Below are 109,549 nucleotides of genomic sequence, written 5' to 3'. Positions count from 1 at the left end.
TGCTTACTTAGCCATCCTTTTCTCCTTCCTGTGGAAGACGTTTCCTTGCACAAATACAAAATTAATCCCTCCATCCAACCATGTCAGTGATCCTTTCCCTGCCTATGTCCCAAACTGTATCACACAGTCCTGCTCCTCCAATGGTCTTTTTATCAGTAAGCCAGGACTCTGAAAGTTTTCTTCACTCCTTCCTCTCCAATTATGAAGTCCAGTGGATTCCACATCCTAAATCTGTCTTGAATCTACCTTGTTATATATCTCCTCTGTTGCCACCATCCCTAATTATTATGTCCCCTACTGTAACAGCCTGACTGGTCTCTTCACCTCCAAGTTTATTTCTAATTTATTTACCACTTTGTAGCTGCCAAAAACCTTTCCAAAATGCTGTTCTGATGTTAGTTCCTCAGTTTGATTGCCCATGGAATAAAATGCAAACTCCTTAATATGGTTCCTAAGGCCCTCTCATGATTTTCTCCTGCTTACCTTTCTTATTTATTTCTAGTTATTCCATGCCTTGCATACTTTACATCAAGCAATTCCAGACATCCATACACCTTTGCTTTAGGAGACTGTCCACCCTCTTCCACATTTGCCTGCCCAGGTCCACCTCAAACTTTAAATGCCATTTCCTTTTGGAGGCCTTTCTTGACTTCCTAGACTGTTTGGTCTCTGTGCTATGAGCGTCCCTAACATAACATTCATTGTTCTTTGTTAATTTATCTGTATGCTCAGAAAGTAGGGCTCTGTCTTTTCACTGGTATGGCCCCAGTACCAACAGATTAACTCTGCAGGCAACAAAATTTTTTGTTGAATAAATAAAAAGAAATAATACGTGTAAAAATAAATACAAGAATTAACCATTCGTAATTAAAGACATGCTCCTTTACCTGGAATGGTCTAGATAAATAGTTCCTATAGGTTTTCTTTAAACTTAGAAGTGCAACATTTCAGTTTCACAGGTAAGAAACAGGTATTTTCAATATTAGAGGCAGAGCCAAGATGGTAGAGTAGGTAAACACTCTGCTTGCCTCATCTTGTGAACACATTAAAATTACAACTAAATTATAGAACAATCAACCTGGAGAACCATGTGCAGATTGGCTAAACAGAAGTTTTATAGCTAAGGATATAAAGAAGCCATGTCGAGACTGGTAGGAAGGGTGGAGACGCAAAACAGGCCCCAAACCTCTGTGGAGGTTGAGAATCAAGATGGATACGCATCTCGGACACAGAGGTTCCCTCCCTACCCAGCTCCCCTGAGGAGCAAGGGACCCCAGCCTCACACCAGCCTCCCCAGCCGAGTGCTGGGAAGAGAGCACCCACAACATCTGGCTGTGAAAAACAGTGAGTATTCCGACTATCTGGGTGGGACGGAAGGCTGCGGGAAACCCAGGAGTTCTCTTAAACAGCCTACGCACAGACTCACTCGAATGCAGGCGCTCACCTTGGGCTCCAGCGGAGGGACAGTAACTCGGGGGGACCTCAGAGTCATACGGGTGTGCAAACTGAGGTGTGTGGCTTCAATGAGAGGGCTGGAGGACATTCACCATTTTCCCTGAGAGGCGTCCTTCCCCTGTGTGGCCAGCAGGCAGACGCCATCTTAACTGCATGTGCCCGCCCCCTACGCTTACGGCCAAGTCTGAATCTGATTGGTTTGGTGAGCTCCGGGTTCTGCCCTGTTAACCACCCCATCCAACTGCCCCAATGCTGGATGCATGTTCTCTAAGCAGCCAGCCCTGGCTGCATTGTGCTTTCTTAAAAAACTAAGAAACAAACCGGGCCCCAAGCCCAGTCTGCAGGCCCCAGGTGGGAAGCAATTGGCCACAGTGTGCTCTGTGACTTTTGCTGAGTAGCTCCAGACTCAGCACTGGCACCAAACTACAGTCTACATTAATCTGGTAACCACAACTCTTCTGATGCTAGTGACTCCCAGAGATACTGCCTTACCCAATTTGCATACCTCACGAGGCTTTATCACTGGTTGAACCTTAAGGGAGCCAGTAAGTGGCAGCGGGCCTCAGGGTGTCCTAGCATTTTGTGACATACCCCAGGCCTGGTACTGATGACAGACATCCTTGGTTCATAGTGTGGCTGCTCCCACGCACCTCCAGGGTTGGCACAGGCAGCGAATAACTGTGGATTGTCTTGTAGCTCCTACTAGGTTGCCCTGTCTGATCACAGTCAGTGGGTGACCGGGGCCTGCAGGAGAGCCCCTCCCAAGGGGTTCCAGAATCAAGATATTTGGAGGTTGACTTCAGACCACAGCAGAACACCACCCAATCAGCCCCACAAGTGGCACACACAAAGGGTGGTCACAACAGGCAGATCCTGCTGGGGCGAATCCCACTCAGTGGAGTAAGCCTCCTGCACAGCAGCCTGTAAGTTGTGGACGTGGCCAAACCCCACAGCCTTCAGCTCGAGGGTTAATTCCACCCACTGACATGCCAATAGCAATCAAGGCTCAACCATAACAGGAGGGCACACACAACCCCTTCAAGGGACACTCCTGGCGCACCCGGAGCGGGTGACCAGAGAGACTGTGCCACTGGGCCTCACAGGGCACCTACTACATAAAGCCACCTGACCAAGACTGGGAGACATAGCAGATCTACCTAATACATAGAAACAAACACAGGAAGGCAGTTAAAATGAGAAAACAAAGAAATTCACCCCAAACGAAAAAACATGAAAAAAACTCCTGAAAAAGAACTAAATGCAATGGAGGCAAGCAACCTACCAGAGACAGAGTTCAAAACAATGGTTATAAGGATGCTCAAGGAGCTTAGTGAGAACCTCAACAAAGAGACAGCAAGCACTAAAAAGGACATAAAAACCATTAAAAAGAACCAGTCAGAAATGAAAGATACAATAACTGAAATAAAGAATGCACTAGAAGGAATCACCAGCAGACTAGATGAAGCAGAGGATCGAATCAGCAATTTGGAAGACAAGGTAGTGGAAAACACCCAATCACAACAGCAAAAGGAATTAAAAAGAAATCTCGATAGTTTAAGAGACCTCTGGGACAACATCAAATGAACCAACATTCACCTCATAGGGGTACCAGAAGAAGAGAGAAAGCAAGGGATTGAAAACCTATTTGAAGAAATAATGACTGAACACTTTCCAAACCTCCAAAAGAAGTAGTCACACAAGTCCAGGAAGTGTAGAGAATCCCTAACAAGATGAACCCAAACAGGCCCACACTAAAACACATTTTATTAGAATGGGAAAGTTTAAAGACAAAGAGAGAACCCTAAAAGCAGCAAGAGAAAGGCAACTGGTAACTATAAGGAAGCTCCCATAAAATTGTCAGCTGATTTTTCAACAGAAACTTTGCAGGCCAGAATGGATTGGCACAAAATATTCAATGAAAAGCAAGGACCTACAATTGAGATTACTCTACCAGCAAAGCTATTGTTTATAATCAAAGGATAGATAAAGAGCTTCCCAGACAAGAAAAAGCTAACAGAGTTCATCACCACCAAACCAGTATTACAAAGAATGACAGAGGGAATTCTTTAAGATGGAAAAAAAAAAATCAAAATGATGAATAAAATGGCAATAGCTACATACCTATCAATAATTACTTTCAATGTAAATGGATTAAATGTTCCACTCAAAAGACATAGGAGGACTGAATGGTAAGAAAACAAAACCCTTATAATATTTGCTGCCTACGAGAGAATCACTTCAGATTGAAAGACACACAGCCAGAAAGGATGGAAAAAGGTATTTCATAAAAATGGAAACAAAAACAAAACAAAAAAGCTAGGGTAGCAATACTTACACTAGGCAAAACAGACTTTAAAACAAAGGCTGTAACGAGACAAAGAAGAACCCAGTAATCCCACTTCAGGGTATTTATCTGAAGAAACCCAAACGCTACTTTGACGAGACATGTGCACCCATATGTTCATTGCAGCACTGTTTAAAGTGGCCAAGATGTGGAGGAAGCCTGGGTGTCTGTCTATTGATGGATAAATGGATAAAGAGGAATATTGCTCAGCCATGGAAGTGAATGGGTTCTTGCCCTTTGTGGCAGCATGAATGGACCTGGAGGGTATTGTGCTGAGTGAGGGAAAGACAGATGCAATGTGATTTCACTTATAGTGAATCCAAGTAACAAAATAAACAAACAAAACAGAAACAAACTCATATGTACAAAGAACATATTGATGGTTGTCAGATGGGGGGTGTCGGGGTCGGGAGTGAAAATGGGTGAGGGATTAAGAAGCACTAATTTGTTACACAGTAACATAGGGTATAGCACTAGGAATATAATAATATTGTAATAACTGTATGGTGTCATATTGGTACTAGATTTGTTGGGAGTGTTTGGATGAGGCTGAGGGCAGAGTGAAAAAAGGAAAAGGGATTAAGAAGTACAAATTGGTTTTTACAAAGAGTTACGAGGATGTAGGTTATAGCGTAAGGAATATAGTCAATAATATTGTAATAACTATGTTTGGTGTTAAATGGGTATTAGATTTATTGAGGTGGTAGATGGAAGGGGGGTTGGGGGCCTGGGTGAAAAAGGTGAAGAGATTAAGAAGTACAAACTGGGAGTTACAAAATAGTCATGGAGATGTAAAGCAAAGCACAGTGAATATAGTCAATAATATGGTAATAACTATGTAAAGTGCCACGTGGGTGCTAGACTATTCGGGGGGATCATTTCTTAAATTACATAAATGTTTAACCACTATGCTGTACCTCTGAAATTATAAAATATGGAATGTCAACTGTAATTGAAAAATTAAAAAAGGGAAAGAAAGGTGAGGGGAATAAGAGGTTCAAATTTCCAGGTGTAAAACAAGTAAGTCATGGGGATGTAATGTACAGCACGGGGAATACAGTCAATAATATTGTGATAACATGGTACAGTGTCAATTGGTTGCTGGAATTATCATGGTGATCACTTCTTTAGGTATATAAATAATTATGGTGTACCCCTGAAACTAATATTGTACGTTAGCTACATTTTAATAAAAACTTAAAAAAAGATAAACTGAAAAAAATATTAGAAGTTGTTACAATAGAAGACAAGTTGTGATTTGATGGCTCTTGTGTCTTCTAGATTGTTACCAGGCCAGAAAAGTAGATGAGAAATATTATTACTCCTGAAGACATCAATACCCTGTATCAGGCACAGTAGACCAGAAAAGGTAGTCTAAAGGCAGCATAAATAGATAAATAGATAAATGGATAGAGATATATCAAGAAATCTTTGGGTATAACAGACACACATATACAGAAACATATTTATATATACGATAAAATACTGTTATCACTAAAAAATTTGTCTATTATAGGAAAAAGGAGAAACTATAAATATCCTGAGGAAGATGACTTCAATACACGCTCAGTTTAAATTTTTTTTTTTCTAAAGAAAAAAAAGTCAGAGCAGCTGGCCTTACAATAATGAGAAAAAGGTATTGATAACTCGTCTGTTAAAAAAAAAAGTGTCTGAAATGTTCATTCAAGGCTGGTATTCATTCTTTATTCAGAGCCTGGTTGTCAGGCTTTAAAAGCAACAGAGATTACTGATGTATTCTACAGCCAAGTCATGGAGTACATAAATAAACTTGTTCTTAGTACAGCAATGAATAAAGCAAGGAAAAGACTTATTCTTTGTATTACAAGGGTCCTATGCCTTCTGTTTGGCTTTAGTACAGTGATTTCTATTAATTACAGTTATATGACACAATTTAGAAATACAATTTTCATAAGTTCAACACAGCAAGGTGAAATCCTAATATTGCATGATTAATATCTTGCATTGATTCATTTACATCATTTTACTAAGTAAATAATACAGAAATCATGAATTTCAGGAAGAATTTCTTGAACTATTTAAGAGCTTTAAATAATTTATTTTATACCTGTTCCAGTTTGGGGAAGTAGTTTTTTAAAAAGCTAGGGTCAAGATAAATGTAGAGTGAAAATGAAAAAAATAAAAAAGCATTAGTATGTTTACAAAGGGCAAAGATAAAGGTATGTTTTGAAAGTAATTCATGAGAATTTCCATTAACTTAGAACAACTTGATCAATTTTACTGTCTTAAAAAAATGACTTCAGAAATATTAACAGCTTCCATCTTTTCGCCAAAAAAGCCAATTCTTAAATTGCACACACACACACACACACACAGAGTTTTCATGAAATTAGGATTCGTTTTAGGTCAATTATGTTACTGAAATTAATGGGGAAAATTTTTTTTAAACAGGAGCAGTGTCTAGGAAGATACAACTTTTAAGAGACCTACTGGACAGAAAAGAGGTACTTCTGAACCTGTTTTTAAGAAGAGATATTGTGAGTTGCCAATTTAAGACAAGGTCCTGGCTGCCTTGTGAATAATCTGTTTGTCAAACTCGAATAGATAATAACTGTGATGCAAAATGATATAAGTATCTCTTGAAGAAAGCTTATAATAAAAGAATTAAATAGAAAAGGAATCTGAACTCCTGTTGTGGTAATCGGAGACTTCATGAAAATATGAATGTGTGATGATTATTGAAGGGCAGGACTTTCTAAAAGTGGAAATAAAGGGAGGTGTTTCATAATTTACAGAACACAACTCAAATGAACGTTTTTCTTATCTTTTAATAAATATAAGGTGAAAATGCTTCAGAAGCCATATCTCATCTGCCCAAATAGATCATAAATCATAAAAAGCAGTGATTATAGCTTAAAATGCCTCATAAATCTGCAGCTTACCAACATCCCTTACTTAGGAAAAGTTATAGACACACTCCCTTTCCCTCCACAATTACTGAATTTCATCCCAAACTCTACTGCTGCTAGGTATTTCCCTCCCCTTCTCCTGTCCCATTATTGGGAAGGGGAAGCCAGTCTCTCTCTTGCTCTCTCTGTCTCTGTCTCTGTCTCTGTGTCTCTCTCTCTCTCTCTCTCTCACACACACACACACATACACACACACACACACGTGCCAGAGGGATTGACAGTTTCGAGGAGGTCGAGTATGCATAGAATAAAGATCAAATAAATTAAGGGCTGAAGAGTGTTCATTGGATTTGTTAGTATGGCGGTAAATGGGTGACTTCAACCAAAACAAGTAAAGCCAATTATTTCCCCACGATGCACAATCCATTTTTTCTGACTCTATGCTTATGCACAACCTTGTGGAATAGTAACATAATTCAATGAGAAAAAGACAGTCATTAACCAGTAACTTTCATTCTTCCTGGGATATTAAAATTGACCACTGAATGATTTGTTTCAAAATTCTCTCAACAAGTTAACTTGAATATCTATGCTGAAAGGTTATTTTGATTTTAAAATAAATACTACATATGTGGCCTCTTCATTCTGTGGGCACTTTCTCTTCTTCCAGGAATGTTGTAAAAAATAAACAAACAAAAATCTATCATAAACTAGGATACATGCTGCCAGGCTTTACAAAAACATCTGCTTCTATTATTAAGAAATCTTCAACCACTTCCTTTTGTATCACCCTTAACTGCTACAATTCCAGTCCCATTAAGTTTCAGTTATTTAGCTACAAAAATCGAGCTTTATAAAATCTATCTACTAGCTACTGCCATTTGACCATAAGCATACTCAGTAAGACAAACTTTAAATTGTGCCATATTTTCTTGAGTTAAATTCAACACTACACACTTTTGTAAGGTTGGAAAGAAACCTCAAATGGCTGTGCAATCTCTTGTTCTAGGCAAAGCTACCAAAAGAGCAAAGCAAATCTTTTTGTTTATTAGAGCCATCAGGAAATATTTTTACGTCCAAACTGTATTGCTACAATAGACCTTAGTTCATCATTGCTATTATACAAGGATTCCACGTCATTACTTATCTGCCTACATAACCACCAAATTATCAAATTACCAATGACCACATGTATCAGCTATCTAGTGCCACAATACTACTATGTGACATGATCTGCCTCGGAACTTAGGTGTCAGACCATAAGCATTTGGTTTTACTCATGAGTTTATGGGTCAGCTGAACAGTTCTCCTGGGCTAGGCTAATCTTAGCTCCTAGGCTTGCTCATCTGTGTAGTCAGGCAGCACATGAGCTTGTGCTTGGCTAGTCTAACACGGCCTCCCTTGGGATAGCTCTCTGCATGTGGTTTCTGATCTTCTAGCAGGCTAGCCTGAGCCTACTTTTGCCATATGCTATTAGCCAAAACAAGTCTCAGAGTCAAGGCGCTGTAGTAGAATCCCTCTTGATGAAAGGAACTGGAAATTGCATTGCAAAAGGAACAGACAGAGGCAAGGATAAAGATTGCAGTCACTTTTTACAGTCAAGCTACCAAAACCTCATTTAGTCTTTTCTTCACACTAAATAATCAGATACTAATGCTGCTTCCCGTCCACCTCTGAACCTAGATTGTGTAAATAGTAACAACTCATCTTATCATTGCAAAGATAAATGTACAAAATTCTGGATTTAATTGTAAAGAATTCTTTTATACTTAAGTTTCAGTCATTTTCTTTTACCTCTGTGTCAGTATGTGCAGAATGTGAAAAGAATAAAAAAAAGAAAATCTTTCTCCCTAAAAAAAAAAAAAAAAAAAAAAAAAAATGAAGTCAAGATGTGCTGAAATTAGACAGCAAGTTGAGATTTTAATTTAAGAGCATAAGGAGTTGAAAAATATTGATCTTATGACCTTAGGGAAAAAAATGATATGAAAGTGGGGCCGGCCCGGTGGCTCAGGCGCTTGGAGCTCCGTGCTCCTAACTCCGAAGGCTGCCGGTTTGATTCCCACATGGGCCAGTGGGCTCTCACACACATGGTTGCCGGTTCAACACCCCGCGTCCCGCAAGGAATGGTGGTCAGCGCCCCCTGCTACTAAGATTGAACACAGCACCTTGAGCTGAGCTGCACCTTGAGCTGAGCTGCCGCTGAGCTCCCTGACGGCTCAGTTGGTTGGGGCGCATCCTCTCAACCACAAGGTTGCCGGTTCGATCATCAAGGGATGATGGGCTGCACCCCCTGCAACTAACAAAGGCAACTGGACCTGGAGCTGAGCTGCGCCCTCCACAACTAAGACTGAAAGGACAATAACTTGAAGCTGCACGGCACCCTCCACAACTAAGATTGAAAGGACAACAACTTGACTCGGAAAAAAGGCCTGGAAGTACACACTGTTCCCCAATAAAGTCCTGTTCCCCTTCCCCAATAAAATCTTTTAAAAAAGTGATATAAAAGTTATCCTACACACTGGACAATATGAATTTGTACAATTAAGAGGAAATCACACAGCATAAGGGGTTTTAAAAATCTTTGTTTACTATCTATGTATTAAGTAAACTGTTGATTAACTTTCAGAAAGTTTTATTCAAAGAACAACACCCATTAACTTTTAAAATGAACTGTTTATTAAATCAGACTGTTATTCTTAACAGTTATGTAAGTTACATGTATGTTTATGTCAGAGTATTTCACATGGAAATCTTTTAAATTCTTATAGGCAAGCAAAATCATACCACACAATATATAAGAGGGAAGGGGGTACTGCTAAACATTCAAATAAGGCAAATATTTAAAAACAATAAAACAATAATTAAAAAAAATTCAAGCATTCCTTTAAGAGAATTCAATACTACAAGCTAAATGTACTTTCTGAGTGTATTCATATAATCAAGGCAGTGTTTCTTCTTTTAAAACATCAAGAAATGGAATAAGGCTCATTAATAGATACAGCTGCCCTCAAGAGTTCAATCTTAGTTGCTTTCTTTAAATTAAAATTCACAAAGTGCACAATTAAGATATATCAAAAAACAGAATCTGCTATTCTAACAACGGCTGTCCATGCTTAATACTTAGTGGTTTATTTGACCAAATTATGTCTTTTCAGGGAAAAATAAAAAAGATAAGCCACTGTAAAACAGTTAGTTTGAAATGTATGCTAATAGTTTTCTTAGAAATCAAAAATTATGGAGGAAAAAGGATTATTTATCTTAAGGAAAAGAAAGCAAAACACTGGAATGACCAAACATTTTCAAAGAACAAGCACCACAAAGGACATTTGCATTCAGTTTTGTAATATTTATCAATGCATTTCTCATTCCAGCCAATCTACTTCATCAAATTCTGAATCATCTTCTGAATCACTATATTCCACAGCGATACGGCGGGACAGGATGGTGGCAACATCATTTTCAATGCGTTCATGTTTAGCTTCCTGTTCACGCTGCTCTTCTACTTTTCGTAGCTGAATACCTGATATAGTAAATTCAAACCATTCATTGTAAACCAACATATCAAGTAGTAGATATTATTAATCTTTCTGGAGTAAAATCAAATATACATAAGAAATACTAATAGAAAAATAAAAAGCAAGATGTATTAAAAAGAATGTGAAGGAATCATATTTAGAGAGACGTTAATTTCTTCATTACTTTATCACCTGTGGTATTAGTTGGTGAAACTTACCAGACACCCCAGTGGACATCTACAGTTTATTAAACCATTATGATCTATTGTGCCTTCCTACTCACCAGATCCTAAAATGTTAACCAGATGATACTTCTCTTCTGTTACCTCTATTATTATCAAATAAAATAAACATTGTTGAGTATATTTGCTGTGGCTTTATTTTCCCCAGTACTTGAGGAAAAAGCACTCTTCTTATTCATTCTATCTTGTTAGTGCCTTGCATATAGTAAGTTCTTAGGAAGTATTGGCTGTCAAGTTTTGTTTTGTTTTTGTTTTATTACTAAAGGAGGAAACAATCTTTTAAAGGCATCTGGTAGAGCAAGTGTCATTGAGACACCAAATGGACAGCCTTAACTTTGAAGAAAATATGGTTTTTTAAGGAGTTAACATACATATTAAACATAATATAAAGTGTTTTAACTAATTTTCTGTAATAATGTCATACATTTTCTTGAAAATGATTTAAAACATAAGTCGAACATAGCTTTATTTTCTAAAGACCATCTGTGTAAGAACATGATCTTTTAAAATGTTGTGAGGAAAATATTATTGTTTCAAATATTTAGAAAGTTCCTAATGCTACAATAGAATGCTTTTAGTGGCCCTGAGAAAATTACCTTTTCGTATTGCTTCCAGAAGTACACTCCTGGCGTCACTGATTACAGGTAGGGTTGATGGATGGCGCTTTGGCTCAGAAGCAGGTATAACTTGTGATGGGGGAGATGGAGGCATTAATGGAACATGAGGACCTGGGGCAGTAGATGGAGTTGGATGTAGCCCAGAGGGAGGATGAGCAAGAGCTGCAACTGTGACAGGTGACGACGGTCGGATGCCAGGTGGAGGCAAAGGAGGCGGTGGTGGGGGTGGAGGCAGCCCCTGGACTTCACCTTGCGGGAGCGGATGAACGGGTACAGTCTCACAGACGGGGGCAGCTCTAGCTATGGGTGGAGAGGGCTGTACTAGAGGAGGTGCGATGGGAGGGGGAGCCGGGTGGAGAACTCCAGGGGCAATCTGAAGAGGAGCCGGAGGCGGTGGTACTGCTGGAGCTTGCAAAGCAGTGGCTGGAGGTGGAGGTGGGGGAGGCACTGGTGGGGGAGGAGTTGACGTCATTGAAGCTCTTAAGGAAGAAGTTGACAAAGCAGATGGAAGAGGTGGTGGAGGAGGTGGGGGAGTGGGGCTCACAAACACCGGTGTCCTGCCTGCAGCTGGTGACTGAGGGCGATTTTCTATCAAACCTGTAGCAGAACTGAAATGATACAGAAATCCTAGCAAGTTATTAAAAGAGAAAAGATTAAGCACACAAAATATAAACGACTATCAGTAATTATATCAAGGCAGATGTATTAACATGTTCCTATAGAAATTAAATTTTTTTTCACCAGTATTTAGAATGAAATAACTAAAAGTACACCAAGAAAATGAACAAGTGGTACTTTGATTTGTAAAATTCTAAATGGTCTCATCCCCTCATGCAACTTTCATATCCACTCAAGCATTTTATGCTTATTTTGATAAGTAAAATGCTCAATTTTACACAGTGATATGATTCTTTGTAATGGCTCAACATTTATCATATTACAGAATTTGTAGCAATACCTGTGGCCAACACAATGCTGTATTTATAATGCTATATTATATGAAGAGTCATCATATGTCATTTCAGTCAAATCAATGACAACTAATCACAAACCACAAAAGGAAATTTACAGCGCTCTTCCTTCCTGAGGATGAAACATCAAATAAATCAGAGACAGAAGGCTGATATTTTTAACTGAAAATTGTAAAGCTGATCTCTATTTCTCTTTAAACATTTATATTTTGGGTATCAATGGACAAAATTAAACTTCAAAATAGCTTTACTGAAAATTATGACCCTATTCTCTCTCAAATTTTATAATTTCAGTATCAATGGACAAAATTAAACTTCAAAATAGCTTTCCTAAAAATTATGAGGCTATTCTCTCTCAAATTTTTAGAGTATTTCCCCTAATATCAAATTAACACTTATAAGCATACCTTTGGTTCCCATTTTTTAGTCTCTTACCACATAAAAATTCTTACTTTGTATTAATATACAACAAGTCTTCTCTTAAAACTGTCAATAGTTCTAACTTTAAGTGAAACGATGTACAATGAAACCAATGTTACCAAAGGCTAATTGATACAAACAAGAGTTAAGTTCCTACAGCATCTCATCAACATGAAACGACACTGAACAAAACACCACTATTCAAGGACCTGCTATGCCCAGCCTCATAACAAAGCTATAATAAAATGAAACACACTTTAATCTTTAAACTCTCCTTAGTTAAATTTCACCAAGAAAATGTGTCAGCTCTTATCAGAGGCTGGAAAATTACCTCCCATGCCCACATCTGACCCACTCCCTGTTTTTGTAAATGAAGTTTTGTTTCAACAGAAATATATTCATTTAATCATGTACATAGTCCATGGTTGCTTTCACACAACAATGGCAAAATTAAGTAGTTGTGGCAGAAATGTATGCTCACAAAGCCTAAAATACATACAATCTGCGCCTTTAAAGAAAAAGGTTACCAACCCCTGAGATAAAGCATCAAGTGCTTGGCCCAACATACCTGATACAGGTGGGTATAGGTTTTGCATCTCCTGCTCCGTGCATTGGTGGAGGTGGAGGTGGTTCATGTGGTCTGACTAAGACCCTTTCCTCAGCTCTAGTCAGAAGCTCACTCATTTGACTAAATGGCAAGGCAGAAAGTGAGTAAGATCCATCCATATGATCCACATATGTCTGAGGCCTAAAAAAACACACAATATCAGTATAGTTTTCTTGAATTATTGGTGGAGTAAAGTGTTCTACTGGAGTAAAGTGAGAGAGTTAAAGTTTATCCTTTGAATGTCAATATTTTAACCACTTTTAAGAAACCTCTGTCAGGAATTTATTACATTTATCCTGCTTTTAAAACAAAAAATGCCGCTCACAATGCAAACTTTCCTTACTGATTCAGGTTCATTAATGATGACCTTCAGTTATTTTGTTATTTTATAATATAATACTAATTCAATTTACGAGGATGAAAAGTATTACATACATAATCTTATAAACAAGAAAAGAATTAACTTTTAGTAAATTGCATTCAAAGCTACCTTCCTCTGTTTCATCTTCTTTACAATAAGATGCCAATGACAAAAAGCTAGAATATGAAAACCGGAATTTTCTACCACCAAGATATCTCGTCGCTTTCTTAAATCTATATGACTTTCATTTTTTTGGTACTCTTCCATAATTTTAATAATCTTTTAGAAGTCCTATGACAATTATACCAACAAGTTTCTTTAAACAACCCCACCAGCACCACCCCTATGTTCTGCTTGTCCATATTCCCTTCACCCTTTCCTCTGCTATTATTACTGGCATTTCTGCTTGTACTTGAAAGTAAAAAGCAATTCCAGATTACAGCACGTCTTGTACCCAGGGCGAAAGGCTTGCCAGCACCACAGAGATGGTTAACTACATCCTTTTTATCTTTTTGGTGTTTTCAAAGGTGCTAGGGTACTCAGAAAATAGTATGTGGAGTAATATAGCAACATGGGACTTAAGATCAGATTTAAAGCAAAATTTTAGGTACCTTGAGAATGTGAAGACATAAATATTTACTGATTGTACTGCATGCTGGGGACAAAGTTGGATTTAAAAAATGTGCACAAAGCAAGTTAGAAATAATATATTTACACTACTGGGTCAGCTAAATACTTCAATTACTTAACAGTAGTAGAAATAAATGTCTGCCTATAGATTATTCATTTTTAAAAAAAATCTCAATTTTCAGTCTCTTTTTTTCAGTAATGCATATAGTGTCTTAGATGTACATTACTCCTAAAATAGGCCAAACTATTTCACATTTATGTCCCAATACTTTACATGTATTATTCAAAAGAAAACCTTAAGATCTTTTCCATTCAAAACTCAGTAACTATTATATATATAATAACTATAACCAATCAACCATACAAAAATAAATTTCTTCACAGAGAGATGTTAGGGTAACGTGTTACTTAGATAGGGCCCCTAGCTACTGAGAAAGGAAAAGGACCTAATTTATATTTTTGCAAAAGGTTATGAGTAATTTTGTTTCAAAGTCTTGATATATCTGAGGTGGGAGATGTGGCAGAGAAAGGAAGTTATAGATATGGCATAGAAAGGGAAAGAAAAAGGAACAAAATATAATCCTTTATCAATTCCTATTTTACATAATAGTGATATATAATTCACTAATACTTCAAAAAAAAAAAAAATTCCGGACCTCATTCCTCTACAATGGGATTCTAGCAGACTGCCTGAAATACTGAGAGGGAGTTGAGACTGCATAGGAAAGATCATCTGAAGGTCATCTGTTCCAACCAGCTCTTTCTAAAGACAACCGAACCAAAGTCCAGGAAGGACAGTGATCTGCCCAGCATTAGACTTCAGTAGGCTTATCACGGTCAAGGTTGCAGAATCATCTCTATACCCACAACAGGGTGTGCCGGTTCAACAGTTCAGGACCTAACACTTACAGGCGTAGATATTGGAAATAAAGCCAGTATTTTATCATCAATTTTGTTTAAAAACAAACAAAAGAAAAAGAGACCTTGTTTCAAAATGAGAGGCTGGGCCATTAGCAACTTCAATATGCTTATGTAAGAGATTAGCATCATCTTCAGCCAGCTCTGGACCTTGGGCCAGCTTCTGCCATTCTCTCCGCCTGTCATGTGGTGCTCTTGGCACTTTTTCAGGTTCATGAGGACGATCTAGATTTTTCTGCTGTAACAGATGCATTGAAACAAAGCCAAATGCTGAAGTGCTAGGTTTTTAAAAGGTTATTAACAATCGAGATAAAATTCAAACATCAATATTGAAAGAGACAATGTAATCATAATATAATAAAAGTAACACAGCCATAGTTCATTTGTACTTTCAGAGTTAAATCTTAGCTAGCTTGCTTGTAATCCCAGTTTCTTGTCATGTTTCTTTAATCTCTAATTGGAATTGAGGCACCAGATAAAAATAGTATGCCTAAGTAACAAAATTTGAGGTCAGAAAGTCCTTTCAGATGGAAAATGATTCACCAACTCTGCTACATCTTTCAGTTTTTGCTATGAGTGAAATTTCTACCATTAATGGCACTGTCTACCTAGAACCAAAACCTAAAAATTTACTACGGTTATGTAATCTGGGAAGTCACCAATTAGCTAGCCAATACATTAGAAAAAAATCCATTTGTCTAATTAATCCATTATAACTGTGACATTCAGCAGAAAACAGAGTATTTGAAAAATAAAACATAGTGGTATTGCACAAAACCACACACTACTCCCCTGGTTCCTGTCAGAAATAGCCTCTATTGTCTATAATAAAAATGGATCAATTCTTAAATCATGGGGGAAAGCATAGAAAGGTCTCAAGTAGGTACAACAGAGTGAAATGCCCCAAAAGGCCAAGCAGATGACATTCATAAATGAAGAGAGTAGGGTATAAGATGAGGAAGGCTGTGAATTAGACAGGCATATCCATTTAAAGCATTCCAGTTCAAACATTTTAAGACCACTGTGGTTGTGAAACAAAACACTGCTTGCAGGGGTAGTTTGGGCTGCCAAGTCGCCAGTTTGCAAACTCCAGCTACAGCATTGGGATACTGTCTAATTAAGATAATAAGGGCATTATGGGGAAAGGGGGAAAGTAGAGATAGCTACAGGAGAAACAGAGGGGTGATGGAGACCAACTTTCCCTCCTTCATAACTCTACCCAAATCCAACATTGCTTCCTCCTTCTATATTTCTATTTATCATTACCGTGGAATAAAGTAGCTCCAAGTGAACTTTATCAGAAAGTGGCAAATAAACAACACAGCAGATAACAGGAATTTACTGAGAATAACCTTTCCAAAATGTGTAGGATATGCTCTGCAGTTAGAAAATATTAGCTTAATGTGCTTTACCAATATCTGCACAACATTCCTTTGTTCCTTCTTACCAGAACGCCTTTCTCTTCCCTGGTCCACTTAGTTCCTATCTGCTATTCAAGATACATTGTAAGCTTTGCTGCAAGTGTTTGCCAACCCTGTCCTCTAAACAAATGCTATTTTGTGCTATTCACACCATCCAAGCACACCTCTGTTATGGCACGTCTCACACTACATTATAATAATCTAATTGCTCATCTGCTCAAATTAGACTGTGATCTTTCTGTGTGATTATAAAGACTTCAGTATTTGACTATATGGACCCAATAAAATAAAATTGTCAAAGTACAGGATTAATAAAGTTCTATGTATGCAACAAAACAAATACGTGAAAACTAACTTCAATTTTTTGAATCTCTTGTAATACCTTCTGCTTCCTCTTTTCCTTCCTCTTATCCTCTGTATCTTGCAACATTTTTTCTTTCCATAGATCAAAGAAATATGAAGGGTTGGTATAAAACTTCAAACCTTCTTTACCATCATCTCTGAAATATAAAGTATCAATTAAAATACATATTAATAAACTTAGGCCATCAGAATAGAAAGTTTTACTGAAACGTTTTTCTACATTAATAAAATATAGCATGTGCAAAAATTATGGCAAAATTAATTAGAATATTGAACCAATAAAACATTTCTCACAAGTTGGGCAGTAAACTAATGAAAATGGAAAACTATATGTTTTCAGAATTGGTGTTAATAATTTAAAATACAGCTGGATAATTTTTATCCCTACATTCTGCTGAATACCAGGTTTCTAAAAGTGCTTTGAGAAATTCCAATAATTACAAATGGTTCTGGCTAAGGTAAAAAGCCTGAAAGGACAATAATATCATTTAGAATATAGACATTGTACCAGGTTTCTGCCAATACTCTAATTTACTTATTATCATCTACCAAACCCGCAAAATATCATCTAATAGTCATTCTTATAATAAGTTACTTATATCTAAATGACTTGCATACTGACTAATAGTTTCAAATAACTAACTAAATACCATTTTATTCAGGATATGTGTTCTGCATCTTAAATTACCTATCTAACAAATCATGTGAAAGGACTTCATAAAAGCCTGAATAATTCCAGATTTTATTTTATATGGTAAAAATCATTTTAAAACAGGTACTACATATTCATTATGTAAATTTAATACATACAGATTAAGAGTAGATAAAACAACCAAAAGCAATATTTACTTTGTTAGTGTGGTGGAATTTTGAGCTCTTTATTTTTTATTTTCCATCTGATTAGAAATTAAATTAAAAAACAGTAACAACTCCTTGGCTCTTTGTAGTAATAAGTTTGCCATTGGCTTTTCTTATTAACACTTGTCCAAATGACTCCCTTGAATTAGCCTTGTCTTTTGTATTCCAGGGCTTTTGGAGCTCACCTAGTGGATAAAGTAAACGTTTTTCTAAAGGTTGTGGATAAGAAGGGTTGTCCGTGTTGGTCAAAAACCCAGTGAAATAAAGAATGTTTGGTGATTTAGCATTTTAAGGTAGACTGTTATCTATTTGAACTTGAAGTGTGAGATAAATAACCAGCCTTCTTACTTATTAGCCTACTGACCTATACGGAGTGAGTATATTGAGAGGTGGAGGCTGTTCACAAACATCATATGTCTCCTGCAACGGAATAGGCAAAGTCTTGCGGTCGAAAAGCTGCTGATCTTGAATTGTAGAACTTCGGAAAGCTTTTCTCATTGTTATATCTTGCAAAGACACTAAAACAAAAATCAAAAATGTATTTCATTTATTTTATTAAGATGATTTAATATAAGAAGAAATTCATAACACTACATTTGTTTAAAAGTCAGCATTGCTCAGGAGGCTGTGACGGTGGTGGCTTATGAATCAGGAACTATATTTTAAATACTCTATCATTATATTGCATAGCATTTTATACCTAATTTTCCCAACCAGGTGGACTTTAATGCAGCCTTTGATTTCTAAGAATCAGACAGCTCCAATGACACCTGAAACCTATCTGTATTTTCCACCAAATACATCTTTTCTTTTTTCTTACTTGCCATCCCCAACCCCCACCAACCTACATCCTCTTCTTCCTGTCTTCTATACACTTTTCCCTTATCGCCCTTCATTATTTTTATTTAGCTTATGCGAAAAACACTGAAGGAATTACTTAACTATCAGTGACATTCTGGGCTAAACACGCTGTTGACCTCTATGCTGTATTTACTACTAATATTATAGATATACTATAAAGTTAAAATAAACTTTACAGTAAAGAAAATATTTTCAAGTACTAGGCAACCTATATTCTTCTTTATTTCACTATCTTTTGTCTTGTACCATAAGGATTACTACTTAGCTGCAAGCTCTTGAAGACTCAGACTTCTTGTACATTATTAGCACCTCCAGTAACTAACAGAGCCCCATCACATATATGATGATTTAAAATAACTTCATTTACTCATTTTCTTTTGCAATATGCAGCATGACGACATAAGAAATATACCAAAATACTACATTTTTAATGTTTGGAGTGGTTTCCTGATATTAAAAAATTAGGTGATTTAGACAATAGTTTAGTGATTACCAGAGGGTAAGGGGGGAGAGGGGTGATAGATAAGGGTAAACGGGATCAAATATGTGGTGATGGAAGGAGAACTGACTCTGGGTGGTGAACACAATGTGATATATAGATGATGATTACAGAACTGTACACTTGAAACTTATGTAACTTGGCTAACCGTTGTCACCCCAATAAACTTTAATTAAAAATTAGGTGATTTCTTACATATTTAATATGGCTTTAAGTATACAGATAAATGTTTTATACCATAGCAAGGTCAGTACTAAACAATAATAACAATTCTTAAATTCTTCTTCTTCCTAGAATAGTATCTCTATCCTCACAAGTAAAATTCACTCAAGATAAACGCTTGGATCTATGGAATAGGTGAGGCTGCCAATGCAATGGTCACACCATGGCTGCGTTCCCGGGAATTCCACACTTAAACACCAAAATAAAATCCAAAGACAAAGTTTTTTTCTTACTATCACTAAAAAGTAGTATGAGAGATATTCAATGAGTTACATACTATATGTGCTATATGATTTCATTAGTTTTTATTTTAGTTAATCTTTATAATTCAGTGATAGGAATTATTATTCCACTTTTAAACATAATACCAAGCCTAGACAATATTATTTAACTGGCTCAAGATAAAATGGTTAATAAGCAGTAAAGTCGGAACAGAAAACCCAGATCTATCTGACTTTGAAGTTGCTCCTTTTGCCACAAGACCCACACACTGCTCCTCTGGTTCCGGTCAGAAGTAGCCTCTGCTTACTATCATCAAAATGGATCAATTCTTGCAACTCTCCTACCCCACTTACTAATCTTAGTACGTAACCAGATAGAACCTACTGTTCATTCTCTCAAAACTTTTTTAGGATGTAAAAACCATGTAAAATATAAGCACTTTTCTATCTTCAATTCCTCTCATTACTTGTCTTATTTGTTAACAGACCACTGTGACAAAGACAATTCCAGTTGTCAACAATGGCATTTGATATTATTTAAACAGTATTATATATGACAGTAAATTAGCACAATATGTTTATAAGCATAATTGAATTAAATATAATTGTACAGGTCTTTGTTTACATACTTTTTAAATTATATTGGTAGTTCTCACCATTACTTACTATTAAATGGCAATTAAAAAAACAAAAATATTGACATTACACTCTATAATTTGGTATTGTATTCATAATGTTATTTTTTTTGAACTCTCACTGAATATAAAAGTTTGGGTTAAACAACTTTGAAAATTCCTTGTATCCAACATCCCAAAACAATTTCAAATTAAACAGTTCAAGCTTTTAGATTTTGAATTCTTACCCAATGCTCTACAAATTTTAAAGGGAACTATAAACAATTCTCATAGTTGTTAGTATACTAGGATTTTTAAAAAACATTTAAACACATCTTAAGTTATTTACTGGCATTTGTATTTTCATTTTAATGGGAATGTTAAGAGATTTGTTAAAATTTAACAGTATTTTGAAACTAAATGTTAATTTTTATTTCGGTTACTATAAGAACTGCCTATGTATTTCTGTATGATTAGATGGCACATATTTATAACTTAAATGTTTAAGTTATTTAAAAAAGAAATTTTGGATGTAAGTGATGTATTTGAAAGTATGGCTAGAATATATTTTTTCATTACTTATAATGATTTTAAGAATTTCAAGAAGTATCATTAATGTACATGTACACGCTTCAAAAGATACCATCAAGAAAAACCTACAGAGTAGAATATTTGCAAATCATATTATCTGAAAATGGACTTAGACCAGAATATATAGAGAACTGTGGTAACTCAAGAATAATAATTTAAAAAACCCAATTTAAAAATGGTAAAAGGATCTGAAAAGACATTTTTCCAAATAAGATACACAAATTGCTGATAAATCATTTAATTTCTGGTTTTAAATCCAAGCTCTACCACTTCCTACTGGGTGACCTGTCTCTAAATGACTTCTAAGTCATGAAAAGGTGCTCAACATCATAAGTCATCACAGAAATACAAATACATTGTACAACATAAACCAATACTAAAAACATTATGCTAAGTGAAAGAAGCCAGCCACAAAAGACCACATATTGTATCATTCCAGCCAGTCATATGAAATATCCAGAACAGGCTAATCTATAGAGACAGAAAGTAGATTAGTGATTGCTAGAAGTTGAGGCAAAGGGGAGATGGAGAGTGACTGCTAATGGGTACAGGGTTTCTTCTGCAACAATGCAATGTTCTGAAATTGATTGTGGTCATAGTTGCACTCCGTGAATATGCTAAAATCCACTGCATTGTACAATTTAACTTTAGATGGGCTAATTGTAGGGTATATGAAATATATCTCAATAAAACTGTTTTTTTAGAAAGTGCTGTTTGTTTTTTTTCACAACCAGACCTGAGGTTTTATCTTTGCGAGCAGTAGAAGCTTAGCATAGTTAAGTATTTGCCTCTTCCTTATTTAGGCATTAAATTAGTTTATGTCACAAGAAGTTGGTTCAAACACTAAGACATCTATCATTATATTCTATTTTTTGCTTTTTTGAAGTGATAACCTTTAATATACTTATTGTTCAAGTTTATATCTATTATATAACTTGCATTTATACTACAAACGTTATTCAACAAAAAATATTTTCTGAAGGGTTATAAAAGATTCATATTAAATAATTCTCTAGGATGAGTAAATATTATATACTTAATAGTTCCATTTCTTTTTGTTTAAAAAAAACAAAAAGGAGTTTGAGAAACATTAATATTCAATATAGTCTATCAAATCTATCAAAGCATAGAATATTGTTTTACCACTGAAGTTTCTACCATTATTTCAGCCTATAATGTGGGTTTTTTTGTTGTTTGTTTTTTTAACCTGATATCCCTTGTTTAATACTCAGTATAAAACATTTTTGCCCTACATAATGAGAATTTCAAATTTTTTGAAATGTTCATTTAAAGTAGGAAGTAACATTCAAATAACTAGATCAGATGTTTGCAATTTAATATGCACACACAAAAGCATATTTTAAAAATTACATTCTTACAGAATCAATTTTAATTTACTAAGAATTTCAAGTAATTTTCAAATAATGTTTATTTCTAAGACAAAAGTATATAAGTAAATTGTAAGGGAGAAAAGAGAATGAGAACGGTGAAAAGTCTGGATAAAAAATTTTTTATGTCAAGACCTTAAGAGTCATTTAGTATACAGAAAGAAGAGGTGAAAAAGAAAAAATGAGTAAAGAAAAGCCAGAAGCATCATGCTAATGGCATTTAAAGAAAATACACTGATTTATTAGAACACGTATGTAGCTGTAATAGTCATAGGTAGAAAAGACTTGTAATAAATTCGTGTTTAATATTGTTCTTAAATATTTCGCTCATCTCATCTATCCTAAAATACATATTTGAAAGAAAATATAATATGAATAAACTCACATTCTTCTTCTTTAGGGTCAAGCTGTGTAACACTAACAGATAAACGGTCCACGCGTTCTTGTAATGAGTTAACTCTGAAGGAAAAACTATGTGCTTCATTGAATAATTCTCCAAATATATCTTCGGCATATTTACCTAAGCAAACATGAAACATATACCATAAAATTTAATGTGATCAGAGACAAATATCCAACAAGTTAACATTTAAAAGTGCTGGCCTGATGAATTTGCCATATTTTGAAACTAATTTAAACTTTAAACTCTAGCCATAAGTAACCCAATTATGACAGAGTCAGAAAATAACACAAACCCTGGGAAATCTGGTTTTAAATACTAGCTCTACCACATCCTGCTAGGTAACTTGTGTTACCTAGCTTTATCTACATTTATCTACCTATTGAAGGTTAGAGAAGATTATGATATGAAAGTACATACAAATAATACATCTTTTAATCCCAAATCAGCATTTATAAATACTCTACACTAGAACTGAATTTCAAGCCAAGTGGCAAAATCCAAGATTCTTCATAAGCCTACTAGATGACTTGTTTCAGGTATGCCCAAAACAGATTCTGAAAATTTATGCGAGATATTTTAATTCTCTCTTTTTCCAGTTTCTTAAAAAAAAAAAAATCGTAAATCTAAAATTATTGTATTTCTCTAGTCATGTAAATTTTCATTACTGAAAAGATTAAACCAAAATAATCCTATTCTAAAAGGAGTTTTAGAAGACTTACAGTGAAAAAATATTCAACTGCATTTACAACATATAAACTAAGGAATACTTACAACATAAAGACAAGTCAATTACTATCTATATCTTTGAATTAAAAAAAAGATCAATGGTCTTCATAAATTAAGACATTTTAGACCCAAGGATACCATCTAGGTTAAATCTAGAGCAACAGTAAGCTCTATCAAGATAGTTCCTATGACAGAGAAGTGCTAAATACTTATTAAATGAATTCATTAATCTTACCAGTTTATATTTGAATAACACTGCATTTTTTTTCAAAGCATTTCAATATATTATCAGTTAAACCAACAAAAATTTACTGAGGGCTCACCCTGTGCCAGGTAGGTGTACCTACTAAATACACCAAATAGTAAAACATAAAATTCCTATCCTAGAAGATTTAAAAAAAAAAAAAAGAATTTAAGAGAAAAAGAATAATTTTGTATATATTTTGTATATATTCATTCACTTTTTTAAACAGAACTGACTAAAATTGTCTTATGCATCACACATTGTACCAGACTCTGGAAATATAAAATGATTAGAAGAAGGTCTCTTCCTTGACGAGTTTTGAGCAGACATTTAAACACATGAAAAGCAATTTAATAAATAAGTCCAAATCTTTGCCCCATTTACTTTGAGACCTTGGTATCAATTTCTTCACCTATAAAATAGAGATAAAAATATCTGCTTTAAGAAGTTATAAGAAAAGGAGACAGAGTGAACAAAGGGCCCGGCAGAGTACCTGACACAGGGTAGGAGAGCAACAGGTGGCTCTTACTATAATATGAAGAGCCACACAGCTCAGAGAAAGAAGCACCTAACTTTTGGGTGTGACCTGGTGTTGAGATACTTCCAGAGACACAGTTTCTCTGGCAGATAAGGGAAACACCCCACGGGGAGGAAAAGGCCGGTATATGACACTATTCAGAATGGTTTCAGTGTTTATCGTATTAACTCAACTAAATGGGGTATGTTCTTTTCGGACAAGAACCAACCACATAGCTTTATCCCACAACAAAATATTGCTATCTGTCCATTGTCTATCTATGCATCCAATTAGTCTTATTGAGCCAATCTATCCATCCTATCAATCTACCTTGATATCTGTCTAATTTCCTATGTTTGAGAACAAGAAGTAGGCTCTATCAGCTCAACTTTGCAGCATGAACTGACAATTTTCAATAAGAGAAAGGCTTTGGGAAGAAAGAATGATAGAAGATTCCTCAGGTGGTTAAGAGTTCCAATGGTTGTTAAAGTAAGACACCACTAAAACAGGAAAGAATTTTGGTATAGCAGAAGAAACTTATATAAAGTGAATTCTCAGTTTTTAGTAATTATGTATTATAAAACAGAAATATGTTCTACTATGAAATAAAAAACAAATGGATGTACAATTCTGCGAAGAAGAGGTTAGGAGGAAGTTCAGCCCCAAGCCAAGCTGACCTCTTCCGCTTCCACTGCTGTGTTCTCTACTACTTTTGATGCTAATGATAGTACCAAAGTGAAAATCTCAGTTGCCTAGAACCATTTTGGATCCAAATTTTCAAATTCAGAGATTATTTAATACATTAATTATTTTGACTATTTTTGATGGAAATGGATATAAAATCTATTCTAAGCTTCCTTGTCTTAAGCAGAATACAAAATTGAAGATAATTTAACCATGTCCTGTGAATTTATAGTCATGAACTGATTACAAAAATTAATTAGGGTCTTACGCTTCTAGTCTAAGAATATTTTCTTTTACATTAAATGGCCTCTTTCTAGTGTTTATGTTGCTTCCTTTATACAAATTCTTCCTGGGCTGTAAACTACCTCTTTTTGGCTGGCTTCAGTAAGGCCTGCTTCTATTGTCTACCTCATACTTCCCCTTTAATGCTCTGAAGCATAAATATTTGGAAACCAGATCATCAAACCTGTGTGAATTATCAAAGTAAAAGTCAACAGGTTCTGAAAAAGGGATCAACTGGCTATTTTATGTGCATCTGTAGTGCACGGGTTTGTTTATTCTGGCTAACTAGGGGCCTTTTAAATTTAATTCCAGGTTCTCCACTGTCAAGTGGGAAAGCTGCCAGAGAACTTAATTCCAAGGCGGTAAACTATTGTTACATCTTGCTCTTTGTTTTTGAATCTCTACAAACTTTTTACAAAATGCCTATATAGTCTGATGCCAAATCTGAAGCACCCAAAACCTAACTTAGTTATATTTTTACAATGTAGTTTATTTTCAGGGTTTGATTATGACACGACTATGTGCTTGCTGATAGGTATTGCTTATCTGGACTATAACCAGCTTGAAAATTCATTAACTTTTCATCTTTAGGTTATGTAAGAAATGAGTTAGTACTGCAAATTAACACCCTTAATTATTTTATTAGTTCTCAATTATATATTGGGAATATACCTAAATCAAGATGCCAATATTTTTTCAAAATTCATTAATTTTAAGAAATATTTTAACTAAATTTATTAATGTCATTTCTATACCCTTAACACACGCATTTTAATATTTACATGCTGATGTACTTGGGTATATGTATTACATGTAAATTCTATATAAAGTCATGTTATGTTAGATTCAATTAGTGCTAGACCACAAAAATAAGGTTAGCAAATATCTTTAAATGATATAATTAATCACATGTTAATACAATATCTAGGACTCTTCTTTTGACTTGTCTATATTCTATATAGATTTTCCCAAGGAAGTACACGTAAACAATAATATGTTAGTCATTCATTGCCAATAACTAACCTGAAAAAGATAATCATCAAAAGGGACATGGAATACACCTAAATTCAAATAAAATGCCTTTTAATTTATTCTTAAACTTATTTCACAAGCATGTAGAAATTTAGTGCTCTAACCACGAGCATTCAAATATAACTTTTCATGTTGCTCTAGCTATATATAAGTGTATGTCCAAATGCTCTCACTTGGAACAAATTAGATTAACAACCTCTCTCTTTATCTTGTGAAGTACTCAATTATAAAAATAAAAGGACAAAAGTTAAAAGGAAAAGAAGAGTCAATCCTGTTTTTAAGGACAATCTATAGATGAGAAGATAAACCTAAGACGATTTAGAGAATATATCTAGGCCAAGGACACCTTGTTTTCTCTTTAAAATGAAATATAAATGTCTCATTAAAAAGATAATCCTTCAGTTCAATAGACTGGATTTTTTTTTTTAATTTTCAACATTAAATAAATTATTTCCCATTATTCTAAATTTACTTCCTTAACTTAGCAGCTCTGTTCTGTAATTTCATAATGGGAACACACGGCCTGTCTCGTCCTCCTCTACATGCCCCTTCCATTGCCTTTTATTTATTACCTGGCCAACCTGCTTGCCTTTCGTCTGTCAGAGGCCAGGTTTACTTGCTGCTTCGCGTCAGGCTGTATACCAGACTCTTCACTGATATCCTAATGTCCTTCAGACAACTCCTTTGACTAACCTCTTCCTGACGAGTGACTATCCCACACCTTTCACTTTTAGGTATTTGATATTTGATAAAAATATTTCCCTAGGCTAATAAAATGTATGGAGAGATACTAGTGTCCCAAAATACAAATAAAGCCTCTAAAAGGTAAATAACGATAACAAGTAAGCAAAAGTATAACGCTGACTCTACCTCTCATAGATCAAATCTTCTTTTAAAAACCATCTCAGTAATTCTTATCCACAATGTAATTCTGTTCCTAAGATTCTGTCCTTATTCCCTTTTCCCAGAAGAAACATGCAAAGGAAGAAGAAATGATTCTAAAACTCATTAATTTATTTTACTTAAAATGACATTTTTCAGAATAATTTTGTATTCTCACCAAATATCCCCCTTCCCCCATATTAATAACCAAGAACATCGTCTTACCATTCTAAAGCATAACATTCTGGTTTGGGAGTAATAATTTCAATTGAGATAAAAATACTTACTTAGGCTACTTAGTTGTCTAATTATATTTGCCAAAGAAATATTGGTCACACATTCCAGTTCATTCTTGATGCCTCTAGGCAGGGCTGTGTGGCACAAATGCCTCGGATCGATGTTTCTTTTCACTAATGGCATCTTGAGCTCAACCTCTGTGCCAGTTCACCTGCAGGACACCAAACAATAAATTAACATTATTCAATTTCAACCAACACAGTGAGAACTTACCTTTCACATATAAAATATCTGCTAGTATAAGACAATGAAAATGGAATCACCTGACTAAATGAATCAAAACTGATTTAACCTTCTTTCATCTTCAACTATTATAATGTCAATATTATATAAAACATTGAAAACAAAACCCTTACTTTCAACGTCAGCTGCTTCATGGTGATTTTATGATCACCATCACTATTATTCTCCTAAAACCACTGTTTTTACTTACTACAACTAGGGGTTTTATTCTAGAGTTGGTGTGAAAGGTGCTCTCTAAATAAGTGCCTAAGAGGATTAAATCAGCAGGAATAATATCAAATTTACATTTCTACATAAAATGTATCAGACATTCAATAGCTCAGACATCAAGTATTTCAAATACCTTCTACATCCTCAATCTCATAGAAACAAACCAAATCTTATTTAATTGATCAAAGAGTTCAACCTTCTTTGAATTAGTCCTCATTTCTCAGGCTTCCCACAGGCACAAATTTCAACTATCAGTTAAGTAACACTAGACCCCCAGCAACATGGTTCCAATTCCACTCACCACAGTATATTAACTGTCAGTAACTGCGTAAATGCAAACTTTTTTACTAGCCCTTCAGTTCACACATCACTATGTTGATATGATCAGTGACCAATCACGTCACTTTTTTTTTGAAGTAGGTTGGTGATTGGTCACTCTTTATCTGTGATTAAATCTGCATATAGACAGCAAAGTAAAGAGCTGGGTTACCTTCTTACCTTCCAGTGACAAATGCATGTGAAATTTTACAAAATGGGTAATTGAAAAAGGGAACTGGTCAACAAAGATAAAAGTGTAGCAAAGAAACAAAAAATAATAATGCTAAAAAAATGATAGTGAAATTCAAATTGAATGTAAGTGGAGTAACAGAAGCAACAGCTGATTGTGGGAATGTTACCACTGTCACTGTTTGAGAGACTATAGATATGCAGTCAAAGGAATTAGTGAAGGCAAACTTATTGACGTAATTGAGGAAAGTGGCTCTGACTAAAAGATGTACCAGAGGCAGTGATGCCAGCAAAAAACTTCACACTAAAAAGAACTCAGAGCTATTTCACCACATTAAAAAGTGCAAAGAATAAAATGTTGAAAGCTAATAAAATGTAGAAAGGAGTAAGACAATTTGCCATGGTACAGAAAAGATGCTCTCTCTGATAGCTGTGCTATTAGAAGTTATACAAGAAGGCAAAGCACGTTCAAACTACTCTTGATAAGTTTTTACAAAGAAATAAAAGACTTTAATTCTGTTTCTAACATTTTATATTACGCAATACTAAATTAATGTTTTACTATTTTTTTCATTCCTCTATACATTTATAACTGACATAGGAGAGTTTTTCATGTTTTGATGATTTTTTTTAAAGATCATGGAACAATTGTAATTTTTCCTGTTGATTACCAAAATAGTCTGCAGTTTTAGTTTGTATGGTCATTTTTTCTGGTTCCACACTTTCATGCAAAGTGAGGACTGCCTACTTTCCTACTAGCAACAATGTTTACTAAAGGAAGTAATTTGTTACTTACTGAGCTTTAAAGACTATCAAATGAAAAGTTTTAGATAAATCTAATTGCACTAAAATGTTACTTACCAACATTCTTTAAAAACAAACTTTTGCATGAAATTTGTCTCCTCTGACCTGTTTGTTCAGCATTCTCTAATTTTTAAAACCCTTTAAAAATTGTACCATATGAAACACAAAAAAGTACACAAAATTGCACAATTCAATGATTTAAACAAATTAAGGTTGCTAATCAGCTGACCTCAAAATAGGGAGATTTCTTTTTTTATATACTGCTAGATTTGGTTTTGGTTTGTTATTATGCTTAGTTAATTTTTGCATTTATATTCGTAAGAGAAATACGTGCATTATCTTCCTTTTCATGTAATGTCCATGAGAGGCTTTTTGTTTGCTTTGTATTAAAGTTGTGTTGGCCTAATAAAACAAGTTGGGATATATTCCGTTTCACTATTTTGAAGAATTAGTATAAAATATGCATTTTTTTCTTAAAAGTTTGGTACAGTTTACCTATGAAACCATTTAGCCTCAAATTTTCTTTGTGGGAAGGTTCAAAATTATGGATTCTCTTTCTTTAATTGTCATAGAATTTTTGAGATTCTCTATATCTTCTATGAATTTTGATAAGTTGCTTTTTCTAGGAATTTATCCACTTCATCTAAAATTTCAAATTTATTGACATCAAATTAATCTTATAATTTGCCTATAAGATTATAAAATATTCTTTTTCATTTTATTACAATAATTAATTTTGCATCTTCTATTTTCTTTTCTATATCAGAAAGTGTATCAATTTTATTAGTCTTTTTAGAAAACCAATTTTTGGCTTTATTGAATTTCACTATTGTATATTTGCTTGCTATTTCATTATTGCTGATTTACTATTTCTTTTTTTCTGCCTTCTGTAGGATTAATATGCTGTTATATTAAAATATATACATAGATGCTTAGCTTATTGATATTCAGCTTCATTTCAAGCATTTTAAAGCTATAAATTTTTTTCCAAAGCTTGGGGTTCTTTTTAATTTGGTTTTAAACTTTTTAAAAATTTTAAATTTTTTTAAAATTTGTTTTTAAAGCTACAAATTTCACTCTAAACATATACTTAACTATGTCCCTCATATTCTGATATCATTTTATTATTGTTCACTGCAAAATATATTCAAAGTTGCATTGTGATTTTTATTTGATTCACGGATTATTTGGAAGTATATTATTTTAATTAACAAATATATGGAAATTTTCTAACTATCTTTTTGTAAGTAATATCTAGCTTAATAGCATTGTGGTCAAAGAATACACTGCATAATTTCAATCCTTTAAAATGTATTTATATTTATCTTACTGCCCAGCATAGTCAATTACACATAAAGAATGTATATTTTGTTGTTGTTGGTTGCAGTGTTCTATATATGTCCATGAGTTGGATTTGCTAATTGTGCCCAAAAAAACTTACTGATTTTTTTGTCATCTGGTTCTACCAGAGATATGTGTGTAGATCTCCCACTATGATCACAGATTTGTCAACTTCTCCATGTGATTTACATTATTTTGAGACTATGGTTTTAAGTACATTTATCATTAGAAAGTTCCCTCCTCATTTCTAGTAATATGGTTTTTGGCTTAAAAGTCTGTTTTGTTTGAAATTAATATAGCAATATCCACTCTTTTAGTTTTTATTCTCATGATTAGCTTTTCCCATCCTTTTCCTTTCAACCTTGCTGTATCCTTATGTTTCAGACATGTCACTTCATAACATAATTATGTATTTATTATTTTTGTATCAATAGTCCAGTTTGATCATCTTTAAGTACTTCCTTAGCATGATGCTGATGTTCCCTCTGCCCAGGATACTTACCCTCCTGTTATCCACATTGCCTCCCTTCCCTACTCCGGCTTGTTCTTCAGATTGCAGCTCAAATGAGAGCATCCCCTGATCTCTACTCCCAGAGTAAATCAGTTCCTTCTGTTAAAATAGCAACTTAGGGTTTTTCTTGATAGCATTTGTCTCAGTTTTAAATTATGTATCTTCGTGATTGATTTCTGTTCTTCTCCTTTGCTGGTTATAAAGCAGGGATTGTGTATTTTATTCCTCATAGTATGCTGGGTGCTTGGTACATGTCTGGTACATAAAAACATGCTCAATATATATCTGTTGAATAACTAAAAAATTCGTAATTCCAGCTCAAATCTGTCCCCTAAGCTGCAGATGCATATTTGCAACTGTCTCCAGGATATCTGTACTTGGAAGTTCTGTAAGATTCCTCAAGTTCAGTATGTCCAAAACTAAACTCATTATATTTCCTCATTAAATCTAGGCATCATCTTCAGTTCTGCCCCATCATAACAGTTCTTACCTGTATCCAACATGAGATTATCCTTACTAGTTCTATCTCATTAACATCTCTCATATTCTACCCTTCCTTTTCTATTCTAACTTCTACTGCTTTAATTCAAACCCCAGTCATCTCTCACTTGGTTGGACTAGACTTTGTCTTTCCTCTAACAGCTTTTCCCTGCCACTCTATCTGTATTACCATTCCCACCAATCCATCCTACAGCACAGCTTTAAGATTCCCTGCTGTGATTTTAAGATTCCCTGCAATGATTCCCTGCTGTGAGAATAAAGTCCAAACATAATATACCAAATTCTTCAGGATTTAGTCCACCCACCCCGCCGCCACGTCTCCTAGCCTCATTTCTTACTACACTCCTTCTACCTTTCCTCTAATCACTCTGAACACACCTTGTTTTCCAGTCCTGCCTTTTCTCATGCTGTTCTCTGTCTAGAATGCCTTTCCCTTCCTTATCTTCACAGAGAATACTTAACTGCTCAAGACTAGACTCACACATTACCTCTTTACTGTAGCATTACTGCATCTTCCAGGCAGATGTAAACATCTGTTCTTTGGTGCCCACAACTCTGACCCCTGTCTGCATCCACCTAAATACTAAGAATTACACTCTTCTGTATTGTAAATGTCTATGCTCAAATAAGCACTCCTAGGAGGCAAAAATCGTGCTTAACTCAGCTTGCATTTCCAAGATCTAGAAAACAGAAGATGTTCAATACTTAATGATAAAAGAGAAAAGAACAAAACAATAAACTGTAGGAAGGCAAAAAATAAAAATCTTTAGGTTACTGAGTTCTGAGGACACGCGCGCACACAAACACACACCTTACTAAAGCAACTATTTAATTATAATTCTAAGGAGCTACTCTTTTCTATGTGCATAGAAAAGGAATACATTTGAGAAAAATGATACCTTATTGTTTGTACTGTGGAATCACAGGCTTGCTTGTTTTGCTCTCCCAAGAGCAAATGTGGATCATATCTTATTCATTTCTGCATCTTTAGGGACTACCTCAGTGTCAGGGTACAGCAGTCACGCAAATTTTGATCAGAGGAATGTTATACAGCATACAAAGTAGTTTCAAAATATTATCCTAATCTCAAAAGAAAAATGGCTTTTGTTGTGATTAAAATAGTGACTTTAGGTAAAATACAAAAGCTTTTTGGAGAGAAAAAACTCTCCTCAGCCTTCCCTTTTACTTCAATTTCAATGCTGGATTCTTTTTCTTATTTCTGTCTCATTCCTTCATCATTCTAATGATAATTTATCTAACTCAACTATCAAAGTCTTTGTGGCAAAAAGTAAAATAAGACCTACCAACATCATCTCCTAAATCCTAAGAAAATTGCCTGATTTCTGATTGTTTTATAGAGGTCCCAACACCAGATGCAATGTAGAATCCTTTGTCAGACGGGGAACAAGTGAAAAAAAATCCTAAATGTTATAATTTATTTAGCAAGCAAATATAAAATCAGAATTTTTAAATACTACAAATGATACATTTTCTGTTTAAAAGAAATTAAAAAATTGCATAAAAATGAACTGCATATACTTTACATCTTTTAATCTATCATTGCTGAACTTGCCTATTTGAGGGTGAAAACATTTTATTTAACAAGGTAAATTATACTGTGCTAAAGCATAAAATAAGCAATTTTTAAAAATTGTTAATCTATTTTCTTAGGTCAAAACTAAAGATACCATCATAACAGACAAAAATTGCCCAATGATATCCCAGAGAAGAAACAGCTAAAGGAGTTTATCACTACCAAACCAGTATTATAAGAAATGTTAAAGGGACTTCTATAATAAGAAGAAAAAGATCAAAAATATGAATAAAATGGCAATAACTACATATCTATCAACAATTACTTTAAATGTAAATGGTTTAAATGTTCTAATCAAAAGACACAGCATGGCTGAATGAGTAAGAAAAGAAGACCCTTACATATGCTGCCAAAAGAGACTCACTTCAGATTGAAAGACACACACAGACTGAAAGGATGGAAAATGTATTTCATGAAAATGGAAACAAACAAACGAAGCTGGGGTAGTAACACACCAGACAAAATAGACTTCAAAACAAAGGCTATAACAAGAGACAAGGAAGGACCCAGCAATTCCACTTCTGGGTCCACAACCTACAGATTGACAAGGAGAAATAAAATTGTTTTTATTCATAGATGATATGATTATCTATGTAGAAAATCCCAAACACTAGACAAAAAACCTCTTGGAACTAATAAGCAAAGCAAGGTTTCAGGATACAAAGTTAACACATAAAACACAACTTTTTTCCTACATACCAGCAATAAACAATTGGAATTTGAAATTTAAAACACATCATTTACATTAGCATCCCCCAATAACAAACTACTTAGTTATAAATCTAAGGAAATACATAGAAGGTCTATACGAAGAAAACTACAAAACTCTGATTGAACAAAATCAAAGAACTAAATGGAGAGGTATTTCATGTTCATGGATAGGAAGATTCAACCCTGTCAAAATGTCAGCTCTTCCCAATTTGATCTATAGATTCAAAGCAAACCTAATCAAACCCCAGCAAGTTATTTTGTTGATATCAACAAACTGATCTGAACTTTGTACGGACCCAGAACAGCCAATGCAATATTGAAGGGGAAGAACAACGTTAGAGGCCTGACATTATCCAACTTCAAGCTAAAATAATCAAGACAGTGTGGCAGTGGCAAAAGTAGAGACAAACAGACCAGTGGAACAGAATACCAGGCTTAGAAACAGAGCCACATAAATACAGTCAACTGATCTTTGACAAAGGAGCAAGGGCAATACAATAATCTAGACAATCTTTTCAAAAAACAGGGTGCAGGAACAACTAGACATCCACATGCAAAATAATGAATATACACCCAGACCTTACACCCTTCACAAAACTTAACTCGAAATGGATCATAGATCTAAATGTAAAGTGCAAAACTATAAAATTCCTAGAAGATAATGTAGAAAATCCTGATGACCTTGGGTTTGGCAATAACTTCAGATATAATACCAGATTTATGAAAACATAATTGATTAGCTGGATTTTATTAAAATCAAAAACTTCTGCTTTGCAAAAGACACTGTCAAGAGAAAAAGAAAAAACCATAGACTGGGAAAATATATTTGCAAAAGACTGAAAAAGGACTTTTATCAAGAATATACACTGAACTGAACAGTAAGAAATCAAACCTGATTACATATTGGGCAAAAGATCGAAACAGACACTTCACCGAAAAAGATGTAGAGATGGCAAAAAAGCATATGAAAAGATGCTCAACCTCAAATGTAACTAGAGATTGTAACTTAAATAATGAGATACTGCTACATATTTATTAGAAGGACAAAAATCCAGAAAACTGACACCATCAAATGCTGGTGAGGATGTGGAGCAACAGGAACTCTCATTCATTGCTCGTGGGAGCAGCCCACGAGCTGCTTCCAAACTTTAGAAACTTTGTCTTCCAAACTTTCCAAACTTTGTCTTCCAAACTTTGGAAGACAGTTTGGCAGTTTCTTTAAAAACCTAAAACAAAAACAAAAACACCCTTTTAATATGATCTAGCAATCATGTTCCTTGGTATTTACCCAATGAATCGGAACCCTATGTCCATACAATAGCCTGCACATGGATGTTTATAGCAGCATTATTCATAACTGCCAAAGCTCGGAAGCAACCAAGATGTCCTTCAGCAGTTGAATAGATGAATAAAGTATGGTCCATCCAAACAATGTAATATTATTCTGTGCTAAAAAGAAATGAGCCACCAAGCCATGAAAAGACATGGAGGAACTTTAAACATATATTACTAATAAAAAGAAGCCAATCTGAAAAGGCTACATACTGTATGATTGCAAGTATATGACATTCCAGAAAACGTAAAACTATGGAGACAGTAAAAAATAGTGGTTGATAGAGGACGTTAGGGGAGGGAAGAGATGAATAGGCAGAGCACAGAGGATTTTTTGGGTATTCTGAATGCGACTAAAATGGTAGATATATGTCATCATACATTTGTCAAAATTTCCAGAATATGTAATACCAACAGTGAACACTAATATAAACTATGGACTAATATAAACTATGATGTGTCAGTAATGATGTGTCGGTGTTGGTTCACTGAAGGTAACAAACGCACCACTCTGGTGAAGGGGAGGTTGTACATTTGTGGGGTGAGGGGTATGTGGGAACTCTCTGTACTTTTTGTTCGATTTTGCTGTGAACCTAAAACTGCTATAAAAATAAAATCTATTTAAAAAACATAAAAGATGTGACTGTATTTAATGCCACAAAATTGTATACTTTGAAAATGGTTAAAATGGTAAATATTATGTTATGTATATTTTACCACCATTTTCAAAAAATCCTAAGAGGGGTCTAGCAATATTACGAACTCCAAAAGTATTCTATTCAGATGTCTGTCTACTCCAACTAGTGTCTTAGTCTGTTCAGGCTGTTATCACAGAATGCCATACACTGGATGGCTTATAAACAACAAAAATTTATTTCTCACAGTTCTGAAGGCTGGCAAGCTTAAGATTAGAGCAGATCAAGGCAGTACAAGATCAAGATATCTGGTGAAGGCCCACTTCGTAGATGGCTGCCTTCTCACTGTGTCCTCACATGGATGGAAGAGGCTAGGGAGCTATTATAATATCATCACTTAAGAGTTTCCTTTAAGGCAATATTTTTTTCTAACTATATATACATTGTCACTTAACATTGTCAGTAGGTTCTAGCAACTTTTAGCAAAACAATACGCAATGATAGCAATTTTACCATAGGCTAACCTGATATGATCAAGAGTTAGGTGCCTATAGCATCTCTTCAATGTTGAAATGACATCATTCAAGGACCTGCTGCACTTCCTTCTGGCTTAGACCTTCTATAATAGTGCTAGTTCAGAGTGTGGTCCTTAAACCGGCATCAGCAGCATTAGCATCACCTGGGAACTTGGAAAAACTGCAGATTTTTAGTCCCACCCCAGAACTTCTGATCAGAATCAACTTTTTAACAAGATCCCCAGGAAATCAGAATGCACAATGAAGTTTGAGTACAGTGTTTCTAGAAGACTTAGCTCTTATATATCCTACCTCCCCTTTTGGGTTCCTAGCAAGAGTCATGAACTCTAGTAATAAAGGAAGCAAGATACAACAAATGTCAAATGGACAGGCCAAGTTTTTACAAAAGGAGAAGAGAAGGTATGTACCGTGTTTCCCCGAAAATAACACCTAGCTGGACAATCAGCGATAATGCGCCTTTTGGAGCAAAAATTAATATAAGACCCGGTCTTATAATATAGTAAATAAAATAAGACCGGGTCTTATATTAATTTTTGCTCCAAAGATGAATTAGAGCTGATTGTCCGGCTAGCTCTTATTTTCGGGGAAACACGTAGTAGTGTAAAATTAAACTTAAAAGGGTATCAAAGGGTGTCGTTGGGAAAAGAGAAACAGTCATGAGAAAAACTGGTGAAATACCAAGTCAAAATGGGGTAAGGGGACTGGGAAAGCAGATTCACGCTTATGAAAAGAAACTGATGGACCAGGAAACTAGGGAGAAAGACTATAAAGAGGGTTTACTAATAAAAATAATGCCCTACAATAATTCACCTATTCTGAATTCTCATTTTGACCAAAATGTTGACCAATCCCTGAATGGATTTAAGAGTATAATGTTCTTTTTAAATACCAATATCATTCTCAGATTGCATTTATACACCAAAAGTAGAGTCTTTACAGAGAATATCCAGATTACAATGAGAACAGTTAGCTTCCTCATTTTGTGGAAAACAAGGCTCAAAGAATAACCAGACACCAGAAAGCCAACATAAGATGAAACTTCTTTCAGCTTTAGTGTCACGTACATTAAAATAATAAATATTGGTATCTAATACTCTATCAATGGATAAAACACTTTTATTTTGTCCTTTAGCAAAAATATTGCTAGTTTACTTAATCTGTAAATTTTAAAAGGCAGTTCCAAAAGTGGTTAGGAGTAGAGTCTAACCATAGAGGAGATGGGTTTGAAATAGGCTCTATCATTTAGAAACTGTGCTGAGGACTTACTCTCTCTACTGGGGCGAATACTACCTACTTCAGTTGGTTGTTTATTAGGATTAAATGAGAGTGGTTAGCATAAGCCTGGTACACAGCAAATAAGAATTCAAAAATGCTTATTATTATTTGCGTGAAAAAATTTTGAAAGTATCTCTTGCAAAAGAATCTTCCAAGGGTAAAGGGCTACCCTTATCTTAATATAATTGCAATTACTTTCTTTCATTTTAAAGGACATTTGAATGACAGGAAATAGTAATAGTCTGGATTTCAGCCACCTTCTCTTCTAGGAACTATTATTTTGCATGACCACAGATCCATTATGCATATGCTTATAGGAAAGTGCTTTGTTGAATCTTCAGATGGACTGTTTTGGTTATAATCAATAACCAAATCTGAACGTTAGTTTTTAAGACTCAGAAATCCAGATTCAAGGTTTTAGGAGCTATGTACCAGGAATCAGGGACAAAAACCAACTATATGTTTCTTATTAGATCACAATATCACAAGAAGCAATTCTATAATGAAAATGCAGACTTATCTTTGTGTCTATACTCCTAATAGTCTAAAAGTACATTCCATTAAATTGTCTTAGAGACTTTAAGCAGTGGTATACTTTCACCTCCTTTTTATACCACAGGATGAAGGACAGAAAAAAAGAGATCCAGTTTTCAGAATTCTAAAAAGTTCACTTACATGCAACCCATCTTTTAAAAAAGATACAAACTGTGAAACTATTCTGTGAGGATACGTTCCTTACACATAACACTTCTCTGGGCTATTCCAGGCCATTTAAGGAAAGTTAAAAACCTTAGTCTCCATCCTTTTATCACCTCTCAAATTCCTCCAGGGCTGACTTCCTTGCTTGTTCTACCAAATAACCCAAGCCCATTTTGTGTGGTAATTTTTTAATAATTGTGTATTGTTACAAGTATTGTCCAGGTTAGACAACCTTAAGTGCCTCAGGACCTATAGATTTAAAATGACCACAATTTCTTTGCAAATTTTTAATACCTGATCTCCACACTTTTTGAATACGGGTTGACCCTGTAGCGTGCTTTGACAGTATCATGTGGTGGAAGGGACATGGTGTGACTTGCAAGTCTAGGCCTCAAGAGACCTCACAGCTCCTTCAATTGCTCTCTTAGAGCTCTTCCAGACTAGCTCAGATCACCTCCTGAAGAAACATGTGCCAGCCAATACCCAGAACAAACTGCCAGATATGTGAGTGAGGTCCTCATAGACTATCCAACCGCAGCTGAGCCATCAGGTAACTGACTGTAGCCATGGAGTGACCTTGACAAGATGGATTGCTCAGCTGATCCCAGCCCAAATTGCTTGGCCTACAGAATCATGAACACATAAAATGGTTGCTTTAAGTCACTAAGATTTGGGGTGGTTTATTCTCCTGTGAGAGGTAAGATACAGCACAAAACCCTCTTCTAAAGAAATGAAATTATTTTTGCATAAAGTAAAACTAATGAGCTGTACTATTTTGCCTTCAATTAAATCAAACTTACTAATCTGATCACAACAGTATACTGGACTGGATCTAAAAGCAGCCACATATGACAAGACATAGAAAAGGCCTATCACCTATAAATGCATAATGCCAGGGAAGACAGTGAGAAACTGAAAATCTTTATTAGGTAATATGAATGTACAACAAACACTGAAAACCTGGTCAATAGAGCTGCTATTGCATCCTGAATAATCTGATGTAAATCCTTATCCTATAAGCACGAGGACCCAGGGGGCTGGATATCCACTCAGCCTCCTTACTTCCCTACTCATGGAGATCTACTTTGGAGCAAACGTCCATTGCCCAAGGAAATCTGAACCTTTTTTTATTTTATTTTTTTATTAGTTTCTCTACAATCTGAAAAGACCTACTACGAGTATGCTGCATTAACAACTTCATCTATAGTTACGCTTTAAGTGGTTTTTAAACATTTATAAAACATTTCTAAATAATCTCATTTGAGAAGCAACATGGCATAGTGGACAGAGCAGATGTTGGGTCAGAGAGACCTAAGTTCAATCAAACTAATTGTGTGATCACTAAGAGTTATTTTAAGGATTAGAAATAAGAGAAGAATATGTAAATGGTTTGAGTATCGGGCAAATACTTTTTTGAATATCTGGTAAATCATTATAATAAATTCTATTTTTCCATAATTTAGTAAGATTATTAAACACATTGATCTTATTAGTTGGCTTTTCTTATGTAACAAACCACACCAAAAATTAGTAGCTTAAAATAACCACCAATTCTGAGTCAGCAATTTAGGGCAGGCTCAGCTGGGCAGTTGTGCTGACCGTGGCTGCCATGCTCAGTCATGTGCCTAAGGACAGCTGCCAGGGAATCGGGACTGGCTGGTCTAAGATGGCTTGGCTGGGATGACTTATCTTTATTCCAATTGATCTTTCATCATGTATCTGCCTCGCCTAGACTTGATTACATGTGGAAACATGCAAGATCTCCTAAGGCCCAGGCTCAGAACTCAAAAAACATTACTTTCACTGAGTTGATTGGCTAAAGCACATCACAAGGCAAGCCAGGACGTACAGGAGGGAGGAACTTAGTCAAGGAGGGGCTTATTGTAGTAATTTTTGCAAGCTACCATAGATCAATGTATTAAATATTGTGTTAGTCTTTTAGGGAAATATAACTCCTACTAAGTGCTAGGCACTTTGCTAAATGCTATGTACATGTAGATGTATATGTTTTTATGTATTTAATCATTATATTAAATCATTACAAAAAAGTCCTCAGGAGATAGACTATTCCTATTTTATATGCGGGGAAATTAAAGCTTAGGGAGGCTATAGTAACTAGTCTAAAATACTATTACTTATACATAGCAGAGTCAAAGCTGCAAATCAGGTTTTCTAGCTCCTACCTAGTTCAATGTTTTTTTCCACTATATCATCCTAAATTGTCTAGAAATTGATTACAAGATCCTAGTTGTTCTATAGCATTTCCACAAAGCAGCATCTAAATAATGTCACATACAAAACAATATTTTATGTTATAATTTGAGATGTTTTACTTGCTGATTTTGGCACAGTCTATGTAGCCTAACAATTCACTTGTGGTCAACTTAAAAAAGCAGTTTACATGGCACAGGAGTCATCTTGTTTCAGTTTGATTCTGGGAACTTTATTTTTCTTTCATAGAGAAGAATTCATTCAACAAATTTCTACCAAAAGCCTATTGCTTATGCCAGTCACTGTACTAAATATTGAAGATACAGCAAGATAATCTGCTCTCATAAACTTAAAAACTTTTCTCCCATACTAAGATGCCCTCCTTAAAATTTCTGGGATCTACTATTTTAAAAGCAGTACATTCCTTTTTACAAAGAGCTAATAATATAAAAGAGCTTCCAAGAGCTAATAATATAAAAGTCAACAAATTAAGTCACCTGGAACAGATATTCACAAATATGCATTTAATTACTAGAGTCAGAAGCCTGTAAGTCATCCGTGACTCCTCCCTTTACTCATCACCCACATCTTTTATTCCACTTGGTTGATCCTATCTTCAAAACATGTATCTAGTCCGTCCACTACCATCCACCTCCACTCACACTACCTTGGATCGAGCCACCATCATCTCCTGCTCAGACCATAACTGACACTCATTTATCTCCCTGTGTCCATTCTTGCTTTTAGAGGAGCCAGTGATATTCTTAAAATTTAAATATGATCATGTTCTTTCTCCTGTTTAAAACCCTTCACAGTAGCTTCCATATTCTAAATGTAATCCCTTCACTGTAGCTTGTAAGGCCCTCCTTACCTTTCCATCCTTACCTTCTCTGTTGCTCGTCACACTACCCTCTTTCCTGTCACACCAGCTCTTTTCCACTGCAGGGCCGTTGTACACACTGTTTCCTCTTGGCATCACTGGCTCCTTTTCATTTCTCAAGGCTCAGAAAGGCCTTGTAACGCCTCTTAAATAGATCCTCTTGTTATCCCATCATACTGTCCTATTTGTTTCCTTCATAGTGAGTTTTCAATTTATAAGTGCATATTTACTTGTCTATCTATTGTTGTATCTTTCTTATTAGGCTATTAAGTTCCATGAAAGTGAAAAGTTTTTCACTCATTACGCCCCATACTTAGCATACTGCTTACTACATAGTAAGTGTTCAAAAAACACTTTTCAGAATAACCAATGTTTACTTTTTGTATGGCACCATATTGGCTTATTCTCCAACAACAGCAGAGAACGAAAATGAAAATGTCTCTAGGGTCAGTATTCAACATGAAAATAAAATTTATTACCTAAAAATAAGTATCTGTTACCATCACCTTAGATTATTAATTCCAACAAATAAAACCTAGGTCCTATGTGCCTGGAGTATCTAGGATTAGTAGTTTGCTACTTGGAAATAAGGATAATCGCATCACTGCCAGTGTGACTTTTCACAAGAGGCTTTTCCCACCTCTTCTATTTCTCTACAGGAGCACTTCCCAGGTTAAATGCCACATTGTTGAAATATACAGAAATGCAACGTATACACTAATTTCCAAACACAGTATAGTTCCAAAGACTGTTTCTGGCATAAAAGCAGTAACTGTTGAAATGGATTTTTTTAATAATGGTTGTCTGCAGACAGCTGAAAAAAGGGAAGGAATTCCTAAGGTCAGTTATTTTAAAGTGAAATAACATGTCCATATGGCATGTAAATTAGTACAATGAAGTAAATTTAGGTTGTGCACTAATTTTAAAAAATTACATTAAACAGTTAGCATCAAATAAAGTGTTTTCCCAATTATATTCAGAAACAACACACGGTGTTGTGGTGAAATAACCACATCTTTTAATATGATGAAATAACATTTATTGCTGCCAGCTACATAATCAATGTATGTTTCTTGAAGAATACTTGGAAAATAGTAACATACATGAAAATAAAAATCATTCCAAATCCCAGAAACCAGAGAGACTAACAGTTAACATTTTATTCAATAAATAACTATATTTTAGATATACTACAGCATTATATAGATACACTCTTAAAAAGAATCTAATTCTCTGAACATATTATGTACCTGCTGTCCAATCACAGACTTCTGTTCATGCCATTCTCTCGAAAGAATGAACCCAATCTCAATCTACTCACCTTTAGGATTGAGAGTTATTTAAAATCTTAGTATCTATTTTATAAGATCTTTTGGGGGATTTAACACTGCACATGAAGAGCCTACTACAGAAAGTGCTATACAAATGGTGGTCATTGTCATCAGCTAGAAAGTCACCTCGTTGGTGGAACTTTCAGATTACTTCAGTCCTTTTCTTGTACTATTTGTGTGTCACTTACATTACAGTGCCTCATCATGAGCCAGTACATGTCTTACCTCCCTCATCAGGATCTGAGACGATGTGGGGAGTTTCAAAGTCCCCCCAAGTTTATACTCCCACGATGTATACAGAAACTGAAGGTCAACTCAGTAATATTTCCCCCCACTTATTATCTGTAAGTCATTAAGCTAGGAGACACAGAGGTGAGTAGTAAGTCTCAATTTGTGCCCTCATGTAGTTTATCATCTTTTAGCAGGAAAGAAACATTATTTATTGTAAATGACTCTAGGCTCATAAACCCTTGTACTGAGCATACAAATACGTCTCAGAATTTAGAATTTCTAAGATTTTTAGAAAGATGGTACAGTATATATACTTAATATACTTATTAACCATTCCACAAGATCTAGGACAGCATTCTGTAATCAAAATGATTTCTATAGTGAAATGTATGACTATGTATACTTATTGGCATAAATAAACACCATAAATACCCTCACATCAGTTCAGGTCAGGTTTTATTACTGTATTAGTTTCCAACTATTGCTGTAACAAATTATCACAAACTTGGTGGCTTACACAATATAAATTTATCTTACAGTTCTGTAAGTCAGAAGGCTTACTGGGCTAAAGCCAACGTAGCTGCACAGCTGGGCTCTTTCTAGAGAACCTATGGGAGAATCTGTTCTTTTCATTTTCCGGCTTCTACAGGCTGTCTGCATTCCTTGGCTCCTGGCCGCCTTTCATTTTCAGAGCCAGCAATCCCATCACTCTGGACCTCTGTTTCTGCCCTCACAACTCTGACTCTCTTGCCTCCCTCTTTTCCTTTTAAGGACCTTTAGGATTACACTGAGCCCATCTGGATAATCCAAGCTAATCTCCCCTTTGCAAGATTCTTAATTTAATCACCTTTGCAATAATCCTTTTTGCCAAGTAAGGTAACATATTCACAGGTTCCAGGGATTAAGAAATGGACATCTTTGGGGGACCATTATTCTGCCCACCAGAGCCACCAAATGAGTTTTAAAAAAACTGTACTTTTCAGCCTTTTAGAATTTAGAACTACAGATAAGAAATTTTGGACCTGTATAACCCAAAATAATACAAGACTAGCGTTATATAAGGTGAACACCTGTACAACAGATAATTTGCTCTAAAAAACTTTTCACAGACATACAAAACAACAAATTCAGAGACAAAAAACAAGTGCAGTCTAACTGGACTATATAGAGTAAAAGTAGAAAAGTAGAAATGTAGTGAAAGAAAAGAATGGAAAACAAGTTGAGGACAGATACAAGGGGCTATGTTGCTTGTCAGGAAGAAGAGTTTGTCCTTAATTCTGGAAGTGAGAAGCTGGTGGAAGCAGTTTTGAACACAGAAATGACGTGATATGATTGATGTTACATTGGAAAAAGATTAAGTTGACAGGAGGATTGATTCAAATTGGGAAAGCTGAAGAGTAGACCAGTAACTAATCTAAAGAAATAATAAGTACTTTAAAAGACGGCCAAAGAAGTAAGCAGAAAGATGTCAAGATAGGTAAAATCCATAAGACATTTTCATCAAAATAGTTTTTAATAAAAATAGCTACCAATTATAGTGCTTACTGTGTGTCAGTTACCAATCTAAATGCTTTATATCTCACAACAAAACAATGAAGAGTTTAATTCCATTTTATAAATGAGAAGATTTGGGGACAGAAAGTGTCAGCAATCAAACACTGCATAAGTAGCATGGCTGGGATTTAAATCCACGTGGCTATGACTCCAAAGTACAAGTAAGTATGAACCCAAAGTGATATAATGTTAAGTCCTTAATCTGAAATCTGGACAAATTAATCTGTGAATTAATTAGATTAATTAAATCTAATACATTTAACATTGGAATAATTAGAAACATACTCTAAAGCAAACACTAAAATTTCACAAGGAGTTATAGCTATTAAGCTAACAAAGGAGAGAAAATGGAAGCATTATAAAAACTACTAAATCTAAAAGACAAAAAAGGAGATAAAAGGTATTGATGAATATTAAGGCAAAAAGAAAACAAATAGCAAAATGGTAGATATAAACCATACCATATCAATAATCACATTAACTATAAATGATCTGAACATGCCAATTAAAAGGCAGAGGTTGTGAGACTGGATTAAAGAAAACGAGACTCACCCACATGCTGCCTAAAAAAATCTGCTTTAAATACAAAGATATAGATTAGTTAAAAGGATGGAAAAAGATGTATCATGCACAGGAAAAAAAAGTTGAGTGACTAAATTAATCAAAGTAGATTTTAGATAAAGGAATATTACTATAAAGAGGATTATTCACAACAATAAAGGAGTCAATTCATCAAGATATAACAATCTAAAATGTTTATGCACCTTATAAATAGAGCTTCAAAAAAAAGTCACAACTAACAGAATTTCAAGGAAAAACAGAAAAGTCCACAGCTACAGTCAGAAATTTCACCATCTCTCTTTCAATAATTGATAGTAGTAAGTGGGCAGAAAATCAGTAAGTATATAGAGGTCTTGAAGAACACTATTAACCAACTTGACCTAATTGAATTTCATAGAACATCCTATCCCCAAAACGGCAGAATGAATACACATCTTTTCAAGTGTACAAGTATCGTTTACCAAAAAAGACATTATTCTGTGCCATAAAGCAAGTTAGAATAAATTTAAAATGATTCAAGTCCTACAGATGTATGTTTTCTGACCACAATATAATTAGAAATTAATAACAGAACGATATCTGGACAATTCTCATATATCTGAAAACTAGAAAACATATTTCTAAATAGCCCCAAGTCAAAGAATAAAAACAAAAAAATTAGAAGTTAATTTATGAAAATGAAAACATGAAAATTACAAAATATCAAAATTTGAGGGAAGCAGCAAAAGGTACACAGAGGGAAATATATGACAATAAAATGTCTATATTAGAAAAGAAGATCTCAAATGAGTAGTCTCAATTATTTTCATCTCAAGAAACTAGAAAAAATAGAGCAAATTTAGCTTGAAGTAAGCAAAAGAGAGGAAACAGTAAGGATGAGAGCAGAAATCAATGGGATAGAAAACAGAAAAATAATAGAGAAAAAAAAAATCAATGAAACCAAAAGCTAGTTCTTTGAGAACATCAATAAAACTGATAAACTGATTAGCCAGGCTAATGTGGGGTGGGAGAGATACAAATTGGCAATATCTGGGAATGAGAGGAGTGATATCACTATAGATTCCACAGATATTAAAAGAATAGTTATTGATTTCACTGGTATGTGGTGTATAAACCAAAAGAACAAGACAAACAAATGAGAAACAAAAACTCATAGACACAGACAATAGTTTAGTGGTTACCAGAGGGTAAGGGGGAGTGGGGAGTGGGAAATGAGGGTAAGGGGGATCAAATAAATGGTGATGTAAGGAGAACCGACTGGGTGGAGAACACACAATGGGATTTATAGATGATGTATTACAGAATTGTACACCTGAAATCTATGTAATTTTACTAACAAATGTCACCCCAATAAATTAAAAAAAAAATACTAGTCATTTCAAAAAAAAAAAAGGTTAGGAAATATTATTAGAAAAAATTATGCCAATAAATTAAATATGAATGAAATGAATAAAGATTCAACTTGAAAGATTCAACTACTCAAGAAGAAATACATAACCCTCTGAAAAAGAAAAACAATATCGGAGAGTTTATACTACCTGACTTTGGTACTCATTATAAAGCTGCATTATTCAAGGTAGTGTAGTATTGGTGTGCAAATAGTCAATGGAACAGAATGGAAGTCATCCCACACATGTGGTCAAGTTGCTTTTTGAAATAGGTGCAAAGGCAATTGAATATAAAAAGGATAATATTTTTAATGGTGCTATAACAACTGCATATCTATATTTAAAAAAATACAAAAACTTTGATCCTCACCTAATACTATGTACAAATGGGTCATAGAACTAAATATAGAATGTAAAACTATAAAACTTCCAGGAAAAAAAAACAGAAAAATCTTTGCGACCTTGGGTTAGGCAACAATTTCTTAGATATAATACCAAAAGCACAATCCATAAAAGAAAGAATTGTTAAATTGGAATTCAACAAAATTAAGAACTTCTGTTTTTTTGAAAGACACTTTAAAGGAATGAAAAGAATCCACAGGTTGAGAGAAAATGTTTGCAAATCACATATATGATAAAGCATATGCATTCAGAATAAAGAACCCTTCAAATTCAATTAGAAAACAACCCAATAGATAATGGCCAATGATCTGAACAGGTACTTCACAAAATATACAAATGATTTTATGAACAGATGATCAACACCATTCATTAGTCTTTAGATAAATGCAAATTAAAGCCACACAATGAGATACCACTATACACCTATTAGAATGGCTGAAATCAGAATGGCGGGGATGTGGAACAACTGAACTCATACCTTGCTTGTAGAAATATAAAATGGCATAAGCACTCTGAAAAATACTTCGGCACTTTCTTATAAACATATGCCCACTGTATGATCCAGCCATTCCACTTCTAAGTACTTAGAAGAAATGAAAGCATATGTCCAAACAATGACTTGTAAAAGGAATGCTGGTAGCAGCTGTATTTGTTAATAGCCAGAACCGGCAAACAACCCAAATGTCCACCAACAGATGAACGAATAACAAATTGCTAACCATTGGAATAGTATTCATACAACGGAAGAGTATTCGGCAATAAAATGAACTAATGATGGATGTGACAACATGGGTGAATTAAATTATGCTGAGTGAAAGAAGCAAAACAAAGAGAGGATATTCTGTATGATTCCATATAGTTCTAGAAAAGGCAAATAACATATAGTGACAGAAAATAAGATTAGTGGTTGCCGAGAATAGGAGTTGAGGTTGGTAGAAGGAGTAGGAAGATACAGACTAGGAAGATAAAGACTAGGAAATTTGGGGCGGGGTTAGAGGTCATTATCTTGATTGTCATGATGGTTTTAGGAACGCATCTGTAGGTCAAAACTTACACAGTTGTACAATTTATTGTTTGCCAATTATAATTAAATAAAGCTGTCATAATCCATCTAATCAAATAGCATTAACTATTCCAATACTTGTATCATGCAATAAAATGCTTATTATTTTCTACCAGCTATTACCAAAAATACATGATTTAAATTTATGATAGTAATATTAGACATAAACTTCAATGTGCAAAAGGGTAGGTTTTTAAGAAACATTAGAAATATGTAAGCAAAAAATCTTAAGACTAATAGATGAATGCAGACAAAATCAGGTAGATCAGTGAGCTTTGCTATCTTCCGTCAACATATTACTGTCCTATTCTTGACTTGAAAATAAATGGTTACTACAATGGAAAACTGCTGTGTGGCTTTAACAATTCCCATCCCATCACCAAAAAATAATCTACAGCTATAAAACTGTAGGTTACTAGGCATTTGTAATTTGCCTATGTCAGAGTCAAAAAATTCTCCACAGAAAGCACTTTACATGGTGGCAAAGTTCCAAACCAGTTCCAAAACCCTATTTAAGCAGTAGAGATTAATTACCCTTTCCTTCTGCATCACTGTTTTCCCCCTCCTGGATCACTGCCATCAGCATAGACACATGCTATAATTTTATCCATCTTAAAAAAACAAAACATCAACAAAAACAAACCTCTCTTGGTCCCACTTCTCCCTCCAGCCACTCTACGTCCCCCCTCCGCCCTCCCACACATACACCCTGATTTCTCCATTCTCATTTATAGCAAAATTCCTTGAATGAGTTCTCTGATTTCTCTCCTCGAATTCTCACTAAGTCTGTCCCATTCAGGCTTTCATTTCCAGCACTATACCAAACTATAAGGCCAGTTATCTGCTATATCCGGTAGTTAATTCTCAGGCCTCTTCTCTCAACCTCTTAATAGTATCTGATACAGTTGTTCACTTCTTGCAACCACTTTCTCAATTTGGCTTTCAGAAGACCTCAAATTCCTGGCTTTCCTCCTATCTCCTTCTCATCTCCGTACATCTAAATTTTAGAGTACTCTAAGACTTAGTGCTTGGACCTTTTTCCTTATTTTTATCCATATTCACTTCACTAGTGATTTCATGTTAATTTTCTTAAAGTGAGATATACATCTATATCTCACTTAAAGAACTTGTATGGCTCACTGTCATCCTCAAATAAAGTCAATTATAGATAATTCTACCTTTATTTGGGGGAGGCAGCTGCAGATGAAAAACAGATTCAAACAGAAACAAAAATGTTAAAAAGATACGTTAAAATTTTCAATAGACCATCACCATCTTTCTTTAGTTTAAGTTCAATATTCCTGGTATAGGGAGTCACTTAAAAATTAAAAATAATAAAGCTAAACTGATGAATACCAAGACAAATACTTAATATTTATTCTATTCATTTATTACATTAGAAACATTTAAATACCACACTAAATGTTTCATTAAAATGTAAATCAGGGCCTTAACTATGGTCCCGGTCCCATGGGACTGTAACAGTAATATCTTACATTAGTGTAGACTTGATTCAAAAGCCTCTTTATAGCAATTATCTCATTTTAACCTAAAAAAGACTCCATAAGGATATTACAGAAAATACTATTTTAACCAGCAGTTTTATGACCTCTCACATAACAGACTTTTAATGAGAAAATTTAATGAATTTAAAATTAGTTGGAGAATTCATAAATCCATGCCTACTATAAGAAATATATTTTAAAATTCATATTCAACTGATGACAGGTCATTAATGTCATCTTTCTGTACTTAGTGTAACATTACAAAAAAGAAATTTACATTTTATTTTTAATGCTAATGAATGAAACTAAGTCCTTTATATACGCATGCATTAAGAGACATGCTTTATTTCATTCATTTCCATGACTAGACTGACTGAAAATTGTGAGTTTTATGATACCTGATAGCACCTTCACTTCTACTACTGGGCACATCAGGTATCTGAACAGACTCAAAAAGTTCTACCTCTAAGAACTCCATCTCTGAAATGTCCCTTTCAGACCTAATATTCTATCCTACCGATCCAGTTCCTCATTATAAAATTTATTTGTCCTTACCACACTCCTGTTATCCTTTCACTCTCCTCTATTTTCAAAACCATCAACATACTTTTGGCTTTGTTTCCCTTCCTACTTCACTAGCATTTCACACTCCTCTTCAAAGGAGAACTGCCCCGGACCACAAGGCCTTACCTCCTGGTCCCAACAAAACAGTCACACCGGAATGCACCACACTGCATCTTCTCTGACCACACCTTCTGCTCGTATCGCTCCCTGGTTAATTCTCAGTCTGTAAATATTGTCAGGAGTCAATAGCTTTGTTATATCCCAGTTCTTTCTTAGTCTCTTCATAAATCCATCTATTTCCAGAATCTTGAACTATCGCCTCTAAATTACTTATACAAATAACCCTACTACCAGTCTGCCAGACAACAAAACACAAGGTCTCACTAACCGAAATTCAACACATCCAAAATCAAATTCATCATCCAAGACTCCCCATTCTCCCCCAAAAGAAAATTTATCCATTCTTTGAACTAGTAGGAGCATCAAATCAGGATTTGAGATGTTTAAATTAAAGCAATGATTTCTCGACTAATCAATTTAGTAAACTTTTGATTGTATGCAAACTACTGGCGAAATAACTGAATTCTCTGTGAAAAGATATGATACAGCCCCTTTTACTCACCTCCATGGATAGTAATCTGGGACACTATTCTTACTCTGCACATGAACTCTGGTACCAGTCCCCAACAAGTGCCACCAGTTTTGCTACCTAAGAAGTAAATCAAAATAATTCCATTTTTTCCCTATATGAAGAAGAAGCCTGAGTCAGGAGTAACCACGAGACTGGGCAATACAATTCTGGCTAGTATTGGGAAAGATTCTGTAGCAGTCAGTGCTTAAAGCTAAGTTTCCACCTCATAAATATGAGAACGACACTGCCTCACTGTTGTGAGGATTAAACCACACATGCCTAGTACAGTGCCCAGCACGTAACAGGTGCTCAAAAAATGGTGCTTTATTAGGATTATTACTGGTGCCACTATGAAGGAAGAAGCAGTACAGCCATGTGGGAAGCCATTCTGCTTCTCCAGGGGACTGTGTAGCACATCTTGGCTAAAGTGTTGTTTTAAAGCAATCTATTTCCCAAGTTTTCCAGAATAATTCTAATTTTGATTACTGTTCTTTTAAACCATTCGGTTGCAAAAATTCCAAGATTTTGTGATCTAAACTTCATCTTTCAGCCTGCCTTTCAACCCCAGAAGTAGCATAAAAATCCTTAGATGATGTGATGGTAACCATACTTTTGGTTCCTATGTTATGCAACAAACTCAAACACAATGCCCTGCATTATGCAGAAACACTTAAGATTTACACCATAACCTTAAGATTCCAGGCAAAGTAGAAGCACAGTCTATGCACTAAATTTATGTACTCTTCTTTAAAAAAAAAGAAAGAAAACCTACAAAATATGCCGATGTGTATGACAAACATAGCTGTGTTTGTTTCATCACCCCTTTTCTCACGGCATCCTTATCTTCCCACCTTCCTAAAAACTACTTACCTTCTATACCTTCTAGCAATTGTATCCACTCAACTACCCATTTTACTTAAAGAAATACTGGAAACACAAAAATGAAGCAAAACAAAACCAACCAACCAACCAAAACAAAACTGTCCCTGTCCTCAAGGAATTCATAAACTCACTTTCTCACTCTGCCTCCAACCCCACAGCACCCATACTCCTGCCAAGCCCAGAGTTCTATAGCATCCAAGGTAAGGCTGCCTGATTTAGCAAATAAAATACAAGATACCCCATGTATTAGGTCAATGCAAAAGTAACTGCGGTATAAAAGGATAAAAATAACTGCAAAAACCACAATTACTTTTGCACCAACCTAATATTATCTGACAATCCTATCCCAAGGCCACATTCCATCTCTTTACCTTCATACACCCACTGTACAACTATAGTTCCAATACTTTTCCTTATAAAAAAAATCTCTGGAGATTCCATGGATGTGATCTTTCTCTAAAGTATAAATAAAATCTACCTTGACTTGACTTATAGGTTGTTGGTAATTCAAAAGAGGAAAACAAAAGAAACCATCTTAATTCTGTTTCTTGGTGGTGCTGGAAATTTAAAAAGAGATAAAAACAACCACCACAACAAAAACACTCCTTTAAACACCTAAAAAGTCTAGCTTCCAAGAATAGGCAAGTGAGAATATTAAGACTGTAATCTTTTCAGAGGTAGATCCAGAAAGAAGAAATATCCTAACAGGAAGTATATAAACAGTTATACTAGAAAGGGAAAATGAACTCTCATAAAAAGTCACACTGAGCTTCTAAGTGCCTTTGAATTTCATTTGTAAGTGAAAGGAACCACAGAGGTCATCTACTTCAACATTCCCATTGAGAAAACTAAAGCCCTTGTGTGAGAGGTAAAATGACTTGTCCCACGTCACAAAGAAGACCCTAGCTCCTTCCAATTTCTCTCATTCTGACCTTTGCCCCAGATGCTGGCAGGCTGCACCACTCACCGAAGATCCTCTTCTCCATGTCTAGTGGGTGCCAGAGGACAAGCTCCTAATAACATCATGTCTAACACAAAGAGAAATGTATTCCTAGATTTTCAAGGCAGATTTAAATGGACTTTCCCATAGAAATATTGTTGTACACAGTATAACCGATACTTTCAATATATTTAAACAATTATTATTAATGTAATTTAAAAATTCTCTAGTATTATTAGCCTAATCCTCTAACTCAAGTAAATTATGTTAAATTTGGTGGGCTGTCTGCGAATCTAACCACTAACCATGTTGTTTCTGAGAAAGTAAGTTCCAAGTTGTAAACCATTTTATAAGTTTTAAAGTATAATCAATCTCATTTTAGTTAGTAATTAACAATACACAAAGCTCAAAATTATAAGCTAAATATGATAACTAAAAACACATTTCATAAAAAGCTTCACTTTATAAAAAGCCCCACCTCAGGAGCCATTTATTTTTAAAGTTAAGTATTTTGGCACGTTTAGCACAGGATATAATTTACATACATCCTTTTATTAATATGTCACTGGAAAACCAAAGTCAAAAAGAATCAAACATATTTCTATACTCATCTAATTTAGGAAACACAAATATCTTTAACGTACATTTTCATGAAGTGAAGTGAACTGTAACAGGTAAGAAGAAAATTACTATTTCACAAATGAAAGCTTAACAATGCATACCTTATGCAATAGCTAGTGCTAGTTCAAAAAAATGTCTGGGTAAAGGAATTCTATCTGAACAGGTAAATGAAATTCAAAGGCTCTCAAAATATATTTTTGTCTTTTCTCGAGATAAAGCTAAATGTTTCATGAATTAAAATTCATGTTTGATAAATCTTTTTTTGAATTTCTACTCAGTACATTAAATGAATGGATACTTTTTACTCATTCATTTTATTTGTCCAAACAACAAAAAAACAAGCCTCTACTATTTGCTAAACACTATGCTAACATCTTTAGATTTATGACAGTAAACATTAAGTCAGTCTCTGTCCCTAAATAGCTTAGAAAAATCTTGAGTTAACTGTGTTTACCCAAGTAACAAATGATAGTTGAATTTTGGTTGGTCATTTAAGAAAACATTTAAAATGTAACCAAATTAATTCTCAAAAGGAACCATCCAATAGTAATTTTAAAGATTCTGAATAGTTTATCTATATGAAGTGTCCCCACAAAGTAACCAAAAGCACTGTTTTTGGTAAAAGTTCTAATATTAATATATTAAGTTTTTGCTATGAAAATTAACTGAGTTAGTCCTTCAATAAAGAAATCAAAAGCTGTGATAATGAAAATCAAGTACTTGGAAATGATAGACCTGAGTATTATGAAAATAAAGCAAAATGTATAAGTATAGTATTACACAATATTCAGACACTGCCTCTGAATATACGGTTATTTACAAACCTGAAAAATAAAGTAGTTCCATTTCATACCTACAAATGAGCACAACTATGTATTTTGGGTTGTGTCAGCTACAAGTTTTTCAGTGAAAAGGCCTTAATATTTTTAAAAGATTTTATTTTTTGCAAACAATTCAATATTCTACTTATTACCACGTCATATAACTTTTTCATCAATGTTAACTACACCTACATTTATAAGTACATAATAACTATAAAACCTATTGAATTTGCAATTATTAAAAACCCTTAATGCATGGGAAACAATCTTCAATTTAAGGCCATACCTTTCCAAAGCAAAATCCAATGTTGATAAATCAGCCATTCTAACATGCCACGGAAAATCCCAATGACATTTTTTTCATTTTATTTTACACCGAAATATGTGTCATCATTCATCAGCTAAAACATTCCAATTTTTTTAAAAGCATTATGCAAACATCTTTACTGAATTTACACATACTACTTATCGAATAAATGGGTATTTTTATCTCTATTTACATATAAGGAAACCAAGGCACAAAGGTGTCCATTTTGTAAATTGCAAGGTCATTTTCTAACCAAGCAACTGATCTTACACAATCAAATTCTATCATATGTGCGCCACTTCCAAGTGCCATAAAACAATTACTGTACATTAAAACAACTGCCTCTGCAATGCCTATGTGCAATTCCGTTTTATGAAGAGGGTTATGGAAACAAGCTTAAGCAAGAAGAGCTGGAAAGGGAGAATTACAAAAACAAAAAGAAAACGCTTATATTTGGTAGTGAATCATTTATTTTAAAATAATGAGATGTAAAGTTTTTAACATAAGAGCAAGTAACCAACAGTCTGTTTCTTCCATTTTCAAAAAATATTTCATCTTTCAGGTGGATCATGCAAAAATACCCATCCTGTAGACAGAAGTTAGGAAAATGATATATGCTATGATAAATGCAACAAATAATTAAATACATGATATTGCAAAGAAAAGAACTGAATAAAAAATAAAATTTAGATAAATTACGGAATGCACATTATGGTCGTCAAACCCCATCTTAAATATTAAATGCTTCCTTTCATTCAACTGAAGGCTATGATGAGCCATCACGTATTGTTACTGAAAATAAACACGAAACTTTTCCTATGCAAAACTTGAAACATTTTATATCCTGTACTTTACTCAAATAGTCGACATAAATGAAAACACTTTTCCTCACAAACTTAGAGCACGAGAAAACCGGTTCCTGAGAGTTCAAAGCCTGAGACTGCATTCGTAATTATGACACAGTGCTATCAACGTTAGAAAAAGCAACGTTACCTACCATACAAATTACGTTTAAGAACCTTAGACGGGTTGACTAACCGATCAATGAATTACGTAAATGACTGGACAGACCTGAGACCTAAGCTCATACGTGAATCCCACACCAAAGAAAACACACTTAGAACATAATCGGAGACACGCCTGAGACAGAGAAGGACAGCACGAGACCGAGTCTAGCTGGGGATTAATTCACCGGCTACCGAGCCGGCTGTGACCGTTCAGGCCCGGGGGGCTTCCTTTTCCTCCCCCCTCCCGTGCCTCCCCCGCCAGCGCAGGCGAAGGCGTCCGAGGGCCGAAGCTAGGGGGCACGCGGGAGCCCGGGGAACAGAAACGGCGCAAGGTGCGGAGGATGCCGCACAGCTCAATAATTATCTGGGTGGCACCACGGGCGAGTCCGACCACACGGGAGCCCAGGCGGCGGCTCCCTAACTCTGTCCGAGCCCCCCCTCCCCATTACCAGGCATCAGAGGCGACCGCCCGCTTCGCTTCCTCTTCAGGCGAAGAAAGGCTTCCCCGCACTCGCTTTACCGTGATGCGTGCAGACCCAGCAGCGCGGCGCAAACACGCAAACGCACGAGCCTGCTCCACCGAGCCGGGCACGCAGCGCGAGAAGGGGCCGCTCCGCCGGCCCGCGCGGCAGCCTCCCCGAGAGCGAGGGGCCACGGGGCTGCACCACGGCGCCGGGCCGGGCGCTCGGGCGGGGGCAGCTCAGGTGAGCCCCGCGGGCTCCCCACCCAGCGCGGCCTCAGGCGGCCCCCGCCATCCAGACCCTGAGCGCCCGCGGCCGCCGTCGCCCTCGGCCCGCAGCCCGGCAGGCGGGTGGGCGGCGGGAGCCCTGGACCCCGCGAATGGGGGTGGGCGCCATCGCGGGGGAGGCGCGCCCATCGCCGTAACCTTTGCGGGGCTGGAGCACCACACCACCGCTCTCCGCTCTGGCCGGTGAGAAAGAGTTCCTCCCCCGCACCCTCTCCCCCCAGAACACAACCCCCGAGAGACTCGCGCTCACCGTGAAACCTTGGGGGGCTCTTGCCTTACGCCCTTTTCATGCTTCGGCGGCAGCCGCCGGTCCCCCTCAGCTCCCGGACTCCACCTAGAGCCTCCAAGAGAGTACGCGCCCGGGTGGGACCCGCTCCGAGCGGTGGCCGAGGGATGGGGCCACGGGGCACGCCGCCTGCGGCGCCCGCCGGTCGCCGGACCCACAGTGTGCTCGACGCGCGAGCGAACAACACCGCGAGCCGCCGCCGCCGCCCCCCACCCGCCCCCTCCCCGCGCGCTCCTCTCCACAACTGGGCGCGGGGACGCGCGCCTGAAGCAGGGGGGACCGCTAGGCTCGCCAGCTAACCTCCCATCCTTCCCACCAGGAGCTATAACCCCCCCCCGCCGCCCAGTCAGGGTCTTCCCACTTAAGACTCTCGCTTTCCTCTTCAGCCCCCAGTGCCCAGGTTCCGCGGTGGTGGAAAACTCAGCCTCCGCCCACTTACTCATCAGAGGGCATGAATATCAATCTTCCCCCCCTTTCCTGAGGTTTTTATGGTATGGCCCAATCCTCAGTTTGGGGGAGGGGGACAGCGAGAACTGTGCTAAGCCAGGGAATGAGGGAAGATGGTAGCCAATTGAATGAACCATCAATTCAGGGGCGGGGTCAAAGAGATGCCTGCCCGCCCCGCCCCGCCCCCTCGCTCCAAACTACATTTCCCATTGTGCCTCTCCCACTTCCCGTCGCGCTCCTCGCGGGGAGTGTAGGACCTCGAGGCCGCAAGGTACATAGGAACTCGTAGTCTTTAATTTAGTCAGAAGGTCCTGAAAGTTATAAACTATTATAATTCTCCCTATGTCCTTAGAGAAATGTTTCCAAATTCTCAGTTATATGTTGTACTTATTATAATATCATTAATTTATTTAAAATGTCATAAATGATCGTAGCAAAGGAAGGAAATAATGTGTGTCATGGCAATCTGTCAGGACCTGGGAGCCGCTTCTTCTTCCGCCGGGGCCTGGTCTCCGCCGAAGTTCTGTTGCCGTCATGTCGGCTGCGATTGCGGCTCTGGCTGCTTCCTATGGTTCGGGTTCAGGGTCCGAATCGGACTCGGACAGTGAGAGCGGACGGTGTCCGCTGCCAGCGGCCGACTCCCTCATGCACTTGACTAAATCGCCTTCCGCCAAACCGTCTCTAGCAGTGGCGGTGGACGCGGCTCCGGAGGTGGCAGTTAAGGTAAGCGCTCTTGCCTCTGATGCGGTTCGGGAATTGGCTTCTGCTCCAAAATCTGACGGTCGCTTCTCGGCCCCGGGTTACCTCTTCCTCAGTGCTGAGAGAGAAGGCACTAACTCTTGGATGTCTTCTTCCCACATGCATCTTCCTTGGGAGAAGCCGGGCGCTGGAAGTTCAGGGCAGCCCTGCACTGCTCCCCGCTCCCGCCATCAGAAACCAAGTGGGAATAGGGAGTGAGATTTGAATGTGGGGATTAGGATGCGGCCTGGATGGAGTGTGTGTGCTCTCACAACAGAAGAAAAGCCAACTCAGGATGCCCCAAACTAGAGTATGCGCCCTCACTGGAAATGAGTAGTGGCCGGGCTTTGTTTTGTTTCTGAAGTCAGGACTCGATTTTGATCCCAGCTCCACCACTGATGCGAACTTGGCCAAGTTATACAACCTCCTCTGTTTCCTCACCTGTGCAATGGAGATTTTTTTTAAAAGCACCTATCTATATAAGAGGATTATTGTGCAAATGAAGTGAAATGCAAATAAAGCTGATAGCATAGAGCCTGGTATCTACTACAAGGGCAATACATGTTAGGTCTTTTGATTATGTACCAAGGGTACTAAAAAAACGTATACACATTTTAAGAAAGGAAAAAAAAACTATTAAAACTGTAATAATACATACCAATAACAAAAGATGAATACAAGTCACGTTTGACTTTTGCAATTACAACAGGCGCTCAACGTGGTGACCATCACCATCCAGACGCTTCTGATTACTAACTAGGTACCGCTTGAGCAACGTGGACCAAAGTGTCCACTTGTGTACATTTTTTTGGCACCCCTGGTACGCCCACAGTGACAAAAGGCTTTGGATTTAAGAACCAGTGTGCTGCGTGCATGATCTCAACTGAGAACGGTGATAGAGGGAGAAATTGGGTTATATAGTTCATTTAACAGATGTTTCTTTGAACACGTTATTTACCAGGAACTGTTCTAAGGTCTGAAGACATAGAAACCAACAAGCCAGACATCTTTGCCGTCGTGATACATACATTCTAGTGGAAGAGGCAGCCAGTGAAATGTGAGCAAATAAAGTGGTTACAAATTGGATTGAGTCCTGTGAAGGAAACAAATAGAGTACTGTGATAGAGAATCAGGTAGGAGTATGACTTGGATAAGGTGGTCAGGGAAGTCCTCTCGGAAAAAGCAGCTTTGAAAAACGAGAAGCCAGCCATGCGCAAGCGAAGGCATGAGTTTCCAGACAAAGGAGACAGCGGGCCTTCAGATAGCAGAGTGTCCTGTGTTTGCAGAACTGAGGAAAGATTAGTGTCTGGAGCCTAAGGAGAGCACCCACCAACTAATAGGATAAGCCCCGTAGAACCTAATGGGGGTGATCAGAAGCTCACGATGTAGGGAGTGGAGGCAGTGTGCAAAAATTCCTGTGTATTTAAGATGTTCCCAAGTCTAGTGTTAACCACTTAAGTCTTTTACCCCTGTTTAATGAGCTACTTGTAAATTTCACGTTTTTACTAATGGACAGCTGGTAAGGATGCTTAGAATCCTCCTATCTTTATAAGAAAACAAACTCCCCGAACTTAAACCCCTTCAGCACCCTCCGGAGTCTTCATTCCTTTCACAGCTCAGCTTTTTGGAGCTTTCCCGCTTCACTACATGTTTTCCGTAACCCAAAGCAACCTAGTTTTCTTGGGAAAACTCTTGGAGTCATAAGATGTCATAAAGCATGTAAAGTATCTGTCATTATTTCGAATTGTAAACTCCTTGCTAGCTCCACAACGATTGAACTTCTCTCTCCGAATGGCTCTCAGGCACCTCCAGTTCAATGTGCTGAAAAATTAATGTATTTTCTTTCTCTCAAAATGTACTTCACCTGTTTTTCCCATTTTGATTAATGATCCCATCCATTAGTCTAAGTCAAGAATAGAGGGGTCTTCCTTTTCTCTTCCTTCTTCCCCAGCCCCTGAAGCTAGTCATTCAGCTGGTTCTAACATTTCCGCTTCATTCATTTCTCTCAAATCAGTTCCTTCCTCTTCATTTTCACTGACACAGGCTTCATATCTTCCTTACTTCTCCCAGGAGTCATTCTTGACTTTACTTTCTCTCAACACCACTGCTTTTGGGTAGTGGGTCCTGCCCATTGTGGTGCCATGATGTTAATCAAATCTCTTTGCTCTTCTGCTGTCACCTTATAGTTCAGATTCTTATCATTTCTCTTCGGGACAATGATGATAACCTTCTAACTAGTCTTTCTACCTGCTCTTGTCTCCCAGTTCCACAGCCCATTCTTTCCTTCACAGTGCACTCAGAGTGATCTTTCTAAAATCCAATGTTATCATATCACTTCCTTGCCCAAAGACACCATGTTGCCTTTTGGGTAATATCTCAGTTCCTTGTGTAACATATGATGCCTGCCGTTCTCCCACGCTAAAATCTCTGCAAAGGCTGAAAAGCCTTATTTTCTTCTTTCTTAAGATTTTGCCCAAACTTGTCTCTCTGCCTGGAAATCGCTTGCTTCGTGCCTTCTCCGCCTCCCCAACCAAACTCTGCTGTTCTTCAGTCTCATGCACATTTCCTCCTCTGTCTACCTTAGCACCTTTTCATACCTCAATTATAGCACTTACCACATTGCTGTAATTTGTTAACCTTTTTCTTTTCCCTGGACTGTTGTGAGGCCCTGGGAACCAGAGGTTGTTGCTTCTGCTCTCTTTCATGTCTCCAGTGCCTATTACAGAAGATTAAGAGAAATATATTTAGTGAGAAAATGAGTGAAAGTAGGTAAAAAAGATGATCTTAAGAAAAGCATGTACACTGAGAATTGATGTATATTGATTGGGTAGGGGTGAGGGGGACGTCTCTAGAACTCACTTAGTTCAATCACTTCAAGAAAATCCAGGAGAGGTTGCATTAGGTCCCAGAGGTCCGTTGGAAGCGGAGCTGGGGCTAGACCCTCTCAGTGATCTAGGCTCTATGATAATAGAGTAAGGGACATTGATCATTGCTAGTTTGTGAATCAATTCCTCCTTATATGCAGAAAAAAAAAACAAACAAAAAACTTACACATAGTAAATGTAATGATAGAAAAATGACCAAGAGAGATGTGTGAAGCATGCAAATACATTCATCTGTGTTTGACTAATTGTATTGTGACTAATAGCAAGAATTTTGGCAACTCGTGCAATGTTTTTAGTCATTTCCTCAAATACAAGGTTCAATTCACAAAGAGGTATATAGCAATTTTAAATTCGTATGAACCTAATGTAAGTTCAAAATATTTAAGCAAAAATTGATAGAACTACAAGAAGTTGACAAATCTACAATCACAGTGGGAGATTTTAATGTCTCTCTCTCAATAATTGATTTTTAAAAAAGCAAAACATACCAATAATGACACAGAAAATCTAAACAACAAAATTAGCAAACTAAAGGGTATAAAAAACATAATGCTCAACGCATAACATTTTTTTCAAGCACTAATGAAACATTTTTTTTTTTAACTGACCATATACTAGTGTAGGGATAGGCAAACTTCGGTACAGACCAGATAGTAAATATTTTAAGCTGTGCTGGCCACATATAGTCTGCCACATCTTTTTTCTCCCTGCTTACCTCCATCCTCTTTCCCTCCTCTGTCCCTCCCTTCCTTTCTTCTTTCCTTCTTTCCTTCCTTCCTTCCACAACCCTTTAAAATGTACCATAAATTGATAACTGGTTTATAATAATGATTAATATTTGTGTTCTGCTTTATTGTTTATAAGGTGCATCCACATCTGTTTATTTATTTGTACAACAGTAAGAAATGTGAAAAGGACTAGAAAGTAAATCTTTAGTTTTGTTCTCAAATTTCTTTGAATCAACAGAAGATAAACTTTTAAAACTTACTTGACCCATATGGTGCCTGCCCTTCACTTACTGCACTTTAAATTATATGGGTAATTAAAACTTTGTAATTTTGCGGTAATTTCAATTGCGTGCCTAATTGTTATTGAACTCCTTGTGGGTACTAAAACAAGATTGTGGTGTTGTCCAAGTTTTTCTAATTAAATGTAAAATTAATAACCCTTTATTTTCTGGAGGGTTGTTCAACTGGTTCTGGTATGTTAGCAGTAGCCAGAGACTGGGACCTAGTTATTTTTTTTATTGGTTGCCACTGTTGCTTATATAAAGAGTAATTTAAAACTTGGTATCTCATGGTTCAAAACTCTGTTCAAAACAATTCAAATTTAGAATACCCTTATTGGAAAGATCTGGTAAACCATGTTATAAAGTGGTTCTAGCAACTGTGTTCTGTAAAATCCATTGGGGGATATGAATGTGTCTAAGCCTCTTGGTATTTTAAGCAGTTTATCACTAGGAGTTGACTATTAAGAGATAAAGCATTTAATTTAGTTTTATGCAGTTTAAGCAATTTGTATGTAACCTTTTAACTTTATAGTACTAGGTTTTGTTACTGAGCCCTAGGCAAGATACTATCTCTGATCAATGAAGATTCTAGTATGCATACTAGGGTAATATCTATGTGTCATCTTTTAGGTGGCCCAGTGTTTGAACCCTCTTTCTTACGAGTCTTAATGTCAAGAACATCCCTCCCTGACTTCAGAAGCTGAAAACCCAGATTCTCATTCCCCTAGCTCCCTTCAGATCAGGCGTAGGACTATCGTTTGGGCTCATCCAGACAAATGCAGCCACCTAAATTCTAATCTAAAGCTAATCCACAAAGAAGCAAGGAAATATTTTTAAGTGGCAGTGGCGGCCAACATTATCTAGTTTCTAATGCTGGTCGTTTCAACGGCAGCGTCCAGTGGCAGCAGCCATAGCAGTTCAGCAGTGGTTTTCAGGAATGGTGAACGGTTGTCCTCACTGCACTGTTCTGTGATACGATTGATTTCGAGTTGTGATTCCATCTGGGTACTCACCCTTTATTTCTGCCTATCTCCCTAAGCTGACCGCCACTCTTCTTGGCAATGGTAGGAGAAACTCAGAAGGATTGGATACTGTTTAATCAGCCCATGAGGGGTTCAGTTGCTTGCAACTAAGAACCCTGACTGATACTCTGGCAGCTGTTTTCTTGTTTGTTGTTAATTGGGTTTCTGTAACATAGTTCATTGTGGTTACTTTAAATTCTTTCCCTTCTCATTTATTCTATTAGTACTTTGGGTAAGTGACTTAATCTTGCTAATACCTCACTGAAGTATCGTAAGGATTATATGACATAACATGTTTACCCTGGTCCCGGCACTAATGCTGTTAAGGACGTTTTTTTGATAGTACTTGCCCTCTTCTAGCAAACTGTATAATTCACTTGTTTGTTATATTAGTTATTGTCTGTCTCCCCTGCTAGAATATAAGCTCCACAAGGGCAGGGATCTTTGTCTATGTCTGTAGGCCTAGAACCAGTGCCTGGCACATAGTAGGCACACAATCAGTATTTATTGACCGAACAAATGAATCTGTAGTTACCACACTTGCTTTGTGAAGACGACTGTGCCCCTAACTACACCAAGAAAAGAAAACGATCAGTTATAAGTGTGATCCCAACATCTCCCACAGGTCTGTCGCCCATCACCTGGTCTTGTCTTTGTCATCTTTATTTCATCTCAGAGAAGAGCTCTTTCTCTTTTCAAAGGCTCATCTTCCAACTGTGTCCAGGGTTCTCCCCGCCCCTCTCTTCCAGGATAACCTTAACTTTGATTATGCCGTCCTTTTCACGTGTTTCTCCCTACTAGGTCCTTTCCTTTAGCCTATGATGATTGGCTAAATCTTGGACCTCGTCTTTTCTTACGGAAGGGGGAAAAAACAAACTTAATTTCACCATGAAAATCCTTCAGTCTGGCACGACATCTCTTCTTCTCTTCTTTATCACCAAATATCTTGAAAGAGTAAAAATTATTACTGTCTTGTTTTCCTAAATTCTTAGTTATACCTCTGTCCCTTGCAACTGGTTTCCCATACTCCACCTCACAACCAAAATGAGTTCTGGCAAAGGTTTTTTTGTGACATAATCACCAAATTCAGTGATTTTGGTCAGCCTGCATTCTATTTAATTTCTCTATGGATTTGATTTTTCTGCAATTTAATTTAACAAATGTTTGTTGAACATGTGCTGAGTGCCCTGCATTCTGCTAGGCAGTGAAGATATAAAATGTAAGTAAAGGTCATGTGCAACAAATAATATAATATCCCCAGTGCTGTAAGGAGTTATGTAAAACATTTCTGAGGTCTAGGGATAAAAAAACAGTTTGCCTGAGCCAGGAGGGGGAAAGGTATCAGGGGAAGTAAGAAGATGACATATTATCAGATAATAAAGGGAAATGCATAAGGAACAAAGATAGTAACATTGCCAGCAGCACAGAAGGCATGAAAGTGCTTGATAGTTTTAAAAATCAGCTATTAGTCTAATATGGCAAAAGTGGAGATATAGTAAACCAGATAAGAAGGTATTATAACGAAGAACTGGCAGGATATGACGACACCCTGAACTAGGAGAGAGGGGACCCGGATGGAGAGAAGGGAGGGCGGGAGTGGAGTCGCTGGAAAACCTAGTTCAGAGGTAGAATCAGTAAGACTCGGTGCCTGATTTGTTAGTGAGTGAAGTCTTGGAGTCGTGGAGAATGATGCCTTCTATGGACACAGCAAAGAGTCACACGGTGGAACATCCATTAATAAAATTCAGTGGGCAGTTAGATGTAGGGATCCAGAGGCCTGGAGCATGGTCAAGGCTGCAGATAAAAATTTGGGGTGGAAATAGAAGTCATGATGAGATAAGGTAAAGATACGGACAATTTTGAAACTAGTTAGGAAGGAAGTTTAAGGGAGTCATACCTGAAGAACTCTTATCTTTGAGAAATAGAGAAGTTTCCTGCTTTGTAAAGGGTGTTTTAAAAGACGTAAAATTTTGGAACAATAACTGTGTGCCTCGTATTATTTTTCTTGTCAGTTTTCTAATCTTGGGTCATTAGCTGGTCTAACTCTACCAGATCATTCGTCAGTGGCATTGTTTCTTCAACATCATGATATCCCACCTGCTTTGCAAAATCTGCAATAATACTTTGCATTGTGTTGACAGATGTATCCTACCATCAACAAGAGGCCAACAGAATAAAGATGGTGATATGATAGGGATAGTTCTAGCAATTGAGGACACCTTTGTGCATACAAAATCCAACTTGTGTAGCTTATATTTTAGTGGAGGGAGGTAGACAATAAATAGGTATGTCAGATGATGATAAATACTTGTATAATGGAGGTAATTAAAGGAAGGTAAGGAGAGAGCTGGAAAAATGAGCAGAGACCTGAAAGAAGAACAATTCTGTGGCTATTCAGGAAAAGAACGTTCCAAGAAGAGGGAACAGTGAGTCCCGAGGCAGGAATATCCTTTGGTAAATTGCAATGAGCCAGTGAGGCTGGAGTGAAGTGAGCACAGACACAGGGCTCCATGAGGACAGAAGCGGGGGTGCGGGGATCATGGAGGGTAAATTCTCAAGCAGTTAGATTCAAATACCTCATTTTATAACAGCGATTCTCTGATTCCAGTTTTACTGAAACATAATTCAGAGATCATGTGTAACTTCCTTATAAATTTCAAACTATAACTTGAATGCCTTCATTGAATTGAAGATATTTATAACATGTTAAATATGGAAATTAAACCTGTATGAAAACATGTTTTGTACAGGAAGACAAAAAATGCCCTAGGGAACACCATCCTTTCTTAGAACTGGTAATGAGTCTTGTGAGCCTTTGTTAGGCCTTTACGCTGAGTGGAGAAGCTACAGGAAGGTGTAGAGCAAAGGAGTCACACAATCTGATGAATATTTTAAGAGTCACACTGGCTCCTGTGTGGAGCGAGGCTGTAGAAGACGGGGCCCTGCCACTTCCTTTTCCTCTGCAGTCCCTAAGCAGTGTCGTGGCGAACACATCTAATAAGGTTTGCTGAAGAAAGAAAGCGTGCTTCTCCTGAATTTGGAACCAGATTAGGTCTTTTGAGTTAAAAAAAAAAAAGAGGAGCTGGACTCTCTTAAGCCTTTGAGTAATATTAACTTATTTAGAAATTTTAAATTTGTTCAGGTGGGATACAGTCAGTATTTTGAAAGGAAAAAATTATTATGCATTCTGATCTCTCTGTCTATATACATTACTTTTCTTAGTCTTTGATTATTAGAATTATTAATTATGGCACTAACGTAATAACCATAAAATTGGTGTTAACATGGCTAGTGTGACCTTAATGTAATTTTAAAATAAAACAGTTACTTGTCAGATGTGTAATGTTCATTTGGTTTTCTTTTAGGAAGATTTGGAGACTGGCGTTCACCTTGACCCTGCTGTCAAAGAGGTTCAGTATAATCCTACCTATGAAACAATGTTTGCTCCTGAGGTGAGAAAACATACTATATTTAAGATGCTACCTTTTGCTCAAGTCTTTAAATTACACATAGGGAGGTAAACGGTGAAGTGTTCAGTTTTCTCACGGAAGTATACTATTTAAACTTTTAGAAAATATATCCTATTATGTATCAACTGTATCTCAATTTAGAAAGAAAAAGAAACCATGTCCTTCTATTCTCCAAAGGTTTAAATAGTGTGTATGCTTTTGTGCGAATACTTTTAAAAATCCACTGATTTTTATCTACCAACATACAACTTAACCTGATAGCACGGAACTATGTCTTTTGAAAACAGAAATCTCAAAATATCTGATTCTGAGTTGTGAACTTAGGTAACATCTTCCTCTCAGTATTGATGAGAGTATTACAAATTAACCATAAGGGAAAAAGAATTTGGTGTGTTAACATCATCAATGCACAGTATATTACAAAACATCTAGCTACAAATGCTGCTGTGCTAAACACTAAAAAGAGGTGCCAGACTGACAGAGTCACTGCTGGGAAGTAGTCACAGTGTTTACTGCCTGCTCTGAGTAAGACATCTGATGGATTCTTCTTTCCACATGATGGTAATGATAAATGGTGATGAAAGCATTAAAGAAGGTGAGTAATGGGAAAAAAAACAACACGTTAACAGTGAAAATTGTCCATTTAGGAACATTTTTAGAAAAGATTAAATTTCTAGATATTTTGCCTTTAAAAAGCGAAAAGAATGCTTGATTGATAAAATAGAGACGTCAGAAAATGGTCAACTATAAAACAAAAATAGGCCTTTAGTAGCTGGATCTTTAAGAAGCTCTTTAAAGATGGAGGTGAGGAACCAAATCTCATTGCATCTTGGTGGAGAAAGAGGTACTTTTTAATCTTTTTTATTTCTTAGTGTATAGTCATTGGGTTTTGTCTTGTTTTTTGTGTTTTGGGTTTTTTTTTTGATAAAGCAGAGTCATAAAGCTGTTTCACATAATTTGCCTGCTTAGATTTCTGTAGTCACTTAAAATGTGGCAATTGAAATGTGTAGCACAGCCAACGATGTCAGTGCTAGTATTTAGACAGTGCCCTAGCCATTCTCTACGTGTAAGCAAAAATCTTATTCTTATGCTCCGAAATGTGGTACATTTTACATTTTATTCCATTATTTCATAAACCCTTCTATTCTGTTGAACTACAGGCAGCCCTGTATGCTTTGGCACCATTTTAGCCAGCACATTGAAGAGACGTTACGTATTACATATATGCTTTATGAGTTTTTTAAATGAAAAGTACTTCAATGAAGCAGGGCCACTGAATTCAGAAAATGAGAAGATTTGGAAGTAATGTGGTGCATAACATTCCTATGTCAGTGTATGTATTATCTATAAAGCTTGTTTTTCTTAAATTTTTAGGTCCTATGTGTAACTAATAATACTGTTATGTGATTCAAAATTCAAGAAAATTTAAAGAAAATTCAAGAAAATTTAAAATTCAAAGAAAATTTTAAAATTCAAAAATTTTTAGAAAATTTTTGAAAATTCAAGAAAAATTTAAAAATTCAAGAAAATTTAAAAGGTCAAGATTTTTTTGTGGTGATATGGCAAGGCAGTAGGCCTGTTCTCTTTGTGGGATTATCAATCCTTTAAAATTCTAGGCTTTTTTCTCATGTTAGGAAGCTTCACATTAAATATACATATTAGTATGTGTTAGAAACACCTCAATGCTCATCAACAATTTTAAGAAAAGAATGATGAGACTGAAAAGTGAAAAATTACAATTTTTCCTGGTTGCCAAATGAATTGTCTGTGACATAATAGATTGTTAACTTTGAATTTTATGACTAGGGTCTGTATAACTGGGCAAAATCTGGAAAGGTGTTATGAGGAACTTTGCTAGATGAAATTCAACTTCCCATAACCCCACTCCTGAAGCTAGTGTTTATCAGAGATGATATGCTAAGTGTATTTTTTAAAAAGAAAGCAGACTATTTCCAATAGTGCTTCTAAAGTACTATTCAGATTTAAGGAGAGATTGTATCTGATTGTAAAGATTAGAAAAAGTTCCATGAAAGAAACGGTATTTAAAGTAAGCAATACAATCCAGGTTAAGAACCTGAGATTTGGAATTAAAGAGACCTCTTTTTACGTCTTGTGTGATTTTGGATTATCTTAATTTTCTCCCAGGTAAAATGATGTTAATTTCTACTTTACTGAGTTATATGGATAAATGAGATAATGTATGATATGCTTAGGAAACTGGCACAGAGTAAGCATTTAATAAATAGTTATTTATATTACTATTATTGGCATTGATGGCTAGGAAAGCTTTTTATGAGGAAAGATTCCAGGCAGAAGAGAACCGCATGAGCCAAATCGTTAAAGATCTAAAGAACAGGAGTGTTTTAATCGTTATCCGTAGGGGAGAACAGGGACATAAGACTAGAATGATAGTTCATATAATACTGCACAGCGCTCTCAGGGGGGCCAAGGTGAAGAAGAGTTTATCTTGATTTAATAGATGATAAATAGATTTCTAAGATTTTTTAATGAAGTGGCATAATTAAAGCTGAACTTGTGGAAGGGTTCATTTGGTAAGGGTTTGCATGATGGAAAAGAACAGGGATAGAAACTAATGAGATAAAACTACCATTTATTACTTTATGCCAGGTACCATGCTGAGGGATTTATATATTTATATAACTTACCTCCTTTAGTCTTCACTACCACCCAATGAAGCATATCCCTGTTTTATAGCAAGGAAACCAAGTCTCAGATTATACAACCAGCAAGTGACATACACAGATTTGCGGATTTGAGTCCTGATCACTTACCAATTGCTGTATAACTGGAAGACCAGTTTGAAGGCCATAGTGGGGTTTGCAGTGTATACCCTATGCCTTTGACTCTGCTAGGTCAGTAAATTAACTGAATTGGGTATTTTATTTTAAAAAATACTGCTTCTCCCTTACATGGACTTTTCCTAAAGGATCTACCTAGTTATCTAGATAAGCTTTCTCAAATTTATAGATAGAACTTGAAGACAGTAGCCATTGTTTTAGTCTAATCATTTTCTTCGTTTCACTCAATCGTTTTTTTATCTACTTAGAGAAAAGCGTATTCATTAGCTTCTCTAGACTCATATTAAACCCATAAGCTTCAGGGAGATTTTCAGACTTAAAATAATAGTACTTTTAGGAACAGAAAAAATGTAAAAGTTAATAGGGAAAAAATGACAGTTACTGTTAAAAATTTGGCTGTGTGGGCGCCTGTAAACGTTAGAATGAACTTTAAAAATCATATTGCTCAGCTCTTTTATTTTATAGATGAGGGAGCTAAGGCGCAAGCTTATAGAACCAGCCCTAGTAAAATATTCTTATACTAATAATATTTAAATTGTGCTTATGTCTTACAAGGAATACTGGAGGTATTCCACCAGTTAAAATTGCATTGTGGTGATCTTTTCTAAATTTGTAGAAAACAGTTTATCAACAGACTCTTCTCACCTTAAAATTTGTTTATGAATATTTTAAACATTGCTGACTGCAATAAAAATTAATGAAAAACTTAACAACAATCTTAAGTGTGATTATTAGTTCAATTAACTTGGGTTTTATTTTTCTGTAGAACTTAACGATTATGATTTCATATACTCATCTGTTTTCACTAGTATAAATTTTCTTAATTCCTGTAATGCTATGATATACTAAGACATTGATCCTCAAATATTGTATCTACTGAAGAATTTAGAGAATCACTGCCTCATAATATGCTGATCTCTTAGATTTATCAACCAGTGCCTTCACAAATTAAAAATACTTTTCTCCCAACTCTAATAAAATCTTTACTTCACTCAAGTGAAAGATTTAAAGATACCTCTCCCAGGAAAATCATGTATTCTTCTGGGTGTAGTGATTTGAATTAATACTTAAATGTGTATATTTTTATATGAAAGATTACAATTGTAATTGTACTTTAATATTGTCTTAGTTAAAAACTGTTAAATACTCATACCTAATTAACTTGAATATGTATTTTTTTAATCATTTGAGTACAAATTTATACTTGAACTTACTTAACTACCAGAAGTTGAAAAGAGTATTTAGAAATTAGTTTTGTGTGTTTTTTATATGCTTTGTTTTGTTTTTAATGGTTAACCCAGAATTAAAAGAGGTGCATAGTCACAGAGACCAGAAACATCTTGGAGACATTTTTTGGGCAATTGGGAAGAGCTGAGTCCTACTGAATCACCTTCTCTGCCTTTGTCTGTTGACATTTCATAATGTCTTTAAGGTCAGCTTCGATAACTGCCAGTAAGCCGGCCGTTAGGTGAGCCAGACATACAGCTGGATCCTCCCCCAGGCAGCTTCCTATGTCATTAGAAGATTTTTTCTGTTGTCTCAGCTTAAATATCTATACAACATAAGCATATTTAAATTTTTAGACTGAGTTAGGAATAGCAACACATGTGACATATACTTAACTGTAATATATGGATCTGTATTTATACAGAAATCAAAGTTCTTTAACATTGAGAATTTTTCTTTAAAAGATGGAGCCAGTTTGATATGTGTGGCCTATTGGAGAATTGTTCTCTTTTTGTAAAATCTTAGTAAGACGAGACTATAGAGATTGTGTTTTCCTTTTTTAAATTGAAAATTAAAAGCACAATTGGTGATTTATTAGATATGACAGGAGTAACGATGAGAACAATGGGGATTTTTATAATTTCGGATTTTTTTTTCTCCCCAGAAATAATCACATGCTGCTTTGCAGATGGTAGCTGACTATAGCAGGCAGACCATCTAGGAAACTTTTACATCATTTTATTATCTTTAATTTTATAGATGTTTCTTGTTTTGTAATAAATTTGATGACTGAATGAAGTTAACTGTAACTTCCAGCATTCAGCAAACTAGATATTTTTCCCCTTTGTTTCCACCCATCAGCAAAGGAAGAACTAATATGGGCTGCAAAGTCTTGTACTATCCTTTATTATGATTTAGAATAAATAGTAATAAAAGCCTTATATATAAATCAGAGTTTTTAAGATTGAATCATTTAAAATATAGAAATGGAAGCTCTCAAAAAAAAAAAAAATTTTGTGATTTATTTTCTTCTAAAGCAGAAAAAACTTTAAGGCAAATCTAACATAATTTAAATTCAGATTTTAGTGCATAATATAATGTAGGTATTTAGAGATGGCAGCATTCTGGTTAAGAGAAGATCAATAATTTATATTTAGGCTCTGGAAACTTATCATAGAAAAGGTGGTTTATAATGGTAGTGACCTAAGATGCTCTAATGTCAAAATGTTTCATCATGACAGCAGACCTTCCGGAGTTCAAATAAAAATATTCGGTCTAATTCCACTATTTTCAAAGTGAGAAGTTCATTTTATTTTTTATTTTAAAACAAAAAAGAAAGGAGTTGGATTTTCCCAATACTTTTAATAATAGCATTAAGTTAATAGCACTTGACATAATATATTCTAGGTGCTTTTTTACCCAATTTTTTTAAAAGTTAGAGTCTATGATTGTATGTTTAAGGAATATTATATAATAGAATACTAGATTAGGACTTATTCTAGCCTTTGATTCTACCAGTTAATAAAACTATTGACTCTAAGGCAGGTAAAATACCTCATCTTCGGCTTTTTTTCTTCATTTCTAACACATGAAAGAAAATATACACCTCTAACTCTCCAGGATTTTTGTACAAATAAAATAACATTTGGAAAGCCCTTCTAGAAGCTCAAAGCATAGTAAACAATAGATAATAATGGTGCTATTTTGTGTAAGACTTACAGTGTGACATTTCAGAGTGGAGAAATTTTATTTACATTTATAATGTCTTTTCCTACGGACTTTTTCAAGCACTTTACTTTTATAGTCTATTTTACTATCTTTTGCCCCCAATAGGATTCTGATTAATCTTTGCTTCAATACTGCTTTCTATATGCCAGGTACTATGTAAGTATTGAGGATTCTAAGTCTCCACCTTTGAAGAACTCATAATCAAGTAGAGGAAAAATATGTATTTTTTAATTACATCATGGTACCATCATCAATATAAGTCACCCAAAATTCCCCAAATCATTGTTTAGACCAAACTATAGTAAGTCTCAATTATCTAGAGCAACACTGTCAAGTAGAGCTTCCTCCCACGATGGCAGTATAGTAGCCAATAACTATAGGTGGCTATTGAGCTCTTGAAATGTGCTTAATGTGACTGAAGAACTGAATATTTAGATTAACTTAAATTTAAATAACCACCTGTAGACTTGGGTGAGCTATTATACATCCCCCTCCTTTTGTCCTAGGGGCTGACAAGCAGTCCTAATCAGCCATCATCCAATTGTACCGAACTAAGTGAAATGTGTTCCCAAATAGGTTAATAGAGCCTGATGATTTAGAGTTGAAAATATATTGTATGTTGTATATTATTCTAGTAATTTTAGCCTTACACACTCAGAATTTTAAGTTTTCCTTTCTTTTTTTTTCTTCCTCTCTTTTTTTTTCTTATAACACTGCAGTTTGGACCAGAAAATCCCTTTAGGACACAGCAAATGGCTGCCCCTAGAAATATGCTTTCTGGATATGCTGAACCAGCTCATATCAATGATTTTATGTTTGAACAGCAAAGAAGAACTTTTGCCACATATGGTAAGTTGATTAGACTTAACAGTTTCAGGTTTGGCTTTGTTAGAAGTGGTGTATATGTGAGATAACCTATTGTTTCTTCTAACTTTTTAAATTTATTAATCTGGATGTTTTGAAAAAGGGTAGTGTGTCTTCTTATACACATCTATAAATATATAAATGGGAAGGTAAATAATTTTTAGCTGTCATTCTAAATCGGCTATGATTTCTGAGTACTAAAAATATTCTGTGGTCTTAAAAACCTCTGTTGTACTTGATAATGAACAGTTATTACTAAACATCCATTATACGTAGATTGCCACTGAAGTTAGTAAATAACAGGATAGATTAAGAGGTTGCATTTTTTTTTTTATCGTAAACACTTGTTGACCTTACTCTGTTTCTTAGATCGTACCACTGAAAAGTATTCTATTAATCACCGAAGGGCATCAGGAAATAGAATGGCCACAAATTTATTATGTAAAATAATTACGTCCTATCAGTGGGAGGACATAAGAAAATGTATATGCAAGGCTGGGAATCCTCTCTAAAAGAAAATGGTCTTTATCATGCCCTTGTTGAGAGTTCCACAGATCATAGGTCCCTGTCACTTTTATCAGATTTGTCCATGTTTGGTAGTGCCTTTCCTTTCTTTTCCTATAATCTGTATCTATAGGTTGACAGACACACTGATCATCTGCTTTAAAGAGTTTTTTTGGTAGGGGTAGATGAATAAAGTAAATGAGAATGTTTTTAATGCCTGTGGTAGTAGTCATCTTCTTTATGAATTAATCACTTGTGTTAATGTTTCTTTCCCAAAAGAATAATTGAAAAAGAAAACTGAATTCTTTTTACAATAGATTTAATAATCATTTTAGACATCAGCAATATTGTCTCTTTTTAAATTTTTTTTGCAGTTAAATTCTAATACCTCCTTTTATTTCTTATGGTAGAATTTTTTTAAAGTTCTAAACAAATTTTTCTGTCCTTTTTACCATTAACTTCCATTATTGTAAGGTAGGACCAAAAAAAGTTAAGACACAACATTATGTTTTCACTGATGCTTTTTAGTAACAGTTATTTTCATTAAAAAGTAATATAAACAAATTTTAAACATTTGGGAAAGAGAAGAAAAAGTTTACTTACAATCCCACTAAACTAAAATGTCTACTCTCAGCATTGTGGTCTTTATCCCTCCAAGTCTTCTTTCCTATTCATGTTTGTATTACAGAGTTTAATCTTTCTAAATTGAAATTTTTGCATCTCACTTTTTTATTCAATATTTTATCATAAGCATTTTTCAGTATGATCTCAAAGCTTAACAGTTTTGAAAGCTATGTAATATCCATTGATTGTATCATAATTTATATTATTATTCTAATGTTGGAAGGCTACTTTTGTAATGTTTAGTGAGCAATGCAAATGGACTCACTGTAAATTACTTTAGAGGTTTAATTATTTATCACATTATATTCTTAGATACTAACTATAAAACGATTGTCATTTATTAGATCATTATTTCACCTTTGCAAGGTTATAATTGTGTGCCAAACGTCACAACTAAGACTACACCTCTATAATCACCTAAAAGATTTCACTGAAATAAAATGGTTATAAGTGCATTGTACCCATTACTTGTATAAGGGATCCCATGTAAATATATATGGAGCACATAAAAATCAGTCAACTTTATTGCATCATGAATTTATTATATTTTAGCTTGTAATAAAACAGATTTAAAGACTTTGTGTGTTTTCTTAGACTTTAGAAGGGCCTTAAGCAATAATTTAGATAGCTTAAATCTCCGATACCTACTTTCCTTCTTAAATTATCCTACAGAGAAGAATAAGCATTTAAAATTATTCAGTTGGCTTTAGACCTGGGTTCAGAAAGGGACTTTTTTTGCTTTTTTAATAACTTGTGTTTTTTGCCTCTCCCATTAGGAGGGGGTGGGTTAGAACACAGGTTGAAAGTATTTCGTGAATTAAAGACAAAAAAATGAGTGTCAGGCTATACTATATTAGGCAACCTGGAATAGAGGGAGTGGCCAGTTGCAAAACTAAGAAAATTATGGTCTGTCTCCCTTATAATATTCTTAGAACTGAGAGCAATTTGTTTGAACTTAAATTAATAAACTAGTTAATCAACTTCAGGTTTAGCAGTCTCTCTTTTTTTTCACCCCCAAGTATTAAGCAAGTATAGCTTGTTAATTTAAAAGTTTTATCATTTTCTCACAGAAAGTTCTTGTCTAACTTCAGAAAGTGATTCCATTCAGATGAGAAAGAGTTTTCTCTCACTCAGGTACATGGAATGTCAGGCTATGAGAACTCTGTGTTACCTTCCCTCATTTGCAAAGTACCGGGGAACAAACCTTCAGTTTTACACTAGTATTATCTATGAGACAGACATAAAGGAGATGGCACATGAATTCAGTTTACCTAAGTCTCATGTTTATCACTATAACTCTGCTGGGATATCGAACAAACATTAATCCTACTTTCCTCCCCCTCCCCATTTTTAAATAGTTGTAGCAATGTTTTAATCAAAGTATATTATTTCTGGAAGTTTCTGTTGTATACTACATTTAGTGTATCACGGAACCCACCTGTAGACTCCTTATTGGTTAAGATGGTCTCAGTGTCATTTGTTTTATTGTCCCACTTTACTTATACAGTTTTGCTGTTAGCTCCCATTTATGGTATTTCTCTTGACTTCTTAGTCTTTCAGTGGTTTGTGTGAATCCTTTTGTACTGTTTTCCTCCCTTTTCCTCTTAGATTCCTGGTCTGCTTGCTCCCTTGCTGGTCTTACTTGGGGTTTCTCAATGAGATTTCCTCTCTTTGTTCTCCTTTCACCCAGAATTTTCTCTATACCAGTCTATGGAATAGAATTTAAAGTAAATACCTTTAGTTTCACTATAGTTCCTAGTAACTATATTAGAATATTAGAAACTAGAATATTAGAAGTTATTCCTAGTAACTATATTAGAAGTTATTCCTAGTAACTATATTAGAATATTAGAAACTAGAATATTAGAAACTCTTTATTAACCTTTTTAAATGATTTTAGTACTCTGAAGGTATCATAATTTATGTAAAAATTCCTTGTATCATTTAGATTTCAAGTTGGTTCCAGTTTTCACTGTTAAAAATGTGATGATGTATGTATTAAACTGCAGTAAAATGCTTTTTTTAATATGCTGAATATCTGTACATAAAACTTTGAGTGCTTTTCATTATTTTCTTAAGATGAATTCTCAGAAGTAGGTCTAAGAATATAAAAGTTTTAAAATCTGTAGTTATGTGTTGTGAAATTACTTTCCAAAAGAATTCTCCCAACTTCTACTGCCACCACTATGTATGAAAGGCTTATTTCTCCTTACCCAAGACCCATGATTGTTTTTTCCTTTATTTCATAAACAAAATATTATTTATCTTTGTTTAAAATTGATTCTTTTGGATTACTAGTGAGGTTGAAGGTTTTTCAACCAATATAAAGGCATACCTCATTTATTGCGCTTCACTTTATTGCGCTTCATAAATGTTGCATTTTTTACAAATTAAAGGCAAGACCCTCCATCAGCAAAAAGATTACAACTCATTTTATTTCGGTGGTCCGGAACCAAACCCATACTGTCTTCAAGGTATGCCTGTATTTGTGACCATTCTTTTGCAAATTGTTTATAATCTCTTCTGATTCACCTATTTGGATATTAGTATTAATAATCTTAAGGAGAAAAAAATAAAATTGATAGCCATTTCAAATGAGACTACAAATGAAGGAAGTAGACATTAACTCCATTAAAAAGATAAAGTGGAAAATAAGCTTCAGAAAGATGAATGAGAATGTTTCAGAACTAAAATACAGATATATTCATTTATTTGAGACTTAGGATAGTAGAAAACGGATTGGACTGAAGTTCTGTAATGTTAGAATCATATCTTTTTCTGTCACTGGCGGACTTCTAGTAAGACGTAGAGCCAAATATTTTAACTTCTTTTATTCATAAAAGGAAATAATATTATGCCCTAATTACCTGGGGTGGGAGGCAGTGGTGGTAATGGTGATAGTACCAGTAAAGATTTTACCACAGAGGATGTGGAAAAGAAAATGAGAAAAAGTTCCTCTCCTCAGAAAGAAGACTATGGCCAGAAGAGTTTGGGGATTGGTGCTTATACAGTTAACAGGAAGGGCCAGGGATCACCCTTCCTTCCCTCTCTGCTTCCTACTCCATCCCTCCAAACATGTAATGTAATGCCGTTTATATAGACATAAATCTCCTTCAAGATAGAATTATATTCTAGATATGTTATGGTTGAGATGGGGATTTTTAACTTATGGTATGTTGTCCTAATTTTATATGAGCCTTATATAGTCTCATTTTTTTAAAATATCATTTATAGAACACTGTTCTGTACATCAAAGAGATGAAAGATAAAATAACTCATGGGGTTTGAACCTATGATTTCAGAGATTCTATTCCAAAGATGCTTTTCTGCTGTCAGGCTCTCTTCTCTGGCTAAGAACATGTTTTAAATATTGAAAACACTATATGCAAATGAGCTAGTAACCAGGTTGTTAGTTCTAAGCATATCATGGGCACTTACATCCTTAACTTGTTTCACAATTATGTTTGATGACAAACTGTTTTCTGTTTCCCCAAAGAAGTTCCTTTTAATCTTTAGCTGGAAAATTAAAATGTTAACAGCATCCACTAAGATGTGTCCTTAAAACAGAAAACAGGCACGTACTTTAATGTATTCCATAATTGTTCACGTCAGTTGTAGGCCATACACTGATTAACGATCCAGTTCTTTTTGTGAATACGCTAGATTATTATTCAAACTGATTTTCCCAAACATTTATCACATTAGCACCTCCACTTGGGAAAAAACTGATTTAATACAGACTTTCCTTAAGTTTCCATAGACCACTGGAGACCACATTTATATGTAACTACATACGCTAGTTGAAGGAGTATATTTATATGCTAGTAGATATCCCAACTTAGCTCTATTACCATGGCAATATAAATAATGATTTATAAAGCAGAAATATATTATTTCAAAACTGGAAGGGCAGACTGTCTTTACTGGGAATGGGATTTTCAAAATAACTGCTAGATTTTATGTGATTCTTCTTACCTTTTTTTATTAATTACCGTGTTTCCCCGAAAATAAGACCTAGCTGGACCATCAGCTCTAATGAGTCTTTTGGAGCAAAAATTAATATAAGACCCGGTTTTATATTATAGATATACTAAAATAAGATCAGGTCTTATATTAATTTTTGCTCCAAAAGACTCATTAGAGCTGATGGTCCAGCTAGGGAAACACGGTAGTAGTTTATGTAATTTGTATTATTTGTCACTGAAAAGAAAAAGAGTTTCTAAACTTCTGAATGTATGGCATATGTATATTTTTAAGCTCTTACAAAATTTAACACAGCCATGTGATAGCTTGGCCAGAGAGGCATTTAAGTACTATAATGTCAGTATGCTGAAGTCATTAGCATACTTCTTATTCTGCTAAGTCATTCACGGTGCCTGAGATTTGGGTTAATTGTTCTAAAGAGAAACATAGCTCAGGAAAGAAGGGATTGGTCCTAAGTTAGAGACTATTTTCAACACCTGGGGATGAAAGGAGTATGTATAGAATTAAAATGAATTGTAAATGGAAAAAAATGGAGTCAGTAATTTGTACTTCTTTCCTTTCAGGTTATGCATTGGACCCTTCATTAGATACTCATCAAATGGCTACTAAGTATATAGGTTCTGTAGAAGAAGCTGAAAAAAATCAAGGTAATTTATTTGAAATGACATATATACTTATAATTACTATCTTGAAAAGTGACTTTATTTGTTTTTATAAAAGTTTAGTTGAGCCCAAACTGACAACATGCCAGGAAGCAAGATCTCAAATGCTCCCAATAATGATACAGTTTAGAACAATATAGTTTAGAACTATTAGTTTCACAGCTTGCTTTTGCCACTTATTAGGTGTACAACCTCGTAGGGAAGATAGTTATACTTATTTGGGGGAGTTGTTACAAGTATTTGGCACAGTGCCAACCCTGTAGAAATCATTCAATAAATTATTAATGTGTAGCTATTTTTAGCAATTTATTTCTCAACACAAATGTAAAGCTACATTTTTTTTTTAATTTTTTGGGGTGACAATTGTTAGTGAAATTACATAGATTTCAGGTGTACAATTCTGTATTACATCATCTATAATCCCATTGTGTGTTCACCACCCAGAGTCAGTTCTCCTTCCATCACCATATATTTGATCCCCCTTACCCTCAGCTCCTACCTCCCACCCCCCTTACCCTCTGGTAACCACTAAACTATTGTCTGTGTCTATGAGTTTTTGTTTCTCATTTGTTTGTCTTGTTCTTTTGTTGTTTTTGGTTTATATACCACATATCAGTGAAATCATAGGGTTCTCTGCTTTTTCTGTCTGACTTATTTCTCTTAGAATTATACTCTCAAGATCCATCCATGTTGTCACAAATGTTCTTATATCATGTAAAGCTACATTTTAACAGCAGAAAAATTTCATTGTGCATGTCTGTGGAGATTGTCTTTCAAGGTTTGCTTGGAAGGCTGAGTTTTTGAATATGTGTTTCAAAATACATGTTTGTGTTCATACTCATTTTGTGTTTATTATTATTAGGCAAAGTATCATATCTAAATGCTAACTTGTCACAAAGCTCATTGGCCTGTTGGGTCTTTTCTTTACGTGTATTAAAATTTGCAAAATATAATAGTGGTGAAAAACTTCTTTGTCTAGAAGGTTGAATCCCTTTTTGTATAACGTGAGTTGTATCTGGCATAGTCATACAGATTTTATTTTGTATTTTTAAGTAAATCTTTAGTCACATGAGCAATCACCTATTTCAACCATATAAAGTAAAATTATATATATGCTGCTATTTCATTAGATAAAGATCCGTGTCTGTGATGTCTTTCTTTTTTTAATGTAGGTTTAACTGTGTTTGAAACTGGTCAAAAGAAAATAGAAAAGAGGAAAAAGTTCAAAGAAAATGATGCATCTAATATTGATGGTTTCTTGGGACCTTGGGCAAAATATGTGGATGAAAAAGATGTGGCCAAACCTTCAGAAGTAAGCTTTGATGTCTTTCATTCTCAGTTCAGATGTATGCTATATCTTTATGAAGGATAGCTGTATTAATAAACTTTAGATTTCCTTAGAGAACCAAATGACTCATCAAAATTTCTCTGCCTTGATTAATTGAGAAAACAGTTTCTTTGTTTTCCTTTGGAATATTTTTACTTATATTTATTTCTGATTTATTTTCTTCCATACTTTCTCATCACAGTTCAATATTGAACAATTTTTCATAAAAGGCTGCCATGGTCTTCCGATATCAGGTGTTCAGATAGTAACTAAAGAATCAGCCTTACTATGATTGTAGAAATGATATAGGTTTTATTTGTTTATTTATTTATTTATTTAAAAATTTTAAAGTAATATATCTATATTGTGGTGTTTTTTTTTTAAATTACACTATGACGTTTATAAAGTAAGACTATAGACCCCTACCCTGATCCTCCCCACCTCCTAATCCTACTGTTTCGTGAGCCAGTCACTGTTCCAGATCTTCGGGATACAGTGATGGACCAGATCGAGAGAATTCCATCCTCATGAAGCTGAAATTCTGCTGTGTCTTACATCCGTATCTCTCAATAATATATATGCTGCTATTTATTTATTTTAGACATCATCTGTTGACGTATTCATTATTACAAAGATTTGCTACTATCCCAGCTCCCTTCCACTGTTCCTCCTATAAAAATTGTTCACAAATCTATTGTCATTGCTTATATCCTTATGACTGTGTAAAAGCTATTTACTGAAGAACAACATTGTGTACTGAAACTCAGTTTCTTTCTGGTACTAGATTTTCTAATTGCTTTGTCTTTACACTTGTGTAATTAGCATAATATGTTAAATATATTTCTTGATGTTTCAGAAGATGGGTTTTGTATAAAAGGACTTTAAAAGTATTAACTAGTACCCATTATGTGTTTATTATTATTTTGTAATCTGTTGAAGCATTGAGAACGTTATCCTGGGAGGCGTACTTGAAGCTATTGTTTCACCAAAAAGTGGACCTCATTTATAAAGTGTTTATAACCAACTTGGCCATGATGGGGTTCTAGAGCATGCATTTTAAAGTTCACACCTTACTTTCCTTAGGAGGAACAAAAAGAATTAGATGAAATCACAGCAAAGAGGCAGAAGAAAGGCAAACAGGAAGAAGAGAAACCTGGGGAGGAAAAGACAATCTTACATGGTAATATATTTTTTATGATTCTTCATTTTTATGATAAACTTAAAGATATTTACTCTGTTCTCTGTTCATACAATATCGATTGCCCTTATTAATCAGCTGCTATGATTAATTATATTAAGAATCATATTGGACAATTTGCATCTCTAAGAAATTACAACAAACTCTTCTATGTTCTAATAAAGGAGAAAAATAGCATGATTAATAATAACCACAGATAACTTTTTTGGTGTTGATGAAATTTTAAAAATGATAAAGAAATCTGAATGTTCGACATGCTATTTCCTAAGACAGAGTTGACCCTTTTTGGTGTGTCAATACTACCCAAGTCATTTTAACCTTTTTTTTTTTAACCCAAATCAAATATTCTCCAGTTTTCCTTACAGTTACTAGATTATACTTTAAAAGAATAAACTTTGTTTTCCATGTGAATAAATTGGACATTAAGACTCATGTTTATTTTGATTTGTGGAAGGAAATGCATGTATACCAAAATAAATTATAAATATTCTAGAATATATGTGGTTCATTAATAATTAGTTATGTTTAGGAAATTATGTAGTGATTATCTGAAACTATAAAGAATAATTCGGTTCTGATAGTATTGATTATTCTAATGTTATATCACATATCAAATATTTAGCTTTGATAAAGCTCTTCTTGGTTCCTCAAGTTCCAATTCTATCTCCAAGGAGTCCATTTAGTACTGTGGTGTTTGCAGCCATAATAACAATAAACAGCCAACATTTATTTAGTACTCTGTGCCAGGCATACTACTAAATGCTTTATTTGCACTATGTCATTTAGTTCCCACAAGTGACTTGATTGTAAAATCAGTAGGAAGGAGAATGGAAAAGGAACCCACAAGGGCATAAAAGAGGAAAGCGGGGAAAAAGAATAGCTAATATTTTTTGTTTTGTTTTAATTTCCTTTTTACCCTGTTTTGCTTCTGATTCTTTACCTGTGACTTACAAGGCCCAAGTATTTCTTTTTTTTCCCTCACTGTAATTATACTACAGTAAAGTATTATAATCAGTAAAATCTGTAACTGGGTAAAAGAAATATAGATCTTATCCAGAGGTCTAATATTCTCGGGTATTTAGGAATTCAAAAACACTGCCTCTGATTGTAAACAATAGCAGTGATTTCAGGCAGCTAAATTTTAGCCAGTCTTGCATCAGAGTGTTACTACCTAAATCTTAACGTGGAATAATACCTCTATGAATAAATGTTTGTTGTCATTTTAACGCTATAGGTTTCATGGCTATGGCTTGTATTCATTGCTTTCCTTTGCCTTCTTGTTTCAGTTAAAGAAATGTATGACTATCAAGGCAGGTCCTATCTTCACATACCTCAAGATGTTGGTGTTAACCTGCGGTCAGCTGTGCCACCTGAGAAGTGTTATCTTCCCAAAAAGCAAATTCATGTGTGGTCCGGACATACAAAGGTAAGCAAACCCATGGTTTTTGTTTGTTGTGATGTAGAATAATGTAGCTAACATAAAGTTTCAGCTATTGATGTGCAACATTGCCTATTTCTGGTAAAGGTGTAGGGAAGTCAAGATAGAACGGAGAAGTCGAACTAAAGATAAACCTGAGATAGGCTTTGGAGGTACCCACACATATTAGTCACAAGTGATGACCCGGTCTTCAAGGTCCTCTGGATTGGCCATGTCATAAGATTTTAGGATTTGGTGTCCTATCCCCTTATGGTAACCCTGGCCTTTCCCTCTAAGTTCTTGCCTCTAACCTGCTTCCTTGTGGGCACCAAGTCAGTGAGTAATGGGCTTGTAGTAGCACCAGAGCTTCAGTTATTTTGCCTTAGCCCTTGAGGTTATCACTCTTCAAAGATTAGATATTCCCTGGTTAATACACTATGATAATATTCAAAGTAATGCAGAGACAAGATATTGAGAACATTTGATGTTAATAATCTTTGTCATCTGCACTATTCCAACTGACAATGTATGACTCTTAGCAAAGAACAAAGGGACTGAGTGAAAGAAGGGAGAGGAGTGGGGCGTTAGTAGCCTGATTGACTAAGGATTCCCTTGGGTGAGGAAGTCAATATTAAAGGTTAAAAAAATCTTGGGAAGCTAACTGTCAGCAGGGCTGCTCTTGGAATACTAACGAAGATGATTCTGAGGCTCTGAGGCATGATTTTTTGGAATGAGAAAAAATAGTAAATTAGGTTGCTTAAAAATATACTGTCCTTTCCTTATGTTTAATTTTAGCTGGGTTTAGAGTGCTTCTGATTGATAACTGTAATACCTTTTTATAGGGCGTCAGTGCAGTCAGATTGTTCCCCCTCTCTGGCCATTTATTGCTGTCTTGTTCCATGGACTGTAAAATTAAGGTGAGTGTGCAGTAATAGAGTAAGAGTGCTGCAAAGCTAGTGCTTTGGTTAAATCTATTTGGTTAATTATAAATAAATTTGGGTTTGTTAGGTAATTAGAGGCTAATTGTTTTCTCTTAGGCCCTGTGAAAGCAACAATTTAGGAACTGCTTCCAAACCTGTTGATTCCAATATGGCTCTATGGTCCAGTTGGCAAGGCTCTTTAGTGAGCTTAGATAACTGATTAGAATGTAATCAATCACTTTGGCTTTAGATACGTAAATGTTTACTCATTAACAATGAATTTTTGAGGCTTTTGGATATGTAAGTTTCATTTGTTCCTCAGAACCTGATGAGATAGAGAGGACACATAGAGATACGATTTTTAGAGGGTAGATAATGTAATTCATCCTTTTTCTTATAAATGCTAGTAGACACCAAGTGGCAGGAATGCTTCCAGACTCTTCTCCCACTTTTTATAATCTCAGGAAGCTTGACCTCTAGGTGATGTTCAGCTGTAGATTATGTGGTAGGAAAAATTCAGTTGCCAATGCACGTCAACTTAAATATGAGGAAAGCCTTTTAAAAAACCTTAAATCTGAAATAATAGTTCTTTTCTGTTTTGTGTTTTATATCTCTGGATCATTATGATGGTCAATAAATAGCAACCCTATAGTGTTCTTGGGGCTTGGAAAGTTGACTCGTTAAGATTTTATCCTTTGTAAATAATTCATGGATATTAACAATATCTAAAGGCTTTTTTTTTCTTTTTTGTAATGAAAACAGTCATTTAGACATTTGTACTTAGTACTAGCTTAAGATGACAGGCCAACAGTTTAGAGTAAAAGCCCTTATTTCCTTTAACTTTTACTTTATACATTCTATGTTAATTGAGATTAAGGTCTTCTCTTTGACCAATTAGAAAAGCATAGAATTCAGTTTAGTTCACTTCTATAAATATTTGTCAGGTATCTATTATGTTCAAGGGGCTGAGAATAAAAAATTATTAAGGCACTGTCCCTTAATGAGCATTTTCATTGTGATGTGAATGATGGTTATACAGGCAGGAGTTCTGCTTTCAAAGAGGAAACTCACTAGGAAGGTAACTGGGTAAAGGGGGTTAGAGAGCAGCGTATGTCTGAGATGTCGGAGAAGACTGAGTACGTTAATCAGCATGGTGTGTGCTGAAAGTACAAGTTTGTGGTGGCTGGAGTCTAACATCTGAGACACAAAAGAACTACTACAGTCACAGGAAAAGGACCAGGTCCCGGAAGTCCGTGCCTGTTGTGCTGTGGGAACTGAGCCGATCCTGTTGATGTTGGGTGGCCAGGAAATGCTTTCTATTTTAGAGGACTAGCAACACTGTTGAGGATTAGATGTGAGGCTGGCAAGAATAAAGGTAGTTTTAAAGCCATCGTCTTCATCCACTTCAGATAGGATGAGAATAATGAGCCTGTTACATGTTAGTCTAGGTCCTCATTCTCATAATGCAGCTTTTATAATACTTGTTACTTCAGAAAAGTTCAAAAAACCCAAAAAAACTTGCAGTACCAAAATGTTATAACCATGGCACTTTTAATAGTATTTAATTCTTTTAAAAGTAGTTCACAGTATTCCTTAAGTAGAAACTTTCATCATAGAAAATATGTTAAATACAGAAAAGAACAAGAAGAAAATAAAAATCACCTGTATTAGCTCTAAGTCCTAGTGATGTTTTGATGTATCTTTCAGTATCAGGTTTCAAAGTTTAGCTTTAAAGAGTGTGTGTGTGGTGTGTGTGTGTGTGTGTGTGTCCATCCGTCCATGAGTCCAAATAGTGCAACACAGACTAGCAGCGCCAAGCAGTGTATTTAATGATGTATAATGCCTTTGCTTAAATCCCCTGTACACAGGCATGCATACACATAGCTTATGACTGTTGGTACTGATTGAAAGTTGTCATTTTGTCAGTCTTGTATTAAATTTAATATTTCTATGTGTTTTTTCCCCTAGCTATGGGAGGTTTATGGAGACAGGCGCTGTCTGCGAACATTTATTGGTAATATTTCTTTTTTCCCTGACTATAAATCTGTTTGGAAAGACTTTGTAAACTTTTTAACATTATTGACTATAATTTTACTACACTAATATGAAATAAAGTCTCATTGGCTTTAGTCACATAGATAAAAGTCATATAGATAAAAAAAGAGAACTGGGAAGAGAGAGCAGCAGAAGCAAAGGTAGAAGTTGTATGAGAAAGCATGCTGCTTTGCGGGAACCACATATATTCCAGAATTCCCAGTGTGTGGGATATGGTGAGAGGTGAAAGTGAGAAAAGGAGTAGAAGGGGGATCAGAGTATGGAGGCCCTTGTGTGCCATTAATAAAGGACTTTAGACTCTACCCTGACGACGTTGGGAAGCAACCATTAAACATCTCTTGCAGGAAAGCAACATGATCAGATTTGAAGTTTACAAAGATCACAGCGGCAGTATGGCGGGTGTTTGATGGGGCAGGCCTGGAGGCAGAGGAATGAATTACCAGGTTACTCCATTGGCCTGGATTAGAGATGGTGAGAGCCTGAATTAAGACCACAGAGATGGAGGGGAAGGATTAATCAAGAGTTAAAATCAGTGGCTTGGTAACTGGATGAGAGTGATAAGGGTGAGGCAGGAATCTAGGGTGACTTCCAGGTGGCTGCATGAATGGTGGTGTCATTCACCAAGGGAGGGAACAGAAGAGGATGGTGAGGTTTCAGAGTCATTGAATTTGAGTTGCCTTTGGGATACTGAGATGAAAATGTCCAGTAAGCAATTAGGTAGCCAGATATTAAGCTTCAAAGAGAGGCTGGGAATTGGCAACTAAAGCATAGGAAAGGAAAAGATTGATAGAACTCCTTGAAGGAAAGAAGAGCACCAGAGAGGACTGCTTTGTGCTAGTCTAGCCTTTTTCATAGAGAATAGTTTATTGTCTTTGTCAGATTTCATGTGAAGATTAGTTACATTTCCAAATTTAACTATACTGTGTTGAAACACTATTTGTGTGAATCGTCGTGCCTCTGTTTTTAGATTGAAGTGGGAGTCTGTTCTGTAGTGTTTTATGATTTTAGGGCCTCACTGCACAAATAAATACTGCCCAAGATGCCGGAGCAGCCTAAGGAAAGACTAATGGAAAGGCTCTCAGCAGCACATAGGGAAACAAAATGTCTCCTGCAGATGTAGTGGATTTGGTCCCCATTTGTCTCCTCTGCAGTGGCAGACAGTTTTTCAGTGGAAAACTGAGAATTTCCTCCTGAAGAAGATGATAGCAGCCCTGACTAGGACTCCTGCTATAGAGAAAGGGCCTAATTGCCACGGCACATAGTGCCTGCCTAGAGTTGATGGGTGGTGGCGGCTCAGGGCGGCTGTATATGGCTGACCATTTGTGCCCTGCATGTTTTACACAATTAATTGTACTTTGGCAGTCTTGGTCATGGTGGAGTTAAAAACAGGAAAGTTTCTGCTTTCATTTAGCCACGTTTTATTTGTCTCTGTACTTTTCAAAAGAATTTATTGGCAAGATTGATTTCAGACTTGCACCTTAAAGTTAATTTGTCAAAATGCCATCTTAAAACAAAATAGAAGTTAATATTTGTTTTCAGAAAGGCTTTGTCTCTGAGATTCTGTGTAATTTGGTAATGTGATCACACAAATAACACTTAAAATTAATGAACAGTTTTCATGAACTTTATGTGTAGGTCACTGTTTTTACTTCAAGCTTGTGAGTAATCTGAGAGAACCTCCAAAATGTCACCAGTCATTTTCATTGGCCTCTTGTTTCTTTAAATTCTTAGCTGTTTAGTCATCAGTTGTACATATTAAGAGATTGCCATAACAGACTTGAAAATAAAAAAGTTAGATCTTTTCTCTTGGTTCTTACCTAAATGTCATGAATTACCTGAGGAGCTTTTTGCAGGAGGGGCAGGGTGGAAACCACCTAGATTAGATGGTTTCTAAAGATACTCCATTTCCATTGCTTCTGCCTTTAGGTCACAGTAAAGCTGTTAGGGACATCTGCTTTAATACTGCAGGAACACAGTTCCTCAGCGCAGCCTATGACAGGTATCTTAAGCTGTGGGACACTGAGACAGGTAAGAGCTCACTTATACTAATACATATGTATCTTACAAATTTGCATTTTTGAATGAAACATGTGGCAAAATGGTACCTTCTCTAACTGCTAATTCTCCTATGCTTGACTATTAGCCTATATCACAAAATGTAGAGTTGAAACTCAGCTATATGAGTAGCTCTTTGTGAAACTGTTTCCACTAAATGCAATTGATAAAGCAGACGTATTGATAGATAAGGAAATTTGAAATCTTCTAGACTATTAATTGATCTTTTTGTTCCCCTAAGTCACCTAGCACATTGCACTGCACATAATAGAAGCACAGTACATGTCTGATGAACAGAATTAAATTTAATTGCCCAAACTGATTAAAATGTAGGTCTAAACTTCCAAGGTCCAGTTGGTTTTATATATTTAAAGACATATATTGCATCAGTACGTTTTGGCTAGTATAATTTTTATGTAATTAAAAAACCATCTTTCATCTTGCTGAGTTTTAAGAGTAATGATTATAATTAATATTTATTGAACACTTACTGTTTACCAGGCATTATGCTAAGAGCTTATATGCAGTATCTTATTCAATCCTTAAAATATCCCTATGAGATAAGTACTATTATTGTTATAGATGAGGAAACTGAGGCTTAAAGTGATAAGTGTTGTAGGGTTACACAGCTAGTAAATGGCCCAGTGGTTCATACCAAGGTCTCTAATGCCAAAGCCCTTTCTCGTAAATTCTTTAGCAGTCGGTCCTCAGCTCTGGCTGCACGTCATAATCAACTGGAGAGTTGTATCTATTCTGCAATTGATTTTATAGATTTACTTTTGAAAGAATTATTTTTAATCATAAAATGCCCATGAAAAGGAACAATGTGGTTTACACTAAAGAGCAAGCAATAGGCTGCCTTTCCTCATAACTTATTAAGCTGATTATCTCTAGATCTTAATCCCTGGGTTGTCTTTAAGGTGGTCAGATTTAATTTGCCTAGTTTAACTTGGGTCTTTGATTTTAGGACAGTGTATATCAAGATTTACAAACCGAAAAGTACCGTATTGTGTCAAATTTAATCCTGATGAAGATAAGCAAAACCTCTTTGTGGCTGGGATGTCTGATAAAAAGATTGTGCAAGTAAGTAAGTCTTCTCACAACATTTTAAAGATTCATGAACTTTGTGTTGTATCGGGATGGAATAAGAAATATCAACTTGTTGGATGTTTGCTACTTTTAGGGACTGCTGGTGTTCTATTCTCGGTAGAAAACAGTAAATTCATAAAAACATGATGTTGGAAATCTTTTCCTCTCTCCACTTTCCATAATTATGATCTTCGTTTTCATAAATCTGCTCCATTTCTGTCTTTACCTCTTCTCTTGTTTGCTATACAGTGGGATATTCGAAGTGGAGAAATTGTGCAAGAATATGATCGGCATTTGGGAGCTGTCAACACCATTGTTTTTGTTGATGAGAACAGGAGGTTTGTGAGCACATCTGATGACAAGAGCCTAAGAGTTTGGGAATGGTGAGTTTCTATCAGTAGAAAATCTGATTATATAAAGCAAGCAATTTAAAAATTTGTGGCCAATGACAAAGCCCGATAACATGCAGCCATTTGAATATTTTCACAGCTGTGATCTTGCCCATCAAATAACGATTGGATTATCCAGAATATGGAAATAAAAATTTAAACATGCTACTTTTCTTAGTCTTTGTATAATCTATCTAAAGGATACCATGTTTCCCCGAAAATAAGACCTAACCGGAAAATAAGCTCTAGCATGATTTTTCAGGATGACATCCCCTGAACATAAGCCCTAATGTGTCTTTTGGAGCAAAAATTAATATAAGACCCAGTCTTATTTTTGGGGAAACACGGTATGTATCTTGAGTCATTTTTCTGGGGAAAGGTTTGTATAGTGCAATCTTACATTCTTTATTAGGTATCTTATTCATCTTTGCAAAATGACCAACGTAGGGGCCACGGATGTATGACTATATTGGTTACACTAGAGTTTGAGCATAAGATCCTGGCCTCAGAACCAACCCAAAGAAAATACTGAAAAATCTCTTAATTTTTTCAGTGTCTACATTTTGACTCCTCAATATTGAAAATGACCCCATTTCATCACGCTTGTGCCCTGTCACTTATAGTGCATATGAGAGAAAACAAATGTTTTTTTATTCGTAGAACATAATCAGAATATACTGGTTAATTTTGCTTTCCTAAAGAAAAAGAAAACTACTTTTATAAAGCCAAGAAATATTAAAAGCTAATTTCAGTAAGTGTCAAAAATGATGTATTATAATTTATTTCCAAAGAAATGCATAATTTGTTAAAATGAATGTTTGAATGCAACCCAGCTTGTCTTGACAGTCAGTCATGAAGCACAGTTCAGTTGTGATTACAGCCTTGCAGGGAGTAGAAAGTATGTCTTCCCACCCCCAGAATTTGTTCTGCTTTAAGTAAGAAGCCTTGAACTACAGCCAGTAGTTTCCTCCTGAAACTGAATTCCTCTGTGGAGCTGAGCAAGTCCTTAACCATTGTCAGGGCAATTTGGGTAATTGAAAATTTAACTGCATTTTTCTCCACACTCACCACCAGAGCACCCCTCCAAATTACCCCCAATAAAGGAAGAGTTGACTATACTTTATATTATATGTAGTCTTCACGTCATCCTTGAGGTCCATGAGTTGAGCCTACCTTATAACTAAGATCTGAGTCACCTTAGACCAATTTGGACACACATTGTCCAAATTGATATAAATACACACATTGTGAAAGGATTCTTCACCTTCACCTCACATATTTACCTTTTTTTTTTTTTTGCTGAGAGCACTTAGGTTCTACTCAGAAAATTTCATACAGTACAGTATGAACCAATCAACCATAGTCACCATGTTATACATTATATACATTAGATCCTCAGGCCTTATTCATCTTACAACTAAATGTTTGTACCCTTTTACTAGCCTTAGTTTTCCCCTACCTACCCAGCCCTTGGCAGCCACCATTCATTGTATTCTCTGCTTCTATGAGTTCAACTTTTTTTTTTTTAAGCGATAGCATTATTTATCTTTCTCTGTCTAGCTTATTTCACTTAGCATAATGCTCTCCAGGTTCATCCATGTTGTCACAAATGGCAAGATTTCCTTTTTTAAAGGCTGGATAATGTTCCATTGTATATATAAATACACGTTATCCATTCATCCATCAACAGATAACTTATAGTTTTCAACGTACAGATTTTTCATCTCCTTGGTTTAATTTATTCTTAGATATTTTATTGTTTTTTATGCTGTTGTAAACAGGATTGTTTTCTTAATTTTTCTTCCCAGTGGTTCACTGTTAGTGTATAGAAATGCAAATGATTTTTGTATATTGATTTGGCATCCTACTACTTTACTGAATTTATTTATTAATTCTAACAGTTCTATGGCAGACCCTTTAGGATTTTCTATATATAACATGTCATCTGCAAACAGAGACAATTGTACCTCATCCTGTTTGATTTAGATGCCTTTTATTTCTTTTTCTTGCCTACTCTTCTGGCTAAGACTTCCAATACTATGTTGAATAAAAGTGGTAAAAGTGGATAACATTGTCTGTTTCCTGATCTGAGAGGAGAAACTTTCAGCTTTTCACTACTGAGTGTGATGTTAGCTGTGGGCTTGTCACATGTGGGTATGTTTCCTCTATACCTAGTTTGTTGAGATTTTTTATCATGAAAGGATGTTGAATTTCGTCAGTTATTTTTTCTCCATTTATTCACATGATCATATGATTTTTATCCTTCATTTTGTTATTGTGGTGTATCACATATATTGATTTGCATATATTCAAAAGTGTCCTTGCATCCCAGGGGAAAATCCCACTTGGTCAGAGTATATAATACTATTAATGTACTGTTGAATTTGGTTAGCTAATATTTTGTTGAATGTTTTGCATCTGTGGTCATCAGGGATGTTGGCCTGTAATGCTGGCCTCTTAAAAATGACTTTGGAAGTATTCCTTCCTCTTCTGTTTTTTGGAAGAGTTTAAGAAGGATTGATACTAATTTTATGAATGTTTGGTGTAGTTCACTAGTGAAGCCATCTAATCTTGTACATTTTTTTTGTTGAAAAGATTTTTATCAGTTTGACCATCTCCTTGGTCGTTACTGATCTGCTCAGATAATCTATTTCTCATGATTCAGTCTTGGTAGGTTGTATATTTCTACGTATTTTCCTTTTCTTATAGGCTACTTAATGTGTTGGCATATAAATTGTTCATAGTATTCCTGTGATCCTTAGTGTTTCTATATTATCAGTTGTAATGTCTCTTTCATTTCTGATTTTATTTATTAAAGTCTTTTGTCCTTTTTTGTTAGTCTAGCTAGATTTTTGTCCATTTTGTTCATCTTATTTTTAAAAAGCTTAGTTTTATTGATCTTTTCTATTATCTTTTTAGTCTCTGTTTCATTTATTTGCTCTCTGATCTTTACTTCCTTCCTTCTGCTAACTTTAAGCTATTTGTCTTCCTTTTCTAGTTCCTTGAAGTGTAAAGTTAGGTTGTTTATTTGAGATCTTCCCTTCTTAATGTAGGTGTTTATCACTATAAACATCCCTCTTTGAATTGCTTTTGCTGCATCCCATAGTTTTGGTATGCTGTGTTTCTGTTTTCATTTGTCTCAAAATTTTTTTATTTCCCTTTCGATTTCTTCTTTGACCCATTTCTTGTTCAGTAGCATGTTGTTTAATCTCCACATGTTTGTGAATTTTCCTGTTTTCTTCTCATAATTGATTTCTAGTGTCATACCATTGTGGTCAGAAATGATGCTTGATATTAGTTCAAACTTCTTAAATTTACTTAGTTTTATTTTGTGACCTAATATATGACCTGTCCTGGAGAATGCCCTTGTATATTTGAGAGTAATGTGTCTTGTGCTCCTGTTGGGTGGAATGTTGTGTATATATGAGAGTTAGGTCCATCTGGTCTAACATATCATTTAAGTCCAATGTTTCCTTATTGATTTTCTTACTGATTTTCTGATCTATCTATTTTCTGATCTATCTATCTATTGTTGAAAGTGGGGTATTGAAGTCCCTTACTATTATTGTATTCCTATTTATTTCTTCCTTCAGATCTATTAATATTTGCATTATATATTTAGGTGCTTTGATGTTGGGTACATAAATATTTACAACTGTTATATCCTTTTGATGAATTGACCCTTTTATCATTATATAATGACCTTCTTTGTCTCTTATTACAGTTTTTGGCTAAAGTCTCTCTTGTTTGATATAAGTATAGTTTAGTTATTCCTGCTTTCTTTTGGTTTCCATGTACATGGAGTATCTTTATCCCTTCACTTTCAATCTATGTGTGTCCTTAAAACTGAAGTGAGTCTCTGGTAGGCAGCATAGAGTTGGTTCTTGTTTTTTATCCTTTCAGCCACTCTTATGTCTTTTGGAGAATTTAGTCCTTTTACATTTAAAGTAATTATCGATGGGTATGGACTTAAGATTTTGTTCATTGTTTTCTGGTTGTTTTATAGTTCCTTTGTTTCTTCCTCTGTTTGTGACTTGATGATTTTCTGTAGTTGTATGATTTGATTCCTGTCTCTTTACCTTTTGTGATTCTATTACAGGTTTTTGCTTTGTGGACACCACGACGCTTACATTAACCATACAGAACTTGAGTTCTTAATCATGTGGATGGTTAATTAGATGAATAAAGGGTCTGGTGGGGAAAGAAGATAACTTGTATCTCGATTGATTAATTAGTCAGAAAGCAATAAATGTGAGGATCAGTCTTGCTATCAAGACAAGTAGGAAGCAAAACTACCTGAGGATCCCTGAAACTGTCTTCCCCACATACAGCCATCCCTGAGATCAATTACTAGTGATACTGGCACCTTGCTTGGGAGAGAAGGGGAGTCTCTGACCACCTCAAAGTGAGAACTGACTCCAACCGTGGGAAAATTATCACTGAGACCTTCAGACAAGTGTTATTTGTCAAACTTTTATACACTAGACCTGCTTAGAGTAGCACGATTATACAACAAAACAAACCAAAGGAAACTTGGTTTTCTGAATACTATACAAACTAAGACCGTGTTTCCCCAAAAATAAGACCTAGCCTGAGCATCAGCTCTAATGCGTCTTTTGCAGCAAAAATTGATATAAGACCCAGTATTATATTATATTATATCCAGTATTATATTATATATATTATATAAGACCCGGTCTTATATATATATTATACATGTTATATAATATATTTATATTATATTAAAATAAGACCGGGTCTTATATTAATTTTTGCTCCAAAAGACGCATTAGAGCACATGGTCCGGCTAGGTCTTATTTTCGGGAAAACCCGGGATTACTAAGTAGTTTTAAAGGCGAATAAGAGATTATAATTAGATATTGAGCAGCCTGTAGTATTCTAATTGACTGAATTCATAAGATGTCATAGACATTTTTTCTCCCAATAGTATTTATTTCTTTAACGTATTTTTAAAAGAAAATTTTACAGAGGTTGATACTATTTATCTATTAGCTTTAAATTTTCACAAATTTTTATTAGGGTATTTTCAGTGATTGCATTTCCAGACTGAAGATTATTTGTAAGATATAAGTTACTAGCTTATTATATTGAATTACAGTTTCTGTTATAATTAGAAAATAGTGTTGTTTATTAAATAAAAATGCCTAGTAGACATTTTTACTAGTAATAATTAAGTTCATAAAGTATTCAGATTCATCTCTTGTTCTAGAGCTCATTGTACCAAGAGTTCTTAAAATAAGGGATCTGTTTAAATTTTTTTTACTTTCATTGATATGAAACTGGATTATGGGTAATTTACTTTAGAAAATGCACTTATAATAACGCACTTATAAAAATGCACTTAACCATTAATAATAAGAATGAGGAGGGACAAACAGTTGAACCTTTTTCAGATTGAGGCTCTTTTCAATACGTTTGGGTCATTCCGAATGTCAGGTTTTTTTACCTTAGATGTATAAAGGGTTGGAGATTTGATCAACGATACTGTTCCCCAGGTTATACCTAAAATGTTTTCCTCTTACAAAGACCCTGGTAGAATTTTTTTCTAATCATTTTCCTCTTCTGGATGGATAGACAAATGAATGAGAAAATCCTTACTTAAAGGCAAGTTATTATTTTTGGTATTATATTTTCCGTTTAATCATAGTCTTGGAATGGAAATTACTGCTTTATATTCTGAGATAACATCAGATTACATTTCCCACACACTCTCTGTAAAAAACTTTTTGGTGTATCATGAAAAGCAACAAGACAAATCCTTCAAAATTACTAAAGAATTTTTCATCATAGAGAACATTAAAAATGAAAAGGCTACACTGTTGGTGGGAATGCAGACTGGTGCAGCCGCTATGGAAGGCAGTGTGGAGGTTCCTCAAGAAATTACGAATAGAATTACCATATGACCCAGCAATCGCTCTCCTGAGTATCTACCCCAAAAATATAAAAGCATTTCTCTATAGAGACACGTGTACTCCAATGTTCATTGCAGCTTTGTTTACTGTGGCCAAGACATGGAAACAACCAAAATGTCCTTCGATAGATGAATGTATAAAGAAGTTGTGGTACATATACACAATGGAATACTATTCGGCGTTAAGGAAAGATGATATAGGAGCATTTGTGACAACATGGATGGATCTTGAGAGTATAATGCTAAGTGAAATAAGTCAGACAGAAAAAGCAGAGAACCCTATGATTTCACTGATATGTGGTATATAAACCAAAAAGAACAAGACAAACAAATGAGAAACAAAAACTCATAGACACAGGCAATAATTTAGTGGTTACCAGAGGGTAAGGGGGTCGGGGGTGGGTGATGAGGGTAAAGGGGATCAAATATATGGTGATGGAAGGAGAACTGACCCTGGGTGGTGAACACACAATGGGATTTATAGACGATGTAATACAGAATTGTACACCTGAAATCTATGTAAATTTACTAACAATTGTCACCCCAATAAATTTAATTTAAAAAAAAAATGAAAAGGCGCTTCGAATTTTTGATGATTCTTGATTTAGGCAACTAGGTTTTAGATTTTTGTTTTATCCTGTGCATCATTCGTAAGATAATTTTGTTAATGCTTTTTCTCCTGCACCTACACATTTGGAGTATTTTACCTGTAACTTTTGAAAATAGAAGCTGTCCAGATACCAAGCACTTAATCTCCCTTACCTTTCCTGAAATCTCATCATTTTTGGAGGGGCTCGACCTACTTGCAGATCCCTATGGAGCTTTGCTTACCCTTCAGTAACATTGCTGAAGGCTCCTTAGCACCCTCGCCTGCTTGCGGGGAAAGTTAAAGCTGACTGGCAGGTAGAATAAGAATGTTGCCCTGTCGGCTTTCTTCAGACATCTTGCTTCTGCCTACCATAGGACATTTTTAGGTGAGCTCATTATTAAAGGACATTTAGTAACAGATTTTTTAAAACATAAATACCAAAGTTTAAATCAAATAGAGTTAAAAAAAGTAAAGCCTTGACACTGTTATAATTATCGCAAAATCATTTATGAACTAAAAGATTTATATTAAGCAATAGAATGTCATTTTGTGATTTTCCTTCCCCCAGGAAGTTTCATGAAAGGTTTACTAACTATATCATTTCAAGAGTGTCTCTTTTGTTTCAGAGACAATTCTTCTAAAGAAGAACAACTTACTTATTAAAGTTACTTATTCTGATATGTTATTTTTAATTTTTAGGGATATCCCTGTGGATTTCAAATATATAGCAGAACCCAGTATGCACTCAATGCCTGCAGTGACTTTGTCTCCAAACGGTGAGTTAGTAGACAGAATGTATTTTTAAATTACTTTCTAAGACATGGTGTGATTTCTGTTCAAAAGAAGGTTGGCCATTCCCTCCAAGGAGAAGTCTGTCACAGTGCCATACTTGTATAAGGAAATCTTTTCACTATTAGAAATAATCATTGGTTTTCATAGCTGAATCCTCACCCAGTCTCTTGTTTTTTTAAAAAAAATAATAATAATTTGCAATTAATGTTGACTGAGCATCTAAGGATTTCCATCTGAGAAAGTTTTTTAAAATAATTCTCCTTCCAACAGAATCCTGTTCAACAACTCATGTAATGGTTTATTGTGAGCTCTTTTTCTTTCAGGGTACATAAAATTTTGGTCTGTTTCCCCATAATGGGAAAACCTTAGCAATTCACTATGAAAGATTTTCTCAGGCAAAATAGGAAAGATAAGTCTAATACTGTTTTCTGTTCAGTAACGCATTGTCTTTAAAGTACAGGTAATTTGTACTGCTGAGGTACTGACAGCACACTAATATAATTAGAGCTCTGTGTGAGAGAATTAAAGTGGAGAATCTCACGTTTGGGCACCATTGCCATCCAAGCCACTGTTAGCACACATACTACTAGGAGTGCAGGGCAAGGAAGGGGGGGAAGAAGTCGTTTGCTCTTCCATCAGGCTATCTGCCCCAGGCAAATGGGTGATCTTGTCGTCAGATGCCCTAGGATTTTCATGAGAGGAGCAACCCAACTGGGTTCTTTTTTGATTATCACCATGTTACATTCTTTGTCACAGCTTCTACATTTCGTATACTGTATTTTTAAACCATTCGTTACAAATATTGTGCCCATCTTGAACGAGGCCATTTACCCACTCAGACTTGTTAGTATCATTCCCTTAGTTAATGTCTACAGGTATATAGGACACAAGAAGACACTGCAGTTTAGTTTAGGCTTGAGGGACTTTGGTGAATTCTGGGTAGATAAAAGCAATGTGGCCTTTCAACAACAGTTACTGAAATTTTTTTAATCATTTTTTTGTATAGTTTTATATAATAATCCTAGGTTTTCTTAACCTAAAGTTGATCTTTCCTTTTTCCATAATTAACATAGATAACTCTTTTCTCCCTATTGTTCTATTGTGTATAATACTACATATTAATTTCATTCATAAATTTTTTGTCATCGTTAAACTCAGAATTTCTGTATATCCTTATATTTAAACAAAATGTTTTTATATGAAAAGTGCTCAATGATAAAATAATAGTTTTTGTTCATATAATTTTACATATGTATAAATACCTTTTCCCAGCAACAAATTTGTAATACTTTATAGGTGGTATGGTAAATTTATTTTCCTACTCTTACAAAGTAGTTGGGAACAAAAGATATTAATGATGGAATGTATTTAAAATAAAAAGTCTTTTTAAAATGTTCAGTCTTTTTCTAAAATGCTTCCTTTATTGAATTTACAGGGAAATGGCTAGCATGCCAATCAATGGACAACCAAATCTTAATTTTTGGAGCACAGAACAGATTTAGATTAAATAAGAAAAAAATTTTTAAGGGCCATATGGTCGCAGGCTATGCTTGTCAGGTGGACTTTTCACCAGACATGAGGTAAGTTTAAATTTTCTCATGTACTCTCATATTTAAATATGATGACGTAAACTACTATTGTACAAATAGTAACACTTTACATATCACTTTCACATATGTAATTACGTGAGAACTATCCAGATTGTCAAAATGCCAAATAAAAGGGCAATAAAAAGTTACGAAAACTACCTTTGACATTTTGTAAGTTCTTTGGTACATCTCCTTATATTACTTAGTCCTGTGCCCTTTCACCACATACAAATCCCTGTCTACATAGGCAATGCCTCATTTTCTCTCTGCTTTTTTAAGCAAGGCTTAGAGGACTATAACCACTATATTGCTGTAATTGAATGAGCCACAGAAGAATTAATTCTGTATTGCATTGTTGAAGTTAACAAGTTTGCTACAGCCTTTCTGTGCTGAAATCTCAAACCCAGCTTCTGAATATTTCTAGGTCACACTAGATTTGTGAAATCTAGAGTCTAATAGTGAAATTCTGCATCCATTCCCCCCATTCTTTGCTAAAATATATAGGTATAAGTAATTCAGAAATCCCTGTAACCTTGTATGTTTGGTCTGGTAATTGGGCCCTAGACTCCGACTTCTGAGTCGTTTTAGACGTATTCAAAAGATATTGGAGCCAAAAAGGAATTATGAAGGTGGTAGAGTCTAATATAGTAGAAAGGGTCTAAATGTATTTGCTGGCTCTGTATGAAATTGGTTCCTCTGCACTGTTTCTCACTGTCTAGAGAGCGATTGTGATGTGGCCCCTGGGTCTCCTAGGCTCCCAAGTTAAAAAATAATTTATCACTCTTACATTGGTGCTCAGTGGGGATGGTTTTTTGGTAGAAGTTTAAATTATAGACGGCTTCGTGCTCTGCTTTGTTCTTCTGAGTGTTATATATTCACAGATTTTTCTCTGTTCTTCCTCTGCTTTACCAGTGTAAAGTGTTTGAATAATTTGAATTTTTCTTCCCATTTTAGCTATGTGATTTCAGGAGATGGAAATGGAAAATTAAACATCTGGGACTGGAAGACCACAAAACTCTACAGTCGGTTTAAAGCTCATGAAAAAGTGTGTATAGGTGCCGTGTGGCATCCTCATGAAACATCTAAAGTCATAACATGTGGTTGGGACGGTCTCATTAAATTGTGGGATTAATGAGATTAAGCCTTAAACGAGGATCATTTTGATCCCCTATCATATTTAACTATTTAATTATTAAATGTGTTGGATGGCAACTTGATTTACAGATCATCATTTCCTTACATGGCCTTACAAAATTGACACCTTGTTTTGAAAAAAAAAAAAAACTTTGTAAGTTTGGCTGATATGATTTCATTGGCAACTTTAGTTTGTTCTTTATAGATATTATTTATACAGAGAATGACCATCGACTTCCTATTAGACAAGTAGTTACTATTGGCAGGCGGTTTGGGCTTACCCCCATGACATACTAAAAGGATCCCTCTGGAGTCGAGAGAATCCCTAGTGGATTTGGGGGTTCTAAAGGAGGTAATACAATTAAAGACAAATAACTCATAAAGGTACCATGTACTTAGACCTCTTCAACATAAAGAAAGGTAAGGAACAGGGATGATATAATTTAATGTGACTCTGAAAGAAGGGTAACACCACCCATAATTACTGTTTTCATTATTTCCAGTGGGTCAAGTTCTAATCTTTTGGATTCAGGAGTTCCACTATTTTTTACGACACATGTTGTGTATTTTTAGTTGTAAGCCAGCAATCTTTGACTGTAGCATTCCACTAATTATTAAACAATGTAAAATACATATCAGTCCAGAGTTCTTTCCTTGACTTTGTTCCTGATCAGTATAGTCAGGACTATTTATAATCAGAGAATTATGTTATTTTTGAAGATGGAACTCAAGAGAACTCACGACTTTGCATATTATTTGTATTTACTGTCGGTAAGGACCTGACTATACTTTCAGAAATCAGGGTCTCTTAGGTCATTGCTTCACAAATGTTACTACTGAAATACTCCTCATAGGAGATAGGGTGTGAGGGCATAATTCAAAATATTAACTTGCAATTTCTTTGAAGTTGTATGTTTTATAATTTAAATTCTGATTTGGCTTGTGAATGTATTCGACAGAATTTACTAGAAACTTCTTTGCAAATCTTTGAGTAAAATTGACATTCCAGGAAAATGACTAGGGTTCCCCAGTTTGAGAAGCAGTGACTTTTAAAAAAACTTTTTTTGAACTTTAGATTGTGAAGTCAAGATAGCCTCTTGAACATAGTAGCTAATTGCACTTTAGTTTGACAAGCCATTTCTCCTGTTTGATTGCAAATCTGTATCAGATGTTTGAATGTGGTGTGAAATATGTCAGTACCATGCTACAAAAGACTGGCTCGTAGCTGCTGACTTGGAGCCAAAAATCATGTTGAGTGTTCATATTCTAAGGGCATTAGCTCTGAGTCCTATGCTATCAATAGCAGTTCACGCTTCTTGTCCTTAAGAACATCCATTTTAAAAAATTAAAAAAAAAACAAAGCCTGGTATAGATGACCAGGTGCCATAGCCACATATAAATAAATTTCAAAGGATAAAATAGAAAAACTGAATATAAGTGGTAGAGCTATGTTTTTGGACACAGGGGCACTCAAAGAAATAAGAATGCACTGCCTAGCTGCTGCCGTTTCTGTACCTGCCAGAAAGGGTGGCTGCCATTCCCTGAAGGGGAAAGAATTCAGATAAGACCTTTCCTTTAGTCCCAACCACTGGGTTTAACAATTGTGAATTAATTACATTTGGTTAGTAATGAAAGGATTAATCATATATTTAACTGTTTTGTTCAGCACCAGTATTTTGTATGCTACAAATCATAATTTCTAAATCTGAGTTTATTTTATTGTGTTTTTTTGACTGTTTCTAAACTAAGCAACTGTATATAAAAGTCTTTTTTTCAAAAAAAATCATATTTTTAAATAAAGCATTTTTTATAGAAAATGTTATCAGAATTTTCATTCTTAGTCTCCTTTTAAGTCTTAATTCTGATGAGCCACCAAATTAAACCATTTACAGATTTTAAATGGGTCATTTTGATTTTATGGAGAGAAATGAGGCTTTAGAGGTGGGTATGGTTTATTAATTATGATATATTAATGGGCTTGTTCTAATTAAATAATGAAATATATGATATAGCCCTCAGAACATACCGTTAAGTTTAACACATTCCATATTTATTCACTTAGTGGTGGCAGAGTCGTGATTGCTCTCATTTTAGAGTGCACAAGTGAGTGGGGTTCTTTTCCAGTATAAACAAGTCTCAATTATGTTACTGAAATTAAGTGGTTACCAACTGACTCCTTTTCCTTACTGCAACCTTCTTTGTCGTACCCAGGACAGATTTCCTTCCTACAAGTCAAACTAAAAGTGATGCTTTAGTGAAATTTTAATCAAATGAATATTTAAATATCGAAGCACAAGCTGGGAATATTTTGTCTTAAACAAGGAGACAGTTTTAAGATAAGGAACAGGAAGTAGTATCAAACAGACACTTCTAGAAAAGTATAGAGTAAGTCTTGAGGATGCATTGTGAGGCTGGTTGATGTCCCCAGATGTTTGTAAAAATTTACAGATGTTTATAAATTACCTGAAGAAAACATTGGCAGGGAAATAGCAGCAATTACAGAGGCTCTCTTTGAAGAACAGTGTTTCTCAGAGTGTGGACTGAGAACCATCTACATCATAATCACCTGGAGATGGTGTCGCTTACTGAGATAGAGAATTTAGAAGAAAGTAGAGGTTACTTGGGGGAGCCATAATGAATTCTGGTATGGGGAAGAGAAGTGTGAAGTCAAGATATCCTTCTGTAGTATAAAGTTTGGGTCTCAAAGTAAGACCTATGTATGGAACATTATTGTGATATTTCATCACAGGTGCATATTTGTCGTCCCTCTTAAATGGAGCTACAGCTTCAAATCAGTGTTGCATCATAGTTTAATGGACAGCATTCCCTTCTTAGTAGATCATAAAGTAATTGATTATAGTATAAACAAGGCAAGTACTATAAGACCTAAGAAGGAGGAGAGAAGATCCAATCAATGGAAAGAAGGTTCTGTCACAGCAGTTGGCTCAAAATTCATGTTACAATTTTTATTTGATCAATGGGTAAATAAAATGAATGAACTAACGAAAGACTGAAATTTTAAAAACATATTCATTCACTGGGTTAAATTCAACAGTTCTAGCAATATCCCCAGATGATAGGTACACTAAGGATGAGAATCAGTTTAGTAGAGTCTATCTTGAGTATTTCAGTAAACTTTAGTGAGTTTATCTTGAGGATTTCAGAAACTACACTGTTTAGTACACGTAAACTCCGAAATTTAGCTAACTAAAAATACATACACGTGCATGCATGTGTGTGTATGCATGTCTGTGTATGTGCATGTATGTATGTATATATATTTTATATACAGAGGGTGCCAAAAAATGTATCTACGTTTTAAGAAAGGAAAAAACTATTAAAATAAGGCTGATGGTCACCACTTTGAGCACCTCTTGTAATTGCAGAAGTCAATTGTGACTTGTATTGATCTTTTGTTATCAGTGAATATTGAGTATTACAATTTTAATATAGTTTTTCCTTTCTTAAAATGTGGATACATTTTTTTGGCACCCTCTGTATATGTATACTTTGCATATTCATAGTCACTTTAATAAATTGTACGAACAACTTTCTCAACCTGAACACTGCAAAATATATTATCTGGAACTTAAGGGAAAAGAAGTCATGACTTGCAGCCAGAGTCCTTAGAATGGTTTTATTTTTAGTGACAGAGAAAAAGATAACTCCTTTGCATGTTCAGCTTCCTATAATTGCAATAGCTGTCTTCAAATGAATTATTTAGCTCCTCCTCCCCACTCTCCAACCTTTGGCATTTGAGATCTAAAGGACTAACTCAAGTCTCAAAAATTTTTGTTTTAAGTATATGTTCTACTATAGTGCTGTCTAATAGAAATATGTGAGCCATATATGTAATTTTTAAATTTCTAATGGCCACATTTTTAAGAAACCCAGAGGATATTCATCTTAATATTTTATATAATACATCCAAAATATTTCAACATTCAATTATTTTTAAAATTAATATTTTTATACTAAGTGTTTGAAATCTGGTGTATGTTTTACACTTAACAGCACATTTCAATTCAGACACTAAATTTTCTTCAAATACTTTTATCTGTTTCAAAGAATGTAGTTTCATGCCTGAGTTGTTCCAAACATACCTAAGCTTTCTAATAATTGAATCAAGTAGAAGTTTTTAAACTTAAAGTAATTAAAAGTAAATATATTTTAAAATTCAGTCTCTCAGTCAATCTAACCGCATTCTAAGTGCCCAATAGCAATATGTGACTAACGTATTGCACGTAAGTTCTAACATATTGCATGTAAGTCACTAATAGCAATATGTGACTACATAGTGCATGTAAGTTCTAGTATGACTTTTTACACACATTAGCTCAGATAGACAACTTTATTACTTCATTTCTGAAAGGTATGCTAAGGTTCAAATAATTCTTAAGATATCTCATGTAAAGAATATAAATGATTATATTTTTCTGGGTAGTTGCTTCAGGTTTATCTTCCAGTTCACTTTACTGTCTTCAGCTGTGTCTAATCTGTTTAATTCATTAAACTTCTCTTTCCAATGACATTTTCCTTTATGGAAGGTTTATTTGTGTTTTTAATATCTACCTGTTCTTCAAATGTCTTGTTTTCTTCTGGTTTGTATATATTCTATTATGCATTTTAAATAATTTATATTACACTTTCTTTATGATTGCTATTCTGTTATCTCACATTCTTGGGTTGCAAATCCCAGTGTTTATTGTATCTGTTCACTCGACCTCATTGTGGGCCATTTCCTTTTCAGTTGTAATTTTTTATTAGGACCCATTTATCTTACTTAAGTGGGTCTTGTTTTATTTGAGGAAATCCTTTGTAGCCTGAGTTTAACCCCCATGGTTCTTTCAAAGATGGATTTACATTTGCTTCTGCCATGTACCCCTGAGGTATCACCCACTAGGACCAGCTTTTTAATCTTAGTTTCTCAGCATACGATTTTACTCACAATTAGTGTAAATAGTGTAAATGAGAAGTCCTTTAACAGGCCAGAGGATTCAAATTCTCACGAAAAACTTATTTTCTCCCAGAGTTACATCAAGAATAGGCTTCCTTCTGCTGGGGGAGTAGATTTTTAGGGACCCTCTTCCACTAAGATGGTAGCCCTCCAAGGGTCCCACTGCTGCAGGTGGCTCCATCCCAGTCCTTTACTCTCTCGGGCTTCAGGCCTCTCGCCATCACTCTCACACTGAGTTCCTGGCACTACTGCATGGAGGTTCCTGCTCTACCTCTGCTTCTAGGCTCTCTCTGAGCTTTTTGTATCTAAATATATCTGCATACATAAATATTCTCATGCACATATACATACAGAAGGATCACCATAGATATAGTTACTTAATCTAGTGTCTTCAGATATTGTCACTTTGTTAGGACAGTCTAAAAACAAGTATCAACTAGTGTAGTCGGAAACATTCCAGTTTTTAGAACCATGGGGGTTTAAATGTGTTATCCAAAACGGTATTTTTCCTGAGGGCACTTCACTTAATGACAGAGAGCCATCATAATGGATTCATCTTTGAGCTTTTTTTTTTTTTCCAAATAAGCACATCATTTGGGTTCTGAAATTATCCTAAGACTTCCCTTAACAGCATACAAAACAAGAAATTACACTACCACTGTCTAAGCCTTCTCTAATCATGGGATTTTCAATCTAGAAGAAAGTAATCTTAGAAATTTAATATTCCAACTTAAGTAAAGAAATAGGCCAAGAAAGGTGATGATTTGCTTGGCATTGTGCAGCTAGTTAGCAGCAGTATTAAAATCTTGGTCTTTTCATCCTACTATCCTGCCTCCTCTACGTAATGCCACTTAATTGTCTACTTTTAAACTGTCAGGTTGGTGAAATCTTTGTTGCTTCCAGCTTGCTCTGAGTTAGGTGGTTTAAAAGAAACACCTATTTCGATCATGTTTATTTCATCCTTTATTAAAACAACCTATAGCTAAAGACATTCTCATGGCCTCTTCTGTTAGAGTTGGGCCCCATCACCTCATAACTGTCCACAAGATGTTACTTGGTCATACTTCAGCCAAATAGTTTTGAGAACACAATAACTTCTCACCTTGCTTTTACTTTGGAACAACAACTGTTTTAATAATTTTTGTAGAACTACCAACCCCTATCTTTGGCAGAAATAGCTTCACATCTTATCTTCCTTCTCTCATAAATATTCTTAAAAATATTCTGTGAAGTGTGGTTTTTACACAATGACTAAAACGTTTGTTTTTCTGGGAAATGGTACAAAGAAAGAACAATGAGAGATGAGAAGCAAAAATTGAGGTTTAATATCCTAGGATATCTTCTAGTAAAAGTTGAGCCTTCAATTATTATTGTTCAATTCAGTTATATAGTTCTCAAGTTCCCAAGGTCAAGAAAGATCTCCAGGTTAGCAAAAACAACCATGCCAATAAACGACCATGTCAAGGTAAGGGTAGAGAGAGATCCAAGATGGCAGAGTAGATAAACTGTGCCTGTGTCCTTCCGTGAACATATTAAAATTACAAACAAATTATAGAAAAATCAACCTGGAGAACCATTTAAAGGCTAGCCGAACAGAAATCCTATAACTAAAAATATAAAGCAGCCATGTTGAGACTCATAGGAGGAGAGGAGACGCAGAACTGGGCCCCAAACCTCCCTGTGGCAGTTGAGAATCAGCTGCAGAGGTTCCCCTGGAGGAGCGAGGGACCCCACCCCCTATATCAACTCCCCAGCCCAGAGAACTGGTGCCAGGAAGAGGAGCCGCCACATTTGGCTGTGAAAAACGGGATTCCCACCATTCAGGTGGGGGAAGGAAGGCTGCGGGAAATGCAGATGACCGCTTAAACGGACACACATACACTCGCTCGCAGGCACTCACCTTGGGCTCCAGCGGAGGGACGGTGACTCGGGGGAGGCCTCAGAGACAAACCGGGGGGCAGACTGAGGTATATGGCTTCAGGGGAAGGACTAGAGGACAGTTGGCATTTTCCTGGTGAGAGGTCCTCCTCCCATGCAGTTGGCAGGCAGGCGCCATCTTTGCTGTGCTGAGCCCACCCCCATAGGCCAAATCTGAATCTAATTGGTCTGGTGAGCTGCACTGCTCCACCCTCTTGATTCAGCTGGGAACCTGCACCATTCAATTCATGCACTGCCAGAGCCACTTTCTCCATGAGTAGCCATCCCCTCCCTCACTGCACACTTTCTTGGAAAACTATCAGTCAATGGGCCCCAGGTGGGTGGCAACTGGCCTCATTGTGCTCTGAGACTTGCTGAGTCTCTCCAGGCTCAGCACTGGCATCAAAACAGAGGCTACATTAACCTTGTAACCACAACTCTTCGCACTCTAGTGACTCCCTAAGGCCCTGCCTCACTCAATTCTCATAGTGCACGAGGCTTTATCAGTGGCTGAAACGTAAAGAGCTGTCAGGTGGCAGCAGGTGTCTGGTGTCCTGGCATTTTTCAGGGTTACCCCAGGCCTGGTTCTGGTAGTAGCTGTCCTCCGTTCGCAGTGTGACCTCTCCCACACACTTCCAGGTTTAGCGAAGGCAGCAAACAACGGTGATTACTTTGTAGCTCCAACCAGGCAGTCCCTGGCCAGTCATAGGCAGTGGCTGATCTGGGCCTGCACCAGAGCCCCTCCCAAGAGGCCCCAGAATCAACATACTTGGAGATTGGCTTCAGATCACAGCAGATCACCACCCAATTATTCCCACAGGTGGCACATACAAAAGGTGGTCTTAACAGGCACCAGAGCCCGCTGGGGCAAATCCCACTCAGTGGGGTAAGCTTCCCACACAGCAGCCCATAAGCTGTGTATATAGCCAAACCCCACAGCCAATCAGCCTGAGGGTCAATCTCACCAACTGATGTACCAATAACAATCAAGGCTCAACTATAACAGGAGAATACACAAAACTTACCAGGGACACTCCTGGAGCAGGTTATTAGGGAGACTCAGGTTACCAGGGAGACTGTACCACTGGGCCTCATAGGACACCTCCTACATAAGGCCACCCATCCTAGACTGAGAGACCTAGCACATCTACTTAATACATAGAAACAAACACAGAGAGGCAGCCAAAATGAAGAAACAAAGAAATGTGTCCCAAATGAAAGAACAGGAGAAAATTCTAGAAAAACAACTAAATGAAATGGACACTAGCAAACTACCAGAGACAGTTCAAAACAATGGTCATAAGGATGCTCAAGGAACTTAGTGAAAACTTCAACAAAGAGATAGCAAGCATAAAACAGAACACAGAAACCATCAGAAGTGAAGAACACAATAACTGAAACGAAGAATGCACTAGAAGGAATCACCAGCAGACTATATGAATCAGAGGATTGAATCAGCAATTTGGAAGACAAGGTAATGGAAAACACCCAATCAGAAGAGCAAAAAAAAAAAAAAGGAAAAAAAATGAGGATAGTTTAAAAGACCTCTGGGACAACATCAAGCATAACAACATTTACATCGTAGGGATTACAGAAGCAGAGAGAAAGCAAGGAATTGAGAACCTATTTGAAGAAATAATGACTGAAAACTTTACTAGCCTGGCAAAGGAAATAGACATACAAGTCCAGGAAGAGAAGAATGCAGAGTCCCAAAAAAGATGAACGCAAAGAGGCCCACACCAAGACACATTATAATTAGAATGGCAAAGGTTAAAGACAAAGAGGGAATCCTAAAAGCAGCAAGAGAAAAGCAACTAGTAATATGTAAGGGAATAAAGCGCCCATAAGGTTGTCTCCTGATTTCTGAACAGAAACCTTGCAGGCCAGAAGGGATTGGCCCAAAATGTTCAACATGATGAAAAGCAAGTACCTGCAACAGAGATTACTCTACCCAGCAAAGCTATCATTTAGAATTGAAGGACAGATAAAGAGCCTCAGATAAAGAAGGACAGATAAAGAAAAAGCTAAAATAATTCATCACCACCAAACAAGTATTAGAAGGAAGGTGAGAGGGACTTATTTAAGATGGAAAAAAGATATAAAATTATGAATAATAAAATGGCAATAGGTACATATCTATCAATAATTACTTTCAATGTAAATGGATTAAGTACTCCACTCAAAAGACATAAGAGGGCTGAATGGATAAGAAAACAAAACCATTACATGTGCTGCCTACAAGAGAATCACTTCAGGTTGAAAGATACAGACAGAAAGTAAAGGGATAACAAAAGATACTCCATGAAAATGGAAACAAAAACAAAAAACAAAAAAATCTGGGGTAGCAATACTTATATCAGACAAAATAAACTTTAAAACGAAGACTACAACAAGACAAAGAAGGACCCAATAATCCCACTCCAGGGTATTCATCTGAAGAAACCCGTTGCTACTTTGAGGGGATGTGTGCACCCATATGTTCACTGCAGCATTGTTAACAACGGCCAAGATGTGGAAGCAGCTTGTGTGTCCATCGATGGAAACATGGATAAACAGGAGGTGGTACATATATACAATGGAATATTGCTCGGGTATGGAAGATTGGAATGGGTTCTTTCCATCTGTGGTGGCATGGATGGGCCTAGAGGGTACTGTGCTGAGTGGAGTGTCAGACAGAGAAAGACAGATGCAATGTGATTTCGCTTATATGTGGATTCTAAATAACAAAATAAACAAACAAAACAGAAATAAATTCTCACCTACAGAGAATATATTGATGGTTGCCAGATAGGAGGGAGTTGGGAGTGATTAAAAGGGGGGAAGGGATTAAAAAGTACTAATTGGTTGTTACACAATAGTCATGAGGATGTAGGGTATAGCATAAGGAATATAGTCAATAATATTGTAATAACTATGTGTGGTGTCAGATGGGTACTAGGTTTGTTGGGGTGATAGATGGGAGGGGGTTGGGGCAGGGTGAAAAAGGGAAGGGATTAAGAAATCCAACCCGTAGTTTAAAAATAGTTATGGAAAGTGAAGTAAAGCTTAGGAAATATAGTCAATGATATGGTAATAACTACGCATAGTGCCAGGTGGGTACTAGACTAGTCAGGAGGGTCGCTTCTTAAATTATATAAATGTCTAACCACTATGCTGTACATCTGAAACTAATATAAAATAATATTGAATGTCAATTGTAATTGATAAATTTTAAAAAGGGGGAAAGGGGAAAGGGAATAAGAGGTGCAAATTTTTAAGTATAAAATAAATAAGTCACGGGGACGTAATGTACAGCACGGGGAATATAGTCAATAATACTGTGATAACGTGGCACAGTGTCGGATGGTTGCTGGAATTATCACGGTGATCACTGCTTTAGGTCTATAAATGTTGGATAACTATGATTATCTGACCCCTGAAACTAATACAATATTGTATGTTAGCTGTATTTTTAATAAAAATCTTTTTTTAAAAAAAGAATAATTTGTGTCTAAATTTAAATTAACCAAAATGAGAGACAGTAATACATCTAAATTCCAACGGTATTTTTAATGCCAGAAAAAAAAACTTCAATAACAAACGCCGATGAAATAATTTCACTGAAAAATCCTATGTGAAATAGCTTCCTTTATTTATATTCAACAAGTATTTATTGAGCACCTTTTACCTAGCAGACACTAGGGTTTAACCTCCATGGAGCTTACAGTCTGCCAGGAAAGACTGCTGTTAGATAAGCAGATACATTAAAGTACAAGGTGTGTGAAGACAGGGAGATTAGAGGGCATCAAAGGGACACAGCTGGGGGCCTAAAATGGTGTGTGTGGGGAGGGGGTGGAGGGTTCCCTGAGGAAACAATGTTGGATCTGACATCCATCCGAGAGGAATAATATTGTCTTGTACAAATAATTAATAGCTTGTTTTTATTGACATAATTGTGGTTTCCTTAATGTTACAAAACTCACTTAGACCTTTGCTCATTATACCGGGCTAGCCAAAAACAGGTATACACATGACTTGTATTCATCTTTTGTTATCTGTATATATTGAGTATTACAATTTTAATACATTTTTTTCCTTTCTTAAATGTATATACCCTCTGTATATACCCACCCGGGGGTGATATCAAAACATCCCATCACCTGAAACACAGGACACACAGCAGTTAGAATAGAAGCTAACCACTGTGCTAGGGAAGGGTCCTGGAAGCTGCCTAGTGTGCTGTTTATTAATTGCTAGATCTTGGGGAGGTCTGGGGGTCCTGTTGGAGGGACTACAGTGGAGGAGAATGACTCGGGACCACA

General features: G+C 35.7%; 2 protein-coding genes across 9 annotated transcripts; one reads left to right on the top strand and one right to left on the bottom strand.

Annotated features, from left to right (window-relative positions):
• Window positions 1-9,340: 9,340 nt before the first annotated feature.
• WASF1 (WASP family member 1) lies at window positions 9,341-56,423 on the bottom strand. 8 transcript variants are annotated; one of them, XM_081038468.1, is made up of 9 exons: window positions 56,345-56,423; window positions 27,064-27,224; window positions 22,392-22,526; window positions 17,975-18,128; window positions 16,745-16,889; window positions 15,034-15,206; window positions 13,021-13,200; window positions 11,041-11,669; window positions 9,341-10,207 (listed from the first exon to the last, which is right to left on the bottom strand). In XM_081038468.1, the coding sequence occupies exons 2-9, from the start codon at window positions 27,194-27,196 to the stop codon at window positions 10,050-10,052; spliced, it is 1,707 nt and encodes a 568-aa protein (XP_080894594.1). In that variant the 5' UTR covers window positions 27,197-27,224; window positions 56,345-56,423; the 3' UTR covers window positions 9,341-10,049. The 8 variants fall into 8 exon arrangements, with proteins under 8 accessions (XP_080894594.1, XP_080894597.1, XP_080894592.1 ...); XM_081038471.1 differs by lacking the exon at window positions 56,345-56,423 and adding an exon at window positions 55,870-56,338 and having other exon boundaries at window positions 16,772-16,889; XM_081038466.1 differs by lacking the exon at window positions 56,345-56,423 and adding an exon at window positions 55,870-56,108.
• A 189-nt stretch (window positions 56,424-56,612) lies between these two features.
• Window positions 56,613-100,195, top strand: CDC40 (cell division cycle 40). The gene is made up of 15 exons (XM_081041025.1): window positions 56,613-57,075; window positions 65,372-65,458; window positions 71,970-72,099; window positions 77,790-77,873; window positions 79,061-79,200; window positions 80,299-80,395; window positions 81,700-81,839; window positions 82,673-82,747; window positions 84,719-84,764; window positions 86,732-86,833; window positions 87,828-87,943; window positions 88,199-88,332; window positions 95,559-95,635; window positions 97,087-97,231; window positions 98,195-100,195. The coding sequence occupies exons 1-15, from the start codon at window positions 56,887-56,889 to the stop codon at window positions 98,370-98,372; spliced, it is 1,740 nt and encodes a 579-aa protein (XP_080897151.1). The 5' UTR covers window positions 56,613-56,886; the 3' UTR covers window positions 98,373-100,195.
• The last annotated feature ends 9,354 nt before the right edge of the window (window positions 100,196-109,549 follow it).

This window comes from Rhinolophus hipposideros, assembly GCF_964194185.1.
Source record: "Rhinolophus hipposideros genome assembly, chromosome: 3".
Lineage (NCBI taxonomy): Eukaryota > Metazoa > Chordata > Mammalia > Chiroptera > Rhinolophidae > Rhinolophus > Rhinolophus hipposideros.
The sequence above is the reverse complement of the archived record's forward strand: the minus strand, read 5'-3'. Positions and strand labels throughout refer to the sequence as shown.

Coding starts and splice junctions, on each gene's coding strand:
- WASF1 (XM_081038468.1), bottom strand. CDS start 27,196: ATGCCATTAGTGAAAAGAAACATCGATCCGAGGCATTTGTGCCACACA. Junction 16,890..17,974: donor AATATACTCACTCCGTATAG/GTCAGTAGGCTA, acceptor TTTATATTTCAG/AGATGATGGTAAAGAAGGTT. Junction 13,201..15,033: donor GCCTCTCATTTTGAAACAAG/GTCTCTTTTTCT, acceptor GTGTTTTTTTAG/GCCTCAGACATATGTGGATC.
- CDC40 (XM_081041025.1), top strand. CDS start 56,887: ATGTCGGCTGCGATTGCGGCTCTGGCTGCTTCCTATGGTTCGGGTTCA. Junction 65,459..71,969: donor AAACAATGTTTGCTCCTGAG/GTGAGAAAACAT, acceptor ATAACACTGCAG/TTTGGACCAGAAAATCCCTT. Junction 87,944..88,198: donor CTGATAAAAAGATTGTGCAA/GTAAGTAAGTCT, acceptor TTTGCTATACAG/TGGGATATTCGAAGTGGAGA.